The 144,179-nt window shown below is 38.3% G+C and overlaps 5 pseudogenes; 4 read left to right on the top strand and 1 right to left on the bottom strand.

Moving 5' to 3' along the window:
• Window positions 1-6,121: 6,121 nt before the first annotated feature.
• On the top strand, window positions 6,122-49,754 carry LOC150042557 (vomeronasal type-2 receptor 116-like; annotated as a pseudogene).
• A 7,059-nt stretch (window positions 49,755-56,813) lies between these two features.
• Window positions 56,814-88,813, top strand: LOC150042558 (periodic tryptophan protein 1 homolog; annotated as a pseudogene).
• Window positions 88,814-88,817: 4 nt separating this feature from the next.
• Window positions 88,818-94,556, top strand: LOC150042559 (vomeronasal type-2 receptor 116-like; annotated as a pseudogene).
• On the bottom strand, window positions 90,644-91,768 carry LOC150042560 (protein ABHD13-like; annotated as a pseudogene).
• Window positions 94,557-94,941: 385 nt separating the features above from the next.
• LOC150042561 (vomeronasal type-2 receptor 116-like) lies at window positions 94,942-121,041 on the top strand (annotated as a pseudogene).
• Window positions 121,042-144,179: the final 23,138 nt, after the last annotated feature.

Consider the following 144,179-nt stretch of genomic DNA (forward strand, 5'->3'; position numbering starts at 1 on the left):
TCCCCCTGTCCTGCCCACTTCTATACTAATAGATTCCTGTATCTCACTTTAGCCCCTGTTTTCTTCCCATTAAATGAGTCTTCCTTGACATTCTCCCTGGCTTGTCTGTGTCTTCCCTCTGGAGAGGGAGGGCTGGGTGAAGGTGGCCAGCTGGCCCTATCCTTTCTCGGCCTTGTCTTAGTTGGGGCATGTTCTCTTTGCCTTCCTGCTGGTCAGGAGGCAAAGAGTGTTAAAAACCCCGACATTTCTGGTGCCCGAACGTGGGACACGAAAGGAATGCTCGTCAGAAGTGGAATTGTCTGTGAGCCGAGCCAAGAGGTTATGAGGTACGGGTCTCCCTGAAAAGATGGGACAATTCTATGCCAAGAGTCAGGATCCGGTGCTTAAAACATTTAAATTTATTCTTAGAAACTAAGGTTTGGAGATCTCAGATCCCCAGGCTGAGAAGGTCTGGGAGGCCTTAACATACGCTGAGTTAATGGTGGCCATTCTTTTCAATTGGGCTGCATGGGAGCGCATAGAGCGCCTGGTGAGGAGGAATATTAACTTGGGAGAGGACCCTCCCCTCGGGGTCTCTCTGACCTTGTCTGCCCTTAAGGCCTGCTTCTATCCTGGCTCAGTTACATCTAGGGCCAAGGAAACATTAATTGAGGAGTGCTCAGAGTTTTGGAAAGTTGGCCTTTCTGATAAGGAGTGCTCAGAATTGTGGAGAGTTGGCCCTCCCACTGCTCAGGAAGAAAAGGGTTTAGAGCCTCACCCTGAGGAGGGATTTTTAGGCCCCTTTGATCTTGGGATTGGGCCCCAGAGCCCTACACCAAGTGCTCCTGCCCTGGAATTTGCGTCCGACAATTGGGGGGCAGAGGGAACTGGGCCATTTTACTATCCTTCCTCCCACGCTTCACCACGTGTTAAAATGCAAGAGGAGGTCAAGCTGCCATGTTGCTCCTCCCCTGCACAAGAAGAGGAGGTTAACTCGCCATACAGCGGCGGCTCCTCCCCCAAAACCAAAGCGCAGATCAAGCTGCCATTTTACTCCTCCACACCATGCTTGGTAAATGCTATTTAACTAAGGCTGAGCTTCCTGGCCCCCTGTATCTTTCTTAAGGAGGAATGCCATGCCCAGGCTGAGAGCAATCAGGTTGTTAATCCCCCAGTATCTGTGACTTATGGCATGCTAATATAATTTTTATTTTAAATGAATATTTAAAAGTTTATCTCCTTATAATTTGGTTTCATGCTACTTTGCAATTGGATGTATTTTAGAAAAAGAAGGAAACTAAGTGCAGACTTACACTTTTGGTGCACGGATGATGTTTGTAGTTCTTGCATTAAGGAAAAATTTGAGTTTGAACTGTTGGAGCTCTAGGCAGTAATCTAAACTGCAGAAAAAAAAGCCTCTTCTAAAAGGTAAAGGGAGTGTCTTGAGCCCTAGGAGGCATGGAGACAAAGGAAGCTCCTTGGGCCCTTAAAGGTTTTTCAAATGCAAATAAAGACTAAAGTGTTAAGTGTTTAAGCAAATATCTCTATAAGTTTAAAAGAACATTAGAAATGGGTTTCTGAAAAAAAAATGTGAAAGTGAAGTTCTCCTAAATGTTTGTTTCAAGAAAGAGTAAAAAAAGGAAAATTAGGACTATCAAAATGATTGCTTAATTGCTATTTAGGTTGCTCTTGTAAATCTCCTTATAGCAATTTCCAGCTGGCCCATGGAGAAGGACAGCAATCCTTATTCAGATGTAACTTTGGCTCTTACCATGGCCTTTTGTAGGACTTATTGATCAGAAAGCTGCAGTTTTGAGCCAGCCCGGGCAAAGCAAAGTCACTGTGAGAATGTGGTGTCTAATCTGCCAGCAGAAGAATGCTGGGGCAGAGTTGCTTTGGAGCTCAAAGTGGCAAAGTGCTAGCCTTGAGCTGGAGAGCTGTGGACACTCAGGCCCACCAGTCACAGACGCTGTTTACAGCCCTAGAACCCCAAAAGACCTAGGCATTTTCTATGCCCTTACCTCTTCCAATGGTGCTGGGAGAGGATGTTATGGGTGTGGCCAGCAAGCCAAGTCAAAGAGATTGCCCTGGGGGATGGAGACCTGATCCCCCACAGGGAAGTCTTTCAGGCCAGAGAAAAGGCCTAACTCCACCTAAAATACTCTGTCCCAGAGGAGCTATAATTGGCTGCCTTAAGATCCCAGCTCCTAGAAACTGCCACAGGCCCCAGCTCCTGGGCTAGCTGGCCTAGCAGCATCTTAGCAATTGGCATCACTCCTCCCACCCCGTCCTGGCCAGAGCCATTCAAGCTCTGTTATTTTTTTTTCATATAAAAAGGTGAATTTATTGGGGAAGTAGATGGTGAACTGACCAGCCAGGGGAAATAGATGGTGGTGAACTGACCGGCCAGGGACACAGTGCAGACTCGGGAGCTGACACTGTGACCCTGAGTAGCTCTCATGCAGGGTTTTTAAGGGCAAAAGCCATGCGGTCAAACCTGGTCACACAGGTGGCCAATGGGATACTTACATACACAGAGGAACCATTACCAGCTCCGGCCACACGCAGGTAGCCAATAGGGTCACAGTCCAGTGTATGAATTTACCTATCACCTTAGTTGGAATTGGTGCACAAATTGGAAAGGTCTCCACCCAAAGCCGGGCCCCTCCCCACCCAAGCGGATATCCCTTCTCATGGGGCTGGGGAGAAGGTCAAGTTTGCCCCTCCCTAGAAGGGCAAAGGTGACTGGGCTGTACCACATATCCCTCCTCAGTGGGGCTTGGGGAGGTCAAGGTGGCTGGGCTGTACCATTCTTGACCTTCCACAGTGGGGTGGGGGAACTCTTAGGCATTCTGAATGGCACCAGTCCCTGCTCCCCTGAACACTCCCCGCTTTTCTTTTAGCCTAGTCAAATCCTTGACTAGTTTACCTTAGTACAAACAGGGTTATACTGGGTGCGTAAGATCATCCGTTTGATAACTCCAACCCTCTTTTTTACGAAGGATATCATCGCATTAATTACACAAGGGGAAATCAACAATAACATTACAATAATCACCAGTGGGCCAATAATGGCTGAGATTAGAGAAGTTGCCCAGGGGAACCAGTTGTACAGTCTCTCATACCATCATTGGGACCTCTGTGTCTCCCTTTCTCATTCATCTAGTCTCCTCTTTACAGCTGCCAGGCTATCTTTTATTACTCCAGTGTGGTTCACCCAAAAGCAACATTCTCCTCCCAGGGCGACACTCAGTCCTCTAGGAACAATATATCTAGTCCTCTTCTGTTCTGGAGGACAACTTTAGCTAGGGACCTCAGTGAGTTCTCTGGGAGTCTGAAAGTCCAGTATCCTCACACGCCGTCTTCACCTAGGAGTGATGAACCTAGTAGCTCTTTCCTGCTACCTTCACAGTGGTTGGAGTGCTTGGAATCACAATGCAGGTTCACTTGAGTGCCAGGGTACTGGAAACCAGACGATGTCCATGTCTGCAAATCAACTTGTAAGGCCTGTAAGGATTGGAACTTGGTGAGGGCCAAAATTACATCTGAATGAGGATCTGCTGTCCTTCTCCATGGGCCTGCTGGAGATTGCTCCAAAGGCCTTTACTTTTCACCCAAGCGACTTTCCCCAAAAAGATGGTTAAGAATTCCTCGAAGATAATCAGAGACTCTCTTGGGTCTAACGCTATCGATGGGATTCCACATCCACCGGTGAGACACGAACCCACGTGTTACCCTGTGGTTAAGGACTCTTCCCGGCCAACGCACCAAAAATGTTATGGGGTCAAGAGGAGGGGATTCCACATCCCTCCAGGTGGGGAATTCCACGTCCCACCAGAGTCCACCACACAGAGACAGTCTCATATAAAAAGGTGAATTTATTGGGGAAGTAGATGGTGAACTGACAAGCCAGGGGAAATTGATGATGGTGAACTGACAGGCCAGGGATACAGTGCAGACTCGGAAGCTGACACTGTGACCTCAAACTCTGTTCTTAAAAGAGGACCTGCCCTATAATCTCTAGGGAGAGACAAGATATGGATTTTGTGGCATTCTATGATGACTGCATTAGTTATGAAAAAATTAGCATAGAACTGTTCCCCAATTCAAGAGGCCGCAGTCTAATCGCATGGGGAGCACTGGCTTATTGGCCTGAAAAACAATTGGAGCTACTAAAATTAATAAGAATCAGGCAAATGCAAGTTTCAAATACAAGTTACTTCATGATCTCCCTGCAATATGCCCAATGGAGCCACACAACCAGGGCTCGCAAGCCTTTCATCAGTTCCTAAGAATTTGTATATTTATGCTATTGAGATAAAAAGATTGCTTGTTTCTAGAAATAGTGGTTTTCCTTTAACAATTTTTTTTTTGGAAAAGACGCCCAGCTTTAAAGCAAAAGCCTCTGGAGGTAAGTAAAATCTCTGGACCACCATGTATATCTGTCTCAAAAGTGCACTGCTGAGCCAAAAAAGCTCTCTAAGGCCTGTATGGTCAAGGGGCGACTTGACCCCCTTCTGGAACAAAAGCTTCATACCCACCTGGTGAAGGTCTAGGGCCTGGTATGGCCCCTCCCACTCTGCTTTAGTGGAGGTGAGCCTAGGCCAGACAAAGCAGCTGCAGGTTTAGTAGTGACAGTCTAGAGACAGTGGGTGGCAGGATGCAGACTTCAGTCTCAGTTCTCCTAGGTTTAAAACTCCCACCCAACTTTCATCTGCAAGAAGTATTATGGCAAAATTCATAACCATCCTAAATATGGATCCTTGTGGTTTGTGTGAGTGTGTACGCAAATCCTATTAAAATGTATGGGTGATATTAATTTTATGCACTTTAAGATCTTTATGAATGTGTGTGAATGGGTTTGAGTAAACATGTTCAAGGTAAAATTGTTAGCATCCAAAACAATGGATAAATTCATAATTAAAACATAAGAAACTGGTCAAGACGAGTTTTCTAAAGATTCTAAAATCTGCACTTAAAAAGAAAATCTGGTAAAGTGGGTGATATGATTAGTATTTATTAAACTTGTCCTCTAATGATCCCTGCCACGTGAACTGACTCACTTAAATCAGAGATGGATGCATCAAAGTTTCCCCCTAGTCCGTATAAAAGATTTTAAAAAGATCGTGAGGACATGTAAATTGTGCATGCCATTTTTACAAGTCCCACCTCTACAATCCCCTGGAGTCAATCCCTGGGGCCTTAAACATAATGTTATCTGCCAGACTGATGTAACCCACTAAGCGCCCGTTGGGAAAATATGTCTACAGATACTCATTCACAAGCTTCTTGGGCTACTGCGCATTCGGGTGAAAGAGCCTGACATGCTGAAAGCCATTCTTTACAATGTTTTGTTATCTTGAGTTTACCACTACAAGTTAAAATGGATAATGGGCCTTGTTTTAATAAAACAAAATGGGGAGGAAACTCCGATGACCAATTGAGGACAGCTATGCTTATATTATTTGAAATTTTTCCAAGGATCAGCCTCTGACTGCCTTTCAGAGACATTGGTCTAACCAAATGCCTTATTTAAAGGTTGAAGTCTGTTGAAGAGTTCCTCTTACTGGAGAGGCCCTGATCCCCTTATTAATGTGGGGAGAGGATTTGGATGTGTCTTCCTCATTGGAGAACCATACCCAATATGGGTACCAGCTAGAGATTTAAAATATTGTCAGCAAACAAAAAATAATTACCCAAGATCACCCCCTCTGGAGGTATGCTTTCTTCCTCTCATTCACAGGAATAAGGAGACCATACTGGACACCCTGCTAAGCTGTGGCTGGAATCCTCAGTCATCTTCCTTCTCCTCATCCTGAGCATCATTATCCACACTGCCCACAAAGACGCTACCTACAATCTCAACTTGATTTCCTGACTGCAGGAGTCTTCCAAATAGTCGAGGACTTCATCTGCTTTAAAAGGCTACAGGAGGATCCCAAATGCCTCCAAAATTAACTCGATACAAACTATCTATGGACTGGACTAAATGGTTGGCTCCCTTGCCTTCTCCCCTTTGTGGGGAGGCCCCTTGGTTACAGTGGGGTTTGTATTCACACTTAGATCTTGTGTAATCAATAAGCTCCTTCAGAGAAAGTTGTTTAGCTAATGGTGATCTGGCAACAATATGCTGTGCTATGAGATGGCAGACTGGGAACTCTGTGAGTTTGACCCCAGCCCTTACCAGGATGTGCAGGTGTACAGAAGGGTTTCCTTTGCTGACGTTGGCCATCCTCCTTATTTCAAACCTCCATTTGGGTCTGCTCACCCTACAGGTAAATTGCCTGAAGAGCTAGAGTGGTAGTCAATGACGGGTAAGATCTCCACAGGGGGGACAACCTAAGACAGGCCGACTTCTCGAGTAAGGCAAATACCTGCTAATAAAACAAAAGGGAGGAGATATGGGGCATGTCACATCAAGGGTAAAAGGCCTACCTCATGGCCCAGTGCTCGCTTCCCGGTTTTGGAAATCCAACCTGCCTGTCTTGTGGTTGGGAGGTTTGGCTGTGGTTTGTGATGTAAAATAAGGCTACCTTGATCCCATGGATTGGCCCCACCCACCTATCTGACCGCACCTACCTCCCACTGTCCTGCCTACTTCTATGCTAATAGATTCCTGCATCTTACTTTAGCCCCTGTTTTTTTCCCATTAAATGAGTCTTCCTTGACATTCTCCCTGGTGCATCTGTGACTTCCTTCTGGAGAGGAAGGGCTGGGTGAAGGCGGTCAGCTGGCCCTATCCTTTCTTGTGTTCTCTTTGCCCTTCCTGCTAGTCAGGAGGCAAAGAGTGCTAAAAACCCCGAGAAGTACAAGGGAAAAATTCAGTCTCCATTATCCTGGATCAAACTCTTACAAGAAGTAAAAGCAGATACACAGAAGTTGCATATGGAAGAATAAAAGACCCAATTCTGACAGAACAATTCTTAGCATATTAAACAGTGCTTCAATAAGTACAAGGCAAAAATTCAGTCTCCATTATCCTGGATCAAACTCTTCGAAGAAGTAAAAGCAGATACAATGAAGTTGCTCATGGAAGAATAAAAGACCCCATTTGGACAGAACAATTCATAGAAGATAGAACATGCAGGAGAAATTTCAACACAAAAAGTCAGTCTCCATTATCCTGGATCAAACTCTTTGAAAAAGTAAAAGTAGATACAATGAAGTCCCATATGGAAGAATAAAAGACACCGTAACAGACAGAAAAATACTTAGCAGATAGAACAATGCAGGAGTAAGTTCAACAAAAAATCTATTCTCCATTATACTGGATCAAAGACCTCAAAGAACTAAAAGTAGATACACTGAAATTGTATATGGAAGAATAAAAGATCTCCTTTGGCAGAACAAGTTCAAAGCAAAAATCTAGTGTACATTATACAGGATAAAAGACATAGAAGACCTAAAAGCAGATACACTTAAGTTGCATATGGAAGAATAAAAGACCCTGTTTAGACAGAACAATTCCTAGCAGATAGAACAATGGAGGAGGAATTTCAAAGCCAAAATTCAGTCTCCCATTTTCTAGATCAAAGACAACAGAGGTATACACAGATACAGTGAAGTTGCATTGGAAGAATAAAAGTCCTCGTTCAGACAGAACAATTCTTAGCAGATAGAAAAAAGGCAGGAGGAATTTCAACGCAAAAATTTAGTCTCCATTATCATGGATCAAAGGAAAAATAGATAAACTGAAGTAGCATATGGAAGAACAAAAACGTCGTTTAGACATAACAATTTTTTAACATTTAGAACAATGCAGGAGGAAGTTCAACGAAAAAATTCAGTCTCCATTATCCTGGCTAACAGATCCCAAAGTAGTAAAACCAGATACACTGAAGTTGCATATGGAAGAATAATAGACCTCATTTAGACAGAACAATTCTTAGCTGATAGAACAATACAAGAGGACGGTCAATGCAAAAATTCTGTCTCCATTAAACTGGATGAAAGACCTCGAAGAAGTAAAAGCAGATACAGTGAATTTGCATGTGGAAGAATAAAAGAACAATTCGTAGGAGATAGAACAATGCTGACTTAAGTTCAAGGTAAAAATTCAGTCTCCATTATTCTGGATTAAACTCCCTGAAGAAGTAAAAGCAGATACACTGAAGTTGCTTATGGAAGAATAAAAGACCACGTTCTTAGCAGATAGACCAATGCAGGGGGAAGGTCAACATAAAAATTCCATCTCCATTTTCCTGGATCAATGACCTCGAAGAAGTCTATGCAAATACACTGAAGTTGAATTAGAAGAATAAAAGACACAGTTTAGCCAGAACAATTCTTAGCAAATAGAACAATGCAGGAGGAGTTTCAAAGCAAAAATTAAGTCTCCATTATCCTGGGTCAAAGACCTCCGATAAGAAAAAGCAGATAAACTGAAGTAGCATATGGAAGAATAAAAGACCCCGTTCAGACAGAACAATCCTTAGCAGATAGAACAATGCACGAGGAAGTTCAACGAAAAGTCTAGTCTCATTATACTGGATCAAAGAACTCGAAGAAGTATACCCAGATAAAATGAACTTGCATTGGAAGAATGAAAGACCCCGTTCAGACAGAACAATTCTTAGCAGATAGAACAATGCAGGAGGAAATTCAATGAAAAAAATTCAGTCTCCATTAAACTGTATCACAGACCTCGAAGAAGTAAAAGCAGATACACTGAACTTGCATATTGAAGAATAAAAGAGCACATTTAGAGAGTACAATTCCTAGCAGATATAAAAATGCAGGAGGAAGTTTGAGGAAAAAATCTAGTCTCCTTTATACTGGATCAAAGACATCGAAGAACTAAAAGAAAATATAGTGAAGTTGCATATGGAAGTATAAAAGACAGCCTTTAGACAGAGCAATTCTTATCAGATAGAACAATGAAGGAGGAAGTTCAACTCAAAAATTCAGTCTCCATTATCCTTGATCAAGGAACTCAAAGAAGTATACGGAGAGACTGAAGTTACAATGGAAGAATAAAAGGCCCTATTTAGCCAGAACAATTCTTAGCAGATAGAAAAAGCAGGAGGAAGTTCAATGCAAAAAGTCAGTCTACATTATCTTAGATCAAAGACCTCGAATAAGGAAAAGCAGACAAACTAAAGTTTCATATGGAAGAATAAAAGACCCCGTTTAGAAAGAGCCTTTTTTTTTACTAGATAGAACAATGCAGGAGGGAGTTCAACGCAAAAAATTCAGTCTCCATTATCCTGGGTCAAAGATGTTGAAGAAGTAAAAGCAGATACACTGAAGTTGCACATGGAAGAATAAATACCCCGTGTAGACATAACAATTCCTAGCAGATAGAACAAACAATGCAGGAGGAAGTTCAATGCAGAAATACAGTCTCCGTTATCCTGGATCACAGACCTCAAAGAAGTAAAAGCAGATACACTGAAGTTGTATATGGAAGAATAAAAGACCTAGTTCAGACAGAACAATTCTTAGCAGATAGAACAATGCTTCAGTAAGTACAAGGCAAAAATTCAGTCTCCATTATCCTGGATCAAACTCCTCGAGAAAGTAAAAGCAGATACACTAAAGTTGCTTATGGAAGAATGAAAGACCAAGTTTAGACAGAACAATACTTAGCCTATAGAACAATGCAGAAGGAAGTTCAATGCAAAAATTCTGGCTCCGTTATCCTGGATGAAAATCTTCGAAGAGGTAATAGCTGATACAGTAAAGTTTTATATGGAAGAATAAAAGACCCAATTTAGGCAGATCAATTTTTAGCAGAAAGAAAAAATGCAGGAGGAAGTTCAACGCAAAAATCTGGACTCCATTATACTGGATCAAAGACATCGAAGAACTAAAAGCAGATACATTGAAGTTGCATATGGAAGAAGAAAAGACTCCATTTAGACACAACAATTCTTAGCAGATAGAGCAATACAGCAGGAAGTTCAACGCAAAAATTTATTCTCCATTATCCTGGATCAAAGACCTCAAAAATATATATGCAGATACATTGAAGTTGCATCTGAAATATAAAAGACCCCGTTTAGAAAAAACAATTCTTATCAGATAGAACATGCAGGAGCAAGTTCAACGCAGAATTTCAGTCTCCATTATCCTGCATGAAAGAACAATTCTTAGCAGATATTACAAAGCAGGAGGAAGTACAATGCAAGAATCAAATCTCCATTACATGGATCAAAGACCTCAAGGAAATAAAAGTAGATACAGTGAAGATGCATATGGAAGAATAAAAGATCCCGTTTAGACAGAACAAGACTTAGAATGTAGAAGAATACAGGATGAAGGTCAACACAAAAATTCAGTCTGCATTATTCAGTGGTGGAGATGGGTGTTCACTTCCAATTTGATGCCCTTCTGGTCTGAGAGAATGCTAGGAATAATTTCACTGTTTCTGAATCTCTCCAGGTATGTTTTATGTGATCTATTTTGGAAAATGTTCCATGTGCTGCTGAAAAAAAACGTATATTGTGTTGTTGCTGGATGGAATAATCTGCAGATGTCTGTTAGATCTAGTTGGTCTATATAGTTGTTCAATTCTAAGGTTTCTGTTGATTTTTTGTCTTGTTTATCTGTCCATAGGTGAGAGTGGTGTGTTGAAGTCACCAACAATCACTGTGTTTCGATCTATGTATGGTTTCAGTGAAAGTAAAGTTTCCTTGATTAAGCTCAGAGGTATGGGATTAGGTGTGTAGATATTTAGGATGGTTATGTCCTCCTTGAGGAAAGATCCCTTTAGTAGTATGTAGTAACCTTCTTTGTCTTTTCTCACTTATTTGAGTTTGAAGTCTATTTTATCTGATATGAGGATGGCAACTCCAACCTGTTTATGGGTTCTGTTAGCATGATAGAGTTTATTCCAACCTCTCACTTCCAAAAAATGTTTGTTTTTTTGGGTAAGATGTGTCTCTTGAAGACAGCAGAACGATGGATCTTGCTTTTGGATCCAACGAGATAGTCTTTGTCATTAAATTGGAGAGTTAAGTCCATTGATATTGAGAGGCAGGATTGAGAAATATATATTAGTTCCTGCCATTTTTACAAGCTTTCATTAGGGCCTGTGTCTTGATAGTTGTGGTACTTAGATGTTATGAGTTTGAGGTGCCATTTCTTTCTCTGTATTAGATTTGTGTTGGTTTTCTATGTGTAGAAACTCTATGAGAATTTTTTGTAATGTTGGTTTTGTTGCTGTATAATGTTGCAGCTTTTCCCTGGAATGGAATGTTTTTATTGTTCCATCAGTTATGAATGAAACCATTCAATTTCCATTGCCATGAGTTAAACCAGTGTTATTGGCACGAGACTCAGCCCGAAGACCAATGGCCTGAGAAAGTCCGACGTTTAGACAAAGCAATTCTTAGCAGATAGAACAATTTAAGATTAAGTTTAACGAAAAAATTCAATCTCCATTATCTTGGATCAAAGACCTCTAAGAAGTAAAAGCAGATAAACTGAATTTGCATATTGAAGAATAAAAGACCATGAGAGGCAGAATAATTCTTAGCAGATAGAACAATGCAGGGGGGAGAGCTGCGGAAGATGGTGGCAGTCCTGTTTGAGTCTTTTTAAGCTCTCACCAAGATACCACTTTTGGCAGCTCAGGGGACAGTACGTACCTCAAATCGTTTCTATGTAAGCATTAGCGACCCAGAGATCTGCATCACAGATGATAAAGGCAGGAATCGGACACAAAGAAGACAGCGGGGACCGGTGCCAGCAGCTCAGAGTGACCGAGGAGACAAAGTTGCTCTTCTGAATCTTAGCAGGAGTGCATCTCGGTGCCGCAGACCTCTCAGCTGCAGACAGAGCCACACAGAGCCTGCACGAGCTCAGAGCAGACACCCGGCCGTGCACGGACCTGCCAGCTTCATGGAACCGAAGAATCCAGCAATTTGTGAGTACCTCTGAGGAGAAGTTTCCACTTCTACTTGTGGAATGGCATTGGGAGGGAGCCCCTCCCCCACAAGCTGAGAGAAGCGCCATCTTTACTGCTGGCAAAGACCCAGCCAAAGCAATTGGAGCCTGAGTGTGGTTGCTGACAGCGCCATCAATCTATAGGACAAAGGATTCCCTAGAGATCCCTTACCTGGAAATCCTGCCCCAGCACTGCAGGAGTCCATCCCCTGCGCCAGGCCACAAGCCTGGTAAACAAAACCCCCCTGCGAATCTTTGAGCTTCGTTTTCCCAAACAAAGCAGATCCAATTAAGTTGTATATGGAAGAATATAATACCCCATTTAGACAGAACAATTCTTAGCAGATAGAACAATGCAGGAGGAAGTTCAACATAAAAATCCAGTTTTCATTATCCTGGATCATAGACCTCAAAGAAGTAAAAGCAGATACACTGAAGTTGCATAGGGAAGAATAAAAAAACCCAATTAGACTGAACAATTCGTAGCAGATGGAAAAAAGCAGGAGGAAGTTCAACTGAAAGATCTAGTCTACAATATACTGGATCAATAACATTGAGGAACTAAAAGCAGATACAAAGAAGTTGCATATGGAAGAATATATGACCCCATTTAGTCAGAACAATTCTTAACAGATAGAACACTGCAGGAGGAAGTTCAACGCAAAAATTCAGTTTTCATTATCCTGGATCAAAAACCTCGAAGAAGTAAAAGCAGACACACTGAAGATGCATATGGAAGTAAAAAAGACCCCATTTAGACAGAACAATTCTTAGCAGATAAAACAATGCTGGAGGAAGATCAAGGCAAAAATCCAGTCTCCATTATACTGGATCAAATTCCTTGAAGAATTAAAAGGAGATACGCTGAAGTTGCATGTGGAAGAATGAATGACCACGTTTAGAAAAATCAATCCTTTTTTTCATATATTTTTATTGTAATTAATAGAAGGGTTACATTATATTTGCCAGATAGATGGTGCATTAAGTCCCATACATTGATACCTTTTCACATGTCTTGGTCTCCATTTCCCTCCTCTTATATCCCCTCCCCTCATCTTGTTTTCCACCGTTCCCTATCAATTGGAAGTTAACCCAATCATCCAGAAACAAGGACATACTAAATCCACCAGCACAACAATGTTCATTGCAGCACTATTTACCATAGCAAAGATATGGAACCAACCTAGATGTCCCTCAGTTGAGGAGTGGATCAACAAGATGTGGTATTTGTAAACAATGGAATTCCATGCTGCTGTCAGAAAGAATGACATTGCCCCATTTGTTAGGAAATGGAAAGACTTAGAAAAGATCATATTAAGTGGAGTAAGCCAGACTCAAAGAGAAATCAATTCTCACCAGATAGAACAATGCTAGAGGAAGTTCATCAAAAAAATCCAGTCTCCATTATACTTGATCAATTACTTGGAAGAAGTAAAATCAGATACACTGAAGATGCATATGGAAGAATAAAAGACCCCATTTAGACAGAACAATTTTTAGCAGATAGAAGAAAGCAGGAGGAAATTCAACGCAAAAATCTAGTCTCCATTATACTGGATCCAAGACTTCAAAGAAGTAAAAGCAGACACCCTGAAGTTGCATATGGAAGAATAATAGACCTCGTGTAGACAGAAAAATTCTTAGCACATAGAACAATGCAGGAGGAAGTTCAATGCAAAAATCCAGTCTCCATTATACTGGATCAAAGACCTGGAGGAAGTAAAAGCAGATACACTGAAATTGCACATGGAAGAAAAAAAAACCTGTTTAGACAGAACAATTATTAGCAGACAGAACAATGGGGGAGGAAGTTCAATGAAAAATTCAGTCTCCATTTTCCTGGATCAAAGACCTCGAAGAAGGAAAAGTAGAAACACTGAATTTGCATGTGGAAGAATAAAAGACAACGTTTAGACAAAACAATTCTTACCAGATAGAACAATGCTGCAGAAAGTTCAACGCAAAAATCATGTCTCCACTACACTGGATCAAAGACTTGGAAGAACTAAAAGCAGATGTACTGAAGTTGCATATGGAAGAATAAAAGACCCCGTTTAGACAGATCAATTCTTAGCAGATAGAACAATGCAGGAAGGAGTTCAACGCAAAAATCCAGTCTCTATTATACTGTATCAAACACACTGAAGAAGTAAAAGCAGATACACTTAAGCTGCACATGGCAGGAAAAAAAACCCGTTTAGACAGAACTATTATTAGCAGATAGAACTATGCAGAAGGAAGTTTAGCACAAAAATTCAGTGTCCATTATCCTGGATCAAAGACCTCGAGGAATTAAAAGATTATACAAAGAAGTTGCATATGAAGTATAAAAGACCCCTTTTAGACAGAACTATTCTTAGCAGATAAAAAAAAGCATGAGTAAGTTCAAGGCAAAAATCCTATCTCTATTATATTGGACCAATGAGCTTGAATAAGTAATAGCAGATACACTGAAGTCGCATGTGGATGAATAAAAGACCCCGTTATAGAGAACAATTCTTAGCAGATAGAAGATTGCAGGAGGCATTTCAACACAAGTATCCAGTCTCCATTATACTGAATCAAAGACCACGAAGAAGTAAATGCAGATTCATGGAAATTTCACATGGAAGAATAAAAGAACCCATTTAGACATAACAATTCTTAGCCGATAGAACAATGCTGGAGGAAGTTCAAGACATAAATCCTGTCTCTATTATACTGGATGAAAGACCAGGAAGAAGTCAAAGCAGATAGACAGAAGTTGCATGGGGAAGAATAAAAGATCACATTCAGACAAAACAATTCTCAGCAGATTAAAAATGCAGGAGAAAATTCAATGCAAAAATCCAGTCTGCATTATACTGAATCAAAGACCTCAAAGAAGTAAAAGCAGGCTCAGAAGGAAGACGGCGCCGAGACAATAGGAACGCAGCCTAGCTCTCTCTGACAAAAAGAGAGAACCAGGGAGTCCCACGAGCCAACTACCTAAAGAAATCCACAGCAACAAACTCAAAAAGCAGTGGAGAAGGACTCAAACTGGAAAAGAAATCCAGATAAAGCTCACATCCAACTTTCTCAAAGAATTCGGAACGCGAAGACCCCTACCCCACCTCTCACCACTGGATCCAAGCCACGAAAGCCACGAAAAGCGGCAGCTGGCGCCGGACCAAGCCATGAAAAGCAGCTTCAGCGGGTGCCGGCTCCACGCTGGGAAAGCGGCTGCGGGCGCCGGATCTAATCCTCGAAAAGCGGCGGCAGTGGAGGGCGCCAGGCTGGGAGCCCAACGGCTGCAGAAACCAGCACAGAACCGGGCCAGCGAACAGCGGAAGCAGCGGAACCCAGATGCGGAACCAGAACAGCAAGCAGCGGAACCCAGAAGCAGAACACAGGTGGCGGCGGAGACCGGAGGGGAGTGAAAGACTTCCCACCACAGTGGAGCACCCACAGACAGACGCAGAGGCGTGACTAATAGAGCGAGTCCCCAAACACATCGGGAAAGCAGAGTGGGTGCCAAGCAATAGAACTTAACTCAGATCCCAACACCCCGCCCGAGAAAGACTGGCGGAGAAGGGGGGCAAGGAATTTAGAATCCTGTCCCTTCCCTCAACATCACCCTCCCTCAGGCAATTGACTGGAGATTGATAGGCGGGCTACCCATAATACCCAGCACCCCACCAAGGGAGGCGGGGCTGCCCCAACTCCCACCCGCCCAACGGGTTCAACCACCAGCCCTCTGACTGGAGACTGAGAAGCGGGCGGACCCTAAGACGCAGCACCCCACCAGGGGAGGCGGAGTAGTCCCAGCTCCCACCCGCCCGCCAGGCTCCTCCCCCAGCCCAATGGATCTGGAGAGTGGAGGGCGTTGGGACCCTGCCTTACAACAGTGGGTAGTGGGGGCGGGAAAATAGGAGTCAGCATCTGCCCCACCTTAATTCCTGAGCAGAGCATCCTCCAGCTGGGAATCCTGAGCAAGACAACACCGAGGGGCCCCCCACAGTCACAGACTCTGACAAAGCAGTGGAAACACAGCAGGGATCTGAAAGGCCGACCAGCAGCCAAGCTCCCCTTTTGAGAACCAAAAAGGCGGGGCTCCGCCCTTGGAGCCCACCTCCCCAGCTGGGCCCCTCCCCTGGGAACAGAGGGGCCTACTGCTGGTCCTGCTGAGAGCCCCTGAAACTCTCAATCCCCAGAACATTGGCTTGGGGCCCCCCCTGGAAGCACCACAGGAAAACGTCCGCCAACGGCGCTCAGACAGAAGCTCACAGAGCCATCCCATGGTCCACTGTGAGGCCACTGGTTGGGCTAAGAGCTAGTCGTGCAGCAACACATAAGTTTTATTCTAATACTTTCCAAACTTTGTACTCAAATACTCTATCTACTTACCCCCTCACCTCTCTCATTCTATTTTTCTATCTCTGGAATTCTGCTCGTCTTTCAATCCTTATAGAGCATGGATCTACACTTGATGGCTGTTGAGCAACACTGTATATCTAGGTGTTTAATTATTCTCTAGGCTCAGAGGGACTTAAAGACAATAGAGATTGGATTGAGAGGCTTATTGTTTTGGATATAAATCACTTAGCAGTGTATTATTAGACTGGTCGGTAACTGCACAATAAGAAAGAGTGATAACACCAATCAAAACTTGTGAACATCTAGAGTCTGCCAGCTACAGAGGTCTAGGTTGGTTATATCTGAAAAACTATAATCGTGTTTAGTATTAATCTTGCTCCCATTTTCAAATGGGCAGAACAAGAAACTCAAGAAAAATGCCAAATCAAGAAACAACATCCCCCACCCCTCTCACCCAATGTAAACAGCCAATGGAACAGTCACTGGCAAACCTAGAGGAGAGTCTTCCAAGTGCTGTACAAATGCAATTGATAAACATCATTAATGAAAAATGTGAAAATATAAAGAAAGAGATAAGGGAGGAGGCCATAGCTGAACAAGAGGAAACCATAAACAAGGTGATAAGTGAAAAAGAAGAAGCCATAAAGGAGGCCATAATAAAGGCTGTTCAAAGAAAGATGGATGAATTCATAGAATCCACAAATAAAAAGGTGACTGAACTCCAGCAAATGTTCAAAGAAAATAAAGCTACTGAGCTAACCACTCAAATGGAAATCAAGGAGCTAAAGAAATCCATATGTGATCTAAAAGAAGAGATGCAAGGCATCAAAAATGAGCAATTAGAAGCACGGGAGATGAAAAATAAACTAGATAGCTTTTACAGCAGGTTAGACAATGCAGAGGAGAGATTTTCCGGGGCTGAAGATAATTTAGTTATTATAGACAAAGAACTGAAAATGAGTCAATCCAAATCTAGGAAAAACGAAAGAGTGCTTCAGGAGGTCCAAGATACAATTAGGAAGCCTAATTTAAGGCTAATTGGTATTGAGGACGGCGGGGAGAAAGAGGTCAATGGTATTGGAAATATACTTCAGGGAATCATCTCAGAGAATTTCCCAAACATCCAGAAGGGCAGGCCCATCCAGATACAAGAAGCTTTTAGAACCCCAAACAGACCTGACCAGAAAAGAACATCCCACCGCCACATCGTAATCCAAATTGCATCAATAGCAACCAAAAAAAGGATCCTAAAGGCAGCCAGGGAAAAGGGTTCAGTAACCTATAAAGGAAAACCAATCAGAAAAACTCCAGATTTCTCAGCAGAGACCATGCAAGCAAGAAGCGACTGGAAGCATATATGTCATGCCCTTAAGTCAAATAACTACCAACCAAGAATCCTGCTAAGCTCTCATTCATAACTGAGGGAAAAATCAAAACATTCCATTCCAGGGAAAAGCTGCAACAATATGTCGCAACAAAACCAACACTACAGAGAATTCTCAAAGATGTTCTATACATAGAAAACCAAAATAAATGCAATATAGGGAAAGAAATGGCACCTAAACAGCATACCATCTAAAACCACAAGAGCTGTCAAGACACAGGCCCAAATAAAAGCATTTAAAAATGGTAGGAACTAATAAATATCTCTCAATCCCAACTCTCAATATCAATGGATTTAACTCTTCAATTAAACGGCATAGGCTGTCTAGTTGGATGAAAAAGCAAGATCCATCATTCTGCTGTCTTCAAGAGACACATCTTACCCAGAAAAACAATCATCTTTTGAAAGTGAGAGGTTGGAATAAACTCTATGAAGCTAACGGCCCCCATAAACAGGCTGGAGTTCCCATCCGCATATCAGATAAAATAGACTTCAAACTAAAATTAGTAAAAAAAAAAAGACAAAGAAGGTTACTACATACTACTAAAGGGATCTTTCCTCCAGGAAGACATAACGATCCTAAATATTTACACACCCAATCCCGGAGCTCCAAACTTCATCAAGCAAACTTTACTTACACTGAAACCATACATAGATCGAAATACAGTGATTGTCGGTGACTTAAGACACCACTCTCACAGATGGACAGATCAACAAGGCAAAAACTCAACAGAGAAACCTCAGAACTGAACAAATATATAGACCAACCAGATCCAACAGACATCTGCAGAATATTCCACCCAACAACAACACAATATACGTTTTTCTCAGCAGCACATGGAACATTTTCCAAAATAGATCACATCTTAGGCCATAAAACAAACCTGGACAGATTCAGAAACACTGAAATTATTCCATGCACACTCTCAGACCACAAAGGCATCAAACTGGAACTGAACACACATCTCCACCAACGAAAACCCTGTAACTCATGGAGACTGAACAACACATTGTTGAATCATCAATGGGTCATCGAAGAGATCAGAACAGAAATCCAACAGTTAATGAAATTTAACAGTAAGGAACACACAAAATACCAACTCCTTTGTGATGCGGCAAAGGCAGTACTCAGAGGATAATTTATAGCGCTGAGTGCCTACAACAACAAGTTGGAAAAATTGCAAACCAACAAGTTAATATCTCACCTTAAGACCCTGGAAAAAGAGCAACAAACCAACCCTAATCCCAGTAGAAGAAAGCAAATTATTAAAGTCAAAGCAGAATTAAATGATTTGGAATACAAAAAAAACTATAGAAAAAATCAACAAAACAAGGAGTTAGTTCTTTGAATGAATTAACAAAATTGAGAAGCCCTTAGCAAATCTTACCAAAAAAAGAAGAGAGCATATGGAAATAAACAAAATCGCAGATGAAAATGGTAATACCACGACAGAAATTACCAAGATCCAGAATATCATGAGGGAATACTTCTCAAACCTTTATGCCAACAAATTTGAGAATCTAGATGAAATGGATGAATTCCTAGCCAATATTAACATACCCACACTGAACCAAGAAGAACTAAGCCAACTCAACAGGCCTCTTTCAAGCTCTGAAATAGAAATGGCAATTAGAGAACTTCCACCTAAGAAAAGCCCAGGGCCAGATGGATTCACAGCTGAATTCTATAAGGTCTTCAAAGCAGAGCTCACACCAATACTCCTCAAGCTCTTCAACAAAATTGAAAATGAAGGTTCCTTACCAAACTCATTCTATGAAGCCAGTATAACCCTCATCCCCAAACCAGACAGAGATTCATCAAAGAAAGAGAACTATAGACCTATATCTTTGATGAACATCGATGCAAAACTTCTCAACAAAATACTGGCCAACCATCTACAACAACACATCAAAAAAAATTATACGCTATGATCAAACTGGATTCATCACAGGGAGGCAAAGCTGGTTCAACATTCGCAAATCGATTAATATAATTCAACATATCAACAGGAGCAAGGACAAAAATCACATGATTGTCTCAATAGACGCATAAAAGGCATTTGACAAGATTCAACACCCCTTTATGTTAAAAGCTCTGGAGAAACTAGGACTCCATGGAACATTCCTCAATGTAATAAAGGCTGTGTATGAGAAACCTACTGCTAGTATTACACTTAATGGTGAAAATCTAAAGCCATTCCCTCTAAAATCAGGAACGAGACAAGGATGCCCACTCTCTCCACTCCTCTTTAACATAGTACTAGAATTCCTAGCCAGTGCAATAAGGCAAGAAGCAAGCATAAAGGTTATCCAAGTAGGGAAAGAGGAAATAAAACTATCCCTCTTTGCAGATGACATGATTCTGTATTTAAAGAATCCTATAGACTCTACTCCCAAGCTCCTTGAGCTGATTCAAAGCTTTGGAAGAGTAGCAGGCTATAAAATCAACCCTGAAAAATCAACTGCCTTCCTTTACGCCAACAGTGAGAGGAACGAGGCAATAATCAGGAAAGAAACTCCATTCACAATAGCCTCAAAGAAAATAAAGTACCTAGGAATTAGCTTAACTAAGAATCTAAAGGACCTTTTTGTCGAAAACTTTAAAACCCTAAAAAAGGAAATTAAAGCAGAACTAAGGAAATGGAAAAACCTCCCATGCTCCTGGATTGGAAGAATCAACATTGTGAAAATGACAATCTTGCCAAGAGCTATCTATACATTCAATGCAATACCCATCCACATCCCAATGAAATTCTTTAAAGAAATAGTAGAGGCAATCCAAAATTTCATATGGAATAATAAAAGACCCCGTATAGCAAAAAAACTTCTTAGCAGAAAGAACAGCGCTGGAGGAATTTCAATTCCAAACTTTAGACTCTATTACAGAGCCATAATTATCAAAACAGCTTGGTACTGGCATAGGAATAGGCCTGAAGACCAATGGAATAGAACTGAGGACTCAGATATTAAACCACAGACCTATGGCCAACTAATCTTTGATGAGGGAGCCAAAAAAAAAGAATGGAAGAAAGACAGCCTCTTCAACAAGTTGTGCTGGCAGAACTGGTTAAGCACCTGCAGAAAACTAAAGTTGGATCCTTCCTTGTCACCTTGCAGTCGAATTAACTGCAAATGGATCAAAGACCTCGAGGTCAAAGCTCACACACTGAAAACTTTACAGGAAGGAATAGGAGATACACTAGGCCTCCTTGCACAGGTAGAAACTTTCTTAATAAGGACCAAGAATCACAACAAATCAGAGAAAGGCTGGATAAGTGGGACTGCATTAAAATGCAGAGCTTTTGTATGGCAAAGGACATAGATAGTAAACTAATCAGGAAGCCTACAGAGTGGGAGAAGATCTTCACCATCCAAACAATGGACAAAGGCCTCATATCTAAAATATATCAACAACTCAAAAAATTGAATCAATCCAAAACTAACCTCCAAAGTAACAACCATCCCATTAAAAAATGGGCCAAAGACTTAAAGAGAGTCTTCTCTGAAGAAGAAACAAAAATGGCCTATAGACACATGAAGAAATGCTCAACATCTCTGGTCATAAAAGAAATGCAAATCAAAACAACTCTAAGATTCCGCCTCACTCCAGTTTGAATGGCCAGAGTCTGGAAAACGAATAACAACAGATGCTGGAGGGGATGTGGCCAGGAGGGATCACTACTACACTGTTGGTTGGAGTGCAAACTCATTCAACCACTATGGAAAGCAGCGTGGCAGTGCCTCAAAAGGCTAAACATAGAACTCCCCTATGACCCAGCAATTCCACTACTTGGCATTTACCCAACCACCCAGAAACAAGGACATACTAAACCCAGTAGCACAACAATGTTCATTGCAGCACTATTCACCATAGCAAAGATATGGAACCAACCTAGATGTCCCTCAGTTGATGTGTGGATCAACAAGTTGTGGTATTTGTACACAATGGAATTCTATGCTGCTGTCAGAAAGAATGACATCGCCCCATTTGTTAGGAAATGGAAAGACTTAGAAAAAAATCATATTAAGTGAAGTAAGCCAGACTCAAAGGAACTTAGGCTCAACGGTTTCCCTCATTCGTCATAATCAGTAGAAACCTTGGGCTCTATTAGCAGAGATTTGTAATGGAGCAAAATCTTGATACATAAGGCCATATAATGTGAAGCTAATTGAAAGGACCTCCAGGATATTGAAACAAAAGCCATATAATGAATGATTGTTGTCCTTATTGTACTATGTTGTCTCTCATCTCCTTTGCTGTCCCTTGGTTATCTCATATTGGTATAGTATCTCACTTTGTTATCTGATATATTGAATTTATTTGTATTTGGATATTTGAAATTTGATAGGGAAGGGGGGAAAACCAAGACGGGTGGGGGGTGTGGGGGGGATGTAAATGGTTACCAAGACATGTGAAAGGGTATCAATGTATGTGAATTAATGCATCTTCTATCTCGCAAATATCATGTAACCCTTTTACTAAATACAATAAAAAATATAAAAAATGAAGTAAAAGCAGATACCCTGGATTTGCATATAAAAGAATAAAAGACAATGTTTAGACAAAACAATTCTTACCAGGTAGAACAATGCTGGAGAAAGTCCAACGCAAAAATTCAGTCTCCATTATCTTGGATCAAAGACCTCGAAGAAGTAAAAGGAGACACACTGAAGTTGCATTTGGAACAATAAAAGACCCCATTTAGACAAAACAATTCTTACCAAATAGAACAATGCTGGAGAAAGTTCAATGCAAACATCACATCTCCACTATACTGGATCAAAGACTTGGAAGAACTAAAACAGATGCACTGAAGTTGCATATGGAAGAATAAAATACCCCATTTAGACAGAACAATTCTTAGTAGATTGAATAATGTATGAGGAATTTCAACGCAAAGATCCAGTCTCCATTATCCTGGATCAGAGACCTCAAAGAAGTGAATGCAGATACACTGAAGTTGCATATGGAAGAATAAGCAGCCCCGTTTAGCCCGAACAATTCTTAGGTGATAGAACAAAGCAGGAGGAAGTTCAACTGAGAGATCTATTCTCCAATATACTGAAAGCAGATAGAACCAAGCCGGCGGAAATTCATCACAGAAATTCAGTCTCCATTTTCCTGGATCTAAGACATAGAAAAAGTAAAAGCAGATACACTGAAGTTGCATATGTTAGAATAAAAGGATATGTTTAGACAGAACAATTTTTATCAGATAGAACAATGCAGGAAGAAGTTCTAGGCAAAAATCCAATCTCCATTATCCAGGATCAAAGACTTCGAAGAAGTAAAAGCACATATTCTAAGTTGCATTAGAAGAATAGAAGACACCATTTAGACAGAGCAATTCTTAACAGATAGAACAATGCAGGAGTAAATGCAAAGAAAAAATTCAGTCTCCATTTTCCGGTATCAAAGACCTCGAAAAGTAAAAGCAGATACATTTAAGTTGCAGATGGAAGCATAAAAGACCCTGCTTAGAGAGAACAATTTTTAGCAGGTAAAACAATGCAGGAGGAAGTTCAACCCAGATATCCTGTCTCCATTACACTGTATCAAAGACATCGAAGAAGTAAAAGCAGATACACTGAAGTTGCAGATGGAAGAATAAAAGACCCCTTTGAGAGATAACAATTCTTAGAAGATAAAACAATGCAGGAGGTAGTTCAACACAAAAATTCAGTCTCCATTATCCTGGATCAAAGCCCTCGAGGAAGGAAAGCAGATACACTGAAGTTGAATTGGAAGAATAAAAATCCTATTTTGCAGAGAAGAATATGAGCATATATAACAATGCAGGAGGAATTTCAGTGCAAAAATCTTGTCTCCCATAGGTGGATCAAAGACTTCCAAGAACTAAAAGCAGATACACTGAAGTTGCATATGGAAGAATAAAAGAAACCATTTGGAAAGAACAATTCTTAGCAGAGAGAACATTACGGGAGGAAGTTCAATGCAAAAATTCAATCTCCATTATCCTGGAATAAAGACCTGGGGGAAGGAAAAGCAGATACACTGAACTTGCATTGGAAGAATAAAAATCCTCATTTAGAGGAAACAATTCTAACCAGATAGAACAATGCAGGAGGAAGATCAATGCAAAAATCCAGTCTATATTATACTGGATCAAAGACATAGAAGAAGTGAAAGTTCTGAAGTTGCATATGGAAGAATAAAAGACCCTATTTGACAAAGCAATTCTTAGCAGATACAACAATGCAGAGGGAGTTCAACACAAAAATCCTATCTCCATTTTTCTGTATCAAAGACCTTGAAGAAGTAAAAGCAGATACACTGAAGTTGCATTGGAACAATAAAAGTCCATGTTTAGACAAAACAATTCTTAGCATACAGAACAATACAGGATGAAGTTCAATGCAAAAATCTAGTCTCCATTATACTGGGTCAAAGTCCTCGAAGAAGTAAAAGCAGATACACTGATGTTGCATATGGAAGAATATAATACCCCATTAAGACAGAACAATTCTTAGGAGGTAGAACAATGCAGGGGGAAGTTCAACGCAAAAATTCAGACTCCATTTTCCTGGATCAAAGAGCTCGAGGAAATTAAAGCAGATACAATGAAGTTGCATATGGAAGAGTAAAAGACCCCGTTTAGACAGAACAATTCTTAGCAGAGAGAACATTCCAAGAGGAAGTTCAATGCAAAAATTCAGTCTCCATCATCCTGGTCAAAGATCTCGAAGAAGTAAAAGAAGATACACTGAAGTTGCATATGGAAGAATAAAAGGCCCCATTTCTACAGAGCAATTTTTGGCAGATAGAACAATGAAGGAGGAATTTCAATGCAAAAATCTAGTCTATATTACACTGGATCATAGACATCGAAAAAGTGAAAGCAGATACACTGAAGTTGCATAAGGGAGAGGAAAAGTCCTGGTTTAGACATAACAATTCTTAGCAAATATAACAATGTGGGAGGAAGTTCAACGCAAAAATCTTTTCTCCATTAGGTGGATCAAAGACAATGAAAAAATAAAACATCAATGTAAATAATATAAACATGAACAATGAAACAAGTAAATAATTTCTCAATGGAAATGAAACAATTTCCAACAAATCTCAGACACAAAACTTATAAGACAACAGACTAGAAATTGGGAAGTGTAATGAAAGTGTTCACAGGCACCACAATGAAAAAATAGCCTCAGAAACAAAGGAAAATTATGCTTGTAGAAGAAACATCACTGAACAATTAGATATCATCAGAAGGACTGCAGAGAAATAGTGCATGTATAAAGTCAGTTTAAGGAAGCCATTACTACATTTGCTCAGTGGGGCACTAGGACAAGAGGATGAAAACACATTCATGAAAATAAGAAAATTAATGAAATCATGCAGCATGAAGAAAAGTAAAATGAAGAGACTATATCACCACCTTCTGCACTGTAGGAACTGTTTAAAGGGATTTTCTAGAGAAGGAAAATGGATGTTAAGTCAGAGTACAAAAAAGAAAATGCAGGGCTGGGAGTTTGGCCTAGTGGTAGAGTACTTGCCTAAGTATGCATGAAGATCCGGGTTTGATTCCTCGGTACCACATACATAGAAAAAAGCTCGATGTGGTGCTGAGGCTTAAGTAGTAGAGATCTAGCCTAACCATGAGAAAGTCCAAGGACAGTGCTCAGGCCCTGAGATCAAGCTCAGGTATACCAAAAAATAAAATTACAGTATAAAATATAATTACATTTGGGTGGGGGGTATGGAAATGGGGACCAAGATATGAGAAAGGGTATCAATGTATGTGAATTAATGCACATTCTATCTGGCAAATATAATGTAACCCTTCTATTAATTACAATAAAATTATATGAAAAAATATAATACATGAATGTGCAGCAAAATATCAGCTGAATTGTGATGAGTGCACAGAAATCATGAAATTTTATACATAATCTCTAAGGAATAAACAAATAGAAAACTTACAAACATGCATAGTTATTTCTGTAGATCAATGCTCACTTTATATTTGAATTATCTATATATAATAATTACAATATAAAGACAGTAAACTAGAAGAGAAGGAGTAATTCCTGTTGCTACAAAAGAAAAACTATCTTTAAATATAAAGATACAAGCTATGGAGTGGTGCTGGAGGTACACTTTGGTGGAATCAAAATTTAGCTATACAAAAAAGTAATCTGACAGATCTGTAGTAAAAAAAAACAATGATCACATTCAACAATACCTGGAAAATCTCCGAGGAATTCAGTTTTAAGTAACTTCACAACAGAATGGTAAGTAGGAGCTCATATTTATATCAATATTTATATCAATTTCCCCAAATGGACACTTCCACAATGTAGACATGACCAATGTATTACAATTTAACTTGTAAATAGATATGGATATCTTAAAAATAAATAAACATGAAGATACATAGACTTAAAGGCATAACAAATATATTTATGTGAAACTGTTCAAATCATATCTCAGAAAAAGTAATACTAAAGGAATAAAGGGACTAATGAAGATTACAGTTTTTCTCCTAAATATATACTGATCTTTAATAGGTTTTGTGCTAAAAGGTATGCTAAAGAGAGTATTAAATCACAAGAGAAATAGAAAACCAAAATCAAGATACATAACTCTATGTGGTGATTTTGAGGCATCTAGATCAGTAATAGAAAGTTCAGAATGTCAGAAACGACATTGCTGCAATTCATAGCATATTCCATCTATTGGACTCATTTTATATGGTAGAACATTTCATGACAACAACTGCAATGTACACAGTTTATCAAATAACATAGAATTCACCACCAGATGATGCCCTAGTCTACTAAATACATTATAGATTTTAACTTTCATAAATATTATATTATATGCTCTGTATCTATAAAGCTATACTGAAATAAAACTGGAAAGCAGCAGGTTTAAATCCTCTGGAGAAGCAAACAAGTAATCCCAAATTTTAAAGTGCACACAAAAAGGGAAGTCTTCAGGAAACTTAAAGGTTTCCCAGGATACAGAGACATGAATGTAGGTTACTAGCAGTGAACTCATTAATACCCAGTATGCTTGCGTACATAGGGTCAACCTAGAACACCATACAAAGTGTCCAAGCATATGGTAACATATTTTAAGAAGAAAAGCATCTTTGTCCACATTAGTGTCTATATAGTAACATGTGCAAACATTCCTGGAACTAATGGATTGTATCAGTATCATATCATACAAAACCAGAATAATACACAACAATGTATAATTTGTTTACATTTATTATGAATTCTACAGTTAATTATATTAACTCTATCTTAGTTATATTATTACATTATATTTTATTAACATTTTATTAACTGTGTGGAATAATAATTATGCTAGATTTATATTGAAATACAACCAGATAACCTACTATGTAGTATATATAATATACTTTGTAGACACTATACAATTACATAATATATAATGTCTATTACATAATGAATAATATGTATTACTATATAGTATGTCATATATACTATATAATTGTATACACACTATAGAATGTGTATAGTATAGTATATACAATTACATAGCATAGAATATGAACATTATATGATGTATGTGTATCATATAATTTTACATATAAATTATTATGCATATTTATGTGTTATTACATATTGTATTATTAATAAATTAAAACAATGGTGTGTTAATTATATGTATTGTGATATTATCATACCATATACACTATACTATATTTTGAATTTTATATAATTTATGTATTGTTTATAGATATAATTATAGATATATACTTCTTTGTGCTGGTCCCAGGCCTTGAACTCAGTGCCTGGGTGCTAGACCTGAGATATATTGCTCAAAGTTATTTCTCATCCAATTGAGCCACAGCTCCAGTTATGAGATGTCGGGTTTGGTTTGGTTTCATTTAGGTGTGTGTGTGTGTGTGTGTGTGTGTGTGTGTGTGTGTGTGTGTGTGTGTTTAGTAGGTAATTGGAGATTAGAGTCTCATGGCCTTTCCTACCCAGGCTGGCTTTGAACTCTGATCCTCGAATCTTAGCCCCGAGTAGTTAGGATTATAAGCATGAAACACAAGTGGTTGGCTATAATGTATTTTCTAACACAAACTAATTACTGTATAAAAATGTAAACTCCCTCCTAAAATTAAAAGACAGTCATAATTCAATTTCCTCTTCTCTGCTTTAAGTCAGTAGATTGTAAGAAAAGGACAGTGTTCACGTCAAATCAGAAAGACATACATTCAAATGTACATTTGAGTCAAATGATATCATTTTGACTTAATTTATAGAAATGTAGAATAACTCATTGTCCTTGTCTTCATAGCTCTGGGGCCTGAGGTATAGAAATACTTCATGAGATTTTTTTTGCTTCATTGGAAGAATCTAAATATAATTCTGAGTCATGTGGCCAGGTCATTGACAGGCATATAGATGTACCCATTTGAAGAGTATAATTCCAATGCTTACCAAAAGCCATCCCTCTCAAAGACAAATAGATCTATCAATAGTGCTCTTTTACAAATCTCTGGATTCATAAATGTGCAAATATCTATATATCTATACTTAAGAATAGTTAATGGCCTGATGGCAGATAGTAGTAGAAAATGCAGTTATCTTCATCATTTGTTCATCAAAATAATGTGATGCTTGAAGAACTGTGTGTGTGTGTGTGTGTGTGTGTGTGTGTGCGTGTGTGTGTGTGTTTGTTACACGTGTCAGTATGTGTATCAGTTTTGCGGCTTGAACTCAAGGCCTGGACACTGTTCCTGTAACTTTTTGCTTAAGGCTAGTTCTCTAACACTTGAGCCATAGGTCCACTTCGAAATTTTTGTGGGTTAATAGAAAATAAAAGAGTCTCACAGTCTTTTCTGCTTGGCTGGTTTTGACCTTGATTCTCAGATCTCAGCCCCCTGAGTAGCTAGGGTTACAATCATGAGCCACTGGCACCCAGTTGGGAGTATGAAGAAGCTCTGTTCTCACAGTTGCAGAGCTGAGAAATGGCCCAACCAAATGTAACTTCTGCCTTATTATGCCCAGGGCAAACAGTAACATTCTGTTTTAACATCCAACATTCTGATTCTGTTCCAGCAGATCTCATGTTTCCCATTTTAAGTAGAACAACTTGTTCTCTTTGTTCTTACTCAGGAAGGAATAGAGGTGTTTGGAAAATACACTACGAATATAGGACAAAATAGCTTAGAAATTGTGCATTTTACCAGGCATGGAGGCTAACGCCTGCAATCCCAGCAACTTAGGAGTTTGAGATTTAGGCACTAAATACCGTGAGATTTTACCACCAATTAATCACAAGAAAAGAGTAAGTAGGGCTTGGATAAAGGGTAGAGTGGTAGCCTTGAAACCAAGAGCTCAGAGACAGCGTTCAGGTCCAGGGTTAAAGTTTCATGACCCTCAAAAATAAATTGTGCAATTCATATTATGGCTATCATATATCTCCAGAGATCTCAATCATGTAAATGAACAAGGAAGGAAGATTCTGGGAGAGATGAGAATTAGGCTCATTCTAACCACCGCCATTGCCTTTTATGTGTCGTGTGATCCCCAAGAGCACAGGTCAACCAAACATAAGTAATGGGCAAAATGTCCCTCTACGGTCTATCTCCACTGTAGCCAACATCAGAGGCAGCTTTCAAGTTCAAAAGAATTCCTAAAGACAACCTAAGGGTCTTTGATCCTGGAAAGGAAACCATTTCCTTGCCACAAGGTTTCATATTTCAAGAATAGAGAGAGTAGTTATTGAAAACAAAAACTAAGACTTTTTTCTGATATTCATAGACTCCATCAACATACGATAAACTTGAAGAAAACGAAGATTGTGTGAGAATAATGTGTTCAATGGGGCAGCTAAGACAGAAGTGAATCAACAAACAAAGTAACTTTTGTTTAACTTTTCCAAGATAGCATACTCATGGTCAGGATCAAGCTGTACTTGATACAAATTCAGCAAATATTTACTGAATGTTTTCTATGATATAACTGTGTGTGTGTGTGTGCACGCGTGCGCGCGCACGTGCACGCACAAACCTATTGGTTCTGGGGGTTGAACTAAGTGCTCTTTGAGCTTTTGTGCTCAAGGCTAGTGCTTTATCACGTAAGCCAACCACTCCATTTTTAAAATTTTTAATGGTTCATTAGAGATAAGATTTTCACAGGCTTTCTTCCAGTCCTCAGATCTCAGCCTCCTGAATAGCTGAGATTGCAGGTGTGAGCAACTGGTTTCCACCTAAATACGAGTGTGCTTCCCAAAGCTCTGTTCTAAACGTTTTTGCCCTAAGATTGATAAATGATATTTTAACTTTGAGGAGTATTGCCTATTCGAAAGTTACTTGAAAGTTACTAAAATTATATCCTCAAGATGGATTATAAAATTCCCTTTTGTGCCTCTCTCTCTCTCTCTCTCTCTCTCTCTCTCTCTCTCTCTCTCTCTCTCTCTCTCTTCCCTCCTTCCATCCCTCCCTCCCTCTCTCCTTCCTGGCTTAAAATGTAAATACTCAAATACATATTCCCATCCTTATATGACACTTTCATGATAGACCCAAATCTTGGAACTGTGATTCAAAATAAACCTTGCATGACTTCATTCATTCTTAGTTTCAGGTATTTTATTGTAGCAGTGTGAAGCTAATATAGCACTTTATATAAAGCTCTGTACTAGGGATGGGGGGAAGGAAATGGGGACCAAGACTTGAGAAAGGGTGTCAATGTTTGTGAAGTAGTGCACCTTCTATCTGATGAATATTATGTAACCCTCTATTAATTACAATAAAAATATATATGGATGAAAAAAAGCTCTGTACTAGTTAATTTCACATAAATTTCCCCATATTTTTCAAAGGAATGTTAAACATAGAGACAACATTTAATAGAGTAATTTTATTTTAGGAGAATTTTTTGTCACTTATCAATGTGATTTTATGCTTTTGATTAAAGTAACATTCTTTAAATGAGTCTAATTACTTTCTTTTTTATTTATTCTCATAACTTGTTTTCTTAAGAAATTACTGCTACTCAGCTACTCAGGTATCTAGGATCTGAGGATCTCTATTCAAAGCCAGCGAGGGCAGGAAAGTCCGTAAGACCTACCTTCACTTCCTGACAAATGTAACTGTAACCCCTCTATATATTACCCCTGCAATAAAATATAATTAGTAAAAAAGACTTACCTTCAATTTACTAGCCAAAACCTGGGAGTGAAGGTATGACTGAAGTGGTTGAGTACAATCCTTGAGCAAAATAGCAAAGGGACACTGCCCAGACCCCAGTACTGACAGGACACAAAAACTATTTCAAAAATACCATTGAAGGTTGTAGTTATGAAACTATTTATATTGTACTTTGTAGGTTGTTCAGGTCAGGAAACTTTTTCAGAGAAACTTTGATTATAGATCCTTCATAATTTGATGGCTGACTTTAGATTCTAACCACCTAAAGAGAATGTGACTCTTCTCTATAAGTGCAAAACAGATCAGATTATAAATCTTTGATCAGAATGAGAAGGTAAGAAAACAAACCCAACAAAGTAAAGATGCCTTGCTGGAAAAAGGAAAGCATTTTATTTGAACCATTAATAGATGACTGAAGGGTTTGTCATTTTAATAAATGAAACTTATGATATCAATGCACCTCTGGAGGCTGTTGCAACCACTTCCTAGAACTCACTTGGGCTGGAAACTTTATTTTTATTTTATTTTAATTTATTGTGTCAGTCTTTGCTTGAACTCAAGCATAGGCACTGTCCATACACTTCTTTTTGCATAAGGCTAGAACTCTATCATTTGAGCCACAGTTCCACTTCTGGCTTTTTGGTGGATCTTTGCAGATATGAATATCACGTTCTTTCCTGCCTGTGCTTGCTTCAAATCATGATCCTTGGATCTTAGGCTCCTTGAGAAGGATTTTGACCATTAGCCACTGGCAAACATTGGAAATTTTTATTCACACAAATGCACCTATTTCATTTATATTATGTTGCATTTACTGTATACATCTGGAATATTTCTGAAAGACAATTGTCTTCTAGCCAAATAATTTTCAAGTCTCCACTTTAAATGTAACACGTTTCCCATTATCCCTGACCTAAATTCTGTGATCAACAGCTTTCTTCCTCAGATATTTCAAGTACCAGATATTGATTAATTTAGGTAGAAGAGAATGTATAATATCAGCATATAATCAAAGAAATACAGCCAAGACAGATTTTGCTCATCTAGGAAGAAACTGCCAGGGCTTCCCTGACTGGAACATGAATTATAAACAACACATTTAAATACATCTCACCTTTCAATGGCACGTAGGTAAGAACAATTTGGAAATGAAGAATCTGTCACTGTAACAATAAGAGAAAGTGAGTTCCAGGATTTTACTACATTTTTGAAAAGCTGGAGCAGTGGACCAGGAGGGAGCACAGGTAATTTTTCAATAGTATGATGATAGAGAATAATGTTTCTAGTGACACAAAGATCACACACACACACACACACACACACACACACAATGCTAATATGAAGCAGAAAGAAGCCCAATACCACCTACTCATGGGTCATTTGAAAAGGCCAAACTTTGTGTCTGTCATGTGTCTGGACAAAATTATCATAAAAAAAGAAAGAGAGGGGCTGGCACTTTGGCCTAGTGGTAGAGTACTTGCCTAGCATGAATGAAAACCTGGGTTCAATTCCTTGGTGACACAAACATAGAAAAAGCCAAAAGTGGTGCTGTGGCTCAAGTGGTAAAGATCCAGACTTGAGAAAGCCCAAGAACAGTGCTTAGGCCCTGAGTTCAAAAATATAATAAAATAAATTTTATAAAGCAAAGAGATTTATAAACATCATATTCCTAGGTGATTATAAATCAAGAAGCATAGAACCATGAAATTATTTAATATCTGAATCGTTTGAGAACAGCGATAATTCAGGTATGTTCTTCTAATAAATAATATCAAAAACATGTACCATATCACTTTTTAAAATTCATAAAGAAATATAGCCTTTGGCTAATCAGTACAAATTATCTAGCGTACCAAACTGAGAGTTTCAATTGAGTAGCAAAAACAGATAATAGAAAATAAAGAGACACAGATAGACATACAGATCGATCAATAGATAGATAGATAGATAGATAGATAGATAGATAGATAGATAGATAGATAGATTACATACATACGTACATACATATGTGCGTACATATGTACGTACATACGTACATACATAGGCAGGTACATAGGTGGATGATGATAGGTAGATTGATTGAAGATAGATACCCAAAATACTAATGATAAATGGTTGGGTGGATGATAGATAGATAGATACTATAAAAACTAGAGGCTTCTCATTTCAGTGATAACATTACAAATATATTCATAGGTAGATAATTTACATTCCAAATAGTCATTCATGTACATTTGTATCTAGAAATATCTCTATACAATGAACCAGTCAGTGTTCATGCTAATGTTCTGGATCACAGAGCTTGATTCTGAAAATCATTGCTTAATTTCTTTAATATAAAATATATGAAGGAGAAAGTAAATTTAGAAAGTAAATTTATTCCAAATGTACTGAGCACTTCTATGGAAAAAATCACAATGGAACCCTTTCAAAATATAATTTGTACTAAGTCACAAACAAAATGAAAATTAAAAAAAAGAATTGCAGTTGTTTTGATGGTAAAAATTACAAATTGGTGATAGCTCAAGAAATTAAAACTATTTGTTCCTGTAATCATAGCTGACCAAGAGGGTAATATCTAAAGAGCCTCTGTGAAGACAAGCTGGAGCAGTAAATTCCATGACACTCTTATATGCAGTTTACCAATGATAAGCCAGAAGTGGAGGGGTGGGTTAAGTGAAATGAGAGAGAAAAAATGATGTGCGACAAGGTATAAACATGGCCATAAATACAATCAAAGTACATAGCATCTAAGGTAGTACAATATGAATCAGTTAGGTGGCAAAAGTACCCTATTGTATAACAATTGAGAAAAAAATTTGGAGAATCCAGGGATGTAGAGTTGAGTCAAATCTCTAACTTACCAATTTCTGTTTGCAGCAATACATGTATTTATATGAATAACTTCATGGTAATTGGATAAAATTCTCACGGATTTTTATGTTGATGCTTGCTTCAGACCTTGGTCCTCAAATACCAGCCTACAGCATAGTGAAGTATAAACGGTCTTGAGGCACCAGACTACAGTAAAATTTTTATTACTATACTCACAATACAAGTTACCAAAGAGATCTTCTCAGACCACTTCTCTGTGAGGAAGGAAATGTTTCTGAAGCCTTTTAGTATAGAACTCATTGCACTGACTCTGGTTGGTAGTAATAACATCATTTAATCCCCTGCAATGACAGCTTGGGTGGAGTGGATAAAGTAATGCTGGAAGTGAGGAGCTTACAGACATAGAAGGGAAGGAAACCAGAGTGCTCTCCTACTAGCAGGCAGAATATTGCCACAAATAGATTCAAAATAAAGCAATGAAAATAAACTGTTTCCAGTGCATAGGGAGTAGGATGTCATGGTAGTACAGATGGATAACATCATCTGTGTACCTAGACTTCCCTCACCTGCTTCCCATCTTGAGAATGAAAAGGTAAATGGAAATAAAATATTGAGTTACTTATGGCTTGTATGTTCATCCCTGGTAGCATCAGTTACTGCCATCTGTTTCCCGAGTGTAAAGAAGGAAAAACCCAGAAATCATCACATTTCCATCCACGTATGCTCAATGTTTCATTGTAACAAAACAGCTAGTTCCAGCCAAGAACCTGACAGGAAGGGGAAGCTGGAGAAGACTCAATGTAAAATCAAAGGACACATCTGTGAAATATCTGTCCAGCTGAAATTCTGGCTAGAAGTTGCCCACAGTGTCAGGTATGTAAGCTCATATATGTTTGTATAGGTGCACTTTTGTCTTCGTATTGACACTGTAGCACATCTTCAACCAAATCCTGTGGTGAAGCCACAGGTGGAATATGTAAAACTCTTTTATTGAGGTTCTGCAGCTATGGCTTTGCATCCTGGAGAATACTTGGAAAACATGTTTGCAGATCTCCTTGTTCATCTCATGTGATATGGATTTCCTCCAGTATCACAGTGAGGCCCCAGGAAGGAAGCTACCTTTGATAAATTTGGTTCAACATCTGTGACAAGGAACTATTTGCATGAAAACCATTTAGGATGATGCAAATGGATTGCATCAGAGGATGCTACATCAGATGCACATCAATGTATGTGAATTAATGCAAATATCATGTAACCCTTCTATTAATTACAATAAAAATATATGAAAAAAGAAATGGCTAAAAAAATTTCTTTCCTAGTGACATGTCAACCAAAATTATTAGGCCATCATACACAGATGGTCAATTTGCACACCAAATTGCCATAAGATCCACAGATTACTATTTGATTCAAGCTATTGTACAGAGGCCTCCACAAAAGCAGCCATATAATATTGACTACATCAGCAATGATGCTGATGAAACCAGCAATTTCTTGTCAATAAAGTCATTGTCATAAATGTGTTGTATGTTTGTATTAAGAAATTTCTCCTCCAAACTGTGCCAGAGCCAGCAGGCATCAAGGCAGAATTCCTGATTTATGGGGTGAGGATGAGAAGAAAAACACAAGAAACAGATGAGGTCATGAGGTCTACAGCTTAAGACTGGAGCCTAAAGAGACTGCAGATTTATACTGTAGCACCATTTATTTTTTACTCTAGTCTTAAATACCATCTTTGAAACAGGAAACATCCAGGGGTTACTTTCATACAAAAGAACAAGCAAGTTTCACACATAGCACCCCAGCAAGAAGCAATAAAGACAGAAAGTTTACAACACTGTTGACACAGCTCAAAGTTGGTAAGCATGGTGTCATTCATTATGATACAAGTTGTTTTTCATGACAGCTCATCTCCTTGTGTGCTAGCTCTAATCAGTAGTGCAAGGGAAATCTCAGTCTGACTCCACACTCAGCCAGCAACAAAACTGGTAACTTATACTGAACTTTCTACACAAACTAATCAGTATTTTTCATATCGTACTTGTCTGAGAACATGTGATAATAGAATAAAATATTCTCTATTAAAAGCCTTAATATTACATCTATGTTTCTACATGTCAAAATATATTAGACACATTTTCAATACAGACACCTCAATGGCCCTTGAAAACAGATTTACTTCAGGATTGTAATCCCATTCTGTACTTTCTAATGAGAAATCCATTCTATTGTAATAGCCTGTTCGTTATATTTTATAGGATCTTTTTTCTCATATATTTTTATAGTAATTAATAGAAGGATTACATTATATTTGCCAGACAGAAGGTACATTGGTTCACATACATTGATCTTTTTTTTAGAGTCACAAATATTTATGTCTCTGCAGTTGTGTTTATATTTCTAATACTTTGTCCATAACATTGGTGATGGAAATATTGAGTCACTGCTCTTGTATTGTTTGGATCTAATAGCCAAATATTAAGGACACCATGTGCCTTTTATTCTTTGGTCTTGACTTACCTCACTCAACGTGATTCGCTCTAGATTCACCCATATCCCTGCAAATGCCAATATTTTATCTTGTCTGTTCGTTATGTAGTATTCCATTATATATATATGTGTATATATATACATATATATCTCACATTTTTTTTCCATTCATCTGAAGTAGGGCATCTGGATGATTTCCATTTCTTGGCTATTGTGAATAGTGCAGAGATGAACATAACTGAGCAGATGTCCTTATCATATCCTGGGTTATGATGTTCAGGATAGAAAAGAGAGATTTATGAAAAGAAGAGGTTAAAATGGCAGAAAGCATATGAGAAAATTCTCATCATCCATGGTCATAAAGGAAATGCAAATAAAAACAACCCTAAGATACCATCTTACCCCAACAAGAATTGCCAATATTTGGAACTTAGACAATGACAGATGCTTGCAGCGTTGTGGAGATAAAGGAACACTACTGCACTGCTGGTGGGATTGTAAGCTAATTCAGCCACGCTGGAAAGCAGTGTGGAGGTTTCTTATAGGATCTTTTTATCACTTAAAATTTTAAAAATTCATTACTGTAAGTTAACCATACAAAGTGCTTATATAGAAAAAATACATGTATATGTGCAATGAGCCTCATTCCCACAAGTTAGTGGCCATGCCTAATATCATAAAGGTCTTTACACTTCCTTGTGTAACCTACTTGAATCATGTGTAATTGTTCCTTTGCCCGTAATCTTGGCAGCATGTATTATTAGACTTCCTGAAAGACATCATGATCAGAGTGAGAAAAAATTCCACGTCAAGGAGGAGAAGACAATGGAAAGAGAGCAGGGAAGAAATTATGTCTCCAATGAGCAACTAGTATCTCTCCATAGAAGAGTTTTAGGTTCGCTGTATGCTTTCCAGTCTATGGAGTCACATCAAGGAAGCTATAATGATACAGAGGTCTTCTCCAAAGAAAAAGTGAGCTAAGTCAAAGGTGGCAACAGTAGCAGAGACAGGCCAGCTGGTGGGCTTTGCATGAATTTAAGTGGGTGGAATAGGAGCCCACTGCTTAGTCAGTCACAGTCCAACATAGAAACCGTTCAAATGTCCTGTGAGGACTAGTTCTACAGATCATTGAGGTCTCTGTGAATCATGTGTATTCACCTGATCAAGGGTTTTATGTTCCAAGTCTGCTCACCTACAATTCTCCACCCACTTCTGGCATCAATCCAGGTCCTGTGGGAACCTGAAAAAAGGCAGGTCGGACTGCATGTTAATCCTCGAACAGTTGGGGGATCTCCCAAAAATTCAGCATTGTTGCTGGCCTGCTGCCAGCCTTGCTCTCCCCTCCCCACCACGTTGGGGTCATTGGCCAGGTGGCCAATGTTTGGGTAGGGGATCCAGGATGGCTGGTGGGTGAGCAACCAATTGTATGGATGAGCTTTGGTTTCCCTTTTCTTCTGGTTAAATTCATACTGAAGGAACAGCTGAAGCCCACATGCTAGGCCAATGTTGTCATGGTTACTTCCCTGACTCAGCTAACCTATTCTTTGATTTATATCTGGAGAATTAAATCTTACTTGGTGTGAGTTCCTAGATGTGTAAATCCTGTGGGGAAACTGAAACTCTTCTTCTGTGGAGAGAGTTTTACTTTTCCCTATTCTCTTTTGGCCATCATCTCCTACTCAACATTGAAATTTGTTTTGCTAGCCTTGCAGCTTGAACTCAGAGCATTATCCTTGAGGTTTTCCAAAGCTAGGATTGCACTGTTGTATCTGTGGGTCTGATTAACTGATCATAATTAAAAAGTTCCCAGTCTTTTCATTTAAATATAAAATTTGAAAAGTATTTCTTTCTGATAGAAACATAGAAATCTATTGTGTATATATAATATACATAGTCACCAGAGTACTTTCTGACTTTTTTGTTTCCATTGAAATCTCCAGATTGAGGTATCCTCAAAGAACACCAGGAGACCACTACAGGTGCAAAAAGCAAAAGGGTCTTTATTGCAGGGCAAGCTCCAGCCTGGACTCACACCAGCACATCCTAAAGTAGCAGAGCCATCTGGGAGTGATTCTCAAAAGGCGTGGGGAAGTGGTTTTTATTCACGACGGTAGGAGATTAGGGGAGGTCCCTTTACAATATACCCTGGATGGACAGAATTTGAACAAAAAGATCATTTGTGTTTTGATTGGTTCTGAAGTCTTTCCCAAACAGTTGTTTTATGCCCATATTCTCTGCCTTTCTGTGCTTGTTGTTGGGGGACCTAATATTATGATATGGCAGAGGACTTTCAGGAAACTGCAACTCATTGGCAGGGAAGCAAGACTTAGGCTTGGGCCTAGTTCTTTGTTCTTTGTCTGCACATTTACACCCTATCATGGCAACACTTTTAGCAGCTATGTTGCTTTACATTAAATCTAGATGAATTAAAACAGTTTATCATGGTCCCTCACCGTTGCACCAAGGACTCAAAACCAGGGCTTTGTGCATACTAGGAAAGCACTCTATCACTAGGTCACCCTCCCATCCCGCAACACTGTCTTTTATCTCACTCCAGTGACAATCTCTATCAAGAAGACTAAGAATATATGCTGCCAAAAATAAAGGTAAATGGGAAACCAACACATGATTAATACAAGGTAATGCATGTGATAAGGAAATTGTTATGTATTTTTTACAAGAAACTATATTTTTTGTAGTCTCAGTTCCCATTTCATGCACACACACATGTACAGGTCTTAATAATATATGATGAGAATTTTAGAAATAAGTGGTACAAATTCTATAAAATTAAATGAATGTACTATTATAATAGACAATTGGAATCTTATTAGAAAGTACAGAATGTGTTATAGCCTTGAAGTAGCTCTGTTCTTAAGGGCCAAGTTCATGGAATTTGGTTCTATTTTATCAAGCAGAAAATAGAGTGTTGTTTGTAATATATTGTAATGGAGAAGTATTCCATGTACTCATATTTTCAGACATATACATCATGAAAATATCTCATATATATATGTAAAGTTTACTCAAAATATCTGTTTAAAAAAGAAAATTCAAAATGTGTATGCACAACCCAATTTTGGCATTAACTTATTGATTTGAAATTACTAATTTCATTGCTATCATTGCCTCCTAATACAATACAAAATGGATGCATTCATGGAGGCTCCGTATGTGGAATTTTTATTGGAACTTGCTTGAATCCAGCTAGCAATGTTCTGTGGCTGTTAGGGCAATTGGATGTGTAACTTGACCATATGGGTATGGTAAAATAATCAACTTGGTTGATATGTCATTAGCTAAGACTTTTTTTCTGACCATTTCACTCTGCATCTGACATGACATCCTCTGATGCAATCCAATCGCTTTCATGGAAATAGTTTCTTAACACAAATGTTGGACCAAAGATGACTTCATCCCTCGGGTACCATTATCTGCAGTCTTTGTGGAAATCCATCGCACTAGGGCTGAAGAAGGATAATCTGCAATCATATTTTTCAACTCATGTTTTTCTCCTGGTTCCAAGGCAGCAGATGTAGAGCCTCAGGGAAGGGTTTTGCCAGCTCTTCCTGAGAAGTCACAAGAGGCTTCAATGAAAGGTAAGCTACAGCGCACATCTCTGTCAGTAAAAAGACACATATGCATATATATATATAAAGATATATTGATATACATATCTGACATTATGGGCTTCACTTCTACCAAGAATTTCAGCTGTGTAGATGCTTCAGGGATGTGCCTTTTGATTTTCACACTCATTATTCTCCAGCTTTCACGCCCTGTCTGGTCCTTGGCTGGCAATAGCTGCTTTTCTACAATGAAACACCGAGCACACATGGATGGAGATGTGATGATTTCTGGGTTTTTCCCTCTCTACACTTTGGGAACAGAAGGCAGTACTGGTGATGCTTCTAGTCATGAAGACCACAAGCCGTAAGTAACTCAACATTGCCTTTTCATGTACTGTTTTATTTTCAGTATAAACTAAGGCTATGAGAACTCCAGGTGCACACATGAATGTTCTCTGTGTTCTCTACCCTGAACTCCCATCCCTATGGACAAGAAGTAGATTACTTTCATTGTATTATCTTGTATCTACTGTGGAGTAATTTTCTATCTGGTGTTAGGAGAGGACTTGGGGTTTGTCATTATTCCAGGGCTGTAACCTCTACATTTTATTCCAGATTCCCTGTATCTCCTCCACACCAGCTGCCACTGTAGAAGATGAAGTAATGCTATTACAAACAACCTGAATCAATGGCATGAGTTCTGTACTAAAGGCTGCAGACACAATTCCTTCCATGATGATCAATGTTCTGAGATTTATTCGCTAATACTTACGTTGTGAGGGCAGTTATAAAAATTATTATTGTAGGGTAGTGGCTTAGGACTGTGGTTCTAACTACTAAGGAGCCTTCTGTCTGATGATTGAGGCATGTAGCCAGCCAGTGAGACATTTATCTTCAATTGACCACCCAAATATGGAAGGAGACCTGTAAGTGAAATGCCAGAGTTCTAGGCTTGAGAACATAAACTCAAGGAGAACATTTTGCCACTGATTTCATACTCTAGAAGACACACACACACACACACACACACACACACACACACACACACACACACACTTTATTGTAGGCAAGTAATCACTGTTTCCAACTAAGCCTTGTATCATTGTTTCATGTCAGATATGCTTCACAATCTAGACATAAACAGTAATAAATATCTCTCACTAATAAATGCTGCATTAAAGAAAATAACTTGAAAAAAAGAACAGAATTTCATGATAATCTGGAAACATATTCCTTGCCTGTTGCAGGATAAGATGTCATTGCCTCTATATTTTCATTCTTCTCAATTGCTTGTTTGACAAGTGTATCCTGAGATTGCCTCCCATAGTTTGAAGACAAGGTGGCATTGCTAAAAATTATTCTCTTCCCTGGTATAGAAAATGTGTATCTTTATATGGTGCTGGTATGTTTGCTTATCTGTATTTCTGTTCTGCTGCTATTGGGAACTGTTCCTGAACTAATTCGCTCAAGGATATTGCTCTTCCACTTGAGCCACAGGTTCATATCTGGTACTTTTGGTTGTTAACATTAAATTAAGAATCTCTCATACACCCAGCCTAAGATGAGTTAAGTGCATGATCCTCAGATGTCAGCTTCAAGAGAAATTAGAAATACAGGCATGAAGAATCAGTACCCAGCTTAGCACATTTTACTTACTCCCCTCTAATTACCCATGTTTTGTTGATTTTCCTTCTCTTAATTTCCCAGAATATGTGTGAGTATTTTTATTAGCATTCTAAGAAACATTAAATGTTATACTTTCAGCCGGTGGGTGTTTCTTAGATATCCATAGATATGAAGAGAAGTGTAGTTTGGATTAAGTGAAATTTTATGCGTTGTATTGAGCACAGATAGCAATATTTGCTGATGAATGTCTTTTCTGTAGATAAGTGGTCTACTGCAATTAGATATTAGTAAGTTCGATAGGTAACACAATTCTACACCCACTGATGTTCCAAAAACATTATTATATTATTATAAATTATGGTACTCTGCCAACTGTCTGGCTCCTATTATATTTCTATTATCATAGCACTTACATTGATTGCAGTCACCTTCTCTGTTGGTGACTATTTTACACCTTCTCCCACATCCTATTTTCTCTCTCATATCTCTAATTTTTACCGTTCATTTTCAGCTTTGTTATATTGGTAAAATTACAGATATGAGCCACTAATGTTTAGTTTGCTTTGCACTCATGATTGGCTTTTCTCTCAAGGCTGATGCTCTACCACTTGTGCCACATCTCCACTTCTGCTTATGTTGATTAACTGGATATAAGAATGTCAATTGGTTTTTCTACCCTAGGTGGCTTTTACTAAAGATCCTTAAATATCAGGATCCTGTTAAGTTAGAATGACAGATACAGCTATGTTTTAATTATTTGAAGTATCTCCAGTTTTTAGTTTTTATATACATCATTGAAACCCTAATTCTTTTGGATTTTCAAATTTTTAATTTGTTTATTACTTAGTATTATATTTTAAAAGAGTACATTGTGGCATATATATATATATATATGCACTATATACGCACTCAGTTCTTTTGGAACAAATTTCCTTCTGTCTTCATGTATTTTCTACTAGAAACTTAAGCAATGTTTTTCAGAAGCTACCTCTGCGTTTCGGGAACAATCACATCAAAACTGGCTGGTCGGTTCCATACAGAGTTAGATATCGCTATAAATGTGCATGATTGACTAATAGGACCAGATGTTAATATATGTCAATGTATTTTAAAAGACATCATTTAAATTAGAAATTTATACTTGTCATGGGATTTATGTGCAGAACTTCATGAAAGAAGAAAATGAGCTAGGAAAATGTAAACTTGTTCTATCTCCACAGGATCCTTCAAGGTAATAATCTGCAGGCTTTTTCCTTAAGAAATTTTTCTAATAAATTGTATGTTTTCAGAATACAATGAACAAATTAATTAATGTATCCAAAGTGTCTACTTACTAACAACTACAAGAGAATGTCATTTACATGCCCTATTACTAGCATGCACCTCCAGCTTACACTGCTTCTCTTGAGTTTTTGTATGCTTGATGTCATCACAAGATAAATTGAGTGACTCAAGACATAAGATTTTTTTACAGTGGCGCTAGCTACTCCAAGATAAAGACCATAGAATTTTGGGGGTCTCATGAAAGCATAATCCATATTTGATGGTAATACATACTTGATGGATAAAAGGATTTTGCTGTAGTGCCTGAAGTAATGGAGAATGAACATGGTGTCCCTCAGCTTAAGTTTCTGGATCTCATGCCTATCTTCATCTAATCTTATAGAAAGCAGAAGATAGGGCCAGGAGTTTGGCCTAGTGGTAGAGTGTTTGCCTACCAAGCACAAAGACCCAGGTTTTATTCCCCAGTACCACATACACAGAAAAAGCCAGAAAGTGGTGCTTTGACTCAAGTGGTAGAGTTCTGGCTTTGAGAATACCCTCAGGCCCTGAGTTTAATCTTCAGGACTGGCAAAAATTATAAGACAGTACATTCCTATTACACCCCAATCGATGGTAATGTTAATATAGTCATTTGAAGAGAAGCAAGCATTCAATCCATCAAAGTTGTGTGGTTTGAAGTATGTCTGCCAAATTTTAATACTCATTTCCCAGGTTTATCTTCAAGAACTACCAGTTCATTTTGGCCTTGTCTTTTGCTATCGAAGAGATCAACAAAAACCCTGCACTTTTATATAACTTGACTCTGGGGTTCAATATCCGTAATGTTCAAACTGAAGCTTGGAATGTGTTTAAAAATCTCTTCATTAGCCTCTTTGATAATTACATCGTTCCACACTACTCTTGTATGAGAGACAGCAAGACTATAGCAGTTCTTACAGGACCATCAGGATTAACATTTGCCCAAATTGGGACAATTCTGGACCTCTACAGATTTCCACAGGTAAGGGGGGGGGAAGAATTGAGTGAAATTTAAAAAAATGTCTCATTTGGTGCCATTTCACATATAAGAAACAAATGATATGAAGAGACTAGATTAATGATCCCATCAAATTTCGTGATAAGAAAGAGTAGGATTTCAAGGTAATGGAATTATACTCTCATTGTTCAGCATAGATTTTGGAAAAATGTAGAGTACACAAATGGATTATTTGAAATTTAAGCCTTATCCACTATTTTCTTTAAAAATCAGAATATGTTAAAGATTTTTAAAGTTGAAGGTTAGGTTGAGCTGGGTACTAGTGGTTCAGAACTCTAATCCTAATTGCATAGAAGAGTTAACACCAGTTCACCAGCAAGAAGCAGAAAATAAAATGTGGTTCAAGCTGTAGAGTGCTAGCCTTGAGAGAAAATGCCAAGGAAGTGCATGAGACCCTGAGTCTACCCTTGTACTATTACCTCCAGCCCCCTGACACAGCTCCATGTATGATATTATGTAGAATGAAGTAAGTCATCCTCAGAAAGAGAAAAGGGGCATGTATCCTCTCATATCTGCAAGTTAAGTCTAAAATATGAACAGGAATTATAAAATAAATACTGACAACCCTATTTTTTGCATTTATAAAGAATTCAACATTAAAACCTCTCTGATAAACTAAACATCTAAAAATGAACACTAGGAAAATGAAGTATATCTTGTCAGAGTGGTGTAGGTGTTAAGGGAAAATACAAAATTGAAGTAAAATTGGGAGTACAGTTTTGCAATATACAACAATATTCAGTGTGCATGTGTGAAGATGATTACGAGCATCAGGGGTGAGTAGAGTTGGTATAGATGGGAAAAGTTGATGGAAATAATTACAAAGGTCAAACAGCAATGCGCTAAGGGATGTGTTGTGAACTATTAAAATTATTAAATACTTAAAGAAAATCCTACCTTTCACCTATCAACTGTTAAAACTCAGTATACAATATGATTAAGTTTGTGATGGATAGAAATCTCATTCCAGAACAACCAGTTTTCATTCCCTTTAGCTTACCTTTGGGCCTTTTGATCATGCCTAAGTGACCACAATAAGTTTCCTGCTCTCTATCAGATGGCCTCAAAGGATACATGGATAGCCACTGCCATGGTCTCCTTACTGCTTCACTTCAGCTGGAACTGGGTGGGATTGTTAATCTCTCAAGATAACAGTGGTTTATGGATTCTTCCTGAACTGAAAGAAGAGATGGCCAAGAATAGCATTTGTGCTGCATTTGAACTAACAATCCCAACCTATGCCCTATCATTAAAATTCATTGCACTTTATGTCCAGATTAATAAATCTTCAGCAAGTGTCATCATTATATATGGTGATAATGAATCCCTACTAGATTTCATGAGGTGTGTTGAGCAATATTTCATAAAAGGAAAAGTTTGTATCAGGAACTCACAGTGGGATTTAACAATGAAGAAGAGATATTTTATGCTAGGTTCATTCCATGTACCTCTCAGTTTTTCATACCATCACCCAGATGTTTCAGGATTCACAAAATTTGTTAAGGCAGTTGATCCTTCCAAATACCCAAAAGACTTCTTCCTTGCTTGGCTATGGTTTCTCTCTTTTAATTGCTCAAATTCTGAATCTGACTGTGTTAAATGGGAGAACTGTCCTCAGGATGCTTCCTTGGATTGGCTACCTGGGCACATTTTTGACATGACTATCTCTGGAGATAGTTACAATATATACAACGCTGTGTATGCTGTGGCCCAAGCTATGCATGAGTTGCATCTTTATCAAACAGAAGTGCAAACAATGGGAAATATAATGGGGACAGGGCCTTCTCCAGCACAGGTAAAGCCTTTTGTTCAGTGGCACATATAATGAGGAATGTCACTTCTTAGATGTTTTTCTTACTGTATGAAGTTAAATATTTCAGGTATGTTTCCAAACTCAAGAAACTATACTTGTTTAAATGTCTTTGAGGCACTCCAGACACATGTTCATGTGCTTTAGGAAAAGCAGTCCAGAAATAAGGAGAAACTAAATCTATGTTCTATAAATTAATTCACTTATGAACAACTTCCACATACCATAGTTGATGTTCTGTAAAGTATAAATGCACCTTTTCTCTGGGAATTTCTTATGTAATAGTGAAGGATGATATGCTGAATAGAATTAAACCTAGTTTTCAAAACTAGCATAGCTTCCTTCTACTTTTGGCATTAATAATGTAGGAAGCACAAACTAGAGACATCCATAAAATTAGTGCATGTGGCAAACTCTAGCTAGGCAACTGAGAATTGTCTTATGCACGACTGTGGAACTGGTTTCTCTTGAAAAGAGGCCTTCCATTCCTATGGATTCAGAAAGATTGTGTTTACTCCTCCATAGATTTTTTTCTGGTTAACATCCTCATGGTTCTCTGCTATTTTTGAATTCTAAATAAAAATTATAGGAATTCAGGAGTGTTTCTTAATTCAGGTTTTCTGTCTTAACCATAAAATGTTGGATCCTTTTAGCTGCATCATTTTCTGAAGAATATCCAATTTCACAATCCTTCAGGAGATCAAGTGATTTTGGATGAGAAAAATAAGTTGGAGACAGAGTAAATATTGTAAATATTTGGAGTTTTCCAGAAGGTCTTGAACTTAAAGTGAAGTTAGGAAAATTTTCTCCATATGCTCTACATGGTCATCAGCTTTCTTTATCTGAAGATATGGAACAGTGGGCAATAGGAACAACAGAGGTGTGTTTGATTTAATTATAACTATTTCAATGATGCATAAATAAGTGAAACTCTCCCTTAAAATGTGTTTCTGATTGAACAACAGCAATTTACTCCTGAAATAATACTACTCAGGTGACTGAGATCAATCCAAGCAAGAACATGTAGTAGACTCTTATCATCATTTAACCACCTAAAAATAAAAAAATTTGGCTGCTCATAGCTCACGCCCAGAATCCTATGTACTTAGAAGATTTCCAACCTCAGTGTTAAGATAATAAGTCAGTTTATAGCTGGACTTGTCAGAAAATCTCACAGGAGTATCAAAAAATCTGTATTACCCTGTGCATCAAGTGGTAGAATACTCACCTGTAGCAAAAAAGAAATAATTGAAAATCCAAAGATCAGTGCACAGACATCAACTGAAGCTCCAGGATAAATACTAAAGTGAAAAAATAAATTAGTAGTTCCTAATGTTGATTTACAATATTTTCATAAAATATAAATTAAATATGTTTTAGCATGTTTATAACACTCTGACAAAGTACCTGAGGAATCCCCATATGTGAATGATAGCTTTCTTTTCCCTTTTATGTGGTAGTTTCATTCAATAGTTAGTTGCCTTGCTACTTAGGCATCTTTGGTTATATCATTAAATTACTGAAAGGGATATGTGAAAAGATTCTCACTTCATGGACTCTAGAAAAGAAAGAAAAACAATATAGTGAGTATGGAGTTCACAAAATCATTTAAAAGGGAGGCCTGAGCATCTTCTAAATCTTCAAAGATGAATATTCCTTTTGCTCTTCACAATTTCACAGGTGAGTAGGAGACACCATATAATGGTGTGAATCCAAGGGAGCTCCACTGGGCTGACCAATAATATTTACTTTCTTTTTTAATTTTTAATATATTTTATTGCAATTAATAGAATGATTACATTATATTCACCAGATAGAAGGTGCATTACTTAACGATCATTTACTTTCTACTAACAAGTAGTTCACCAGGCTAGAGACTAAGGCTATAACTCATAAGACTTTTGTGATCATGTGACATTCTTATGATCACAGAATTCAATTTACTGACTGGATTACATGCATAAAATATGATGCTTAATCATCCAGTTTCTTTAAAACTATGGACCTTTTGCTATGTTAGTTAAAATTCTATGAAGTTACACATATATATCATATTTCCGTCAGCGTCCTAACTCTGTCTGCAGTCAAAGTTGTAGTCCTGGATTCAGGAAATCCCTTCAGGTGGGAAAGGCTGCCTGTTGCTTTGATTGCACACCTTGCTCAGAAGATGATATTGCTAATGAGACAGGTAAGTTCATGACTGAGGGAGAAATTTATACTCTCTCCTACACTCTCCCAATACATAGAGTTCAATGGAAGATATTTTGTATTAGTATTTCAGAATCAAATTCTTCCTTCCATCAGTTAACAATCTAGTTGCAACAAAGATGATAAAGCTTCTTGAAGAATGAAACAAATAGGGTTAATTTTCTGTTCTTCTGTATGCATGTTTATACAGGTTGTCAGTGATACAAATTAAACTGCTATCATATTTTGAGCAATACTTTGATAAGTACAGTGTCTTCAAAATTGTATTTAAGACACAAAATAAGGCTGAGCACCAGTGGCTCATGCCTGTAATCATAGCTACTCAGCAGGTTGAGATCTGAGGAAGGATTACAGATCAAAGCTAGCCCAGGCACCAAAATCCGTGAGACTCTTGAGACTCTTATCTCCAATTAACACCCAGAAAACCAGAAATGGCACTGTGGCTCAAGGGGTAGAGCAATAGCTTTGAGCTGAAGAGCTCAGGGACAGCACCTAGGCCCAGAATTCAAGCCCCACGACCAACACCCAATATGTTCTATACACATATACATTTATATGTATATATGTATATATGTGTGTGTGTACATAATGTGTATACACACACACACACACACACACACACTTTCACTTCTTTATTTCCTTGTATTCACAACTGTTCTTGCAATAGAGCAAGTGCTGTAAGTTGTCTTTGTAGTAAGAAGAAAAAAGTGTTGTACATAGCATAATTTTACCAGTTCAAACTGTGATTTTATTCTCCGTTCTCCACCACCTAACAGAGGCATAGGAGAGGCAAATCTAAAACTTCAAGAAAAGGTCGCTACACTTATATTTCAAAGAGACAGAGAGGGAAGTGCAAGCTATACTATCCAAGATTTTGAATGAGATATTTAAGTTGTACATTCAGGAATATTATGACATCATGGATAGGTGCTGAAAACAGTTGTGAAGGTATGAAAAAATGACAACAAATAGTGTGTGATAGTCACTGCAAGTAAAAAAATGTTTCAATCAGAATGAAAGTAAGAAAATGTGAGCAGGACTGAGGGAACATGATGAAGACATAAAAATAATTTTGTACTAAAAATAACATGTACTACATGTCTGGTAGTACTTGGTGATATTTACTTCATGCCAGTAAGTATTGACATTTTGGAATTATCTCTATATAGAGAGACCTTTATTTCCTTTTACATCCTGGGAAGTGACTAATGCTTAATTTTTCACCAGATATGGAGCACTGTATGAAGTGCCCAGATCATCAGTATGCCAACACAGAGAGAAACCAATGCCTCCCAAGAGCTGAAAGTTTCTTGGATTTTAGAGAACCACTTGGGATGGTCTTGGCCTGCATGGCTCTTGGTTTATCTACACAGCGGTTGTTCTTGGGGTCTTTCTGAAATATCACAATACCCCCATTGTCAAGGCTAATAACCAGATTCTCAGCTACATCCTTCTCATCTGCCTCATCTTCAGTTTTCTCTGTTCCTTGCTTTTTATTGGTCGTCCCAACACAGTCACCTGCATTCTATAGCAAGTCACATTTGGACTTGTGTTCACTATAGCTGTTTCCTCGGTCTTGGCCAAAACTGTAACTGTAGTTCTGGCCTTCAAGGTCACTTCTCCAAGGAGACGGATGAGGCGGCTGCTAATATCTGGAGCTCCTAATTTCATCATTCCCATCAGCACCCTGATCCAGATGACTCTCTGTAGAATTTGGCTGGGAACCTCTCCTCCATTCATTGATATAGAGGCACACTCTGAACATGGTCACCTCATCATCCTGTGTAACACAGGCTCCCTCACTCTTTTCTATTCTGTCCTGGGATACCTGGGCTTCCTGGCCCTGATCAGTTTCATTGTGGCTTTCCTGGCCAGGAACCTCCCTGACACCTTCAATGAGGCCAAGTTCCTGACATTCAGCATGTTACTGTTCTGTAGTGTCTGGCTCACTTTTCTGCCTGTTTATAACAGTACCAAGGGGAAGTTAATGGTTGCTACCGAGGTGTTCTCAATATTGACATCTAGTGCTGGGCTACTGGGCTGCATCTTTGTCCCCAAGTGCTATATTATCTTGTTAAGGCCAGATAGAAATTTTCTGCCTGGCTTCCGGGACAAAACACAAACTGGGAGAAATAAACACTCTTAAGATGAAACCTAAATGTTTTATTAGCTGGATTCCTTTTTTACATGAGGGTATTAGTCTATATTGTTGGAATCACTCAATGAATAACTCTCACTAAGTTCTCTAGTAATATTTCACTCACAAATTGAAGCCAGAGGCAGGTAAAATTTAATTTTACCTGTATATATATATATATATATATATATACAGTCTTTCTATATACTTTCCACTTAGTCCATCATCTACTTGAGTATATTTTCAATATTCTATTCTTTTCCTATTGTTGCTTTCTTAATAATTTGCCTAAAATTTATTTTTTGATGTCAAATCTGCCACTTCAACTGAAATCCTGCAAATCAACTCTGGGTCCTGTGCTCCACACTAGTTCTTTAGCACTTGAGTCACACTTTCTTATTTGGTTCTTTGTTGGTTAAGTAAAAATAATATTCACAGTGACTTTCCTCATCAGTTTGGCTTGAAACCATGATTACTATATCTCAGTTTCCTGAGTAGCTAATACTATGAACATTTTTCCAAATTTTACAGAGATCACTGTCTGCACATCACTATACTGCTTAATTCTCAATAAAATTCTTCAATATTTTCCTCATAACCAATTTCCATGTTTCTGCATGCTAGTTAGAGTGTACTTTGTTTAGCAATTGTTTATATCTAATCTTAATTTTTTATAATATATTTTTATTGTAATAATAGAAGGGTTACATTATATTCATCACATAGAAGGTGCATTACTTCACACACATTGACACCCTTTCTCATGCCTTGGTCCCTATTTCCCTCCCCCCACCCCTTCCTATCATCTGGTTTTCCTCCCTTCCCTATCTGACTTCAAATATCCAAATAGGCATATATACAATATATCAGATAACAAAGTAAAATTCTGTAACAATATGAGATAACCAAGGGACAACAAAAGAGATGAGAGATAACATAGTACATTAAAGACAACAAGAACTCAGAATATGGCTTTTCTTTCTATATCCTGGAGGCCCATTCATTTAGCTTCATTCTATATGGCCTTAAGTATCTAGGTTTTGTTCTATTGTAAATCTCTGCTAGTAGAGCCCAAGGTTTCTACTGATTATGACAAATGACGGAAACTATTGAGCCTATGTTCCTTTGAATCTGGCTTACTTCACTTAATATGATTTTTTTCTAAGCCTTTCCCTTTCCTTAAAAATGGGGCGATGTCATTCTTTCTGACAGCAGCATAGAATTCCATTGTGTATAAATATCACATCTTGTTGATCCACTCATCAACTAAGGTCTAGTCTCAATTTTTTTGCAATATTATTCAATATGTTTTGTTTCCATTTGCCTCCCCTCAGCTTTACTTTCATCTACTTTCTTTTCTTCCCTCTATGCTTTCTCTGTATGAGTTTTAGAATTTCAACCATGGGTTGTCGATGCTACAAAATACACTTCAATTGTGTCTCTCAATTTATTGGATTTATAGAGTAATAGCAAAGGAAAGACTAGATAGAAAATAGCTTGTTCATGGATCTATATACTTTTCAATCTATTCCGGTTTAATCAACTTAAAATATTTCACATACAAAATTCTATATATTAGATATATACATATTTCTCCTTTACCCAAATATTACATTTTTCTCTTTTACCTAACTTTTACAGTGGAAATATAACAATGTATTTGCAAAAAGTCATTGTTTTTATATTCATTTTAAAAGGCATACTATTAGTAAATGTTTTGCTTCCAGTCCTTGGGCTTAAACTCAGGGCCTTGGTACTGTCCTTGGGCTTTCTCAAGGCTAGCACTCTACCACTTGAGCCACAAGACCACTTCCAGGTTTTCTACATATGTGGCATCAAGAAATCAAACCCAGGGCTTTTTCTATGTATGTGGCATCAAGTAATTGAACCCAGGGCACTCTATCACTAAGCCATGATCCTGGCCTTAAGCGAATATTTCTAAGTCATTATTATTTTTATTAGTTCCTATGGAAGTTCATATTTTACCTTCTTGATTTTTACAATTTCATAAGTATGATTGAATTAATATTACTGAATATAACACTGATTATTATTCAGCATCAATCAATTACTATTCATCACAACACATGAATTTCCCAGTATTCACTATGCAGATGTGCAATTGCCTGTTGCCACCAGAGTTAGCCAAACCTTGGAAATTCATACTGAATTTTAACATGAATTTAAAGATGAGAGATAAGAGCCCATAGCCAAGTTAGAAACACTGAGACACAGAGACAACATCTCAGACAGTCTGAAAAATGAAAAATCATGGTTCCCCACAGTAGACATGTTCATTTGCTCTTAGACAACAGCATTCTTTGAATTTCACTTAAAAATATTTTCCTTTATTTTTGGTCCTTCTATCCTCTGCCTTTTTTAGTCCATTTGTCCCTGTATGTCTGTCTATGAATTAGACTGTATTTGTATCCATTTGGCTCTATCTAATTGGCTGATCATGTTATAATTTTTGTTGAGATTGATTTATCTCTTACAACAGACTAATTCTCTGCCTAATATTATATGTAATGCCCTTTCCTGAAACACAGTTCCCATACCCAAATGAAACTTAAGGATTATTTAGATAGGGGATATCTGACTATGATTTTAAACATCTGAGTTAAAGTCTTTGGATTGACTGTTACTTTAAATTATATAAAAGTCATTGAAAGATCTAGATGATACTGATAAAAAATTTGCTGAAATATAAGTTAAATGAAAATATAGAAAGCCTACAAAAGGCTATGTGTGACTGTGATTTTTCAAGGAATTCAATAGAAAACTGAATGAATTCTAAGAGGAGAGCCAAATGAATCAATAGACTTTTTGCTAAATGACATGAGAGAAGAAATGGAAAATCAAATCAAAGAGATCCCAAAAGTTCAATAAAGAGTGTAAAGCCATCAAAAATAATGTCTGAGAAACAAACACAATACGAATTCTTGATCAGATGATGTAGAATATAGAGTCTAGGGAATCAAAGGCTATATATTATTCAGGAAGAAGAAAAATCTCAGAAAAAATATAGGAAGCAAGAAATATTATTTACAAGAATGGAGGACTCAATCACATGATCTAATTGTAGACTAGCGCATATTGAATAAAGTCCAAAGAAGGAAGAATAAGCGAGAAAAATAACTGAATTCTAGCGGAAAACTTTCCAAATATCCAAAATGATAGGCCTAGTTAGAATAAAGAAGCCTGTAAAACACAAATGCTGAAATGTTCACAAAACGAGTTTGATTAGCATATAAAATACATATGATATTTTTAAGTCTTTACATTTCCTTATTTTCTATGTAGTATTTCTTGTAGATCAAGTGGGCCGCTGAAAGTAAACATCTGTAGATGACACATTTAACTCAACTCCACATCCAATGACATTCTAGCAATATTTCTCAGTTTTCATATAACATGACACGTGTGCACTTTATCTTGTTGTTATTGGAGTTCCATTCTGCATGTCATTTATTTTGATTATTGTCACTCAAATTTATGTCTGACCATTATTATAGCTTGTCCAACATCCTTTTGTCCTCCCTCGATTTCAATTTCTTCTGTTCATCTTCAGATTTCATAGATAGCTAGGGTTTTAGGCATAAGCCACCAGCGATTATCACTCTTGGTTATCTTTTCTTCTCAAGTGTGGGAGATAGGTGTGTCATGATCTTTTCTAATCCCACTGGCTTGAGTTAATATACTCAGAGCTCAACTTCTGGATCAGCTAGCAGTATAGTCATGTCTGAGCAGTACAGGTAGTTTAATTTACTGAGGTATTTCCAATTCTCTGATTTCCAATTTTCATATAGCTTCACAAAAACTATTTTCTTTTGGATTTTTAATTTTGTGCAATTAGTATAAACTTTCAAACAAGCACATAGTATATTTGCAATAAACATTTCCTCAATTATAAATTCTTTTCCCCCTTTTGCCAGTCCTGGGTCTTTAACTCAGGGTCTGGGCACAGTCCGTGGTTTTTTTTTTATCAAGGCCAGTGCTATATCACATGACACAGGACACCACAACAACCCTTCTGGTTTTATTGTGTATATGATACTGGGGAATCCAAACTTGGGCTTTGTGCATACTAGTCTACAATTAGGCCTTGCTCCTGGCCCCTTTATGTATTTTTCTACTAAACACATTCTAGTAAAATAATCAAGTACCTCTACTGGCTACTATTATTTCTTTCTTTTTTTGTCTATTGGTAACACAAGGTAACTACAAATCCGAACTTCCCTGAATCTCCCACCAACAAGCCTGAAAGTGAGATTCAAAGTAACAGACACAGTGCCCTGTCAAGAGTGTGTCTGAATCCAAGCAAAATACAGGAAAGCTGAACACTCCAAACCATGTAAGTTGTTACCAAGAGAAATGTTAGAGGATTTCATGGAGACTCAAGTTCCCCTAAACTAGAAACACTGCTCTTCATTATTTGGTATTCCATTTGATTTCCTGCTTTTTAAATTTTTATTTTTTTATTCTTCGTTTCATTTGTTTCCTTTTTTTCTTGTTTTACTTCATTTCATTTCTTCTTTCTCGATCATTGCTGTTCTTTCAAATTGTAGATGCAAAGGAAGGTGACTACTACAATTTTTCTATTGTCAACCATGATTAACATATGTAACTTTAAATTAAAATTACAAAATGGAATGGCTAACACTATAGGAATATACATTTTTTAATAAAAATCAAAGATTGTATCATGATTTCACAACGGGATTTGCAGCGAGAAGGTAAAATTTCATAAAAGGCTCAATCCATGAACTTTTCATTTTTCATACCATCATTCAGACAGTTGTAGATTCAGTTTTTATCATGGAATTTAATCCTTCCAAATTTAAAAAAAAACCTTTCTCCTTGGTTATCTGGGTTTACTTTTGTTTCTGAGCTCAATTTCATAATGGTTGCTTGAGCAAACATTTTTTTGAAATGACCATTTCTGAAAAATTAGAAAGTACATAATGCTGTGTGTATTGTGGCCCAAGCCAACTATGAAATGTTTTTTCAACACACAGCAGAACCAGCAATGAGAAATAGGGTCAGAATGGTGACTTCTCCTCCACAGTTAATACTTTCCATGCTGAAAGGAACACACCATGAAGAAAGAATTTTCTTAAGGAATTTTACGGGTTATTAGGCTATTTTCAGAATTTTTACAAGAGTCTATGAGAAAGTAGAGGTATTTAAAGAATTATTAGACATAAGATGGCTCTGAGATCCAATCTCAGTCTTCCAGCTACAAGTCTGAACTCTTTCTGTTCTCCAGTATGATAAAGTATCCCATGGGACTTTAGGAACTAATGTGTTGCAGTCCAAAAATGGCCCAGTGAGCTAAATTCATTTCCTCCCTCTGTTTGTAGGTTGGCCCAGATGCAATGAGTAGAAAAGAAGAAAATATGTGAAAGATTTGAAAATATCTGAAAAAAAGTTCTAGAAGGCTACAAGGTGTTTCAGGTATGAAATGGCATGCCAGCACAGGCCTCAGGAGATTGAGAATATGATGGCAAAAGGCCTAAGCACATACAGACCAAATCCCCATTTATCCTTATTTATAAGTTTGGGCCCCCTTGAGCCTTTAATTTTTACCTTTTTTTAGCTACATATTTTCCATCTGGCAGTGATGGGCCCTGAGGGAATCTAAGGCTGGACAAAGGTCCTAGTGTGTGAGTTCACATCAAATCCACATAGTCTATCATAAGTCACTATACACACTGTCAAGTGAGTTGTGAAGTCTGACTGACACTCTGAGGACAGGACAAAAGTGGTTGGGCCCAGGAGACTGGAAAGGAGCTAGAAAAAGGTAAAGAGTCCATCTTATGACCAGTCATCTGGTGAGGTTGGTTTCTAGTGCTGCTGTAGGATTATTCTAGCTAGAGAAACTCTATTCTATTCTAGCTTTCAGTTGCCTCCCACTCCTCTCCAAGTCTTCTTCTCTGCCCACAGTCCTCATTGGGATATTGTTTCCTTCCTGTACTTATTGTCAGGAAGGCAACCACTTGTTGCATTTTGCTTTGATGGTCAGAGGCCTGCTGATGCTTTCCCTACCAAATGTGTCTTTGTTCCATCTTCTTGCAGAGAGGTGCTAAGGCTCACATCTGTAATCATAGCTAGTTGGGAGGCTGAGACCTGAGGATGACAGTTCAAATCCAACCTTAGCAGGAAAGTCTGTGAGGCTCTTACCTCTAATCAGCCACTAGAAAAACAAGAAATAGAGCTGTGGCTCAGTGTGGTAGAGTGCTAGCATTGAGCAAAAGAGTTCAGCTACAGGGCCGGGAGTTTGGCCTAATGGTAGAGTGTTGCCTAGCATGAACGAAGACCCAGGTTCGATTCTTCGGTACCACATATATAAAAAAGAGAAAAGGCCAAAAGTGGTGCTGAGGCTCAAGTGGTAGAGATCTAGTCAAGAAAAAAACCCAAGGACAGTGCTCGCCCCTGAGCTCAAGCCCAGGACCAGCAAAAAAAAATATGAAAAAAATAGAGTTCAGCTACAGTGCCCAGGTACTGAGTTCAAGAAACACAGAAAACAAACAACACAAAAAACACAACCCTATGTTGATATTTTTTTGGGAGACATGTATAGACTACATTGTTAAGAAATGATAAGAAGGACCAGTGGAAGACGGAGGCGATTCAGGTTGAGTCTTTCTGAGCTCTTGCCAAGATACCAGGTTTAGCACCAAAGCAGAATGTTTATACCTAAAGATCGACTCTAAAAAAGCTTTAGTGGGGCCGGGAGTTTGGCCTAGTGGTAGAGTGCTTGCCTAGGATGCACGAAGACCCAGGTTTGATTCCTTGGTACCACATACATAGAAAAAAGCTGGAAGTGGTGCTGAGGCTCAAGTGGTAGAGCTATAGCCTTGAGAAAGTCCAAGAACAGTGCTCAAGCCCTGAGCGCAAGCCCAGGACTGGCCAAAAAGAAAAAAGAAAAAGAAAAATGTTGGAAATGGTGCTGAGGCTCAAGTGTTCAAGTGTTAGAGCTCTAGCCTTGAGAGAATCCAAGGACAGGACTCAGGCCCTGAATTCAAGCCCAGGACTGGCAAAAAAAGAAGCTTTAGCGCCACAGAGATGTCAGTAGGAGAGGAGAATATTAGACAAACTCCCCCAGAAATGGCAGCGGAGATACACACTCCCTCCCTCTGGAACCTGAGCAAACAGCACACCTTGCTCCAGCTCAGACCTACCAGAGCCAGGGCAGGCAACTCTTCATGTCGTGGACCTGCAAGCTCCACAGACTCAGTCAATCAAGGGAGTTGTGAGCACTCCACTAAGACATTTTCACTCCTCTGCACAGAACGGCATTTGGAAGAAGTTAGCACTCCCACCAGCCAACAGCAGAGCCATCTTGACTATTGGTAATGACCCTGCCAGAACTCCTGGAGCCTGAGAAGTGGCACCAGCAGTGTCATCTCTCAGTAGGGCAAAGGTTTTTCCCAGAATCAGCTTACTGGATAGAAACTTTTCTGCCCTAGAAGAACCAGCTAGGCCCTGGCAGGGAAGCTCTCCTAGTAAACAAAGCCTGCAGCTCCACCCCAGGCTCTTTGCTGATCTCGCTAAAAACATAGCAGCTGGAGTTGTGAAGCTCACCAAGGACTCCAGTATAATGCAACTCCATTCTTACTCAAGCTACTGAAAACTGCCAAATCCCCCCTATAGGACACATAAAGCCCATAACCCGGCTAGTACATCAACAAGGGTGAACAGTCACAGTGTCCCCAAACCAAACCTATAAGGCAGAACTTTTTCTGCCCGATGAAACAAACTTATTGGAAGAACCAGCTAAGCCAAACAACAGGAGAAAAAAGGCTTCATACAATATCTGGAGACCAAACTCTGTGAAGACACAGTCTCCCCCTCAAAAAAAACTGAAAAAATACTTTTTGCTGTTGTTTTGTTTTTGTTTTTTTCTTCTCCAATCATAATTTTTGCAAACTTTACTCCTTTTTTCATTTGCATTTTTACTTCTTCTCGCTCTCTTTTTCTTTTTGCCATTTTCCTCCATCCTCCCTTTTTATTTTTTAATTTTTCTTTTCTTTTTCCTTCTGTCATTGTGGTGAGTCCTTGTTACATAGTGAGAGCATTGTGTACAGACCCGTTACAAATTGTACTTGCATTGACTCAGCCCCCTGCTTTGTATTTTCTCCGTTCTTAATCTTAGTGTTTCATGATTAAGAACTCATAATAGGACTCTCTTTTTCTTAAAATCACTGATCACTTTCATATATACTTTCCTCTCTTCTTTCCTTGTTTATTACCCTTTTTATTTTTATATGATTTGTTTTATTTTTTCCTAAATTTTAAATTCATTTACTTTTCCCTTTCTGTCATTTTAGGTCAATAATCTTCATCCCATCTCTTTACTTCATTACTATATTATTCTTACACTCCTACATTACTCTTTTCCTATTTCCTCTCTTGTCTTTCATACTATTTTTATATCTCTGGTTCTTTATTCCTTCTTCAATTCCTCTAATGCAAGGATTTATGGTTGACTGTTTTTGACCAAGTGTATATATGCATGTATTCAATTATACTATAGGTTTAGATTGACTTAAATTTCGTAGAGAGTGGATTGTGGGTTTTTTTAGTCACACATCTATGTTTGGTGTTGGTTTTAGATTTGTCTGTAAGAACACAAAAGGAGAGAAGGAGTGATGATACTAATCCAAAATTGTGAAATTCTACAGTCTGGGCAACTATATAACATTAGGTAAGGTATACCTTAAACTTGTAACCATGTGTGGTATTAATCTTGCTCTAATTTTCAAATGGGCTGAACAAGAAACTCAAGAAAAATGTCAAACAAAGGAATAGGATCTCCCACCCAGCATAAACAGCAATAGAGCAGTCAGTGGCAAACCTAGAGGAAAGTTCTTTATATGTCCTACAAATGCAATTGATAAACATGATCAATGTAACGTTTGAAAATATACAGAAGGACATATGTGAACGTGACAAAGAGAGACAAAGAAAAATAGAGGAATTAGTAGAATCCACAAAGAAAAGCTTACTGAACTCCAACAAATGTCCAATGAGAGTAAAGCTGATGAGCTAAAGGACTTCAAAGAGATCACTCAAATTGAAATTAAAGAGATAAAGAAGTCCATACATGATATAAAATAAGAAATGCAAGGCATCAAAAATGACCAGTTGGAAGGTAGGAAGAGGAAGAACAAAATAGAACGAATTGGTAGCAGGTTAGACAATGCAGAAGAGAGAATCTCCTCAATCAAAGATAATCTAGATATTATAGAGAAAAACCAAAAAATGAATCAAACCCTATCTAGGAAAAATGAGAGATATCTTCAGGAACTCCAAGATACTGTTAGGAAGCCCAATTTAAGGCTAATTTGTACTGAGGAGTGCCTAGAGAAAGAGATCAATTGAATTGGAAATATTCATCAGGAAATGATCTCAGAGAACTTCCCAAATATCCAGAAGGGCAGGACCATCCTCATACAAGAAGCTTTTAGAACCACAAACAGACATGACCAGAAAAGAACATCCCACCAGCACATTATAATCTGTACAGGATCAATAGAGACTAAAGAAAAGATCGTGAAAGTAGCCAGGGAGAATCTACACACCTAATGCCGCAGCACCCAACTTCATCAAGAAAACTTTGCTCACATTAAAACCACATACATATCCAAACACAGTGATTGTTGGTGACTTTAACACACCACTCTCACCTATGGATAGATCAACCAAGCAAAAACTCAACAGAGAAACCTCAGAATTGAACAACTGCATAGAACAACTAGACATAACAGACATCTGCAGATTATTCCCCCAACAAAAACACAATATACGTTTTTCTCAGCAGCACATGGAAAATTTTCTAAAATAGATCACATTTTAGGGCATAAAGCAAACATGTGCAGGCACAGAAACACTGAAATTATTCCCTGCATTCTCTCTGAACACAAGGGCATCAAATTGGAACTTAACAACAATCTCCAACAAAGAAAACCCTGTAACTCATATTTTTGAATCACCAGTAGGTCTTCCAGGAGATCAGAACAGAAATTTAACAGTTTATGGAATTTAACAAAAAAGAGCACACAAAATACCAGCTCCTTTGGGATATGGCAAAGGCAGTACTCAGAGGAAATTTAGAGCTCTGAGTGCCTACATCAAGAAATTGGAAAAATTGCAAACTAACAATTTAATGGTAAACTTTAAACTCTTAGAAAAAGAAAAACAAACCAATCCCAATCCTGTAGAAGGAAGCAAATTATTTAAATTAAAGCAGAGTAAACTGAATTGGAGTCCAAAAGAAACATAGAAAGAATAAACAAAAAAGGAGTTGGTTCTTTGGAAAAATTAACAAAATTAACAGAGCCTTAACCAAACTGACCATAAAAAGAAGGGAACACTCCCAAATAAACAAAATCATGGCCGAGAATGGAAATATCACAACAGAAATTAACAAGATCTAGAGTATCATAAGGGAATAATTTTCAAACCTTTATGCCAACAGATTTGAGAATCTAGAAGAGATGAATTAATTTCTAGGCAATATTAGCATACCCACATTGAACCAAGAAGACCTAATTCAAATAAACAGACCTATTACTAGTACTGAAATTGAAATGGCAATAGAATACTTCCCATCCAAGAAAAGCCCAGGGTCTAATGGATTCACAGCTGAATTATTATATAAGGACTTCAAAGCAGATCTCACACCAATACTCCTCTAGCTTTTCAACAAAATGGAAAGTGAAGGCTCTTTGCAAAACTCATTCATGAAATCACCATAACTCACATCTCAAAACCACACAGGGAATCATCTGAGAAAGAGAACTATAGACCCCTTTATTTGATGAATATTGATGAAAAACTTCATAACAAAATACTGGCCAACGCCTTCAGCAACTCATCAAAAAACTTATACATTAAAATCAGACAGAATTCATCACAGGGATGCAAAGCTGGTTCAATACACAATAGTCAATATAATTCATCACATCAACAGGAGCAAGGACAATAATCACATGATTGTCTCAGTAGATGGAGAAAAGACATTTGACAAGATCCAGCTTCCCTTTATGCTAAAAGTTCTGGAGATAATAGGAACCAGGCAACATTCCTAGGTATAATAAAGGCCATGTATGAAAAAACCACAGGTAGCATTATACTTAATGGCCAAAAGCTAAAGCCATTTCCTCTAAGATCAGGAATGAGAAAAGGATGCCCCCTCTCTCCACTTCTCTTTAACACAGTATTGGAATTCCTAGCCAGAGCAAGAAGGCAAGAAGTAAGCATAAAGGGAATCTTTGGGAAAGAGGAAGTGAAACTTTTCATCTTTGCAGATGAGATGATTCTGTATTTTCAGAACTCCATAATTCTACCCCCAAGTTGATTAAGCTGATTTGAAACTTTGTCAAGGTAGCAGGGTGTAAAATTAAACCTGAAAAATCAGCTGCCAATAATGAGAGGAACAAGGCAAAAATCAGGAAAGCAACTCCTTTTGCAATAGCCTAAAAGAAAATAAAGTACTTGGGGATTAACTAAGAATGTAAAATACCTTTATGATGAAAATTTAAAACCCTGAAAAAGGAAATTAAAGCAGAACTGAGGAAATGAAAAAACCTCCCATGCTCCTTTGATTGGAAGAATTAGCATTGTGAAAATCTCAATCCTGCCAAGGACTATCTACAAATTCAATGCAATACCCATCAATATCCCAATATCATTCTTTAAGGAATTAGAAGAAGAAATCCAAAATTTCATATGGAATGAAAAAAAGTATAGCAAAAAAATTCTTGCAGAAAGAACAGAGCAGGAGGAAATTTCAATACCAAACTTTAGACTTTTACAAAGCTATAATTATCAAAACAGCTTAGTACTGGCACAAGAACAGGCCTGAAGACCAATGGAACAAAACTGAAGACCCAGATATTAAACCACAGACCTATGGCCACCTAATCTTTGTCAAGGGAGCCAAAAAATAGAATGGAAGAAAGACAGCCTCTTCAACAAGTGTTGCTGACAGAACTGGTTAAGCACATGCAGAAAACTAAAGTTGAATCTTTCTTTGTCACCCTGTACTAGAATTAACTCCAAATGGATCAAAGACCTGGAGGTAAAAGCCGTCACTCTGAAAACTTTATGAGAAGGAATAGGAGATACATTAGGCCCCCTTGGCACATGTCGAAACTTTCTTAATAAGGACCAAGAATCACAACAAATCAGAGAAAGGCTGGATAAGTGGGACTGCATTAAACTGCAGAGCTTTTGTATGGCAAAGGACATAGCCATTAAACTAATTAGGAAGCCTACAGAGTGGGAGAAGATCTTCACCAACCATACAACAGACAAAGGCCTCATATCTAAAATATATCAACAGCTCAAAAAATTGAATCAATCCAAAACTAATCTCCAAAGTAACAACCATCCCATTAAAAGATGGGCCAAAGATTTCAAGAAAAGAAACTTTTGAAAAGTTGCAAACAGGCAAAGTATGAAAAGGTGGCAGGAGGAGTTAACATGAATGACCTTGGAGAACACACGTTGTCCACAAGCCAGAAAAGTTCCATTTGTGGGATGGATAGAGCTGAGGCCCATTATACGGAAGGAGGAATATGTGGATTGGGGAAAGAAAGGAGTGTTTTATTAAACTGGTTTTGAATAACCATTCTGAGATTAGGGCTGGAATGGAGTGGTTCAGGGTCCAGCAGGAGGCCTTGATAGATATGTGGATTATAAAAAAGGCAAGAATATTAATTTCTGCCCAGTTAGAAGGTAGACAGTGATGGATGTTAGATGGGCAAGCAAGTATTTCTCTTGGTCTCCTGGCTCTGATTAGTTTTGAAAGGGTGAGTGTAAAGTGAATTCATTTAGGATGTGACATCATCCAATCCTCATTCTAATCCACAGTTCTTCATTGTCAGCTCTAGCCAGGTCTAGCCTCATCCTGAGCACCTAGAAGGTGAATATCGCTGGTATAGCTCATCCTAGTTGGCATTAAATGGGCACCTTCCCCGAGCACTTCTTCTCAAGACTAGTGCTCAACCACTTTGAGTCAGAGCACCACTTCCAGCATTTTCCTGGTTAGAAATAGGAGTCTTTTAAATCATGCTTCCTGACTAGTTCTGTGCTGATACCTTGGGAGATGGTGTTTTAGAAGGATTTTTCTGCTCAGGCTGGCTTTGAAATACAATCAAAAGTCTTTGCCACAAAAGCCCTTTTTTTATTTCCAAATAAAGCAACAAGAAGACAAACAAGAATAAGGATTGCCTGTATTTAAAGAACTGACCAACAGACACTTGCCAGAATTCTGCAGAAACAAAACTCTGTAGCTGTGGGCCTGGTGTGTGGCCCAGGGGTAGAGTGCTCACCTATCATGCACAAAGTCCTGGATTCGATTCTTCAGTACCATATACACATAAGCTGAAAGTGGTGCTATAGCTCAAATAGTAGACCACTATGTTTGAGAAAGTTCTATGATAGTGCCCAGAGCCTGGGTTCAAGCCCTAGGACTGGAAAAATGAAAGTTTAAAGAAAACCCGCATTCTTCATGTAGATCTATGCTACAAATAAAATGTATGTTAGATCCTGGCAATCTCTTGGTAAAATAGGCTAACATTTGCCTCTTCTTTTTCTCTTTTGTGCTACCACCTACTCCCTTTAAGATCAAGGGACCAGAGTTATTTGGAAAAAGTGTGCAAGTGATAGTGCTGTGGCTTTCAGAGTCTGGCCAGACCCAAACATTTTCTTCCACGCTGTTTGCCTGAAGACTTCCCCATTAAACTTCCTGCTTGCATGCTCTATGTAATCTATCTCAGGAACTGCTAATTTTAAAACCAGCTTATGTTAGCACTACACACAAGTTTGGCAACACATTTATCAAACCTGTATTTTCACAATAATTTTTAACCCATTTGTTGTGGGAGTTTGGCCTAGTAATAGACTGCATGCACAAAGATGTGAGTTTGATTTCTCGGTGCCACATACATAGAAAAAATAAGCCAGAAGTGTGCTGTGGCTGGTGGGTAGAGTTGTAGCCCAATACCAGGACTGGGAAAATTATTTTAAAAAATTAAAAAATAAAATATAATTTTTAAGCCATTTCAAGTCCAGCAAAATTAATGCAAAATTGTGTATTAGGACTGGAAAATCAAAACCTTCCTTTTTCTTTTATATTTTGTTTTCTTGTCCTGGGACTTGAACTCTGTTGTGCTCAAATCTACTCTCCTACTACTTGAGCCTCAGCTCAACTTTTAGTTCTTTGTGCTTAATTGGAGATAAAATTCTTATGGATTTTTCTGCCCATACCGGGTTCAAACCACAATCTTCAGATTCCAGCCTCCTGAGTAGCTAGAATTAAAGGTGAGAGCCACCAGCACCTCATCAGTATTTTAAATACAATTGTTGGTATTACTCATTGAAATGGAACAAGGTCCTAACTTCTGCTCTATTTCGTTCGGTGTTAATCGCACATACTAATAGGTAGTTCTATCATGAATTGAAAAACAAAAGCTGATTAGGCACAATTGCTCTAAAGTATGTGGAGATGCATAAAATCATAAATCTTGCATATTTTTACTTCGTAGTATTTACAACTCTTCTTACCACAGAGCAAATGCTAAGGAAGTTATGTTTATGTTAGGATGTTGGCACAAGCAATATGCATAGCAGGACTTTGGAGCTTCAGTCATTTGATTCTGTGGTCTTTCTACTTCTCAGGAAAGTAAGAGAGACAAATATAATGAGATATACTTAAAAACACTTTTGTTATCATATGCACAGATGATTTATAAAATGTAGCTATATTGTCAACAATTTGTCATGAGATATTATGGAACAAGAAAAAAAACCTGGAGGTTAAGTTATTGGAAGTGGCTAAAACACTTGTAATTACCAATACATGGAGTTAACAGAAAGTTAAAATGTTTCAGTCTGGAGCTGAGAGTTTGGCCTAGTGGTAGAGTGCTTGCCTAGCATGCATGAAGACCCGGGTTCAATTCCTTGGTACCACATACAAAGAAAAAAGCCAGAAGTGGTGCTGAGGCTCAAGTGGTAGAGCTCTGGCTTTGAGAAAGTCAAAGGACAGTGCTCAGGCCCTGAGCTCAAGCCCAGGAAAGGCAAAAAAAGGTAGAAATGGTGTTGTGGCTCATGTGGTAGAGCTCTAGCTTTGAGAAAGTCCAAGTACAGTGCTCAGACCCTGAGTTTAAGCCCCACAATTGGCAAAACATATTCCAGTCCAACTGAGGAAATATAAAGGATAGAACTGTGGGTAGGGGTATATGAGGTAGAGAAGGGACAAATAATACTGAAATTATCCAATAATAATTAATGTTAACTTTTATCACAATAAATGCTGATTGATTATGATTAACTTGAGTAAGGATTTCCTAATTTCTTTTTGAAGTATAGTACTAAAAAGGAACAAATTATGACACTTCTTTCCAGATGTGCACCAGTGAGTGACATATGCAGACATATGACAACACAGAGAAATCAGTGCTTCCTGAGGGCACAATTTTCCTGGTTTTGGAGATCACTTTGGCATGGCTCTGCTTTTATATGTTCACTGATGTTCTTGGGGTTTGTGGGAAGCACCAAAACCCTGTCATTGTTAAAGTCAGTAACAGGTATCTCAGTCAAATCTTGTTAATATCCCAATCTTCTGTTTACTCTATCTCTTGATCTTTATTGTCCCTCCCAAGATAATCACCCATATCCATCCACAAACCACATTTGGATTTGTGTTCTCTGTGCCTGTTTCCACAGTGTTTACCATAATAACGATTGTGGTTCTAGCCTTCAAGATCCCTTCTTCAAGAAAATTATGAAGTGGCTGCTGGTGTCAGGGACTCCTAACTACATTCTCGTCTCTACCCTGAACAAAGTGACTCTCTATGGAGCCTGGCTGGGAGCCTCTCATCCTTTAATTGGCATAGTTACAAGGTCACAAAATCATCCGATGTAACAACTGTCCCTCACTGATTTCTAGTGTGTCTTAGGCTCCCTGAGCTTCCTGGGCCTACCCAGTTTCATCATGACTTTTCTAGCCAGGGCCATGCCTGACAGCTTTTATGAAGCCATGTTCCTGACTTTCAGTATTCTGTGGTCTGGATTACATTCCTGCCTGTCTACAACAATGCCAACAAAATGATCATGGTGGCCATTTGTTTTAGCTTTCCATCTTGCCCTCTAGCATAGGAATTCTGTGTTGTATTTTCCCTGTAATATTGCATCATCTTGACCGAAATTCTTTGTATGGCTTTATATGGGAAGAAATAAGCCCTTTTTAGTTACACCTTGTGTCTGGTCCAGTGATCTATTAGCTTAAATTATGGAAGTGTTTCAAAGTATAAATGACTCTTAAATTTCTATATTAGTGGTACAGTCACAACCTGAAGCTATGACTCTTAGTCTGATCATATGTTGTTCCTATTTAATATGCATTTATTCCCTCCTAGGAACCAGTATGTATGAGAATCTAGAGCCAATTCAAGCATAATAAACATGTTTCAAATATATAGAAAAATGTACATTTTGAGAAGAAAAAATAGGATTTTTGTTCACATATAGCATCATTGCCTAAGGTGATAATCACAAAGAACCAACAAAGCACTCAATACATAAAAGATTTTAGAAACTCAACACTTGAGTGATATAAAATAGACATAATTTGGCTATATTCACTGTAAAACAGTGGACTTGAAATTAAAAACAGAATAACATATATGTAGTACAGAATGGGGAAAAATGAATGGTGGAATTTTGGCAGGCACATTGAGACAGTAATAGGAGAAAAATTTGAATGAAAAAGGAACATAAAGTTTCAAACAACATGCAATTCCAAATAGAAACTGAGTTAGATACAAACGTCTAAAGAAAAGGCTGATTATCTGGATGCTAATGGTTTACCCTGTAATTTTAAGTGTAATGGAGAATGAATAGAGTGTAATTGAGGTCCCATCCAGTTGGGAACTCTTGATGGAAATGACAGATTGAATAGTCATAGTGAAGTAGCTGAGCATGCTTAACGTATTTAAGCATCATGTGTAAACATGCAACAATGGAACATGTTGAAATTGTTTTTAGAAGTCACGAAGTGACTTCTGAATCTTATCAGGGTACATTGCATGAGTAACCGGAATGTCCAAATAAACTCATGTGAATAACTAGTATATGCTACACAAAATATATGTCATACAGTAAGATATAATGAAATGTTCAAGGTTATGTGAGATCGGTGGTATTATGATTAAAAATTATAATTTTCTAACAAATACTAATCAAAGCCATATTAGCTTCTAGCAAAAATTGAACAGAAAACTCATGTGAATTTCACGTATTTCACCTTCACTATGCTCTATAGTAATAGAGCATATGCTCTATGCAGTAATGCTGCATAATATATAAGCCAGTATAAACATGTCATTGTGTTATTCTGTCCATTAATAATGCTGTGATACATATTTTCTGTTGAACAGTACATGATTGTCTTCATGTACATTAAGGCATGGATCTCACACGAAACCCTGCTAAATTTCTGTGCTGCAGGGCTATTAATGTCTTTGCATGTATTTTCAGTATAATATATTTTGAGAGGAAGGATATAGGTGGTTCTTTTTACATATTAGATTATGGCCAGAGGAGGATTTCCTGCACAGAGTTCATATTCTTAGAAATCCATAGAAAGGAAACTCCAAGTTTTGGAAATATAAATATGTCATAATAGTGTAATGATCCATGTATTCAACATGCCTTTAGAAATTACTAATGGAAGAAGTTAAAACTCAGGATGTAAATATGCCACACAATGTCTAAGTTGACCTTGAGTTGATAACTGATGTTCATTTGTTGAGTTATTCATGATTACGGCCTCTCCAGGCAATTAATAATAGGGTACATTTGTGGGGGGTTCTGTACATTGAATTCATATTGAAACCTACCCAGGTGACCTAGTAATGTTTTGTGGATGTTTTCTACATGGCGTGTGTCAAACTCCAGTGAGTGGACTTAACATTTTATTTACTTGTTCTTTTTGAACATTTCACCTTGACCTGCAATCTCATCATCTGATGCATTCCAGTTGCATTATCCTAAATATATTTCAAACAAATACTTTCTTGACAGACTTGGAATAAAATCTGACAAAGAGGGACCGGGAGTGCCCTAGTGGTTAAAGTGCTTGCGTAGCATGCATGAAGACCCGGGATTGATTCCTCGGTACCACATACATAGATAAAAGCCAGAAGTGGTGCTGAGGCTCAAGTGGTAGAGCTCTAGCCTTGAGAAAGTCCAAGGACAGTGCTCAGGCCCTGAGCTCAAGCCCAGGACTGGCAAAAAAAAATCTGACAAAGAATTTCATACGTGGGGCCTCCCTATCTGTGGTCTTGGGTGAAATCCTAACACCGGGGGTGTAGATGAGAATCTGTAAACATGTTTTCTCCTGGATTCTGGGCCTCAGATGTTTAGTTTCAGGGCCAAGAGTTTTCTGCATTCTTCCTGGGGAATAGAGGAGCCTGTAATGAGAGAAGCTGTGTTGGAATATCCATCCCTGTCTACAAGACAAATGCACACATATATAAAAATATAAGATATACAGATATATCTGCATGACACTGAGGGTTCATGTCCAGCCAGAATTCCAGCTTGGCAAATATTTCAGTGATGTAAACTTTGATTTTCACAGTTCTTCAGTTTTCCCTCCTTGACAGGTCCTTGGCTGACACTGTCTGCTTTCCCAGAATGAATCACAGGGCATATGTGGATGGAGATATGATGATTTCTATATTTTTTATTTTTTATGTATTTTTTATTGTAATTAGTAAAAGGGTGACATGATATTTGCCAGATAGAATGTGAATTAATTCACATACATTGATACCCTTTCACATGTCTTGGTACCCATTTCCCTCCCCCCACACCCCCCACCCTTCTTGATTTTCCCCTCTTCCCTATCAAATTTCAAAGAACCAAATACAAATAAATTCAATATATCAAATAACAAAGTGAGATACTGTAACAATATGAGATACCCAAGGGACAGCAGAGGAGATGAGAGACTACATAGTACATTAAGGACAACAATCATTCGTTATATGGCTTTTGTTTCATTATCCTGGAGGTCCTTTCAATTAGCTTCATACTATATGGCCATGTGTATCAAGATTTTGCTCTATTGCAGATGTCTGCTAGTAGAGCCGAAGGTTTCTACTGATTATGACGAATAAAGGAAACCATTGAGCCTAAGTTCCTTTGAGTCTGGCTTACTTCACCTAATAGGATTTTTTCTAAGTCTTTCCATTTCCTAACAAATGGGGCGATGTCAATCTTTCTGACAGCAGCATAGAATTCCACTGTGTACAAATACCACAACTTGTTGATCCACTCATCAACTGAGGGACATCTAGGTTGGTTCCATATCTTTGCTATGGTGAATAGTGCTGCAATGAACATTGTTGTGCTAGTGGATTTAGTATGCCCTTGTTTCTGGATGGTTGGGTAAATGACAAGTAGTGGAATTGCTGAGTCATAGGGGAGTTCTAAGTTTAGCCTTTTGAGGCACTGCCACACTGCTTTCCATAGTGGTTGAACGAGTTTGCACTCCCACCAACAGTGTAGTAGTGATCCCTCCTGGCCACATTCCCGCCAGCATCTGTTATTATTCGTTTTCCTGATCCTGGCCATTCTAACTGCAGTGAGGTGGATTCTTAGCGTTGTTTTGATTTGCATTTCTTTTATGACAAGAGATGTTCAGCATTTCTTCATGTGTCTATAGGCCATTTTTGTTTCTTCTTCAGAGAAGACTCTTTTTAAATCTTTGGCCCATTTTTTAATGGAATGGTTGTTACTTTGGGGATTAGTTTAGGAGTGATTCAATTTTTTGATTTGTTCATATATTTTAGATATGAGGCCTTTGTCTATTGTTTGGTTGGTGAAGATCTTCTCCTACTCTGTAGCCTTCCGAATTAATTTACTAGCTATGTCCTTTGCCATACAAAACTCTGCAGTTTAATGCAGTCCCACTTATCCAGCCTTTCTCTGATTTGTTGTGATTCTTGGTCCTTATTAAGAAAGTTTCTACCTGTGCCAAGGAGGCCTAGTGTATCTCCTATTCCTTCCTGTAAAGTTTTCAGTGTGTCAGCTTTTACCTCCAAGTCTTTGATCCATTTGGAGTTAATTGTAGTGCAGGGTGACCAAGAAGGATCCAACTTAATTTTCTGCAGGTGCTTAACCAGTTTTGCCAGACAACTTGTTGAAGAGGCTGTCTTTCTTCCATTCTATTTTTTGGCTCCCTTGTCAAAGATTAGTTGGCCATAGGTCTTTGGTTTAGTATCTGGGTCCGCAATTCTATTCCATTGGACTTCAGGCCTCTTCTTCTGCCAGTACCAAGCTGTTTAGAGAATTATAGCTCTGTAATAGAGTCTAAAGTTTGGAATTGAAATTCCTCCAGCGCTGTTCTTTCTCCTAAGAAGTGGTTTTGCTATACGGGGTCTTTTATTATTCCATATGAAAATTTGAATTGCCTCTTCTATTTCTTTAAAGAATGCCATTGGGATATTGATTGGTATTGCGTTGAATTTGTAGATAGCCCTTGGCAAGATTGTCATTTTCACAATGTTGATTCTTCCAATCCAGGAGCATGGGAGGTTTTTCCATTTCCTTAGTTCTGCTTTAATTTCCTTTTTTAGGATATTACAGTTTTCTTCAAAAAGGTCCTTTACATTCTTAGTTAAGCTAATTCCTAGTTACTTTATTTTCTTTGAGGCTATTGTGAAAGGAGTTTCTTTCCTGATTATTGCCTCGTTCCTCTCACTGTTGGCGTAAAGGAAGGCAGTTGATTTTTCAGGGTTGATTTTATAGCCTGCTACTGTTCCAAAATTTTGAATCAGCTCAAGGAGCTTGGGAGTAGAGTCTATAGGATTCTTTAAATACAGAATCATGTCATCTGCAAAGAGGGATAGTTTTATTTCCCCTTTCCCTACTTGGATCCCCTTTATGCTTGCTTCTTGCCTTATTGCACTGGCTAGGAATTCTAGTAATATGTTAAAGAGGAGTGGAGAGAGTGGGCATCCTTGTCTCATTCCTGATTTTAGAGGGAATGGCTTTAGATTTTCACCATTAAGTGTAATATTAGCAGTAGGTTTCTCATACACAGCCTTTATTACATTGAGGAATGTTCCATGGATTCCTAGTTTCTCCAGAGCTTTTAACATAAAGGGGTGTTGGATCTTGTCAAATGCCTTTTCTGCGTCTATTGAGACAATCATGTGATTTTTGTCCTTGCTCCTGTTGATGTGTTGAATTATATTAATTGATTTGCGTATGTTGAACCAGCTTTGCCTCCCTGTGATGAATCCAGTTTGATCATAGTGTATAATTTTTTTGATGAGTTGTTGCAGACGGTTGGCCAGTATTTTGTTGAGAAGTTTTGCATCGATGTTCATCAAAGATATAGGTCTATAGTTCTCTTTCTTTGATGAATCTCTGTCTGGTTTCGGATGAGGGTTATACTGGCTTCATAGAATGAGTTTGGTAAGGAACCTTTATTTTCAGTTTCGTTGAAGAGCTTGAGGAGTATTGGTGTGAGCTCTGCTTTGAAGACCTTATAGAATTCAGCTATGAATCCATGTGGCCCTGGGCTTTTCTTAGGTAGGAGTTCTCTTATTGCCATTCCTATTTCAGAGCTTGAAATAGGCCCGTTGAGTTGGGTTAGTTCTTCTTGGTTCAGTGTGGGTATGTTAATATTGGCTAGGAATTCATCCATTTTTTCTAGATTCTCAAATTTGTTGGCGTAAAGATTTGAGAAGTATTCCCTCATGATATTCTGCATCTTGGTAATTTCTGTCGTGATATTACCATTTTCATCTGCGATTTTGTTTATTTTGATATGCTCTCTTCTTTTTTTGGTAAGATTTGCTAAGGGTTTGTCAATTTTGTTAATTCTTTCAAAGAACCAACTCCTTGTTTTGTTGATTCTTTCTATAGTTTTTTTGGATTCCAAATCATTTAATTCTGCTTTGATTTTAATTATTTGCTTTCTTCTACTGGGATTAGGGTTGGTTTGTTGCTCTTTTTCCAGGATCTTAAGGTGAGACATTAACTTGTTGGTTTGCAATTTTTCCAACTTGTTGTTCTAGGCACTCAGCGCTATTAATTTTCCTATGAGTACTGCCTTTGCCGCGTCACAAAGGAGTTGGTATTTTGTGTGTTCCTTACTGTTAAATTTCATAAACTGTTGGATTTCTGTTCTGATCTCTTCCATGACCCACTGGTGAATCAACAATGTGTTGTTCAGTCTCCATGAGTTACAGGGTTTTCGTTGGTGGAGATGTGTGTTCAGTTCCAATTCGATGCCTTTGTGGTCTGAGATTGTACATGGAATAATTTCAGTGTTTCTGAATCTGACCAGGTTTGTTTTATGGCCTAAGATGTGATCTATTTTGGAAAATGTTCCATGTGCTGCTGCTAAAAACGTATATTGTGTTGTTGCTGGGTGGAATATTCTACAGATGTCTGTTAGATCTATTTGTTCTATATAGTTGTTCAGTTCTAAGGTTTCTCTGTTGAGTTTTTGCTTTGTTGATCTGTCCATCGGTGAGAGTCCTGTGTTAAAGTCACCAACAATCACTGTATTTTGATCTATGTATGGTATCAATGTATGTAAAGTTTGCTTGATGAAGTTCAGAGCTCCGGGATTGGGTGTGTAAATATTTAGGACCGTTATGTCTTCCTGGAGGAAAGATAACTTTAGTAGTATGTAGTAACCTTCTTTGTCTTTTCTTACTAATTTTAGTTTGAATTCTATTTTACATGATATGAGGATGGCAACTCCAGCCTGTTTATGGGGGTCGTCAGCTTGATAGGGTTTATTCCAACCTCTCACTTTCAAAAGATGATTGTTTTTTGGGATAAGATGTGTCTCTTGAAGACAGAAGAACGATGGCTCTTGCTTTTTGATCCAACTAGACAGCCTATGCCGTTTAATTGGAGAGTTAAGTCCATTGATATTGAGAGTTAGGATTGAGAGATATTTATTAGTTCCTACCATTTTTAAAAGCTTTTATTAGGGCCTGTGTCTTGACAGTTCTTGTGGTCATTAGATGGTAGGCTGTTTAGGTGCCATTTCTTTCCCTATATTGCATTTATTTTGGTTTTCTCTGTATAGAACATCTTTGAGAATTCTCTGTAGTGTGGATTTTGTTGAGACATATTGTTACAGCTTTTCCCTGGAATGGAATATTTTGATTGTTCCCTCAGTTATGAATGAGACCTTAGCTGGGTACAGGATTCTTGGTTGGTAGTTATTTGACTTAAGGTCATGACATATATGCTTCCAGTTACTTCTTGCTTGCATGGTGTCTGCTGAGAAATCGGGTTATTCTGATTGGTTTTCCTTTATAGGTTACTGATTCCTTTTCCCTGGCCGCCTTTAGGATCCTTTGTTTGGTTTCTATTGATCCACTTTGGATTACGCTGTGGCGGTGGGATGTTCTTTTCTGGTCAGGTCTATTTGGGGTTCTAAAAGCTTCTTGTATCTGGATGGGTCTGCCTTCTGGATATTTGGGAAATTCTCTGAGATGATTCCCTGAAGTATATTTCCAATACCATTGACCTCTCTCTCCACGCCCTACTCAATACCAATTAGCCTTAAATTAGGCTTCCTAATTGTATCTTGGACCTCCTGAAGTGCTCTCTCATTTTTCCTAGATTTGGATTGACTCATTTTCTGTTCTTTCTCTATAATAACTAAATTATCTTCAGCCCCGGAAATTCTCTCCTCTGCATTGTCTAACCTGCTATCAAAGCTATCTACTTTATTTTTCATCTCCCTTGCTACTAATTGCTCATTTTTGATGCCTTGCTGCTCTTCTTTTAGATCATGTATGGATTTCTTTACCTGCTTAATTTCCATTTGAGCGGTTAGCTCAGAAACTTTATTTTCTTTGAACATTTGCTGGAGTTCAGTCACCTTTTTATTTGTGGATTCTATGAATTCATCTATCTTCCTTTGAAAAACCTTTATTATGGCCTCCTTTATGGCTTTTTCTTTTTCACTTATCACCTTGTTTATGGTTTCCTCTTGTTCAGCTATGGCTTCCTCTCTTATCTCTCTTTTTATATTTTCACATATTTCATTAATGATGTTTATCAATTGCATTTGTACAGCACTTGGAAGACTCTCCTCTAGGTTTTCCAGTGACTGTTCCATTGGCTGTTTACATTGGGTGAGGGGTGTGGGGGATGTTGTTTCTTGATTTGACATTTTTCTTGAGTTTCTTGTTCTGCCCATTTGAAAATGGGAGCAAGATTAATACTAAACACGTATATAGTTTTTCAGATATAATCAACCTAGATCTCTGTAGCTGGCAGACCCTAGATGTTCACAAGTATTGATTGGTGTTATCACCCTTTCTTTTTGTGCAGTTACAGTTCAGTCTAATATATCCACTGATAAGCAATTTATACCCAAAACAATAAGCCTCTCAATCTAATCTCTATTGTCTTTAAGTCCCTCTGAGCCTAGACAATAATTAAACACCTAGATATACAGTATTTCTCAACAGCCTTCAAGTGTAGATCCGTGGAGTTTTAAGGGTTGAGAGACAAACAGAGGTCCAGAGATAGAAGAATAGAATGAGAGAGGTCAGGGGAGGTACAAGAGGATTAACAACGGAGTGTAAGAATATTGTAGTACTGAAGAAAATGTATAGAGTAAGGATAACTGACCTAAGTTGGTAAGTAGGTAGCTTATTTGAGTACAAAGTTTGGAACATATTAGAATAAAACTTATGTTTTGCTGCATGACTAGCTCTTAGCCCAACCAGTGGCCTCACAGTGGACCATGGGATGGATCTGCGAGCTTCAGTCTGAGCGCGCTGGGCAGACGTTTTCCTTTGCTGCTTCCAGGGGCCGCCCCAGGCCAAGGGACTGGGGATTGAGTTTCCAGGGTCTCTCAGCAGGACCAGCAGGAGACCTCTCTGTTCCCACGGGCGGGGCCTAACTGAGGACGTGGGCTCCAATGGCGGAGCCTCGCCCTTCTGATTCTCAGAAGGCGAGCTTGGCTGCTGGTCGGCCCTTCAGATCCCTGCTCTGTTTCCACTGCTTTGTCAGAGAGTCTGTGGCTGTGGGTGGGCCCCTCAGTGCTGTCTTCCTCAGGATTGCCAGCTGGAGGATGACCTGCTCAAGAATTGAGGGGGGACAGGTGCTGGCTCCTATTATCCCGCACCCCCTACCCGCTGTTGTAAGGCCGGGTCCCAGCGCCCTCCACTCTCCAGATCCAGTGGCCTGGGAGAGGAGCCTTAGAGTCCACCTGTTTGTCAGTCTCCAGTAAGAGGGCTGGAAGGTAAGCCCGTTGGGCTGGTGGGAGTTGAAACAGCTCTGCCTCCCTTGGTGGGTTGCTGGGTCTTAGGTAGCCCGCCTCTCAATCTCCCATCAATGGCCTGAGGGAGGGGCTGTTGAGGGAAGTGACAGGATTCTTATTCCTTGCCCCCCTGCTCCTGCCAGTCTTTCTCCGTTGGGGTAAAGGGGTCTGAGTTAAGTTCTATTGCTTGGCACCCTCTCTGCTTTCCCAATGGGTTTTGGGACGCGTTGTATTACTCACGTCTCTGCGTTCCATCTGCAGGTTTTCCACAGTGGTGGGGAGTCTTGTACTCCCCTCGGGTCTCCACCGCCGCCTGTGTTCCCCGTCTGGGTTCCGCTGCTTGCTGTTCTGGTTCCACGTCTGGGTTCCGTTGCTTCCGCCGCTCGCTGGCCAGTTCTATGCTGGGTTCTGCAGTGGTCGGGCTGCCCTCTGCCAGCCGCCGCTTTTCGCGGCTTGGAGCCGGTGCATAGAGGTGGGGGAGGGCTTCTCGCGTTCCGACTTCTTTGAGAAAGTTGGATGTGAGCTTTATCTGGATTTCTTTTCTGGTTTGAGTCCTTCTCTGTTGCTTTTTAAGTTTGTTGTTGTGGATTTCTTAAGATAATTGGCTCACGGGACTGCCTGGTTCTCTCTTTTTGTGAGAGAAAGCTAGGCAGCGTCCCTATTGTCTTGGCGCCATCTTCTGTCTCCCCCTAATTTTGGTCTCTGACCTGGCATTTTAGCACTTACTTGGTTAGATGTGTAAGGAATTGTTCAGTATTGGTATCAGCCCTTATGTAAGGGTATCTATTTTGTGGGTCTTTGGGCTTGAACTCAGTCTGGGTGCTGTCCCTGAGGTCTTCAGCTCTACTGTTGAGAAAATGCCCACCTCCTGTTTTCTAGGGGTTAATTGTAGATATGAGTCTCTGGTCCTTTTTTGCCTAGGCTAGATTTGAATCTTAAATCAAAAGTCTCAGCCTCCAGATTAGGAAGGATTGCAGGAATGAGCCACTGGGCCTGGCTTGTAAGGGTAACTTGATATAGCATCTGCCTCAAATAACATTTTTCCTTGCTTCTGTCAGTTCTTTTTTCATTGAGAACAATTTTAAGGCAGTTAATCTTGACATAGAACCACGTAATATATACTGTGTGGCTTAAAGACAAAATTTTGTTTTTCTACACATGTGGACCTAATTATCCATAAGTCATGGTAACAGTGCACTTGAGGTTCCATGAGCATCTAGTCCATAGGCAGGAGCCATTCTGGTGTGTTGTACATGCAAATGAGAAAGGAAAGCTTTCAGAGCTTTCACAAGCTTGTGTTTCTCAATTTCTGTTAAATTCTCTTTGATGCCCTCAGCAACTCCTAAATATCAGAATAACAAACTACATTCTCAATGACTACATTAGCAATGATTCAAACTATTTATTTTGTAGTAAACATATCATTTAACCTACTAAAGTCATTGTAATGGCCTGGTGGATAAATTCTGAGATACTCCTAAATTTCCTATGCCCATCATGCAGGTTTAGCTTTAATAATAATCAGTTTGTTTTGGCTGTGGCTTTTGCTGTTGAAGAGATCAAAAAGAACCCAAAATTTTACCAAATATGATGCTGGGGTTTGATATCTATAATGTGAATTTCAGAGCTTGGTCATTCTATGAAAATCCTTTTATTTGGTTTTCTAGGCAATATACAATCCCAAACTTCACCTGTCTGAGACAAAGTTAGTCTGTAGTAGTACTTACAGGAGCATCAGTTGAAATATCTACTTAGACTGGAATACTGCTGGAACTCTATAAATTTCCACAGGTGAGGATATGAGGGATGGAGGGATGTAAAAACATTTCTGCTTTGTGGTTACATATAGGAGTTTGATGAGGGTGATTTTCAGGCAGTCGAATTATGGACTTAACAAATTTTAAATAATCAAAAAGATGGTAACATCATAAGATATCAATGTATCTACTATTTGGGAAAGAGAATTTGGAGAAACTGGAACAGACAAAGGGATGAACTTGATTGTGTGGGGGTGGATTTCAATAGTGTAAATATATTGAACACATAACTTGTAGTTCAAAAAAAGAATAACAATAGCTGAAGCATGTCTTATTTGTTTCAAGAAAGATTTTGGGGGAAGGGAAAAGATATATGCACAGAAAAATGGTGTTCAAATGTCATCATAATATCCAGTGTACATTTGTGAAAAAATAACTAGGCTTGGGGCCTGGAGTTTGGCCTAGTGGTTAAAGTGCTTGCCTAGCATGCATGAAGACCCAGGTTCGATTCCTCGCTACCACATACATAGAAAACAGCCAGAAGTGGTGCTGAGGTGAGAAAGTCCAAGGAAAGTGCTCAGGCCCTGAGCTCCAGCCCAGGACTGGCAAAAATAACTAGGCTTCTTGAAGAAATGAAGAGGGTTGTTATACATGGGGAACATAATGAAAATAAATGTTACACATGATCAGATATCCCTATATGCAACTATTTAAAAATAATAAAAATTTGTGTATACTGGTCTAAAGACATGGAATCATGGCCTGGGGACTATCCCTAAACCTTTCTGCTTGATGATAATTCTGTATCATTTTAAGTCATAATTCCATTTCCAGCAATTTTATAGTTAATTAGAGATAAGAATTTCATGGACTTCGGTTGCATGGGAGGGTTTGAACCAGAGTCCTTAGATCTCAGTCTTCTGATTAGTCTTCTGATGAACTAGCAGCAACATCTACCCACCTCCTTTTTCAAAAGAAAATAAAATGTTCTATAGTCCTATACAAAAACATTGTTTCATATACATTAAAACAGAGTGTGATGAATAGCATTCATTTGACTCATGGAGCCCCCAATTTTTATTTGCTTTTAGGTTGCATCTGGAACTTTCAATCCTATCAGGAATGACAACAGCAAGTTTCCTTCTCTGTATCAAATGACCCAAAAGAACACATCATTATTCATTGCCATGGTCTCCTTACTACTTCATTTAAACTGGAATTGAATGGGGTTGTTAGTCTCACAAGAGGAAAATGGTTTCCAAATCATTTCTGAACTGAGAGAAGAGATGGACAATAACACAGTATGTGTAGCCTTTGAGCTACTGGTCCCAAATACTGTTATGTCAAACATATTTTCCCTTATAGGAATTTATAACCAGATTCACAAATCATTATCCAATGTATTTATTGTTCATAGTGAAATTGACCCCATCTAGACTTACTGATGTATATTGAGCAATTTTTAATTAGAGGAAAGGTTTGTAATTTAAACTCACAGCAGAATTTAACCATCAGAAGGAGGTATTTCATGGTAGGCTCATTCCAATTACCTCTCATTTTTTCACACCACCATGAAGATATTATTGGATTCACAGATATTGCCAGGACAGTTAACCCTACAAAATTCCCTAGGACTTTTATCTTGCGAGGCTGTGGTTTCTGTCACTTAATTGTTCAGTTGCTGAGCCAGACGGTGTAACATGAGAGAAGTGTCTTCATGATCCTTCCTTAGAATGGTTGCTGAGGCATATTTTTGACATGGCCATGACTGAAGAGATTTATAACATATACAATGCTGTGTATGCTGTGGCCCATGCCCTCCATGAGAAGTTTGTTGATTAAACAGAAGTGATACTGATGAGTAATGGGAAAGGGAGGGTGCCTTCCCCTTTGTTGGAACAGCAAAATCACATTTTTTGTTTATTTCTGGTCTGTTTTTTTCTGGTAAATAATTTAGCTTTTAATTTATGCTTTATTTTTAGTTTTAAATTTTTATTATAAAGAACATGTATTAGTACATTTCTTTTTAACATTATTACCCCACCCTCATTTACCCCTTTTCTCCCATTCCTACTGTCCTTCCGCCAAATCATAAACTTCATTTCTAGCATAGAGTCTAGTGAGTTTCATGTTTGTATTTGTTCAAACTTTTCCTCAACATTCTGTAAGGGGATTTTATAGAGAATTAAATTAAGTACTTTCAGATCATTTTTGTAAAGCTCAAGAATAGCTTCTTTTCTTTATTTTTTCTTGGACATTCTTGGGGCTTGAACTATGGATACTTTCCCTGAGCTCTTTTTCCTCAAGGCTAGAGAATTACCATTTTGAGCCACAGCTTTAACTACCAGTTTTTGAGTAGTTACTCGGAAATTTGAGTCTCAAGGGGTCTTTTCTGACTGGGTTGGCTTCAAATTGCAATTCTCATATTTTAGCTTCTTGAATAGCTAGGATTATACAAGTGTGAGACAACTGCAACTGGCAAAAATACTTTTATTTGTTTAAATATTTGAAGGTACTCCTAACCTGTGTTCATGCGCACTTAAAGATAATATTGACAACAAAAAAATTACTGTACATTCCATTTAATTTTTGTGTTTCAAACGAATCAGTATGCTCACAGCTATTATTTTCTAAATTAGGTATCTGGTTGTAGTCTTTGAGTTTGTGTAATATTATTTCCAAATATAATCTGGAATTGTATATGACTTTAATAAGCCTAAGGTATTTACAGTTTATTTCATATTAATTTTTTTAGGTCATGGAGTTTGAACTCACCCTTGATATTGTTCCTGAGCTCTTTAGCTCAAGGTTACCAACATACCCCTGGGACAGGTCATTTCCTCTGAGCTCTTCAGCTCAAGTCTACCACCCTACCCTTCAGCCAAGCCCCACTTCCCATTTTCTGGGTTAATTGGAGATAAGAGTTTCAGGTTCCTTTATACCTGGGATAGCTTTGAACCTTAATTCTCAGATCTCAGCCTCGCAAATAGCTAGGATTACAGGCATGAGCCACTGCACCTGGCTTAATAACAGTTTAGGTTTTACCGAATTAGTAAATTAAAACATTGTAGACATTCCTAAATTATTGATTCTAGTAAATTGTAATTAGGCAAATAATAAACACCTTATTCTTGACTATTTATGTGGAAGTAATTTTTCTTTAAAACAAGCCTTGTAATCCTCTACTGAATAAATAGGATTCAGAAAAATTATCATGCTTTAGTTTTCTACAGGATTTATTTCATTTTATTTCATTTAGTGTGGTGTCTTTTTACTGTGGAATTATGAAGTAGGTAATAACGACAATGAAAGGCTTTAATTCAGGATTTCTGCCATAATCCTTAGATTTTCATTCACCATAGATGATGAATATCTTTTAGTTGAACCCTTTCTTAAAGGGTATCCAGTTTCACAATCCTGCTGGAAACAATGATATTTTGGATGAAGAAAGGAAATTAAAGGCAGAGTATGATATTTTCAATATTTAGAATCTTCCCGAAGGTCTTCAACTTAAAGTGAAAGTAGGAAAGTTTTTTCCATATGCCCCACATGGTCATCAGCTGTCATTATCGGAAGATAGGATAGAGTGGGCCTTAGGAAGTACGAGATGGTTTTGATAAAATCATCATAATTTCAATTACACAGAAGTAAGCAAAAATTTGAAATTTATGCCCCTCTTTCTCATTTATGGCCCACCACTGTACACTTAAGTATATCCAACTTCAAAAATTTTCTTATTTTTAAGTCTTGAATGGAAAGGACCAGTAAGTTTGGGAATGTTGATGTATAATCAAACAGAAAGCTTGCTTTCACAAGTTTCCATCTTTGTGACAATATTCCTGGGTTTAAATTTATAAAGCTGAAAGGTTCATTTGATTGCTTTTGTGGGCAAGTCATTTAGTGGTTAGTTGGCCTGTTAAAGGGGTATCTGTGCTGACAGAAATTAATGTAATGGCAAGATGTTGCTTATTTGTCTACATATCTTCACCTGAATGGTATGTAGGTGAGTTGTTGGAATTCTTGAAAACAAATAAAATGAATTCCTCTGTCAAAAGTGGAAGAACTCGGACCAGAAGATGGCGCCAAGACAATAGGGACGCTGCCTAGCTCTCTCTCACAAAAAGAGAGAACCAGGGAGTCCCATGAGTCAATTACCTTAAGAAACCCACAAGAAGAAACTCAAGAAGCAATGGAGAAGGACTCAAACCGGAAAAGAAATCCAGATAAAGCTTACATCCAACTTTCTCAAAGAATTCGCAACACGAGGACCCCTCCCCCACCCTTCGCCACTGGCTCTGAGCCGCGAAAAGCAGCGGCGGCAGAGGGTGCCAGGCTGGGCAGCCCTGACCACTGCAGAAACCAGCATAGGACAGGGCCAGAAAGCTTCAGAAGCAACGGAACCCAGACGTGGAACCAGAACAGCAAGCAGCGGAACCCAGACGCGGACCACAGGTGGCGGCTGAAATCAGAGGGCAGTGAAGGATTTTCCACCACCTTGCAGCACCCACAGATGAACGCAGAGGTGTGAGTATCGCAGCGTTTCCCCAAACCCATCAGGAAAGCAGAGCTGGTGCCAAGCAATAGAACTTAACTCAGACCCCTCCACCCCACCCAAGAAAGACCGGCAGGTGCAGGGGGGCAAGGAATTTAGAATCCTGTCCCTTCCCTCAACAGCCCCCTCAACCAGGCCATTGACTGGCGACTGACAGGCAGGCAGCGCTAAGACCCAGAACCCCACCAAGAGAGTCGGGGCTGTCCCAACTCCACCTGCCCACAAGGTTCCTCTCCCAGGCCTCTGACTCAAGACTGACAGGTGGGCTACGCCAAGACCCAGCACCCTACCAAGGGAGACAGAGGTGTCCCAGCTCCCACCCACCCACCAGGTTCCTCTCCCAGGACACTGTGTCTGGAGAGTGGGGGGTGCTGAGACCCTGCCTTACAACAGTGGGTGGGGTGTGCGGGAAAATAGGAGCCAGCATCTGTCCTCCTCAAATCTTGAGCTGGGCATCCTCCAGCTGGGAATACTGAGCACAACAGCACCAAGGGGCCCCACAGTCACAGACTCTCTGACAAAGCAGCAGCGAACTGAAGGGCCGACCAGCAGCCATGCTCGCCTTCTGAAAATCAGAAAGGCATGGTTCCGCTCTTGGAGCCCATGTCCTCAGCTGGGCCCTGCCCCTGGGAACAGAGCAAACACCTGCTGTTTCTGCTGAGAGCCCCTAGAAACTCCCAAACCCCAGAAACTTGGCTGGGGGCCCCTAGAAGCAGCACAGGAAAACCAACCATTCGACCAGCACACTGAGACTAAAGCTCTCAGATCCATCCCACAGCCCACTGTGAGGCCACTGGTTGGGCTGAGAGCTAGTCATGCAGCAGCACACCACCTCTGGGAATCGACTGAAAACCTGCAAAAACTGCAAACTCAGACCTAGTCAGCCGAGGAATCAATTTGGCTGAGAACAACAGGTATTCACATATTCGCAGAAGCACCAGTCCCAATCCGAGTAAAGCCTGCTACCTACTGACCACAGAGTGAACTACAACAACAGTTCTTGATGCCGAGGAGAGCTCAAAGACAAATTACAACATACATAAATAATCAAAGTCCCACGCAAAGCCCAAAAGGTAACAAGAGCGAAGGGACAAGAGAGATGTCACCATGCCTAGAAATGACACTGGAAGAGACACGAAACATGACCCTATTCAAGGACATGATTGTGAACATGACTAAAGATATTAAAACAGAACTCCAAAAACAATTCCAGGAACATAAGCAGGAAATCACCAAAGAACTCTTCGAAGTCAAAAGAGAAATGGAAAAAAAAGATTAATACCCTCAGAACAGACATGATCAGCTCAGTGTCCACACTTCAAGCAAAAATGGAGGCATTAAGCAGCAGACTGACGGAGATGGAGAATAGAACATCAGAAATGGAAGATAAAACACAAGAGCTGGAACAGAGAATCGCCACCTTGGAAAAATCAGTTAGAATCTACCAGAGAGAACTCCACGAACTGACAGATGCAGCAAAGAAATCTAATCTTCATATAATAGGGATTGAGGAGAAGACCAAATTTCAGGACAAAAGTATGCAACCTTTATTCACCAAAATCATAGCAGACAACTTCCCCAACCTCAAAAGGGAAAATACTCACAATATTGAAGGTTTCAGGACCCCAAACAGGCAAGATCCTAGAAGGAACTCATCTAGACATATCATAGTAGAGACACTAGACCGGAATACCAAGGAATTGATCTTAAATGCTGCAAAAACAAAGAAGGAGCTATATTATAATGGGAAGAAAATTCGAATTACAGGAGATCTCTCCATGCAAACCCTAAATGCAAGAAAAGCTTGGAAAAACATAATTGATGTCCTGAAGACCAACAACTGACAACCCAGACTGATATATCCAGCAAAACTAGCATTTACATTTGAGGGAGAAACAAGAATATTTCACTAAAAAGAGAAGCTTTATGAACACGTGCACACTAAACCAGCGTTACAAAGAATACTAATTAACCGAGAACAAATTGTAGAACATCAAGAACCCCCATCAAGAAGCAAACATCTATAATTCACTAAACACAAAAGGGGAAAAAAGAGGGAGAAAGAAACCTAGAAGTAAAAATAAAAAACGACAATGGATACTGACCACTTCTCCATAATCTCCCTAAATTTGAACGGGTTGAACAATCCAATCAAAAGACACAGAGCAGCAGATTGGATTAAGAAACACAACCGATCCATATGTTGCCTCCAAGAGACCACCTCACTGCCAAAGACAGAAACAAATTCCAAGTGAAAGGATGGAAACGAATTTTCCACTCCAATGCACCATGCAAAAAAGCAGGAATAGCAAGCTTAATCTCCGACAAAGTTAACTTCTCAGCAAAATCATTACATAAAGATAGAGATTGCCATTATATATTAGTAAAGGGTCCAATCCATGCCCATAATATTAGTTATAAACATCTACTCCCCCAACACTGGAGCACCCAAATTCATCAAACAAACTCTTTTAGAATTATAGAACAAGATAGACTCAAACACAATCCTTGTGGGAGACCTCAATACACCACTCTCAACAAATGACAGGTCAACTCAACAAAAATTAAGTCAAGACACCATCAAATTAAATGACACCATAGCCCAGCTGGGCTTAACAGATATACACAGAGTCTTCCAACCAAAGGTGAAACTTTTTACATTTTTCTCAGCAGCACACGGAACACACTCCAAAATAGATGATATAATAGTTCATAAAGAAAACTTAAGCAGATACAAGAGGTCTGATATAATCCCATGCATCCTATCAGACCACAGTGGAGTCAGACTAATTCTGAACAATGCAGTCAAAGTCAAAAAACATTCAATCACTTGGAAACTGAACAACACTCTTCTGAATAAGTGTGTAACAGATCAGATCAGAAATGAAATTAAAAACTTCCTTGAATGTAATGACAATCAAGAAACATCACAAAGGAACTTTTGGGACACAGCAAAGGCAGTTCTAAGATGCAAATTTATCATACTAGGAGAGCATATTAAAAAGACAGAAGAGGACCGGGAGTTTGGCCTAGTGATTAAAGTGCTTGCCTAGCATGCATGAAGACCGGGTTCAATTCCTCGGTACCACATACATAGAAAAAAGCCAGAAGTGGTGGTGAGGCTCAAGTGGTAGAGCTCTAGCCTTGAGAAAGTCCAAGGACAGTGCTCAGGCCCTGAGCTCAAGCCCAGGATTGGCAAAAAAAAAAACAGAAGAAGAGCATGTAAATAACCTAACAAAAAACTGGAACACCTAGAGGAGCAAGAAAAAGGTAATCCTAAAACAACTAGAAGAACAGAAATAACAAAAATAATATCAGAAATTTCAGAGGTTGAAATAAGATCTACTATACACAAAACTGGTATAGCATCTCACTTTGTTATCTGATTTATTGAATTTATTTGTATTTGGATATTTGAAATTTGATAGGGAAGGGGGGAAAACCAAGACGGGTAGGGGGTGTGGGGGGGAGGGATACGGGTACCAAGACATGTGAAACGGTATCAATGTATGTGAATTAATGCACCTTCTATCTGGCAAATATCATGTAACCCTTTTACTAATTACAATAAAAAAGTTGGTTCTTTGAAAGAGTAAAAAAAAATTGACAGACCCTTGGCAAGATTAATCAAAAAAAGGAAAGGGGAGACTCAAATAAACAAGATTAGAGACCACATGGGAACAATCACAACTGATTCCCAAGAAATCCAGTCCATAATGAATAGGTACTACCAGGGACTATATTCAAAGAAACAAGAAAATCTAGTAGAAATGGATGATTTCTTAAATAAATATAGGCTACCCACAATCATCAATGATGAGGTAAGCAAACTGAACAGAACAATTTCTTACAACAAAATTGTGTAAGCAATCAGGGAAATGCCAACCAAAAAGCCCAGGTCCAGATGGATTCAATGCGGAATTCTACAAGACATTTAAAGATGAAATAACACCTATACTCTTGAAACTCTTCCGAGAAATAGAAACAGAAGGAGCAATACCAAACTCATTTTATGAAGCTAATATTACTCTCATCCCCAAACCAGGGAAAGACCCATCAAAAAAAGAAAACTACAGACCTATCTGTCTAATGAACAGACGCAAAACTCCTCAATAAAATATTAGCCAACAGAATCTAGAAACAAATTTAAAAAATCATACACTATGATAAAATGGGCTTCATCCCACAAATGCAAGGCTTGTTTAACATTCGCAAATCAATCAATGTAATGCATCATATCAATAGAGTTAAGAATAAGATTCATATGATAATTTCTCTAGATGCGGAGAAGGCATTTGACAAAATACAACATCCATTCATGTTGAAAGCACTAGAAAAAATAGGAAGAAGAGGTACATTCCTCAAAGTAGTGAAAGCCATATATGAAAAACCTAGAGTATTATACTAAATGGTGAAAGACTGGAACCATTCACTTTAAAATCAGGAACTAGACAGGGATGCCCACTCTCTCCAATTCTCTTCAATATAGTGCTGGAACCCTTACCCAGAGCAATAAGTCAAGAAAAGGACATCAAAGGGATCCACATAGAGAAAGAAGAAATTAAACTATCCTTATTCGCAGACGACATGATCCTCTACTTGAGTGACCCAGCAAACTCTGCTCCCAAACTTCTAGAATTAATAAACCACTTTAGCAAAGTGGCAGGATACAAAAATCAGTCTTGAGAGGTCAGTAGCCTTCTTGTACACCAACAATACACAAACAGAAGGGCAAGTCAAGAAAATAATCCCATTCGCAATAGCCCCCAAAAGAATAAAATACTTAGGATTATACTTAACCAAAGATGTAAAGAAATTATTCAATGAAAACTATAAAAGCCCAATGAAAGAAATTAAGAGGACACTAGGAAATGGAAATACATCCCATGCTCATGGCTAGGGAGAATCAACATAGTGAAAATGGCTATACTGCCAAAATTGATATACAAATTCAATGCAATCCCCATCAAAATCCCAAAGACATTCTTTATGGAAATTGCAGATATAATCCAAAGATTCATATGGAACAAGGAAAGACCTAGAATACCAAAACAATTCTAGGCAAAAAGAGCAATGCTGGTGGTATTTAAATACCAGACTTCAAATTCTACTATAGAGCCATAACAAAAAAAACTGCTTGGGACTGGCACAAGAACAGACCAGAAAATCAGTGGAACAGAATAGAAAACCCAGAAATAGAACCACATACCTATAGGCAACCTGTATTTGACAAAGGAGCCAAAGATATACAATGGAACAAACACAGTCTATTCAATTATTGTTGCTGGCAAAACTGGGCAGCCACATGCAGAAAAATAAAAATTGACCATAGCCTTTTGCCGTGCAGAAGCATTAACTCAAAGTGGATCAAAGACCTCAACGTCAGACCAGAAACCGTGAAACTGCTACATGATAAATTAGGAGAGACACTGGAACTCATAGGCAGAGGCAACAGATTCCTGAACAGAATCCCAGGGTCACAACAGATTGGAGAGAGACTCGATAAATGGGACCACCTAAAAATAAAAATTTTCTGTAAAGATGAAAACATAGTTGCAAAGTAGAGAGACAGCCAACCAACTGGGAAAAGATATTCACCAACAATACATCTGACAAATGCTTAATATCTAGTATCTACAGGGAACTCAAGAAAGTAATCCCCCGAAAACTAAATAAACCATTCAGTAAATGGGCAAGGGAAATAGAGACCTATCAGAAGAAGAGATTAAAATGGCAGAAAAACATATGAGAAAATATTAATCATCTATGGTCATAAAGGAAATGCAAACAAAACAACCCTAAGATACCACCTTACCCCAACAAGAATGGACAAGATTTTGAACTCAAACAATAACCGTTGCTGGTGGGGTTATGGAGAAAAAGGAACCCTACTACAATGCTGGTGGGAATGTAGACTAGTTCAGCCACTCTGGAAAGCAGTGTGGAGGTTCCTTATGGAACTGAATATATACCTTCCTTATGATCCCGCCATACCACTTCTGGGCATCTATCCTGAACAGCATGACCCAGGACATTATAAAGACACCTGCTCAGCTATGTTAATTTCTGCAGTATTCACAATAGACAGGTGATGGAAACAATCCAGATGCCCTACTGTACATGAATGGATACAGAAAATGTGGTATATATACACAATGGAATTCTACATAGCCAACAGACAAGATAAAATAATGGCATTCGCAGGGAAGTGGCTGAATCTAGAGAGAATCATGTTGAGTGAGACAAGTCAAGACCTAAGGATCTAAAGGCACATGATATCCTTAATATGTGGCTATTAAATCCAAAGAGTACAAGAGTGAAGAGTCAATAACTTCATACCCAGAGCTATGGACATGGTAATGGAAATACAAACGTAAGTATATAGACATAAAAACCTATGACTCTATACACATGTTTTATTTCATAAATTGATACGTTTCTATGACATACAAACCCTTAGCCTAATTTCGATTAAGTTCTAAATACTAAGTCCCAGAGATTGTAGAGATTCCCTCCTTAACACTTGTTTGTTAAACTTGTCATTTAAAATATGATATAGACATAAGCCATATAATGAATGATTGTTGTTCTTAAGGTACTATGTTATCTCTCATCACTTTTGCTGTCCCTTGGTTATCTCATATTGTTACACTATCTCACTTTGTTACCTGATATATCAGATATATTTGTATTTGGTTATCTGAAATTGGATAGGGAACAGGGGAAAATAAGATGAGGGGTGGGAGTGGGGGGGTAGGAAAATGGGGACCAAGACATGTGAAAGAGTATCAATGTATGGGAATTAATGCACCATCTATCTGGCAAATATTATGTAACCCTTCTATCAATTACAATAAAAAATATATGGAAAAAAATGGAAGAACTCCTCCACAGAAGGGCATATTGATGTTTTCCTTGACTGTTCATGGCAGAATGTGTTGGTGAGGGCATTGGCTGACAACCACATAATCCCATCACATATGTCCATAGGGAAAGCAGTGGCCACCATTTTCATGCACACAGACAAAGTCCAGACTTTACAATTTCATCCACTCAAAGCACAGACATTGATATCTGAATTAGATTATAAATCAGTGCCACTGTATGACTTCCAAATCCAGCAAATGTGTCAATTCATTGTGCAGATGAGGATCACTTGGAATCACCTTTCACCTTTGCATTTTTTAGCTAGCATGGGACATGGATTTGTATTTATATGTGATGCCACTTCAAACAAGACAATTTTTAATAATTAAAGCACACAATAATGAAATTTCTAATGTTGACCTGAATAGTTAAATCAAAGGGCTATCTTGTGACTGCTTCAGCAGAAAAATACATGAAGATCACAGACCTCTTAGGAGACATGCCAAGTCTCATGCATTCCAGGAGTATGCAAATAGGAGTTCTATTCTTTATGTTGCCATAATCTAATGTTTATATTTTGTGAGGTCAGAAAGCAAGTTTTCAGGTCTAGAATATAACCACTATATCCATAGTATTTGAAACATCTGAATAACATGAGAGGCTTATTCTCAATAATTACTAAAGCTTATCAATTAGTAGACCTTTGTGGAGCATCAATTCACAGACACTAATGAAGTCTTTCTTAATGAAGTTCATAGGATTTTCTTACCTTGAAGCTATCCTAACAATGTCTCATCTGTACCTAGAGCTGAGCAGAGGACCAGAAATAAAATTCATTTCCTATTGCCTGATGTGTATTTGTGGGGGAAGATACTGATAATACAGAGCTTGTCTTTGTGGCTGCCATTACCTGGGTAGTATCTAGAGTGCTTGTTAGATTTCTTGTCCAAAAAAGAACAATCTCATCATATGGTAACTGAGAAGCATAAAGAAAGATATGAAGGGCCTAGGGTTCATATAGGGTTCATATATCACTATACAATTGATGTCGTGATTCAGAGCATACTTTGGAAACTTCAATTTGGGTTCTTCCTCATAGACCTTCAATATTTCACCTATGAGAAAGACACAACACATAATGACATGAACTCAAGGAAGTTTCATAGTGTTGGCCAGAAAAACTTACTCTTTCATGATTATCCATTATCTTTAAAAGCTCCACTTTCCTCAATAGTTCAATAGGCTGAATGTCAAGACTGTAGTATACAAGTTATGTGGAATTTTTATTTTGGAATCTATAGCAGAATTTAATGCACTGATTAGACAGTCATGAAGTATTACGATTGACAGTTGAATTATTTCACAACAATGAACATTTTAGATAAAAGTCTAAGTAGCTACTGATATCTTTCTTCCTTTCTTTTTCTCAGACACCTCATTCAGTTTGCAGTGAGAGTTGTGAATCTGGATTCAGGAAATCACCTCAGGAGGGAAAGGCTGCCTGTTGTTTTGATTGCATCCCAGAGAATGAAGTTCCTAATGTGACAGGTAAACATCTGTCTTATGCAATTGTTCTCCATCTCTCCACACTTTCCTCAATTCATTTAACTTGATAAAATAGTTCTAAATTACGATGGGAGGAAAACATTATTTCTTTCTTTATGATATTGCTTCTTCGTGTGTGTGTGTGTGTGTGTGTGTGTGTGTGTGTGTGTGTGTGTGTGTCTTGTGCATAGGCACTGTCCCTAGTCTTTTTTTTTGACAAGATAAAAATTAGTCTTCAATTGTTCTGTATTTCTATAGGCCACGATACAGACTATGCCTAACAAAAACACAGTACATGTATACTGGAAAACAGGTCCCATTTATTCATAAGAAGAAACTGGATCTCAGCCTTTACCAGAGCAAAATTCAAGGGCAACCTGCACAGAGGCTTCATTTTCACTTTTTGCCAAAAACAAAATAGAATTTACATAAAATAGATATAACCCAGGTAACCATACACATTGGTAGATGTCTATTAAAAATGCTGCATTAAGTCAAGGTAAAACACCATCATGCATTTCATTTTAACTTTTAAAGTTTAAAATGCAGTTACAGAACTAAGTTTGCTACCATGATTTCCAAGCAATTATTAAAGAATAACACCCAACAGCTTCTTGTTCTCCTACCTCCATCATACCTTAAGTGGAACACAGATCATACCATTTATGCAACAAGAAACTTTTGAATAATCTCTACTATACTGACATATTAAACTAAAGTTATGGATACAAAGCACATAAAAAGTTTTGCATGAAATAACCAAGAATTACAGTTCTTCAAACGTACAAACTAAACTATTTGGATGATCATAAAGTAGCACTGAGGTCCTTTCAAAATTTAATGTCACTCTTCAGACAAGTACAGACATGACACACTTCTAGAAAGGAACATTCTTTATCATTCTGCACAAATTAAAACCGTGCATTCATCAGAAATGGGGACACTATATGATGGTGACGTTGGATGCAGTTTTTGTCATCTCCTCTGGAGAATGGCTCTTCACCACCTCTTTGATGAACTGCTCTAGTGCGGTGAAATAGCCTTGGAACTGCCATGTGTCATTATGTGTTCCCTGTGGGAATATGGCTAACCTCATAATCCGAGAGGGGAGCAGCTCATAGAGCTGCTTCATCATTACTGGTGGAATCAACTGGTCAGAGAGTCCAGAGATGAAGAGTGAAGGCATTCTGTACTGAGAGATTTTTCGGTAGGACAGAAACTTATTTTTGTAGCACCATAAAGGAAGGTAATGCATTGGGAAGAATGAGAACAAAGTGCTGGCCATCTGCGGTATGCTTAAAAAGGTGTTCTCCACCATAATGGCTGAAGTCCTGTGTGAATTTTCAGAAGCCAGATGAATAGCCACTGCACCCTCCCCCACAAGGAATGGCCAAAGAGGAAAACTTTCATCTTGTCAAGGTCGGGCCTCGTCATCACATAGTCCAGCACGGCTTCCGAGTCTAAATAGAGTCCTTCCTCACTGGCCTCACCCTCATTTTCCCATAGCCTCAGTAATCGACAAGCAGAAGGTTGAGAAGCAGAGGTTTACCAACATAAGCAGTGCGTTTGGCAGCCTGTGCCCTACGTTGCCTGCGTTCCAGTGGAAGTAGATGATGGTTGGCGAGTAGAGGGAGCTGTCTCCAGTGTATCGTACCAAAGTGAGGTTCAGACGCACACCATCTTTGGTTCTGATGAAAAAATGTTCTTGTGAGGAATGGGTGGGCATGGGAACATACAGGCGCGAGGAGAAAGGCTGTTCTGGGAAGTAAAGCAACACATCCTGGAACTTATAGAGAATACCTGCTATGGACAGGAAGATTAACAAGAGCAAGATGATGCCGCCATGCAGATGGAATGTAACTATTAAAGGTAAGAGAGAAATATGGCACAGAGCCCAAGACCATGAAGCCAAGGCTATCATCCATCTTTCAATGAAGTTCCAGAGCATCCAGGACTTTTCCATTGTAGCTCTCTGTAGGGACCTTCCAGAAACTTCCATCTCCATGTTTTCCCAGCTGAAGCTGAGGGCCATCTCCCAGTGCTCCAGGCAGAAGGGGCAGGAAGCAAACAGCACAGTCCCAACACCCCTGGGTAAACTACTATGTTCTGTCCAAGAACAATGTGATACAACTGAATGAAATTTCCTGTGGCTCCGCATTCTCTTTATAATGAAGACTGAAAGGCAGGTTCATGACCGTCTTTACTTGCTTCAGTTGCAGCAGAACCAGTACTACAGTGCAGGTTTGCTCTCCACCTATGACCTGTTTCAGACCAGCCCGCAGGCTGCACAGCCGGCTTCGGCCTCGAAACAAGGCGCCACGCAGCAGCCTCGCCCCGCACCGGCCACTCTCTCCTCATCATCCTCCCGCATCCCGGGGGCCCTCTAGCCTGGAGCTCCAGCGGTGTTCGGTCCGCGATCCACTTCCAGTCGGCGCCCAGGTGTCACCCGCAAACGTCCCCGCCAGCTCCCACATCACCTGAGCGCCATCCTCCTCCCTAGTCTTTTTTACTCAAGGTTAATATTCTAACACTTGAGCCATAATTCTACTTACAGTCCTTTAGGTGGTTAATGGGAAATAATTCTCACAGAATTTCTTGCCCCACTGAATTCAAACTGAGATCTTGATAACAGCTTTCTAAGTTTCCATGATAAGGCATGAGCCACTGGCACTTGCGAAAATTGCTTTTTGAAATAACACAGACTGTGGGGTTTGAATGTATAGATGTTTATTTCGAGAAATTCTCGCCTCTCTAATCAGTAAGTTGAGTTGAACCTCTATCAAAAATAATGTGAAGTATTATTTAGTATAATGTCTCCATGTTTTTCTAAATTAGGTTTCAATTACAGTAAAACCTATAAAATTTTATTCCCACTGCATACAACTGCTGTTTCCACAGAGCAAGTGATCAGAAAGCTGAGTTTACATAACAAAGTAGATACAAGTGGTATGCATAAGTAACATGACTACAGAGAGTTCTTTGATTCTTGTTCTCCAGTACTTGAGGTAAAAAATATAAAGTACTAAGATCAAGGAAGGACTAAACGGCTTCTATTAATGTTAGCCAAAAAATAGGAAAGTGTATGTTTTAGTATACATGATTTTGAATGGTGTTCACTGATTTGTGTATACAGTAAAGAACATTAATATTGTAGCATCATAAATTGTAATAATTATTATGAACATTTTAGAAATTACAAAACTATCACAATATCACTTTGTATGCTAAGAACTAAAGGTAAAAAGCAGTTGCATTCAGAATGTAAAAAATAGAGCATGGTTGGGCCGGGAGTTTGGCCTAGTGGTAGAGTGCTTGCCAAGCATGCATGAAGACCCGGGTTCGATTCCTCGGTACCACATACATATAAAAAAGCCAGAAGTGGTGCTGAGGTTCAAGTGGTAGAGCTGTAGCCTTGAGAAAGTCCAACGACAGTGCTCAGTCCCTGAGCTCAAGCCCAGGACTGGCAAAAAAAAATAGAGCATGGTGTGTCTCTCTTCTTTTGACAGCACCCAAACTGACAGAGTGTTTCCCTACTTTTCTGCTTGTCCATGTGCTTGTCTGCTTGCTTTCTTACTAATGTATTCACTTAACAAAGATCCAGAAAGGTTTCTTAACACTGAAAAAATAGAAAACAGGATTGAAGGTGAATTATGGTGGTAGAGAGAAATAGAAATAGAATAGTAGATATTTCTTGAAGTATCTGAGAATTCTTGCTTTTATCATCATAAATACTGACATGTTAAATTGATCTCTAAGTGGTGATAGCCAAATTCCTCTGAAGAAAGGAAAATATGGAACACAGACTAATGATAATTCATACTCCTCACTAGATATGGAGAAATGTGTGAGGTGTCCAGATAATCAATATGCCAACCCAGAGAGAAACCATTGCCTCCTAAAATCTGTATGTTTCATGGCTCATGGAGAAACCTTGGGGCTGGCCCTGGACTGTATGGCTGTTTGCTTCTGTATTCTCACTTCTATTTTTCTAAGAGTTTTAGTGAAACACCACAACACTCCAATCTTTAAGACCAATAACCAGGCTCTTAGCTACATCCTGCTCATCTCCCTTATCTTCCTTTACCTCTGTTCCTTGCTGTTTATTGGCCGTCCCAACACAGTCACCTGCATCCTGCAGCAGATCACATTTCAAATTGTGTTCACCTTAGCAATTTCCACATTGCTGGCAAAAACTATGACTGTGGTCCTCACATTCAAGTTCCCTTATCCAGGAAAAAGAATAAAGTGGCTGTTGTTATCAGGGGCTCTAAATTTCTTTATTCCCCTCTGCACCCTTATCCAGGTGACAATCTCTGGATTCTGGATCACAACCTCACCTCCTGTCATTGACACAGATGCACACTATGAATACGGCCACATTCTCATCGTGTACAATTAAGTTTACTTCACTGCCTGCTATTGTGTTCTGGGATACCTTTGCTTACTGGCCCTGGCCAGCTTTGCTGTAGCATTCCTTTCCAGGAACCTACCTGATGCTTTCAATGAAGCCAAGTTCCTAACATTCAGCATGTTTGTGTTCTGCAGGGTTTGGGCTAATTTTCTGCCAGCATATCATAGCACCAAGGGGAAGATCATGGTAATTGTGTAAATATTCTACCTTGGCTTCCAGTGCAGGTCTGCTAGGTTGCATCTTTGTCCCCAAGTGTTACTTCATCATGTTACGACCAGAAAGAAATTCTGTCCATGGCTTCAGATATAAAGCACATGCTAATGGAACAAAGCCTACCTTACATGACTAATGTGAATGGTCATGTGACAGAAGATCTGAACTGAATCCGTATTTCTTTCCTGGAATTATATTAGGTAATATTATAGAAATTACTTCAATGAGGTGGAGATCGACAGAAGATGGCGGTGGTTCAGTGCCAGTTGTTCTGAGCTCCCAACAAGATACAAGTTCTGGCAGCCTAGGGGACAGTTCTGTAGCAAAAATTGATCCTAAGTAAGCTTTAGTGCCACAGAGATCTCAGTCAGAGAGGAAAAAGTCAGAATACCAGTGTGAGAAGACAGTGTGGAGCCCCACCAGCCATGGAACAGACAGCACTTCTCAGCGGTGCAGACCTGCTGGCTGCAGACAGAGACACACAGAGCCTGTGTGAGCCCAGAGCCGACACCCAGACGAGCATGGACCTGCCAGATTCACCGAACTGGACAATCCAGCAATTTGTGAGTACCTCCATGGAGAAGTCTCCACTTCTGCTGTCGGAACGGCACTAGGAGGGAGCCCTTCCACATTGAGCACCATCATGATTGCTGGCAAAGACTCGGCCAAAGCAATTGGAGCTTGAGAGGTGGTGCTGGCAGTGCCACCATTCTAACTGGCAAAGGATTTCCAAGAGATCCCTTAGCCAGAAATCCAACCCTGGCACTGCTGAGCCGCAGACCTGGTAAACAAAGACACCCGGGTATCTTTCATATTTGTTTTCCCATTCAAGCAATCTGATCCAAAAAACCACAAAGCCAAATCAGAAGATAAAGAGACTTGGTCAAGTGTTTGAATCCCGAATTCAGTGGAGACACAAGTTTCTACCCTGCCCACCCCCCAAAAAAACAAAACTGAAGAATACCCTTTTTGTTGTTGTTGTTCTTCTTCTACCCCTTATCATTTCCATTTTTAGGTATTCTTATTTTCTCTTTGCCATTTACCTGCACCTTTTTTTTAATGTTAAGATTCATTTTTTTCTTTTTCTTTCTTTTCATCCTCTCTTTTCCCACATTCCTTCTACTAATGTAGTCATTCCTACAAACGCAGTAAGAGTTCTGGGTAAAGTCTGAATAAAAGTGATATCTATATTGATACAGTCACCTGCTTTTAATCTCCTGATTCTCAATCCCAGTATCTCTTGGGTAAGAACTCAGAATAGTGAGGAATGTCCCCCCACATTTTTTTCCTTTTTTGATGTGTTCTATTCTGTTTTTGTTGTGTTGTTGCTTTGCTTCTTTCTTCTTTTTAAAATTTGCATCATTGAAATCTCCTATTCTTCATTACTATTATAATCTTACACTCCTGCATTATACTTTATCTACCACCCTTATTGCATTTCATATTATTTTTATATCTCTGGTCCTCTGTTCATTCTTCAACTGTTATAATGCAACGATCTACATTTCATGTTTTTTAAGCAATGCTATGTATCTAGGTGTTCAACTTTACTCTAAGTCCAGAGGGACTTAAAAACAATAGAGATTGGATTGAGAGACTTATTGTTTTGGTCACAATTCGGTAATCTGTGATTGTATTAGATTTGATGTAAGTGCACAAAAAGAAAGAGAGAGTGATACTACCAATCTAAAAGTTTGTACATCTTTTGTCAGGTTGGTTATACCTAAAAAATTATCATCTAGTTTAGTATTGATCTTGCTCCCATTTTCAAATGGGCAGAACAAGAAACTCAAGAAAAATGTCAAATCAAGGAATAGCATTTCCACCCAATATAAATAGGCAATGGAGCCGGCAGTGGCAAATCTAGAGGAGAGTCTTCCAAGTGCTATATAAATGCAATTGATAAACATCATTAATGAAAAGTGTGAAAATATAAAGAAAGAGATAAGGGAGGAAGCGATAGTTAAACAAGAGGAAAATATAAACAAGTGATATGTGAAAAAGGGGAAGCTATATAGAAACCACAAAAAAGGTGCCTGAAATCCAACAAATGTCCAAAGAAAATAAAGCTTCTGAGCTAACCACTCAAATGGAAATCAAGGAGTTAATGAAATGCATACATGATCTAAAACAAGACATGCAAGGCATCAAAAATGAGCAATTAGAAGCAAGGGGGTTGAAGAATAAAGTAGAAAGCTTTGATAGCAGGTTAGACAATACAGAAGAGAGAATTTTCGGGGTTGAAGATAATTTGGTTGTTATAGAGAAAGAACAGAAAATGAGTCAATTCAAATCTATGAAATATGAGAAAATGCTTCAGGAGTTCCAAGATACAATTAGGAAGCCTAATTTAAGACTAATTGGTATTGAGGAGGATCTGGAGAAAGAAGTCAATGGTTTTGGAAATATACTTCAGGGAATCATCTCAGAGAACTTCCCGCATATCCACAAGGGCAGGCCCATCCAGATACAAGAAGCTTTTAGAACCCCAAACAGACCTGACCAGAAAAGGACCTCCCACTGCCACATGATAATCCAAACTGGATCAATAGTGACCAAAGATAGTATCATAAAATCAGCCAGGGAGAAGAGAACAATCACCTATAAAGGCCAACCTATCAGAATAATCCCAGATTTCTCAGCAGAGACCATGCAAGCAAGAAGAGATTGGAAGGATATATGTCATGCTTTGAAGTCAAATAACTACCAACCAAGAATACTGTACCCAGCTAAGCTCTCATTCATAACTGAGGCAATAATAAAAATATTCCATTCCAGGGAAAAGCCGCAACATTATGTAGCTAAAAACCCAACATTACAGAAAATACTCAAATATGTTCTACACATAGAAAACCAACACAAATATAATACAAAGAAATATTTCTCAATCCTGACTCTCAATATCAATGGACTTAACTCTCCAATTAAATAACATAGATTATCTAGCTGGATCAAAAAGCAAGATCCATCATTTTGATATCTTCAAGAGACACATTTTTTGAAACATTTTTTGAAAGTGAGAGGTTGGAATAAACTCTATCAAGCTAATGGTCCCCATTCACAAGATAGAGTTGCCATCCTCATATCAGATAAAATAGAATTCAAACTAAACTTAGTGAGAAAAGACAAAGAAGGTTACTATATAGTACTAAAGGGATCTTTCCTCCAGGAGGACAGAACCATCATAAATATTTACACACCTAATCCCGGAACACCGAACATCATCTAGAAAACTTTACTTTCACTAAAACTATACATAGATTGAAACACAGTGATTGTTGATGACTTAAACACACAACTCTCACCTATGGACAGATCAACCAGGAAAAACTCAACAGAGAAAGCTTGTAACTGAACAATTGTATAGACCAACTAGATCTAACAGACATCTGTAGATTATTCCACCCAGCAACAACACAATCTATGTTTTTTCAGCAGCACATGGAACATTTTCCAAATTAGATCACATTTTGGGGCATAAAACAAACCTGGGCAGATTCAGAAAGAATAAAATTTTTCCCTTCACTCTCTCAGACAACATGGGCAATAAATTGGAACTGAACACCCATCTCCACCAACAAAAACCCTGTAATTCATGGAGATTGAACAACACATTGCTGAATCACCAGTTGGTCATCAAGGAGATCAGAACAGAAATCCAACAGTTTACGAAATTTAACAAAAAGGAGCACACAAAATACCAGCTCCTTTGGGACATGGCAAAGGCAGTACTCAGAGGAATGTTTATAGCTCTGAATGCCCACAATAACAAATTGGTAAAATCACAAATCAACAATTTAATGTGTCACCTTAATTTCATAGAAAAAGAGCAGCAAACCAACCTTAATCCCAGTAGGATGAAGCAAATTATTAAAATCAAAGCAGAATTAAATGAATTGGATTGCAAACAAACTATAGAAAGAATCAACAAACAAGAAGTTGGTTCTTTGAAAAAAGTACCCAAATTGACAGACCCTTAGTAAATATTACCAAAAAAAGAAGGAAGCATGCTGAAATAAACAAAATCACAGATGAAAATTGTAATATTACGACAGAAATTACCAAGATCCAGAGCATCATGAAGGAAGACATCTCAAACCTTTCTGCCAACAAATTTGAGAATCTAGAAAATAATGGAAGAATTTCTAGCCAATATTAGCATACCTACACGGAACCAAGAAGAACTAATCCAACTAAACAGGCCTATTTCAAGCACTGAAATAGAAATGGCAATAAGAGACCTTCCACCTAGGAAAAGCCCAGGGTCAGATGGATTCACAGCTGAATTCTAAAAGGCCTTCAAAGCAGAGCTCACACCAATACTCCTAAAGCTCTTCAGTGAAATTGAAAATGAAAGCTCTTTACCAAACTCATTCTATGAAGCCTGTATAACCCTCATTCCCAAACCAGACAGAAATTCATCAAATAAAGAGAACTATGGACCCAATTCTTTGATGAACATCAATGGAAAACTTCTTAACAAAATACTGGCCAACCATCTACAACGACTCAAGGAACCCTACTACACTTCTGGTGGGATTGCATACTAGTTCAGCCACTCTGGAAAGCAGTGGGGAGATTTCTTAAAGAACTGAATAGACCTTCCCTACGATCCCGCCATACCATTTCTGGTCATCTACCCTAAACATCATGACCGAAGATATTATAAGGACATCTGCTCAGTTGTGTTCATCTCTGCACTATTCACTGTAGCCAGGTGATGGAAACAATCCAGATGCCCTACTGCAGATGAATGGATGCAGAAAATGTGGTATATATACACAATGGAATTCTACATAGACAACAAACAAGATAAAATAATGGCATTCGCAGGGAAGTGGCTGAATCTAGAGCGAATCATGTTGAGTGAGACAAGTCAAGACCTAATGATCAAAAAGCGCATGGTATCCTTAATATGTGGCTATTAAATCCAAACAGTACAAGAGTGAGGACTCAATAACTGCATACCCAAAGCTATGGACATGGTAATGGAAATATAAATATAACTATACAGACATAAAAAACCTATGACTCTATAGACATAATTTTTTTTGCCAGTCCTGGGCTTGAGCTCAGGGCCTGAGCAGTGTCCTAGGACTTTCCCAAGGCTAGAGCTCTACCACTTGAGCCTTCAGCACCACTTCTGGCTTTTTTCTATATATGTGATACCAAGGAATCGAACCCAGGTCTTCGTGCATGCTAGGCATGCACTTTAACCACTAGGCCAAACTCCTGGCCCAGACATAATGTTTTATTTCATAAATTAATATGTTTCTAGGCCATACAAACCCTTAGCCTAATTTTGATTAAGTTCTAAATAAGTGCCAGTGATTGTAAATAGGGATTCCCTCCTTGAACACTTGTTTGTTAAACTTGTCATTTAAAATATGATGTAAAAATCAACTTTAATAAATTCTTTAATAAAAAATGAATTCTTTTGCCAGGCATTACTGTTTCTACAAGGAGGACTGCTAATCAATTCTTTGTCACTTACCTATTTATACTCTGCACTCAAGGGCACGAGTAAAGATGAAGTAAAGTGGATAGAATCTCTCCTGCAAAATAGTATATAATAATTGTTTTGTCTGTCATGGGGTTTGAACTCAGGGCCTGAGCGCTGTCCCTGAGCACTTTAGCTCAAAACTAGTGTTCTACCACTTAAACCACAGTGCTGCTTCCAGTTTTCTGGAGAGTCTCATGGACTTCAGTGCCCAGGCTGACCCTGAGCCATAATCCTCAGGATTTCAGCCTTTAAGTAGCTGAGATTATCGGTGTAAGGCACCGGCAAGCATCTAGTAGTAAATATCAGTATAGCACCAAATAAGTGTAAGGAAAAACCTTTAAAAAATAGTTCAAACTCTCCATTCACTTTCTTCAATGCAGAGAGCCTAACTATGAAAGACTGCAATAAGAACCAGATATGAAAAAACTCATGATGAAAACATGAAAATCCATATTACTCATCTCCTGTCTGCTTGTCCAGTAGGGTATTTTCCATACAGTGAATAATGGAAAGAGGTTTTAGTTCCTCTTTTAAAAAGTATGCATGAGAATTTAATTTAAAAATCATTTCAGTTTCCTAAAACAATATTCCATTCCAACTGATACTCTGCCTGAAAGTCACAAAAGAAATGAATGGAATACGTTCATTCAAGGTAAAGCACGCATCTATGCCAATTCTGAGCAATCAGCTCCAATCTTGAATTTAGAAGGTAACTTTCTAAAATTTTGAGGAAAACAAATTAAAGCTTTAATTTAAACATTTAAGTTTTAAAAGTTATTTTTGGTAAGATGAGGTCATATCCTTTTCATTCTTAATTGTTATTTTAAGGAGTGTATAAAGGGAAGTCACAGTTACATAAGACAGGTAAACTAAATTCACCAGCACAATGTTCATTGCAGCACTATTTACCATAGCAAAGATATGGAACAAACCTAGATGTCCCTCAGTTGATGAGTGGATCAACAAGATGTGTTATTTGTACACAATGGAATTATATGCTGCTGTCAGAAAGAATGATATTGCTCCATTTGTTAGGAAATGGAAAGACTTAGAAAAAATCATATTTAGTGAAGTAAGTCAGACTCAAAGGAACATAGGCTCAGTGGTTTCCCTCATTTGTCATAATCATTAGAAACCTTGGGCTTTCCTAGCAGAGATTTGCAATACAGCAAAACCTTGATACAAAAAGCCATATAGTAGGACGGTAAATGAAAGGAACTCTAGGATGTAGAAACATAAGCCATATAATGAATGATTGTGGTTCTTATGGTACTATGTTATCTCTGATGTCTTTTGCTGTCCCTTGGTTATCTCATATTGTTACATTATCTCATTTTGTTATCAGATATATCGGATATATTTGTATTTGGTTATTTGAAATTGGATAGGAAAGGGGAGAAAACAAGATGAGGGGTGGGAGTGGGGGAGGGAAATGGGGACCAAGACATGTGAAACTGTATCAATGTATGGGAATTCATGCACCATCTATCTGGCAAATATCATATAACCCTTCTATTAATTCCAATAATAAATATATGAAAAAAAGACAGGTAAAGAGTACATTTATTTGTCACCACTTCCCATTTCATTGAAAAGATGTCTTAGGTCTTTGGCCCATTTTTTAATGGGATGGTTGTTACTTTGGGGACTAGTTTTGGAGTGATTCAATTTTTTGAGCTGTTGATATATTTTAGATATGAAGTCTTTGTCCATTGTTTGGTTGGTGAAGATCTTCTCCCATTCTGTAGGCTTCCTAACTAATTTACTAGCTATATCCTTTGCCATAAAAAGGATATAGCCATAAAAAGCTCTGCAGTTTAATGCAGTCCCATTCATCCAGCCTTTCTCTTATTTGTTGTGATTCTTGGTCCTTATTAAGAAAGTTTTGACATGTGCCAAAGAGGCCTAGTTTACCTCCTATTCCTTCTTGTAATGTTTTCAGTGTGTGAGCTTTTACCTCGAGGTCTTTGATCCATTTGGAGTTAATTCTAGTGCAGGGTGACAAAGAAGGATCCAACTTTAGTTTTCTGCAGTTGCTTAACCAGTTCTGCCTGCACAACTTGTTGAAGAGGCTGTCTTTCTTCCAATCTATTTTCTTGGCTCCCTTGTCAAAGATTAGTTGGCCATAGGTCTGTGGTTTAATATCTGGGTCCTCAGTTCCATTCCATTTGTCTTCAGGCCTGTTCTTGTGCCAGTACCAAGCTGTTTTGAGAATTATAGCTCTGTAATAGAGTCTAAAGTTTGGAATTGAAATTCCTCAGGTGCGGTTCTTTCTGCTAAGAAGTGTTTTTGCTATACGTGGTCTTTTATTATTCCACATGAAATTTTGGATTGCCTCTTCTATTTCTTTAAAGAATGCCATTGGGATGTTGATGGGTATTGCGTTGAACTTGTAGATAGCCCTTGGCAAGATTGTCATTTTCACAATGTTGATTCTTCCATTCCAGGAGCATGGGAGGTTTTTCCATTTCCTTAGTTCTGCTTTTATTTCCTTTTTTAGGGTTTTACAGTTTTCATCAAAAAGGTCCTTTACATTCTTAGTTAAGCTAATTCCTAGGTACTTTATTTTCTTTGAGGTTATTGTGAAATGAGTTGCTTTCCTGATTATTGCCTCATTCCTCTCACTGTTGCCGTAGAGGAAGGCAGTTGATATTTGAGGGTTAATTTTATAGCTTGCTACCCTTCCAAAGTTTTGAATCAGCTCAAGGAGCTTGGGAGTAGAGTCTATAGGATTCTTCAAATACAGAATCATGTCGTCTGCAAAGAGGGATAGTTTCATTTCCTCTTTCCCTATTTGGATCCCCTTCATGCTTGCTTCTTGCCTTACTGCACTGGCTAGGCCTTCCAATAATATGTTAAAGAGGAGTGGAGAGAGTGGGCATCTTTGTCTCGTTCCTGATTTTAGAGGGAATGGCTTTAGCTTTTCACCATTAAGTATAATACTAGCTATGGGGAGATTCTTTTCTGAAGAAGAAACAAAAATGGACTATAGACACATAAAGAAATGCTCAACATCTCTGGTCATAAAAGAAATGCAAATCAAAACAACTCTAAGATTCCACCTCACTCCAGTTAGAATGGCCAGGATCAGGAAAACGAATAACTACAGATGCTGGAGGGGATGTGGCCAGGAGGGATCAGTAGTACACTGTTGGTGTGAGTGCAAACTTGTTCAACCACTGTGGAAAGCAAAATGGCAGTGCCTCAAAAGGCTAAACATAGAGCTCCTCTGTGACCCAACAATTCCACTACTTGGCATTTACCCAACCCATCCAGAAACTAGGGCATAGTAAATCCACTAGCACAACAATGTTCATTGCAGCATTATTCACCATAGCAAAGATATGGAACCAACCTAGATGTCCCTCAGTTGATGCGTGGGTCAAAAAGTTGTATTTGCACACAATGGAATTCTATCCTGCTGTCAGATAGAACATTGCCCCATTTGTAAGGAAATGGAAAGACTTGGAAAAAATCATATTAAGTTAAGTAAGCCAGACTCAAAGGAAATTAGGCTCAATGTTTCACCTCACTTTTCATAATCAGTAGAAACCTTGGTCTCTACTAGCAGAGATCTGTAATAGAGCAAAACCTTGATACATAAGGTCATATAGAATGAAGCTAATTGACCTCTAGGATTTTGAAACAAAGCCATACAATGAATGATTGTTGTCCTTAATGTACTATGTTATCTCTCATCTCTTTTGCTGTCCCTTGGTTATCTCATATTGTTACAGTATCTCACTTTGTTATCTGATATATTGGATTTATTTGTATTTGGTCATTTGAAATTGGATAGGGAAGGGGGGAAAATCAAGGCAGGGGGGTGGAGGGGAGGGTAATGGGTACCAAGACATGTGAAAGAGTATCAATATATGTGAATTAATCCACCTTCTATCTGGCAAATATAATGTAAACTTTTATTAATTACAATAAAACTAAATAAATAAATAAAATAAACAAAGAAAAGAAAAGATGTCTTAGTATGGTTAGCCAAGGGAGTGCAATGTTTACTTGAACCAACTGCCTAAGGAGTTTAAGATGTGACAGCAACTCATGCTTTTATCAAACCAAAGTCTTACAAGTGTTGATAGGATTGGGAGTTCTAAGTAACTTTACTGTAGGTGAAAGTATGGTCAAATGAAAAATGATCACATTTATGTTTCTAATCATGATAAATGAATAGAGTGCACAGCAAGATAACCAATTTAAAGGCAAATAAGTTGTAATCAATATAGTCTCCAGATCATAACAATGTTGAGATTTTCCTTTTCAGGCATTTTCAGGTCTCAAATCTAGTCTTCAAGAATAGTCTTTGAGAGTAGTTCAACTTCTCCAGAAAGCATGTAAAAGCCAGACAATGGTCTCCCATTCTCTTCTGTAGAGTAGTACATTTTGCCATCCACCATGAAGACAACAGTAGAGATGCATTTCCCCTGTTCCTTCCTGCTTTCACAGTTTATATCTTACAAAGTCTTACAACGGAGAACTTCAAAAACCCAGGCAAGACAAATAAGTCAAGAACGAAGAGCAGCTAAGGGAGCCTTTGGCCTCTCCTCCAAGCTCTGCATCCACCTACAGAACTTTAATCTTTCCCAAACGTTATCGGGCCACCCTGTTTACATGTCCCCCAAAAGGCGACAAGCCAGTGAGATACTCTGGTGTCCCTGGGGGACCCGCATTCCTTGTTCTCTCTTCTTTGCTCTCTAGTTTAGGATGTGGGTGATTTCGGTCAACCATGTGGCCCCTGCCACATCCCAACAACACAGGGGCAAGCAAAGACCTAGACCACAATCTTGAAGAGAGAAACCCTAAATAACCCCTTTCCCTTTATAAGTTCATCATCTCAGGTACTGTGTCATGGTGACAGGAAGCTGACTAATTCATGTCTAAACAATAGAATCTTTTCAGGCTGTTCCACAGTGTAAACTGGGTAAAATTATTCACACTTCTCTGTATGTTCAAGTCCATACCTGGGGGATAATACTCCCGACATCTTCCTGACACATGGGAACAGCACTCAAAATTCTTCCAAGGGTTTCCATTACCATCACTCCTGCTTCTGACCCTGCCTCATGCACTGACTGCAAATCTCATGGAATTTACCTGAGGCCTCCACTCTCCTCTCTGCATTGACGGATGTGCACATTTCTAATCACTATTACACCACATTGTTGGCTGTGTGTATCCGGGTGAATGGAGACTACCTTGAATTAAATACATTGCTCTTAGGCTATACATCTTAGCTCCACAGAAAGCGGAGGTCCAGAGGATTGCAATTTGAGGGCAGCCCCAGAAGAAGTCTGTGAGAAATCTTTGAGACTGTCTTCAAAATAATCAGCTTTTAAAAAGCCCAGGCTGGAGGTGTGGCTCAAGTGGCAGAGTGTCAGCTGAGCAAGCACAAGGCCTACAGTTCAAACCCAGGTATTAGGAAAAATAATATACCATGTATATGCATGTAGTCAATCAAACACCCATTTATTTCCTGAAAGTGGCCTAAGGGAGATGTAAAAACATCATTGTTTATTATATTCTCAGATTGGAGCACCACTGTGTCTATTAGGGCAAAACAGATACATGGAGGATGATCAAAATATAAAATAACATTCAGCAATGTGAACCCACACAATAGAAGAGCGTGGATGAATTTTGTAAATGGACTACTAATGAAAGAAGCCAGACAGAAAAGTGGTATACTTATGGAGTGATTCTATTTATAAAAAGGTTAAAACCCAAGCAAATCTCATCTATGGTGACAGAGGATGGGAGACTGCTAAGGCTATGGGCACAGGAAACAAGGTCAGGCAATGTCTGGAAGTCAGCCAGCAGAAACACTTTTGGGTGGTGGCGATTTTTATTTCATTGCCTGAATGTTGGCATTGCTATTTGCTTAAAAATTCATTGAGGGGGGCTGGGAGCTTGGCTTAGTGTTAGAGTGCTTGCTTAGCATGCACAAAGACGCGGGATCGATTCCTCAGTACCATGGACATAGAAAAAAAGCTGGAAGTGGTGCTGAGGCTCAAGTGGTAGAGCTCTAGCCTTGAGAAAGTCCAAGGACAGAGCTCAGCGCCTGAGCTCAAGCCCAGAACTGGCAAAAAATTCATTGAGGGGTATCCTCATGCACTTCTTGGAATGTATATTTTGATTATCAAAATTATAAATGTAAGGAATCAACAACCCATGTATATAAAATTATTGTCTTTGTTATGGAGAGTAAATATGTTAACAGTTAACTAAATAAGTTAATTACAGTACATCACACATTTGGACTGGTTGGTAAATTTCTGCATCTATGACTCAAATTTCACCCTCTTCAGATGCTTGGTTGACAGCTGTGTTTGTGTAAATTTAAGACATATTTTTAGTTTTCTGATAATTTTCAAGAGTACAGTGTTCTTCACTTGACATAAGGCATGTGGGGAATTTTCTAAATATAAATTTATTTTTTTAATATCTTTAAGCAGAACCTTGGTAGCTCACACCCATAATCCTATCTTCTCAGAAGACTGAGATCTGAGGATCTTGGTTCAAAGCCAGTTTGGACAAGAAAACCACTGACACTCCTTATCTCCAATTAACTACCAAAAAGCCAGAAATAATAAAAACAACTCAGGAATTTCACCCAGGCTCTGGGTTCAAGACTCTGGACTGATATAAAAAATAAAATAATCTTTAAATAGCTGGACAGGAGTTTCAATGTAATGTGTCAACTTAGGTGTACATGCATCTTAATTAAGGCCCCTCCTTCCACTGCTCTCTCTCTCCTCTGTCCCAGCCCCAAATGTCCCCTCCAGTTACCTGGTTCTACTGTCATGTAGAACCATGTGTCCACCCTGCTCCCATAACATATCTTTCAGCTCCCTAGTATTCTCTTTGTCGAACCCTCTTAATTTTACAGGGAGTTACACAATGGAAATCTACCAGAGATGATGCCCAATTTTAGTTCATTTGATTGTGCATATATGTATATGGCTTCGGTGTTTTTTCTTAGGAACTGTATTGTAATTGAGAGAAAATATGTCCTTTGTATCTCACTTGGGAGATTATTGTTTGATCCATTTCTAAAATGTTTGTCCTGAGATGATCAGGTAAAACTAAAAATGTAGCTAAGTGCCAAAAGCACTTGCCTAACAAGTTCAACATCCTTGGTTGTATTCCCAGTACCAAAACAAAAAAAACAAAAATTTAGATGATTGCCATTTTCATCTATTATTATTATTAGTGCGGGTTCTGGGGCTTGAAATCAGGGACTGGGTACTGTTCCTGAGCTTTTGTGATCAAAGCTAGCTCTGTACCCCTTGAGCCACATCTGCATCTCCAGTTAATTGGAGATAAAAATTCTCACAGATTTTCCTACTGGGGTTGGCTTTAAATCATGATTCTCAGTCTCCTGAGCAGATGGGACTGCTGGTGTGAGCCATCAGCCCAGCTCATTTGTTCACACTTTTCTATATCTCTGACTCCTGAATGTATTCGTATTGCTTGTTCATTTTTTTGTGTGTGAAAAGCCTTCATAGCAACGGTATATTATATCCTCAATAACAAGGACACATAGCTGTGTATAAATACCAACACGATTTTAAATGTTACTTCAGCCTTCCAAAAAGAGACTTTTGTCAGGTGCCCTCCATAAATATCCTACTTCATTAAATGAGGTCATCTGGGGATGATGGCTGGAATAAAGTGGAAAAGCATACAGCAAGTTTGATGAATGGTACAGAAACTTGTACCAACTCCCCCTTTCCTGAGGGGTAATTTTGCTAGGAGGAGCGAATCTCTTCTCACACATGCGTGTAATATCATCACAGATCACGTGAGAGGACATCACAACAGCAACATGAATGCAGGAGAAGGAATCACAGGATCTGTGTGCCAGACTCAAGTGCACCATGAAAAACAGACACCAGGAAGAAAGGTGGTGACAATATTCCAGGCCAACTCCTTAGTGACATGTGAGAACCAAGGAGAATGGAGAAGAGGTACACATGCATTCCGTTTTAGATGTCCTTAAGTTGTGCTTGGGAGGCCACCTTGGAAAAGAAGTATAAAGAACAACCTGAGGAATTCCCAGGATTCTAGAACATCCCAGAAGATCACTGCTGGGATGAGAGGCAAAGACCAGCATGACACCTAGGTACACTGGGTTCTAAGTATAGTATATTCAATAATCAGTCAGGATCCGTGCAAAGGTGCATGACTTGATGCTAAAAGAAAAGAAGAGGGGCTGGGAGTTTGGTCTAGTGGTAGAGTGCTTGCCTAGCATGCACCAAAAACCAGGTTCAATTCCACAGTACCACATACATGGGAAAAAAAGCCAGAAGTGGTATGTGGCTCAAGGGCAGAGTGCTAGCCTTGAAGATAAAGGCCAAGGACAGTGCTCAGGACCTGAGTTAAAGCCCCAGGACTTGCAAAAAAAGAAATGAAAAAAAGAAATAAGAAACTTGGATGATACCAGCTTTCTAATAAAGACTTGAGATTTGTCATTCCAACCCCATTCTATAATTAGAATTCAAACAAAATCTATTGAAAGTAAAGAGGCTGATTCACTTGGGAGAGAGGGAAAAAGGAGGAAATAAGAAACAGACCAAAAAATATAAAGAAGATGGTGCCAAGACATGACTTCATGAGATTTTCAAGCATTTGGGGAAAATAACACCGGTCTCTAGAGCCAAGATTCCTCATTCCTAACAAGCTGACACTAACCAAAAAAAAGTGAAAGAAAGGAAAGGGAAAAGAAGAATCTCACCTCCCAAAATGTTTCCTCATCAATAAAATGAAGGAGTTGGAGAGCTCAAGCATGGACATATATCCTAGGCCAAAATTCTGATTTCAAAAATGCATATTTTTAATAAAGGAACATGCATAGACAAAAAATCATACACTATGATCAAACAGGATTCATCACAGGGAGGCAAAGCTGGTTCAACATACGCAAATCAATTAATATAATTCAACACATCAACAGGAGCAAGGACAAAAATCACATCATTATCTCAATAGATGCATAAAAGGCATTTGACAAGATCCAACACCCCTTTATGTTAAAAGCTCAGGAGAAACTAGGAATCCATGGAACATTCCTCAGTATAATATAGGCTGTGTATAACAAACCCACAGATAGCCCCGCCAGCCCCGGAGCTGCCCTGGAGACAAAGGCTCTTCTGAATCAGAGCAGAGACAGCGCTTCTCAGCAGCGCAGACCTGCCAGCTGCAGACAGAGCCACACAGAGCCTGGGTGAGCCCAGAGATGACATCTGGCCATGCACAGATCTGCCAGGTTCAAGGAACTGGACAATCCAGCAATCTGTGAGTACCTCCAAGGAGAAGTTTCCACTTCTGCTGTCGGAATGGGATTGGGAGGGAGCCCCTCCCCCTCCAGCTGAGAGCAGCGCCATCGTGACTGCTGGGAAAGACCCAGCCAAAGCAATTGGAGCCTGAGAGGTAGTGCTGACAGAGCCATCTTTCTAACTGGCAAAGGATTTCCCAAAGATCCCTTAGCCAGAAATCCAGCCCCAGCACTGCTGAAGTCTGTCCCCAGATGTGGTAAACAAAACTGCCCTCGCATCTTTCAGCTTTGTTTTACCAATCACGCAGTCTGATCTGAAAAACCGCAAAGCCAAATCACAAGAGAAAAAGACTTTGTGAAGTGTTTAGATCCCGAAAATTGTGGAGACACGTTTCCTCTTCCTGCCCATACCCCCACCCAAAAAACTGAAGAATACACTTTTTTTCTTCTACCCCATTTCATTTGTATTTTTAGATGTTCTTATTTTTCTCTTTGCCATTTAACCTACATCTTTTTTTCTAATGTAATGATTCATTTCTTTTTTTTCTCCTCTCTTTCCCACAATCCTTCTGTCACTGTGGTCATTACTAGAAACACAGTGACAACTCTGGGTACAGTCTGAATAAAAACGGTATCCATATTGATACAGTCAACTGCTTTTTAAACTCCTGGTTCTCAACCCAAATATCTCTTGGGCAAGAACCCAGGAAAGTGAGGAATCTCCCCCCACCTTTTCCTTTTGTGTTTTGGGGAGTGTATGTGTTCTCTTTTCTTTTGTTTTGTTTCTTTTTTTCTTTTTAAAATTTATACCATTCAAATCTCCTATATCTATCTCCCTCTTTTCTCGATATATTCTTCTTATTACTCTTCTAATTTTCATAACTTTTATCTAATTTCATCTAAACTTTCTACTCAAATATTCTACCTGTCTATCACCTTAGGTCAGTTATCCTTACACAATACCTTTTCTTCATTACTATAATATTCTTAGACTCCTGCAGTATTCTTTTCCTACCTCCCTTCTCCTCTTTCATATTATTTTCTGTCTGTGATCCTCTGTTCATCCTTCAACTCTTATAATGCTTGGATCTACATTTGATGGTTGTTGAGCAATGATGTGTTCCTTGGTGTTCAATTATACTCTAGGTCCAGAGGGACGTAAATACAATAGACATTGTATTGAGGGGCTTATTGTTTTGGTCATAAATCGGTCATCTGTGATTGTATTACATTTGTATGTAAGTGCACAAAAAGAAAGAGAGAGTGATATTACCAATCTAAAAGAGCGAACATCTATTCTCAGCCCAATAAAAAGGTCTAGGTTGATTATATCTGAAAAATTATAATCTTGTTTATTATTAATATTGCTCCTACTTTCAAATGGGCAGATCAAGAAACTCAAGAAAAATTTCAAATCAAGGAATAGAATTTCCCACTGAACATAAACAGGCAATGGAGCAGTCAGTGGCAAATCTAGAGGAGAGTCTTCCAAGTGCTATACAAATGCAATTGATAAACATCATTAATGAAAAGTGTGACAACATAAAGAAAAGATAAGGGAGGATGCCACAGCTAAACAAGAGGAAACCAAAAACAAGGTGATATGTGAAAAAGGGGAAGCCAAAAAGAAGGCCATAATAAAGGTTTTTCAAAGAAAAACGGGTGAATTCACAGACTCCACAAACTAAAGTGACTAAACTCCAACAAATGTCCAAAGAGAATAAAGTTGCTGAGCTAACCACTTAAATGGAAATCAAGGAGCTAAAGAAATCCATATATGATCTAAAACAACAGAAGCAAAGCATCAAAAATGAGCAATTAGAAGCAAGGGAGTTGAAGAATAAAGTAGATAGCTTTGATAGCAGGTTAGACAATGCAGAAGAGAGAATTTTGGGGGTTGGAGATAATTTAGTTGTTATAGAGAAAGAACAGAAAATGAGTTAATTCAAATCTATGAAATATGAGAAATGCTACAGGAGATCCAAGATACAATTAGAAAGCCTAATTTAAGCCTAATTGGTATTGAGGAAGGTCTGGAGAAAGAGGTCAATGGTATTGGAAATATACTTCAGGGAATCATCTCAGAGAACTTCCCAAATATCCACTAGGGCAGGCCCATCCAGATACAAGAAGCTATTAGAACTCCAAACAGACCTGACCAGAAAAGGACCTCCCACTGCCGCATGATAATCCGAACTGGATCAATAGAGATCAAAGATAGTATCCTAAAAGCAGCCAGGTAGAAGAGAATAATCACTTATAAAGGCAAACCTATCAGAATAACCCAAGATTTCTCAGAAGAGACCATGTAAGCAAGAAGAGATTGGAAGGATATATGTCATGCCTTGAAGTCAAATAACTACCAACCAAGAATACTCTACAATGCTAAACACTCATTCATAAATGAGGGAACAATAAAAACATTCCATTCCAGGGAAAAGCTGCAACATGGTGTAGCAACAAAACAAAAATTACAGAAAATTATCAAAAATGTAATACACATAGTAAACCAACACAAATATAATACAAAGAAAGACATGGCACCTAAAACCCATAACATCTAAGTACCACAAAAACTATCAAGACACAGGCCCTAATGAAAGCTTGTAAAAATGGTAGGAACTAATAAATATTTTTCAATCCTGGCTCTCAACGTCAATGGATTTAACTCTCCAATGAAACGACATAGATTATCTAGTTGGATCAAAAACCACGGGACCTTTCCTCCAGGAGGACAGAATGATCATAAATATCTACACACCTAATCCCGGAATTCCGAACTTCATCAAGCAAACTTCTCTTTCACTGAAACCATACATAGATTGAAACACAGGGATTGTTGGTGACTTTAACACATCACTATCACCTCTGGACAGATCCACCAGGCAAAAACTCAACAGAGAAACCTTAGAATTGAACAACTATATAGACCAACTGGATCTAACATACATCTGCAGATTATTCCATCCAGCAACAACACAATCTATGTTTTTTCCGCAGCACATTGAACATTTTCCCAAATGGACCACATTTTAGGCCATAAAACTAACCCGGACAGCTTCAGAAACACTGAAATTATTCCCTGCACTCTGTGAGATCACAGGGGCATCAAATTGGAACAGAAAATCATCTGCACCAATGAAAACCCTGTAACTCATGGAGATTGAACCACACATTGCTGAATCACCAATGGGTCATAGAGGAGATCCTAACTAAATCCAACAGTTTATGAAACTTAACAAAAAAAGAGCACACAAAATACCAGCTCCTTTGGGATATGGCAAAGGCAGTACTCAGAGGAAAATTTATAGCTCTGAGTGCCTACAATAACAAATTGGAAAAATTGCAAACTAACAATTTAATGTTTCAATTTATGCTCCTGGGAAAAATAGCAATAAACCAACCCTAATCCCAGCAGAATGAAGCAAATTCTTAAAATCACAACAGAATTAAATGAATTGGAAATATGCTGAAATAAACGAAATCACAGTCGTAAATGGAAATGACAAGACAGAAATTACCAGGATCCAGTTTTCAAAACTTTATACCAACAAATTTGAAAATCTAGAAGAAATGGATGAATTCCTAGCCAATATTAACATACACACAATGAACCAAGAAGAACTAACCCAACTAAACAGGCCTATTTCAAGCACTCAAATAGAAATGAAAATAAGAGACTTTCCACCTAAGAAAAGCCCAGGGCCAGAGGGATTCACTGCTGAATTCTATAAGGTCTTCAAAGCAGAGCTCACACCAATGAAATTGAAAATGAAGGTTCTTTACCAAACTCATTTTATGAAGCCAGTATAACCCTCATCCCCAAACCAGACAGAGATTCATCAAAGAAAGAGAACTGTAGACATATTTCTTTGATGACCGTCGATGAAAAATTTCGCAACAAAATACTTGCCAACCATTTACAACTACTCATCAAAAAAATTATACACTGTGATCAAATAGGATTCATCACAAGGAGGCAAAGCTGGTTCAACATATGCAATCAATTCATATAATTCAAAATATCAACAGGAGAAAGGACAAAAATATTATGACTGTCTTAAGACATGAAGAAAAGGCATTTGAGAAGATCCAACATCCCTTTATGTTAAAAGCTCTGGAGAAACTAGGAATCCATGGAACATTCCTCAGTATAATACAGGCTGTGTATGACAAACCCACAGCTAGTATTATGCTTAATGGCCAAAATCTAAAGCCATTACCTCTAAAATCAGGAACGAGACAAGGATGCCCACTCTCTCCACTCCTCTTTAACATAGTATTACATTTCCTAGTCAGAACAATAAAGCAAGAAGCAAGTATAAAGGTGATCCAAATAGGGAAATAGTAAGTAAAACTTTCCTCTTTGCAGATGACATGATTCTGTATTTAAAGAATCCTATAGACAATTCTCCCAAGCTCCTTGAGATGATTCAAAACTTTGGCAATGTAGCAGAGTATAAAATTAACCCTCAAAAATCAACTGCCTTCCTCTATGCCAAGAGGGAGAGGAATGAGGCAACAATCAAGAAAGCAACTCCTTTTGCAATAGCCTCAAACAAAATAAAGTACTTAGGAATTAGCTTAACTAAGAATGTAAAGGATCATTTTGAGGAAAATTTTAAAACCCTGAAAAAGGAAATTAAAGCAGAACTGAGGAAATGGAAAAATCTCCCATGCTCCTGGATTAGAAGAATCAACATAATGAAAATGACAATCTTGCCAAGGGCTATCTGCAAATTCAACACAATACCCATCAATATCCCAATGTCATTTTTTAAAGAAATAGAAGAGGCAATCCAAAATTTCATATGGAATAATAAAAGAACCTGTATAGCAAAAACACTTCTTAGCAGAAAGAACAGTGCAGGAGTAATTTCAATACCAAACTTTAGACTCTATTACAGAGCTATAATAATCAAAACAGCTTGGTACTGGCACAAGAACAGGCCTGAAGATCAATGGACTAGAACTGAGGATGCAGTTATTAAACCGTAGACCTATGGCCAACTAATTTTTGAAAAGGGAGCCAATAACATCGAATGGAAGAAAGATAGCCTCGTCAACAAGTGGTGCTGGCAGAACTGGTTAAGCACCTGCAGAAAACTAAAGTTGGATCCTTCTTTGTCACCCTGCACTAGAATTAACTCCAAATGGATCAAAGACCTGGAGGTAAAAGCTGACACACTGAAAACTTCACAAGAAGGAATAGGAGATACACTAGGCCTCCTTGGCACATGTCAAAACTTTCTTAATAAGGACCAAGAATCACAACAAATCAGAGAAAGGCTGGATAAGTGGAACTGCATCAAACTGTAGAGTTTTTGTACGGCAAAGGACATAGCTACTAAATTAATTAAGAAGCCTACAAAATAGGAGGTTTTCACCAACCATATAATGGACAAAGGCCTCATATCTAAAATATATCAGCAGTTCAAAAATTTGAATCATTCCATAACTAATCTCCAAAGTAACAAAAATCCCATTAAAAGATGGGCCAAAGACTTAAAGAGAGTCTTCTCTGCAGAAGAAACAAAAATGGCCTATAAACACCTGAAGAGACATTGCCCCATTTCCTAGGAATTGGAAAGACTTAGAAAAGATCATATTAAGTGAAGTAAGCCAGACTGAAAGGAACTTAGGCTCAATGGTTTCCCTCAATTGTCATAATCAGAAGAAACCTTGGGCTCTCCTGGCAGAGATTTGCAATAGAGCAAAACCTTGATACAAAAGGCCATATAGTAGGCTGCTAAATGAAAAGATCTCTAGGATATAGAAACATAAGCCATATAATGAATGACTGTTGTCCTGAAAGTACTGTTATCACTCATCTCTTTTGCTGTCCCTTGGTTATCTCATATTGGTATAGTATCTCACTTTGTTACCTGATATATTGGATATATTTGTATTTGGTTATTTGACATTGGATAGGGAAAGGGGGAAAACAAGATGAGGGGTGGGAGTGGGGGAGATGGAAATGGGGACCAAGACATGTGAAAGGGTATCAATGTATGGGAATTAATGCATCATCTGTCTGGCAAATACCACGTAACCCTTCTATTAATTACAATAAAAATATATGAAAAAGAAGAAGTGCTCAACATCTTTTGTCATAAAAGAAATGCAAATCAAAACAACTCTAAGGTTCTACCTCACTTCAATTAGAAATGCCAGGATCAAGAAGACTAATACCCACTGTTGCTGTAGGGATGTTGCTAGGATGGATCGATACAACACTGTTTGTGGGAGTACAAAATAGTTCAACCACTATGGAAAGCAGTATGGCAGTTCCTCAAAAGTCTAAACACAGAGCTCCCCTAGGACCCAGCAATTCCACTACTTGGCATTTACCCAATCAACCAGAAACAAGGACATACTAAATCCTCTTGCATAACAATGTTCATTACAGGACTATTTACCATAGCAATGATATGGAACCAATCTAGATTTCCCTCAGTTGATGAGTGGATCAACAATATGTGTTATTTGTACACAATGGAATTCTATGCTGCAGTCAGAAAGAATGAAATTGCCCCATTTGTTAGGAAATGGGAAGACCTATAAAAAATCATATTACGTGAAGTAAGCCAGACTCAAAGGAATTTAGGCTCAATGGTTTCCCTCATTTGTCATAATCAGTAGAAACCTTGGATTCCCCTAGTAGAGATTTGGAAGAGAGCAAAACCTTGATACATAAGGCCATATAGTATGACGCTAAATGAAAGTACCTCTAGGATATAGAAACAAAAGCCATATAATGAATGACTGTTGTCCTGAAAGTACTGTTATCACTCATCTCTTTTGCTGTCCCTTGGTTATCTCATATTGTTACAGTATCTTACTTTGTTATCTGATATATTGGAAATATTTGTATTAGGTTATTTGAAATTGGGTAGGAGAGGGTGGAAAACAAAATGAGGGGAGGGGGTGGGGGGAGGAAATGGGGACAAAACATATGAAAGGGTATCAATGTATGTGAATTAATGTACCTTCTTTTTTATTGTAATTAGTAAAAGGGTTACATGATATTTGCCAGATAGAAGGTGCATTAATTCACATACATTGATACCCTTTCACATGTCTTGGTACCCGTTTCCCTCCCCCCCCCACACCCCCCTCCCATCTTGGTTTGCCCCCCTTCCCTATCAAATTTCAAATATCCAAATACAAATAAATTCAATATATCAGATAACAAAGTGAGATACTATACCAATATGAGATAACCAAAGGATAGCAAAGGAGATGAGAGACAACATAGTACATTAACGACAACAATCATTCATTATATAGCTTTTGTTTCAATATCCTGGAGGTCCTTTCAATTAGCTTCACATTATATGTCCTTATGTATCAAGATTTTGCTCTATTGCAGATCTCTGCTAGTAGAGCCCAAGGTTTCTACTGATTATGACGAATGAGGGAAACCATTGAGCCTAAGTTCCTTTGAGTCTGGCTTACTTAACTTAATATGATTTTTCTAAGTCTTTCCATTTCCTAACAAATGGGGTGATGTCATTCTTTCTGATAGCAGCATAGAATTCCATTGTGTACAAATGCCACAACTTGTTGATCCACTCATCAACTGAGGGACATCTGGGTTGGTTCCATACCTTTGCTATGGTGAATAGTGCTTCAATGAACATTAATATACCTTCTATTTGGCAAATATCATGTAACCCATCTATTAATGACAGTAAAATATATGGAAAAAAGAAAAAGGCCAAATGTATCCATTTCCCTAAGAGTTTGTAAGGATAATCTGCTGAACAAAAGTAACAAAAGTATACATATATTTATATATATATATAAAATTTTTTTGTAAGTTACCTAGTTGCATTCTATTGTAGGTATTACAATTTTCATGAGCTCAAACTATAGACACTGATAGAATTTATGTTTGTGGCAAACTGGAAATAGCTATCTTAGAAATGTCTCATTTATGATTATTTACGTGAAATAACATTCTCTTGAAAAAAGTCATTTTACTCCTTTGCCAATTAATCTAGATTCAGAAAGATTATTTTTACTCCTTCAAAGTTTTCTTCTGGAGTACTTCATTAGATATTTCTGCTAACCTTGAATCCTGAATTAGAGATTAAAGGAAATCAGGAACTTCTTCAGTTCAGTTCTTCTATCTGCACCTTGGAATATACTTCACCGTAATTAATGTATATCTTTCAGATACACTATTTTCTGAAAAACATCATATTTTACAATCCTGGTGGAGGTTAGGTGATTTTAGATGACAACAGAAAATTGGTGGCAGAATATGACACTGTGAACATTTGGAGTTTTCCAGAAGGTCTTGATCTTGAGGCGAAAATAGGAAAATTTTCTCCAAATGTTTTACATGGTCATCAACTCTCTTTATCTGAAGATATAATAGAGTGGGCCATAGAATCTACAGGGGGGTTGCATTTAACGGTAATATTTTAAGGATTTAGAAGTTAATTTACCCAAAATCTGTACAGCTGATTGGATGGGAATAAGTGATTCCTATAACAGTAGCTATTCAGGTCTGACTACCATGGGTTTGAAGTCAATCCAAGCAGGAATACCTGGAAAACTCTTAATTTAACCACCAAAAAGTCAAGTCTGTGTGCTGGTGACTGATGCCTGTAATCCTATCTTATCAGGAGGCTGCCTCGCTCAGATGTAAAATTACGGACGAATTTTAAGCCTCACAGGATAGCAAAGTCTGTGAGACTCTGTCAATATATAACCAATAAAATAAGCTTGAGCTCTGGGTTAAATGGTACAGTGCTAAATTTTAGTAAAGAAAAGGTCAATTATAGTATCTGGTCCCTTAATTCAAGCTCCAGAGTCAGCATCCCCCTAAGAAAATGTAAATTTGTTTCTAAATATTTATGTAGAATATTATCAAAAATATAATTTGCATATTTCTTAGCAAAATCTAACATTGTTACAAATTGTCTAAGGCATCACTTTATTTGTTTGAATTGTTTATTTTGCTCTCTTCTGTGGAAGTTCATTTAATGGTAGGTTGGTCTGCTAAATAGATATTTCTAAGAAAGGAATCATTGAATGAAATCATTGAATTTGTGAGAAAAAGATTCTCACAGCACAGATAATGGAAAAGTAAGGAGATAATATGTATATGTGGTTCACATGATCCTTAATAGAGAGCTCTGTGCTTTAACTTACAGCATATATTTTTTAATTCTAAAGAGGATTCTTCCTCCTTGCTCTTTTCCATTTCACAGATGAGTAGGAGACATGAAATGACATGAATTCAAGGATGTTTCACAAAGATTCACATTCTCAATATTAATCTCTGAATTTTAAAATGTTCATGTTTATCAGTAGTTCAACAGACTAGAGAACAACCAGATAGCACATAAACATTTTTTGGTCACATGATGTGCAAACCATAACGCCACTTAATTAACGGACTGGATTTATATGTATAGAAATACTGTGTTTCATAATCCAATTATTTCAAATAATAGAACTTTGGGAGAATTAGGAAAAAGGCTAAACAGTTACTGGCACATATCTTATTTTTTTAGCCTACTGACTCTGTCTGCAGTGAGAGTTGTGCTCCTGGATTCAGGAGGAAAAGGCTGCCTGTTGCTTTGACTGTAATCCTTTGCTCAGAGAATGAGACTGCTAATGAGACAGGTATGTTCTCGGCTTTGGGAGAAATTTATACTCTTGCCTAGTGCCCACCCAAATCCATGCAAATATGTGAAAATATTTTGCATTAAGAATCAGTCTTCCTGATTATGACGAATGAGGGAAACCATTGAGGGCTCTACTACTAGCAGAGATTTGCAATAGAGCAAACTCTTGATACATAAGGACATATAATGTGAAGCTAATTGAAAGGACCTCCAGGATAGTGAAACAAAAGCCATATAATGAATGATTGTTGTCCTCAATGTACTATGCTGTCTCTCATCTCCTTTGCTGTCCCTTGGTTATCTCATATTGGTATAGTATCTCACTTTGTTATCTGATATACTGAACTTATTTGTATTTGGATATTTGAAATTTGATAGGGAAGGGGGGAAAACCAAGACGGGTGGGGGGTGTGGGGGGGGAGGGAAACGGGTACCAAGACATGTGAAAGGGTATCAATGTATGTGAATTAATGCACCTTCTATCTGGAAAATATCATGTAACCCTTTTACTAATTACAATAAAAAAAGAAAAAAAATCAGTCTTCCTTCTTTTACTTAGTAATTTAATTGTGACAATGGATGGTACTGCATTCTGAATTATATATAGGATTACCTTTTCTGGAGTCTGTTGTATTCATGTTTATTCAACTACTCTGTAATTTCAATTTGATCTCTGTCATATTATGTGAAAAACTCTTTTAATGACAAGGTCTCAGTTCTCTCCAAATTATTTTTATAATATAAAGAATACACAGATCTTTCACAGCTTTGTTTCTTGTGAGCAGACATGTTCGTAAAACAGAGCAAGTGTTTGGTCACATATGATGTAAGAAGGACCTACAAATGTTGTACATATGAATTTGTACCTTCAATAAATGATTTGGTTCTGGGTTCCTTACTGCATGACAGGTGAGTAGCAGAGACAGATATAACTGCAAGGAAGGGCCACATGGCCAGTATTCATGTTGCACATAGACATACAGGATAGTACAATCTTTCCTATTCACCTTGTTGAGTACATTGAGTTGTGCATGAAAGAATGAGAATTATTATGGAAGCATGAAGAAATAGAGAAGATTATTGTTAGGTTATTAGATACAGCAAGAAACAATATGCATGTTAGTCATCTCAAGTAAACAACTTCAACTAGGTTTGTAGCAAACAATATGAGAACATATTAAACATAAAAATAGTAATGAGTATACCTTATAATATTTAGTAAAAATATTGTTTTTGCTAGTAATTATTGACATGTCAAAATATATCTACATAATGATTTACTAATTTCCTTTTAATTTCTTTAAGAGGGACTGATTGTTATTTGACTTCTGCACCAGATGCGGAGCAATGTGTGAGGTGCCCAGATCATCAGTATGCCAAGAGAGAGAAAAAAGTGCTTGCAAAGAGCAACAAGAATCCTGGGTTATGGAGAGCCTTTAGGGATGGCTTTAGCATGTATATCTTTTGTTTTTCTACACTCACAGCAGTTGTTCTTGGGGTGTTTGTGAAACATCAGAACACCGCTATCGTCAAGGCTAATAACCAAGCTCTCAACTACATCCTGCTCATCTCCCTCATCTTCTGCTTTCTCTGTTGTTTGCTCTTTGTTGGTCGTCCCAACACAGTCACCTGCATTCTACAACAAACAACATTTGGAGTTGCATTCACTGTAGCTGTTTCTGCAGTCTTGGCTAAAAATTTAACTGTAGTTCTGGGTTTCAATGCCACTTCTCCTGGGAGAAGGATGAGGTGGCTGCTGGTATCAGGGGCACCTAACTTCATTATTCCCATCTGCACTCTGATCCAAGTGACACTTTGTGGAATCTGGCTGAGAACCTCTCCTCCATTCATTGACACAGAAATACACTCTGAACGTCGCCACATCATTATCTTGTGTAACAAAGAGTCCCTCACTGTTTTCCCATGTGTTCTGGGATACCTGGGTTTCCAGGCCATGGCCAGCTTCAGTGTGGCTTTCATGGCCAGGAACCTGCCTGACACCTTCAATGAAGCCAAGTTCCTGACTTGCAGCATTTTTGGTGTTTCCAGTGTCTGGCTCGCTTTCCTGACTGTCTAGCACAGTGTCAAGGGGAAGCCTATGGTGGCTGTAGAGGTCTTCTCCCTCTTGGTCTCTAGTGCAGTGCTCCTGGGCTGCATCTTTTCCCCCAAATGCTACATCAACTTTTGAAGACGAGATAGAAATTGTCTGCATGGATTCCAGGAGAAAACACGGACCAGGCATAACAAACCCTCTTAATATGAAACCAACATGATTATTCAAATGTATAGAAGACTTAGAATAAATCTAATCTGATTTTTACTATCAAGTATTACTTCATATGGTTGGAATCACTTCATTTACTAAGTGACTCTTACACTTTTTTCTAGTAATGTTACATTAAAAAATTCTAGCCATAACTAGCAAAATTTAAATTTCAATATGTGTATTTTTGATGCTTTTTAATTAGTCTGGACTTATCATCTCCACTACTTTATTTTTACTGTTGCCTCTTCTTTTACTTTATCTTCCATAATTCTTTTCCTAAAATTGATGTTTTGGTTTCCTGTCCTGGAGCTTGAACTCAAAACCTGGCTATAATCCCTGGATTTTTGATTAAAGCTGGGGTTTTTACCACTTCAACCACCAACATTACTTTTGGCTATTTGCTGGGTAATTAGAAATAAGAATTTTTCTCCAGGTTGCATTCAAACCGTGGTCACCAATCAACAGCTTCCTGTGTGGCTAGGTTGATAGATATTACTCTATAATTTAAATTAAACTAACTTACTGCATATATTTCACTATGTTGTTCACCTTACATATATTTTGTTATTATTTTCCACTTAAGAATGTTCCTATATGGACTTATGTATCTAGGATATAGAAAAAAAGCCATAAAATGAATGATTGCTGTCCTTAATGTACTATGTTATATCTCACCTCTTTTGCTGTCCCTTGATTATCTCATATTGTTACAGTATCTCACTTTGTTATCTAATATATTGCATATATTTGTATTTGGTAATTTGGAATTTGATAGTGAAAGGGGGAAAACAAGATGAGGGGTGGGGTGGAGGGAGGGAAATGGGGACCAAGACATGAGAAAAGACATGAGAAAAGTTATCATTGTTTGTGAAGTAATGCACCTTCTATCTGCTGTATATAATGTAACCCTTCTATTAATTACAATAAAAATATATGGAGAAAAAAGATGTTCTATATTTTCTTTTGCTCAGAATGTATTTTAATTCTTCTATAGATCTGCATTATGTAACTGCATTTTGAAATATTTTTCTGTTTTCTTGATCAGTCTCCTGCCATCCTCTCAATTTCCCTTCTCTCTTTTTCTTTCATCTTCTTTTTTCTGCCTTTCTTCTTTCTCCATATAGCTTTTGAATTTAAACAATCGGTTGTATCTGCTATAATAATATACTTATACTTTATATCAGAATGTATTACATCTATGCATTAATATGTGAGGAAAGACTAGACACATAATAGCTTGCTTAAACATGGCTGAATTCATTTTTCAAATTATTTTAAATCATTTTACATATATATACAATTATATATACTAGATATACATATTTTTCATTTTATGTTATCAGTTTGTGTTGTTACTGTTTATACCAAGAAGACACTATATATACTTTATTATTCATTATTTGAAACAAATTGAATTACTGAGTTCTACTTATTTAAGGAAACATATGACTCTTTAACCCATATAATTACACAATGGCAGTCTTTCACATTCATTCACACACTGCACTACACATTTATTCACATTGCACTTTTCTTCTCACCTTTGTGTTTCTAATAGACATCTATTACATTAGAATTATACTGGAAACATAATAATGTATTTGTCAAAAAACCATTGTGTTTATGTTTGTTTAAAAAGGCACACTACTGAGCAAATATTTCTAAATTGTTAGCATTTTCTTAAATATATCGTGGATAAGTAGGACTGCAATAAACTGAAGAGCTTTTGTATGGCAAAGGTCATAGCTAGTAAATTAATTATTAGACCTGAAGAATAGGAGAATATCTTCACCAACCATACAACGGACAAAGGCCTCATATCTTAAATATAACAACTGCTCAAAAAAATCGAATCACTCAAAAACTAATCTCCAAAGTAACATCCATCCCATTAAAAGATGGGCCAACGACTTAAAGAGAGTCGATAGACACATGAAGAAATGCTCAACATATATGGTCATAAAAGAAATGCAAATCAAAACAACTCTAAGATTCCACCTCACTCCAGTTAGAATGTCGAGGATCAAGAAAACTAATAACAACAGAAGCTGGAGGGGATGTGGCCAGGAGGGATCACTACTAGACTGTTGGAGGGAGTACAAACTCATTCAACCACTATGGAAAGCAGTATGGCAGTTCCTCAAAAGACTAAACATAGAGCTCCCCCAAGACCCAGCAATTCCACTACTAGGGATTTACCCAATTGTCCAAAAACAAAAACATACTAAATCCACTAGCACATCAATGTTCATTGCAGCACGACTTACCATAGCAAAGATATGGAACCAACCCAGATGTCCCTCAGTTGAAGAGTGGATCCACAAGATGTGGTATTTGTAAACAATGGAATTCTATGCTGCTGTCAGAAAGAATGACATTGCCCCATTTGTTAGGAAATGGAAAGACTTAGAAAAAATCATATTAAGTGAAGTAAGCCAGACTCAAAACTCAGTGGTTTCCCTCATTTGTCATAATCAGTAGAAACCTTGGCTCTCCTAGTAGAGAAAACCTAGATACATAAGGCCAGACAGTATGACGCTAAATGAAAGGACCTCTAGGATATAGAAACAAAGCCATATAATGAGTGGTTGTTGTCCTTAATGTACTATGTTATATCTCACCTCTTTTGCGGTCCCTTGGTTATCTCATATTGTTATAGTATCTCATTTTCTTATCTGAAATATTGGATATACTTGTAATTGGTTATTTGAAATTGGATAGGGAAAGGGGAAAACAAGATGAGGGGTGGGGTGGGGGGAGGGAAATGGGGATCAAGACATGAGAAGGAGTATCAATATATGTGAATTAATGCACCTTCTATCTGCGAATATACTGTAACCTTTCTATTAATTACAATAAAATATATGGAAAAACCCACAGATATAAAAACATTCCAAGAAAAACAACAGAAAAATATATGTTTACACTATTTCAGTTTCTATTGAAGTTCATAATTTACTTCCTGATTTATTTAAATAATTTGTTAAATGGTGTTGGATTATTATTCATGAGTAAAACAATGATGTCCCATTTAGTATCAATCAATTCATACTCGTCAGAGTACATGAATTCCCCAATACCCACTATGAATATGTCAGTATGCATCTTGGCCTTCAAAAAGGAAATAAGGTTATCAAGTCTAATTAAGACAATGACACGAGAGATGGTGCTTTAGACACCCTGTCAATGTTGTGTAAATGTTATAATCATTAGAGAGGTGATATTCTGATGTTGACATTGGTGGTAATAAAACATCAAAAAAAAATCCGACAGAATATTCAAAGGTTTACTGCTCATTAAGATGAGGGCTTATCAGCCACTCAACCTTGGAACATATATTCCAGGCTTGGCTCACCTTATTTTCATCAGAGGCACAAAAACCGAGCAAAACTCTAGTACTTTTAGGGTTAAATGTTGTCACACAATTTTACTTTATATTGCCTGTTGTGAAGAAGCCATATGCTCATGCAGACAAGAAAACCCAATGAAATAAAAATCAACAACTCTTTTAGACACAGAGTTTTAAGCTCAAATAAAATCCCTGGTATCAAGATTGATGGAAAATACTAGAATCAGTGGAGCTCTGTGGCTTACAATACTAATCCTAGGTATTCAGGGAGCTGAGAGCTGAGGTTCAAATACAGCCCTGGCAGAAGGTCCTGAGAAACTTATCTTCACTTAACCACCAGAGAACCAGATGTAGAGCTGTGGCTCAAAGTGGTAGGATACAAGCCTTTAGCCAAAAACCATTCAGGTAAGGGGTGTCTATTCCCCGAGGACAACCCTCAACCCAGAGAAAAGACTCAGAGAAGCAGTATGTTTCTTAAGCTAAAATTCCTGAAAACAAACAAGTCAGTGAAATGCTGGAGGCAGAGAGAAACAAATTTCAAAACACTCCATGAAAATTGCTGGTACTTCCAATAGACTCTGCAACCTAAAACTCCACTCTAGAGATTAGCCTTGCTACAGGTTAACCTGGCTACTGAGATTTGAGCTGCAGAAATTCTGATATTGATGCTTGTAAATCATGCCTCTATTTGCTTGTTATGAAGTCAATGTCAAAGAAAAACCCTGGAATGACCATCATGTAGCTTCAGCTCTCTAAGCAAATGTGTGCTATAGTATTAGCAGCATTTCATGCAGTTCTTCAAAACAAAACAACAAGTCAAAGTATTTTTTATCACATCCGTAACAACAACCACAGAGTTCAGAAAAAGAATTCCAGAAAGTTTAAGTGGGACACACACAGTTTTTAATTAAAAAATATTCAACATATGGGGCTGGGAGTTTGGCCTAGTGGTTAAAGTGCTTGCCTAGCATGCATGAAGACCCGGGTTCGATTCCTCGGTACCACATACATAGAAAAAAGCCAGAAGTGGTGTTTTGGCTCAATTGGTAGAGCTCTAGCCTTGAGAAAGTCCAAGGACAGTGCTCAGGCCCTGTGCTCAAGCCCAGGACTGGCAAAAAAAATATTCAACATATATATATGATAGAGGATGGTTGGTGTAAATGAATGGAAACATGTTGCTCATTAGTCATTTATTCATCAAGAAAAGCCATCCACCAACACTTACATTGCAGTTGTATCAGCAAATTTTGAATAAAGAGAAAGCATAACACAATGGCTGCTGACGGAAAAGCAATACAATAAAGACATGGTAAAAATGAATTAATGCCATAACAGCTACCTCATGAAGACTGGACTATCCATCAGGTTCATGGCATTTCAGGAGGCTGGATTCTGAAGATCATGTTTCAAAGCCAGTGTAGGCAAGAAAGTCTGCAATTAACCATCACATTCCTCCCAAAGATGCCAGAGGTGAGCTATGGTTCAAGAGGTGGAATGCTAACCTTAAGCAAAAAAAGATCAAGGAGAGCACCTAGGCTCTGGTTTTGAGACACACACACACACACACACACACACACACACATACCCACTCACACACACACACACACACTTACACATGTGTGAGTGCGTGCATGTGCACATACATGTGAAGCCCATTTCAGGCATCAGATAGGGAATGTCAATCTTTCATTGATTCTTCCACATTTGCATTCATATAGCAAACCTTGGATACACTGATCTCCACATTCCTACACCTGTTATTGTTAGATATTCTTCATTCTTCTCTGCATTACTAAATGACAAGTAGGGTTGGGGGCATGGCCTAGTAGTAGAATGCTTGACTACAATACATGAAGCCCTGGGTTCACGTACACAGAAAGAGCCAGAAATAATGTCATGACTCAAGTGGTAGTGCTCCAGTCTTGAGAAAGCTCACGGAAATGCCCAGGCCCTGAAATCAAGCCCCAGGACTGGCAGAAATGGCATAAGGTGTTTTTTTCTGATTAAAACCAAACAAAGCTCTTAAAAAAGTAGTCAAGTAAAAGTAATTTCCTCATTATATGGTATTCTGGAATTAAATAGTACATTCTGACATAATTCTATGTGAGTACCATGGAACACACTCTTAGTATTTTGCAATCTGCTTGTGTGTAATAACTACGAAAGCTAGTTTTACCTCTTTTGTTTCAATCATTTTCTCTTTAGGTTGAAGGAAAGAAGTAGAGTGTATTTTCCCTACTTACTCCCAAGTGATAGCCTACCCCACTAAAATAGAACTAGAACATTGACATCTTAGAAGAGAAGCATGAAAAGTCTCATGAAAGTACAAAAAACAGTTATAATTCAGTATTAAGCAGAGACTCTCAAATATATTGCATTCACTACTCTCACAGGTATTAGTTTTTGTTAAATTCTGATGACATTTTTACTGAGAAAATTATGTTCAAGCCTATTGATTCCTTTGAATGAAATGAAGACTTTCATATCACTTACAGTAGAAACACTGAGTATATGGCCAAAGATTGGATGATTAGTTTGCATTGAATTTCAAACAGAAGAAGTTTAAATCTTATGTTTTCTAAAATGTTGCAATACATGCATTTAAACATACATGTTTATAAATAGCTCTATATAGAGAAAATGTCCTTTAACATGTTTTTACATCAAGTAGTGTCAAAATTCCCTGAGTTCTCCTGACACAAGAAAAAAGATAGCAAAATTTCCCTACTGAAGCTTTGGTGTTTTGTCTAAATTCCTCCAAGCAAACCTGTTTCCCACATTCTTAAGCATCTCCTAAATATCTACATCCAAAGATTCCTATAGTATAATGTGTATCTCATGTCTGAATTTATGCCAATTTACTATTACAGTGTCCATTTCCCAATGACAATGAAGAAATAAAATAAGAAAATAAGATGTTAAAATTTGACTATGCAATGCAAGTATTGGGGTTGTAAGGTAAGGATATGGTGGGGAGGGTTGTTTTTGTGAGAAAGAAATAAGAATGGCCAAAAGACACAAAGAAGTGTTCAACACCTCTACCCATAAAAGAACTGCAAACTAAAACATCACTGATATTCCACCTCATTACAATTAGAATGGCCCTTATCAGAAAACATCACAACAAATGCTGTTGGGGATGTGGCTCATATGAAACTCTACTGGACTGTGGGTGAGGATAACCCTAACACTAAGCTGAAACCCAAACCTTATACTAACCTAAACATTAATACTAACCCTAACCAGAACCCTAACCCTAGCACAAGTCCAAACCCGAATCCTAACCTTGATCTGAATCTTAACCCTAACCTGAACCAGAACCTTAACCCTAACAGGAACTCAAATCCTAACCCTACTCCAACGTGAACCCTAAACCTAACAGTAACCCGAACTAGAACTGGAACCCCAATCCTAACAATAACCCAAACCATAACCATAACCTAAAAACTAAACCTAACCCTAACCCTAATCCTAACCTCAACCTGAATCTGAACCCAAGGCAGAATGCTAACCCTAACCCTAACTGTAATCTGATACCTACTCTGAATCCTAAGCCTAACCCTAATCCTTACCTAACCCTAAACCAAAACCTACACTAAATCCTAACCTTTACCCAAACTTGAACCCGAACCCTAATTTTATCCCTAAACCTAACTCTAACCCTAACCTGTACCCTAACCCTAATTCTAAACCTAACCCTTCAAGAACCCCAACCACAAATCTAAACCTAACTCTAAACCTAACCAAAACCAATCCCAACCAGAAACCTAACCCTAATCCTAACCCTAATTGTAACCCTTTCCTGAAACAAAAAGCCTAACCTGAATCCTAACTTTAAAGTGAAACCTACACCGAATCCTAACCCTAACCCTAAACTGAACATGAACCTGAACCCTAACCTTTACCCTAACCCTAAGTCCAACACGAAACTTAACATTAACCTTAATCAAAACCCTAACCCTAACTCGAACAACCCGTATCCTAAAACTAAATCTAACCTTAACCCAAAAATGTAACCCTAACCCTAACCTGAAACCTAAGCATACATTTATCCCAAACCCTAACCCCAAACCTAATCCTAAACCTAATCCTAACACTAACCTGAAACCTAAGCCTACATTTATCCCAAACCCTAATCCCAAACCTAATCCTAAACCTAACCCTAACCTGAAACTCTAGCCCTAAGGCTAACCTGACACCTAACCCTAAATGTAACCTGACCCTACCCAAAAACCTAATCCTAAACCTAACACTAACACTAACCCAAACCTGAAACCAAACCCTAAGCATACCCCTAAGGCTAACCCTAACCAGAAAACTAACCCTAACCCTAACCCAAAACCTAACACGTACTCTAACCCTAACACTAACCCTAACATGAACCATAACCATACCCCTGAAACAAACCCAAAAGCTAACCCTAAACTGAACCCGAACTTGAACAGGAGCCTGAACCCTAACGCTAACCCTAATCATAACCATAACCTGCAACTTAATCCTAACCCTAAATTAAACCCTAACCCTATCAGTAACCAGAACCTGAACCTGACCTCGAAACTGAAACCTAACCCTAATCTGACACCTAATCCAAATCCTAGTCCTACCCTCAACCCAAACCATAACCCTAACCCATACCCTAATCTAAACGCTAACCTTAATCCTAAAACAAACTCTAACCCAAACCTGAACCCTAATCTGAATACTAAACCTAACCTTAACCTGAACTCTAAACCTAACCCATCCCCGAAGGCTAACCCTAACCCTAACCAGAACCCTAACCCTATCCTGAACCAGAACCCTAACTCTAACCCTAAAACAAACTCTACCCTGTATCCTAATCCAAACACAAAGCCTAAACCTAACCCTAAACTGAAATGTACACAGAGTCCTAACCCCATCCTGACTTGAACACGAACTAATCTTAACCCTAAACCTAATTCAAAACATAAATCTAATCCAAACGCGAACCCTAACCCTAATCTAACCGGAACACAAACCCTAACTTGAACCCAAAATCGAACTTAAACCAAAACCGAACCTTAACACTCACCTAACACGAAACTGAAAATTAACCCTAATCATAAGCCAAACTCTAACCCTAACCCTAACCTGAATCCCAAACCTAACCCTAAACTGAAACCTATACCAAATCCTAATCCTAGCCCCAAAACTAATCAGACCTGAACCCGAACCCAAACTTAACCAGAACACTAACCCTAACTGTAATCCTAAACCTAACCAAAACCCTAATGCTAACCCAAACTGTAATCCTATCCCTAACTGAACCCTTCACCAACCCCTAAACTGAACCCTAAACCTGACCGTAACCTTAACCCTAACATTAACCCTAACCCTTACCATAATATGAACCTGAGCCTGAATCCTAACCCTAAATCTACCCAAACCCGAACCCTAAAGTGAATCGTAACACAAAAATGGTCCATAACCCTAACCTGAACCCGAACCCTAACCCTTACCTAAACCCTAAAACTGTCCCAATTGCTAACCCTAACCCGAACATGAATCCAAACCTGAAACCCAATCTTAACCTGAACACTAACCCTAACCCGAACGATAAACCTAACTCAAAACCTAACACGAAAACTATCAGTAACTGTAAACCTAACCCAAACCCTAACCCTAACCTGAACCCTAACCATGATCAGAATGCTAACCCTAACTCAAACACGAACCCAAACCCCAAACCTAACATTACCCTCAACCCTAACACTAGCCCTAACCCTAACCTGAAACCTAAACCTAAACCTAACCCGAATCCTAACACTAACCATAACCCTAACACGAACCCAAAACATAAGCCTACGCAGAAACAAACCCTAACCCTAATGCTAACATTAACCCTAATACTAACCCAAACCAGAACTCTAACTCTAACCCTATCAACATGAACCCTAACCCTAAACCAACCCTGAACCCTAACCGTAACTCTATCTCTAACCCAAATCTAAACCCAAAGCCCAATAATAACCCTAACCTGAAAGCTACCAATAACCCTAAAATAACCATAATCTGAAACCTAAACTTAACCCTAAAGAGAGCCCTAACCCTAACCTGAACACTAAACCTGAACCAATCCAAACCTGAACCCGAAATCTAACGCTAACCCTAATCCTAAACTGAAACCTAATTTAAAACCTAACCATAACTCTAAACTGAAACCTACATCACATCCTAACCCTAACCCTAACTGGAACCTGATACTAACCACCCTAATGCGCATTAAAACACTAACCCAAATCCTAACCCTAACCGAACCCTAAACCTAAGCCAAACGCGAACCATAAACCTAACCCTAACCCCAAACCGAACTTGAATCCTAAGCCTAAACCTAACCCCCTTCCCAAAACCTAACCCTAACTCTAACCAGAACCCTAAACCGAACCCTACCTCTAACCTTTAACCTAAGACTAAATGGAACCTCAACGTTAACCCTATCCCTAAACCGAACCCTAATATTAACAATGTCCAGAACCCAAATACAAAACCTTAACTTAACAAGAATCTGAACCATACACCTACACTGAACGATAACACTAATCCTAACCTGATCCCTAACCCAAAACCTAAACCTTGCCTGAACCCAATCCTGAACACCTATCCTAACTCTAACCTTAATCCTAACCCTAATACTACCCTGAACACTAGCCATAATCAAAACTCTAACCCAAACCCTAAACATAACACTAACCTGAACTTTAATACAAAACCTAAACTGAATCCGAAGGCAAACCCTGAAAAGAACACTAACAAATCTTAAAGTTAAACCTAACCCTAACCCTAACCCTAACCGTAACCCTAACCCTAATTCTAACTCTAACCCTAATATTAATCCTTACCCAAACCCTAATCCAAAAACTATCCCTAACTATAACCCAAACCCCAAACCTAACTTGACCCCTAACCCTAAACTGAACCATAATCCCAACCCTAAACATAAACTGACACCTAACTCTAGCCCTAACGCTTAACCAAAACCTACACAGAATCCTAACCCTGTCCCTGACATGAACCCAACCTTAATCCTATCCCTATACCTAACTGTAAATTTAACCCTAAATCTAATATTAATCCTTATCTCAACCCTATCCCAAACCCAAACCCTAACCCTAACACTTAACCCAAAGCCTAACCTGAATCCTAAACCAAAGCCTAAACCCAACCTTAATATTAACCTATCCCGAACACTGACAGAAAACCTATCCCTAACAAAAAAACCAACTCGAGTAATACTCCCATCCTGAACTCTAATACTAACCCTACCCTAAACCTACCTGGAACCCTAACCCTAATCCAAATGTGAACCTAACCGGAACCCAAACTCATACCCAATACCTAATCCGAACCTGAAAACTAGCCCTAACCCTAAAACTAAAGTGAATATTAACCCCAACTCTCAATCTAACCTAATCCAAACTCTATCCCTAATCCTAATCCCATCATGAGCCTGACACCACAAGACTGACATCATTCTAAAGAGCCTGGTGGCCCTTGCCAGAAAAGCCAGCCGCTGGTGATTCCTGAGCTCGGAGGAACACAAGTGTGGCCCACACAAGGAGACAAGGCACATCTTCTGCCAGGTGGAAAAAGATCTGCTCTGTCCGCAGAGCTCCCACTCTCAGGAGCAGGAGTCTCACAGCCACCATCCTATGGAAAGGGCTGCTGAAGAGCAGCTGGAGGCCATTTGCAAGCTGATACCCACCATCTGGAACAAGATACAAGAAAACCAGAGGAACATCCACAAGAACAGGAGACTCATCATCCAGTGAGTTCGCTATGTGAACGTGGACAGAGGGACCACCAAGGAGGTTTTTGCAATGCTGCAGGTGGGATTGCCACAAGAAGGAAAAGCAGCATTCAGAGAGAAAACAGAAAAACAGAAACAGGAAAGGAAAACCAAAGAAAACTGTAACCACAACAAAAAGAAACTAACAAATTCACAAGCAAAGACAGGTTCCTGTCATTTAGCCCCCTGCAATGGACTGCTTTCCTAGCTGGATCCCATTCAGGGCCTATATTCAAAGAAAAAAGAAATTCTAGTAAAAATGGATGATTTCTTACATAAATATAGGCTATTCACACTGTACAAAGAAGAGGTAAACACAATGAATAAACCAATCTCTTACAAAGAAATTGTGGAAGCAATCAGGGTAATGCCAACCAAAAAGAGCACAGGACCAGATGTTTCCATTGCAGAATTCAAAAAGACGTTTAAAGATGAATTAATATCTACGCTCTTGAAACTCGTCCAAGCAGTAGATAAAGAAGGAGCAATACCAAACTCATTTTATGAAGCTATTATTACTCTCATCTCCAAACCAGGGAAAGATCCAAAAAAACCCAAAACTACAAACCTATTTCTTTAATGAACACAGACACAAAATTCTCGATAAAATATTACCCTAGATAATGCAGAAACAAACTTAAAAAATTATTCAATATCATCAAGTAGGCTTCATCCCACAGATGCAATGCTGGTTTGACATTTGCAAATCAATTAATGTAATATATCACACCAATAGATGTAAGGATAAGAATCATATGATAATTTCTCTGGACACGGAGAATGCATTTGACAAAATACAACATCCATTCATGCTGAAAGCATTAGAGAAATATGAATAAGAGGTGCATTCCTTAAAATAGTTAAAATCATGTATGAAAAACCTGCAGCTAGTATTATACTAAATAGTTAAAGACTGATAGTTAAAATCATGAACTAGACAGGGATGCCCACTCTCCTGAACAATCATTTGTTAAACCTGTCATTTGAAATATGATGTAAAAATCAATGTTAGTAACTTCTTTAATAAAAAAAAAACAATCCTGTGCAACAATCGCCTATCAAATGTTGGGTGTGAGGGCCTGCTATTTTGTTGGTACTTCAATGTTATTATGATATTCTTACGTTGCTACTATGAGATCTATGATGAATAAGTTCTAGAGTCTGGTACCTACAATAATGATTGTACTTAATAACAACATATTGTCCAGCTTATAATTTCTGAGAGAGTCAGCCTTGGAATTATCATGAAGAGAAAAGGAAAACATGTGAAGCGATAAATTTGATAATTAACTTGACTGTAGTAATCACTTCACAATGAAAACATATATCAAAATGTCGCATTGTATACTTGGAATGTCTGCAGGTTTTATTTGTCAATGATACAGGAATAAAAACCAAGAAAAGATGAAAAGAATGTGACATCCTAATTGTATGCTAACAACGATTAAAATAAAACATTTCGATAAACTGTGAAAAAAAATAATGTTTACTTGAAAAAAATAATACCAGCTCCTTTGGGACACAACGAAGGCAGTACACGGGGGAAAACTTACAGCTTTGGGAGTTTATATTAAGAAATTGGAAAAACCACAAAACAACAATTTAATGTTGCACCTTAAGCTCCTGGATAAAGAGCGACAAAATAAACCTAATCCCAGTAGAAGGAAGCAAATTATTAAAATCAATGCAGAGAAGTAAGCCAGACTCAAAGGAACTTAGGCTCAATGGTTTCCCTCATTTGTCATAATCAGTAGAAACCTTGGGCTCTCCTAGCAGGGATTTGCAATAGAGCAAAACCTTGATACATAAGGCCATATTGTATGACACTAAAAAAAAGGAGCTCTAGGATATAGAAAAAAAGCCATATAATGAATGATTGTTGTCCTTAAGGTACTATGTTATCTCTCATCTCTTTTGCTGTTCCTTGGTTATCTCATATTGTTACAGTATCTCACTTTGTTATCTGACATATTGGACAAATGTTTATTTGGTTATTTGAAATTGGATACGGAAGGGGGGAAAACAAGATGAGGGTTGGGGGATGGAGGAGGGAAATGGGGACCAAGACATGTGAAAGGGTATCAATGTATGTGAATTAATGCACCTTCTATCTGGCAAACATCATGTAACCCTTCTATTAATTACAATAAAATATATGAAAAATAATATCAAAGCAGAATTAAATCAAGTAGAGTCCAAAAAAACTATAGAAAGAATCAGCAAAACAATGAGTTGGTTCTTTGAAAAAAATTAACAGACTCTTGGCAAATCTTACCCCCAAAAAAGCAGCACACCCAAATAAACAAAATCAGATGAGAATGGTATATCAGAACAGAAATTACCATGATCCAAAGTATCATGAATGAATATTTTTAAACCTTCATGCAAAAAAAATTTAAAAATCTGGAATAATTGATGAATTTCTAGCCAATATTAACATACACACACTGAACCAAGAAGACCTAATCCAAATAAACAGGCCTATTTTAACCACTGAAATAGAAATGGCAATAAGGGACCTTCCACCCCAGAAAAGCCCGGGGCCAGATGGATTCACAGCTGAATTCTATAAGGTCTTCAAATCAGAGCTCACACCTATACTCCTCAAGCTCTTCAACAAAATTGAAAACAAAGGCTCTTTGACAAACTCATTCTACGAAGACACTATAACCCGCATCCCCAAACCAGACAGAGATTCATCAAAGAAAGAGAACTATAGAACCGTTCCTTTGGTGGATACTTATGCAAAACTTCTCAGCAAAACACTGGAGAACTGTCTTCAGCAATTAATCAAGTGAAAACTCATTCAACCACTATGGAATACAGTATGGCAGTTCCTCAAAAGTCTAAACATAGAACTCCCCTATGGCCCAGCAATTCCAACTACTTGGCATTTAACCACTCATCCAGAAACAAGGACATACTAAATCCACTCTCTCTGGTGAACATAATGTAACCCTTCTATTAATTACAAAGAAATGTAAAGAAATGATAGATGTTTTACAGGAAAACCATGTCCACATGGGTCTTAGCACTGACATGGTTACTTCTGGGCTGATTAGACTTGTTTCACTACTCTGTCTTCATGATTTTAATCCCAGTTACAATGCCAGACATACTCCTGGGCACAGCTGTACTCATTACAAATTGATAACTTGGCTGAAACTAAATTCTCGATTCAAGGATGTACAACTCAGGTTCCAGTAGCATAGCTTTGAATTGCCAAGTCTACAAAGATTTAAGACAAATGGTCTCAGGAATTAGGGCTAAGCTTTAAGGAGCAACAGACACAGTTTTTCCTGCAATTATTCACAAAAGACCATCCAAAGTCTCTGCCTAACTGTAACTTCGGTGGCATCATTAGCCATGGTAAGGCAGCTGTGCTCAACAGAGGTATCTGAAGGACTGGCAAACACCCTATGATCCCCGGTATATACAAATGTCAGGCAAGACACCAGGTATTCACAGATGAGCTTGACCCAAGCAAGACAATCCAACCTAAGCCTCACTATAAACATTATTCTGTAAGCCTAACCAAAAATCCTCTCCTCCCCAAAACTAATAGCCATTGTGATCACTTCTGTCTTCTTGCTCAGACCCCATACAAGTCTAACTTCAACCTCATCTCCATGCACTACCTCCTTTTCCATTCCTTCCCTGGAGAGAGAGAGAGAGAGAGAGAGAGAGAGAGAGAGAGAGAGAGAGAGAGAGAGAGAGAGAGAGAGAGAGAGAGAGAGAGAGAGAGAGAGAGAGTACAGCCTATTTTTCTCATCTTTTTTTTCCTGGAAATTAGAGGCCCTAGCCTTCCAATCCTGGTTCCCAGCCAAAAGCTAGCTAGGTTAGAGGAAATCGAACAAAGAGTCCAAGAACAGTAAATCAACACCCAGATGGTGCACATGACAAAAGTATTAGGTTTTCATAGACCAGCTTTCTATCAACTTCTCCCTCATATATCACCCCCTCCTAGTTGTCACACATGGTACAAGGACACATCAACAGCGTCCTCTTCCTGGAGATCACTGATCTGATCAGGGAAATCCAGCATAATATCAAAAGGATGTGTGTACCCTGCCACCACTAGGGGGTGCCACACACAAAGGCATCAGTTCTAGGAGAGCCACAAACTTCCTGAGCAGCAGAGATCTAACATGAAATGTTTCATGGAAAAGCATTAGTTCCCAATACACATAATGTTATTTGCTTTATCTTCTTTTTCTGTGTTCTATACTCTGTTGTCATTCCAAAACAATGTAGAATTCTCATGACAATTTAAGTTTTATGGTGAGCTACTAAGTAAAAGTTTAGTTTTATATTCTTCCACACAAAGTTCTAAGTCCTCCATAAAGAACAACTGTAAGTGGTTTGGAAGACTTGCTGGACTGTGTGCTGTATGACAAGTTCCATTTCAATCAACATTCCAAACTATCTTGATTTGTAGACTAAAACATGTCTTTAAAAATTCTACAAAACATAGATCTACTTCATTTTCCAGGAATGACACCTCAACCTAAATCTTTCTCATTATTAAACAAAGATTAAGATAGCATTCAAAAGCATCTTCCCCCACAAACTCCACCAAACCAGACTTTAGCCAACTTAGGGTTTTGAGAAAGCCAAACATGCCTCAATCAGAGAATACTCTCAAAAATGTCTTCCTGCTCTCCGTGTTTGGAAAGTTTCCATTTTGTAAGGAATTTGAGATCCCAATCCCAGGCACTTAAGATTTCATACACACAAATTAAGAGCTTCCTGATCATTTACATGGAGTTCTTGACACATGTTTGGGTAACATGATATAATTGATTTCTTATTGGTAATAACTTCTTGAGTAGATAGTTGGAAGGAGAGGAAGTATTTCCATTGATGGCAGCAAGAACAATAGGCTAATGCATCAGTCCTGACACCAAAATCATCATCTTGGTACCCCTTCCTATAGTTCCCTGGATCCATTTATAAGATCAACCTTTTTACTACCTTTGTGGGAGGCACTTCAAATTAATTAGAAAAACATGCAAATCAAGTTTACAAAACCAAGTCTTATCTAAAGGTAATCAATGAACAGACCACAATCATGGAAGATGAAATGACACCATGGACTATCCAATGCCCATCTCTCCTGGATATTCAATTTGAGGATTGATAACATTACCTGAGAGCCAAGTATTGGTGACTCATGCCTATAATCCTAGCTACTCAAGAGGCTTAGAGCTGAAGATCACAGTTCAAAGCCAGCCCAGGAACGAATGTCCGTGATACTCTTTCTCCAATTAACCACCAGAAATCCATAGGTGGTGCTGTGACTCAAAGGGTAGTGCACTAGCCTTGAGGTGAGATCAGGGACAATGCCCAGGCCCATAATTCAAGCCCCATGACAGATAAAAAAATGCTACACTAAATATCTCCAATAAATTCATCAAGCTAAGTATACATATAAGATGACTCTGCAAAACATGAAGTACTTTAGTTGCATATCTAGGGAAACAGGAAACTTATCGCTGTTCATATCAAGAACTGGGAAACAGAAACAGGACACACACTTATTCATTATTTATTTTAATTATTTTAATTATTTCCAAAATTGCTCCAACTTTCTCAGAGGTAAACATCTAGTATGAAAGGATGCAATAATTTCCTGAGAATAGTTTGAACACAGAGGTCATCCCCAAGAGAGCCAAGTCTATATGCTTAAAACTGACAAAGAGGCTTGCACTGACTCATAGAAGACAGATGTATATCAGAGCTTCCTTGAGAGATGGAAGCAGTAGTGTGTAGCTGAAACACAGCTTTGACATTTTTATTTCTCCTATGACAGAGAGCCTCTAAGGCTTCTGAATTGAGGTCCCATGACAGACTCTACATCTTTCTTGACAACCTACTCTATGTTCCATCTGGTTCTTCACCTCTCCAGAATCAGGAATTAGGGGAGTGGGTGGAATTGACTTTTTTCATTCTTTCCAGCACTCCCATATGAAACATTGCTAGAGTGTTCTGGTTGGGGGACAAGGCTTCCTTGACTTAGTGGAGATATATTGGCTTCTATGAACTACAGGGATACCTCAGTTTCCTTTATATCACATCTATCTTTCACACTTTAAAATAGATGTACCTCATCTACTTACAAATGCATCCTTTGGCAGAGACAATTTAATCTGACAAACCTGCACACATTCAAGTGGGAAAAGAAGGAGTAGTATGAGTGACTCCTTCCAAAGAAGGTTTTTGGAATGCACAGCCATCAAGCATCATAGCTTCCTAGATGGCCTTAGTTCTGCGAATCAGCAGAAATATTGGATGTAGGATTTATCACAACATTTACATCTTTATAGAAGTATTTCCGAATCTGTAGGATACAATTTTTATGAATTTAATAATTTGACAGTCTCAATTCCAGACATCAAGGTGAAAATTGTCTTCTCAAAATCTGAATTCTGTCCCCACAAAGCATATCAATCCAGAACCATACAAATATTTATAGTCAGAGTTCACTAAAAATATTTTCAACTCTAAACAAATGTTTAATGCAAGGATGACAACAAGGTTAAGAGCACAGAAATAATAAACACAGAAATGAGGACAAGACAACAGGGAATGAGACCCTAACTAGGAATGTACTTCAGTGTGTCACCTGGCACCTACAATGTGAGTGCTACCTCTTCTCTTTTTCTAGCATTATAAATCATCCTCATGTTCTAGCACTATAGATTATCATCAAGTAAGGACTTTCATTGGGAATAAATGTCATCAGGTTTCTACAGATATCCACTCAGGAAGAACCAATGTGTTTCCATACACATAAAAGAGCATACCTGTGACATGTCCCTGAGGCTACGAGGTATGAAGCTCAGGTAAGGTGAAAAACACCTTGTCAGTATATGGATGGATCATGCAAGATAGTCCACACACATCACTGAATCCTTCGTCATTATCCTCAGTATTGCACCCAGCAAGGAGAACCAATGGCACAGAACACTTGTGATCTGAGTATCATATATGTACATCAATGAAGGAACCATGGTGACACAGACCTGTAGGAATAACATCAACATGACTGATATCCAGAGAAACTCCCTTGGCTATAAAATGGAGTTGTACTGTTTTATCAGCTGAGTAATAAGAATTTCACCATGGGCCCTCCATGGACAGGAATCAAGAGCTTCAGGTGGAAGGAAATCTGTGTCTGACCTTTCTGAACACAGTAAGGGCAGAGATGAAGGGAAAATCACACATAAGACTACAATGACTAAGCCACACACGGCTGGCAGCAGCTTTCACTACAAATCAGATTTCTAATCCCTCAGAGATGGAGGTTAAGCCATACAGGCAGTTGGAAATGGAAACACTATCAGTCATCTAGAGCTTGTCTCAGGCTTAATGTGAAATGGAATGAAATGCCATAGAAGCTAGAACAGAAAGAACAAAATATTGGGGAAAAGCACAAGGTCTTCTTACCAGCCACGGAGGGTACTGATGATTCAGACCCACTAGAGATGCATACTGCTCCTAGAGATTCACATAGGAGGAGGAGGATAGCTAAATGAATGCATGTTAACTATCTTGCAAGTTTATCCCACATCATACAGACAGGCATATGGCAATGAACAGCCATGTTAACGGTACACACACACACACTCTCTAGATTCCAACATGACCAGGAAATCGGACCTGCACATTTATTCTACAATATTTATCTTGCAATAACTTTGGCAAAAGATGTGGGGGCATGCAAATTTCAATATTTTTAGATAGTTTCACCAAGATTTACCAGTGAGCAAAAGCATGAGCTTTGGATATATTTGAATATATATGTGAATATATATGAATATGTAATATTAATTCACTTGTACTGAAATTTTGCATAAGAAATATGAGATGATTGACAAGATTATGTAAATTATTTCTTCTCATAACGTAAAACTTCAGTTACAGGATGGAAAAACTGGAATTTTTTTGATGCAATATGCACAGTAAAGTTTTGATCTGTATGAAGAAACCATGACAGTTTGAGCTTTACCTGAAGCCCATTCCCACCATTTTTGTAAACCATGTCTAAGTACTGCTGAGGTTCTGAAACCTTGGAGCAGGAGGAGGAATTAAGAAGAACCCAGCTGAGTTGGACTTACAATGACCAAATTCTTGACATTTACATGACTATTCAGATGTTCATGCTGTTTCCCAGCCCCAGCAGAAATGAGCCACAGGAATCCGTAATGACCCAACTCAAGAGCAGCCTCTGCAATCCATGGACATGTTCAATAAATTTCAAATAACATATCCAAATGTTGTATGTAGATGATGCCCCAGGGAAATGTTCAACTTCTAATTCATAGAATTGGAAAAAATGGTGACACAGAAAGTATGAACTAGGGACAAGACAACTGAAGTTGCTATTATCTACTATTGAGTAAGTGTGCGCTAATCACAAAAGCAATTGAATTCAGAAAATTCAATAGAGAAGGAGAGCTGGACTGGGTAGCAGAAACAGGGGACCTCAAGCCAAGAAATACAGAAGATTCCCAGAGGTAGAAAAACCACACTGCCATCTATGAACACAGGATAACCATGCCCATGTTTTATTCATATTTTTTCCAAGTAAGAGCAGTGTCACATGCCTGCTGTGCCTCTCCAGAAGATAGCCTAAATCTGTTGTAATGATCCTTTATCCTGGTGGTCATAGTATAGCAATGCAAATACAACAATTTTATTTCAATCCAAGTGTCAGGGTACTTACAAATAAATCTGCTATATTCTCTTGTATTGCAGGGACAGTATTCATAACAATTTCTCCTTTGGAAACTTTGAAGAAGAAAGAGTGAAGGCAGCCACAGTGATGTAACATTCACCCTCAGGCTCTCAGATATATTAATCATTACCAGCATTTTTAGAATGTCTAGGCCTGCAGGCCACAAAAGATGCATTATCAAAATATACAAAAGTTAAAAATTATTATTCTATTAAGTAAATTGGTTCCTTTCTATCAAGTATTCTAAGCAGAAGAAACAGCACTTCAGAAATATCAATACCAACCTATTACAGAGCTATCCTAAGCAAAACTGGTTTTTACTGGCACAAGAATAGGCCTAGAGACCAATGAAAAGAGAACTGAAGACCCAGGAAGGAACCAACAGACAGCCACCTAATATTTGGTAAGGAAGCCAAAAAATTGTAGAATGGAAGAAAGACACCATCTTCAAAAATTGGTACTGGTAGACCTGGTTAAGCACCTGCAGAAAACTACATTTGGATCCTTCTATCAGCCTGCATGAGAATTACAAATGCATCAAGACCTTGAGGTAAAAGAAGATACCCTGAAAACTTTATAAGTAGGAATAGGAGATACACTAGGTCTCCTTGGCACAGGTTGAAACTTTCTTAATCAAGACACAGAGACTCAATAAATTAAGAGTGTGGAAAAATGGAACTGCACTAAATTGCTGAGCTTCTGTATGCAAAGTACAGAACTCACAGGTTAAATAGAAAGCCCAGAGTGGGAGAACAACTTCCCTATCCATACAAAAGTCAAAGGCTTCATATCTAAAAATATAATGACAGCTAAAAAGTTGAATCTCTCCACAACAAATCTTCTAAGAAACAACAATCCATTTAAAAGATGGGACAAAGCCTAAGAGACTTCTCTGAAGAGAAATAAGAATAGCCTATGAATACGAATAGACAAATGAGGAAATGCTTGATATTTCTGGCTACAAAAGAAATGCAAATCAAAACAACTTTGAGATTCCACCTGATTCCAGTTAGAATGGCCATGATCAAGAAATCTAATAATAACAGATACTGGCAGGGATATTGCCAGTAGTCTTTACTTCAACACTGTTGGTGGTAGTGTAAACTCTTGTAACCACTATGGAAAGCAATATGGAAATATCTCAAAAGAATAAACACAGCTTCCCTAAAACCCAGGATTTCCACTCCTTGGCATTTATCCAAACGTCTAGAGACAAGGTAATACTAAACCACTAGCACAACAATGTTCATAGCAGCACTATTTACCAGAACACTGGACTTCATCAAGCAAACTTTACTTTCACTGGAACCATAAATAGATAAAACAGAGTGATTGTTGGTGACTTTAATACACTACTGTCACCCATGTACAGATCAACCAGGAAAAAAATCAACAGAGAAACCTTAGAATTGAATAACTGTTTAGAGCAACTAGATGTAACAAACATCTGCAGGTTATTTTACCCTGCAACAACACAATATGCATTTTTATTCTGCAGCACTTTGAACATTTTCCAAAATAGACCACATTTTAGGGCATAAAACAAACTGGTACAGATTCAGAAACACTGAAATTGTTCCCTGCACTCTCTCAGACCACAAGGGCATCAAATTGGAACTGAAAACCAATCTCCAACAACGAAATCGCTGTAACTCATGGAGATTGAACAACACATAGTTGAATCACCAATGGGTCATCGAGGAGATCACAACAGAAATCCAACAGTTTATGAAATTTAACAATAATGAGCCCACAAAATAACAGGTCCTTGGGACATAGCAAAGGCAGTATTCAGAGCAAAATTTATAGCGTTGAGTGCCTACAATAACGAATTGGAAAAATCACAAACCAACAATATAATGTGTCACCTTTAGCTCCTAGAAATAGAGCAACAAACCAACCCTAATCCCAATTGGACGAAGCAAATTATTAAAATCAAAGCAGTTCAAAAAAAACCATAGATAAAATCAAAAAAACAAGGAGTTGGTTCTTTGAAAAAAATAACATAATTGTCCGACCCTTAGCAAATCTTACCCAAAACAGAAGGAAGCAAATCGAAATTTAAAAAATCACACACAAAAATGGTAATATCACGGTAGAAATTACCAAGATCCAGAGCATCATGAGGGAATATTATTCAAAATTTGATGCCAACAAATTTCAGAATCTAGAAGAAATGGATGAATTTTTAGCTCCTATTAATATAGCCACACTAAACCAAGAAGAACTAATCCAAATAAACAGGCCTATTTCAAGAACTGAAATACAAATGACAATGAGACACTTTCTGCCTAAGAAAAGCCCAAGGCCAGATGGATTCTCAGCTGAATTCTAAAAGGTCCTCAAAGCAGAGCTCAAACCAATACTCCTCAAGTTCTGCAATGAACTTGAAAATGAAGGCTCTTTGCCAAACTTATTCTATTAAGCCAGTATAATCCTCATCCCCAAACCAGACAGCGATTCATCAAAGAAAAAGAACTATAGAACCGTTTCTTTGATGAATATTTATGCAAAACTTCTCAATTAAATACTGGCCAAACATCTACAACAACTAATCAAAAATATACATTATGAACAAACAGGATTCATCACGGGGATGCAAATCTGGTTAAACATATGCGAATCAATTAATATAATTCAACACATCAACAGCAGCAAGGCCAAAAATCACATGGTTGTCTCAATAGATGCGGAAAAGGCATTTGACAAGATCCAAAACCCGTTTATGCTAAAAGCTCTGGACAAACGAGGAATCCATGGAACATTCCTCAGTATAATAAAGGCTGTGTATCACATTATACTTAATGACGAAAAGCTAAAGCCATTCCCTCTAAAATCAGGAACAAGACAAGGATGCCCATTATCTCCACTACTCTTTAACATAGTATAAGTATTACTAGTCAGAGCATTAAGACAAGAAGCAAGCATAAAGGGTATCCAAATAGAGAAAGAGGAAGTGAAACTTTCCCTCTTTGCAGATGGCATGATTCTGTATTTAAAGAATCCTACAGACTCCACTCCCAAGCTCCTTGAGCTGATTCGAAACTTTGGCAATGTAGAAGGGTGTAAAATTAACCCTCAAAAATCAACTGCCTGCCTCTATGACAACAGTGAGAGGAACGAGAAAGCAATCAGGAAAGCAACTCTTTTTGCTAGAGCCTCAAAGA

The sequence above is a fragment of the Megascapheus bottae genome, chromosome 35 (genome assembly GCF_031878675.1).
Source record: "Megascapheus bottae isolate mThoBot1 chromosome 35, mThoBot2.hap1, whole genome shotgun sequence".
Taxonomy (NCBI): domain Eukaryota; kingdom Metazoa; phylum Chordata; class Mammalia; order Rodentia; family Geomyidae; genus Megascapheus; species Megascapheus bottae.